General features: G+C 43.8%; 1 protein-coding gene across 1 annotated transcript; it reads right to left on the bottom strand.

Annotated features, from left to right (window-relative positions):
- Window positions 1-60,254: 60,254 nt before the first annotated feature.
- On the bottom strand, window positions 60,255-137,289 carry FRMPD2 (FERM and PDZ domain containing 2). The gene is made up of 29 exons (XM_028098892.2): window positions 137,166-137,289; window positions 135,435-135,592; window positions 132,073-132,138; window positions 128,850-129,041; window positions 127,833-127,965; window positions 126,918-127,005; window positions 125,310-125,445; window positions 123,369-123,440; window positions 121,133-121,307; window positions 118,072-118,222; window positions 117,258-117,396; window positions 111,200-111,355; window positions 105,900-106,085; window positions 100,095-100,232; window positions 95,024-95,039; window positions 94,413-94,629; window positions 90,445-90,545; window positions 89,179-89,271; window positions 87,731-87,838; window positions 87,524-87,640; window positions 84,265-84,470; window positions 80,636-80,740; window positions 79,591-79,684; window positions 78,642-78,727; window positions 76,670-76,817; window positions 74,768-74,982; window positions 72,254-72,352; window positions 65,299-65,642; window positions 60,255-60,303 (listed from the first exon to the last, which is right to left on the bottom strand). Exons 1-29 carry the CDS (start codon window positions 137,287-137,289, stop codon window positions 60,255-60,257), a joined length of 3,912 nt encoding a protein of 1,303 aa, XP_027954693.2.
- Window positions 137,290-144,179: the final 6,890 nt, after the last annotated feature.

Genomic DNA, 144,179 nt, shown 5'->3' with positions numbered 1-144,179 from the left:
CAAACAGCCAGCAAGCCAAGACCAAGTTTACCGATCAAGGAGAACGGGAGGACTCCAGCGCTAGGGAAATACTGCACATAGAATTCATGGCTTTTTTACCATAATTCATTAGTTTTTCAAAGTTAATTTTTTAACTGTTTTTTTTTAATTTTTCTTTTTCCCTTTTTCAACCAACATCTTATCAATCCCTTTTGTAAAAAAAACTTTTTTTATTTTTCATTTTTAGAGTCATATTTTTATCCCTTCATAGTAGTTACCCTTATTTTTGGCATAAGTTGTTCTCTCTTTAAAATTTTGAGATACAATTTCTTCTAACAGATCAAAATATACCCTAAATCACTAGTGTATGGCTTTGTTCTAGTCTCCTGCCTGATCACATTCTCTCCCTTTTTTTCTCTTTTTTTTTAAATCTTTCTTTTTAAAAACAACTTCTTATTTTATCAATTCCTTTTATAAAATCTTTTATAATTTTCATCTTTACAGTCATCTTCCATCCCTTCATTGTATCAACCCTTATTTTGTACACATATAAGTCTTTCTTCCTTTAAAGTTTTAGCAGGCACTTTGTTCTAACAGACCAAAATATTCCCAAAAGCTAGTGCATGGCACTGATCTATGCACTAGCCTGATCATATTTGATCATATTGTTTTTTTTGTTTTGTTTTGTTCTGTTTTTGTTTGTTTTTATCTTTTTCTTTTTCCTTTTTTTTTTTTTTTTCCTCTTCTATCTTTCCTTTCTTGTCCCCTGGTTTCAGGTCTTTTCTGATTTGTATAGAGTATATTTGCTGGAGACATTGTTAACCTGTTAGCATTCTGTTCTCTCATTCATTTATTCTCCTCTGGACAAAATGACAAGACGAAAAAAATCACCTCAGCAAAAAGAACAAGAGGTAGTACCGTCTGCCAGGGACGTACTCAATACTGACATTAGTACGATGTCGGACCTAGAGTTCAGAATCATGACTTTAAAGATACTAGCTGGGCTTGAAAAAAGTGTGGAAGTTATTAGAGAAACCCTTTCTGGAGAAATAAAAGAACTAAAATCTAACCAAGTCGAAATCAAAAAGGCTATTAATGAGGTGCAATAAAAAATGGGGGCACTAACTGCTAGGATAAATGAGGCAGAAGAGAGAATCAGCGATATAGAAGACCAACTGATGGAAAATAAAGAGGCTGAGAAAAAGAGAGAGAAACAACTACAGGATCAAGGGGGAGAATTCGAGAGATAAGCGATACAATAAGATGAAACAACATTAGAATAATTGGGATCCCAGAAGAAGAAGAAAGAGAGAGAGGGGCAGAAGGTATATTGGAGCAAATAATAGCAGAGAACTTCCCTAATTTGGGGAAGGAAACAGGCATCAAAATCCAGGAGGCACAGAGAACCCCTCTCAAAATCAATAAAAATAGGTCAACACTCCGACATCTAATAGTAAAACTTACGAGTCTCAGAGACAAAGAGAAAATCCTGAAAGCGGCTCAGGAGAAGAGATATGTAACGTACAATGGTAGAAACATTAGATTGGCAACAGCCCTATACACAGAGACCTGGCAGGCCAGAAAGGACTGGCATGAGATCTTCAGAGCACTAAACGAGAAAAATATGCAGCCAAGAATACTATATCCAGATAGGCTATCATTGAAAATAGGAGAGATAAAAAGCTTCCAGGACAAACAAAAACTAAAGGAATTTGCAAACACAAAACCAGCCCTCAAAGAAATATTGAAAGAGGTCCTCTAAGCAAAAAGAGAGCCTAAAAGCAGCATAGATCAGAAAGGAACACAGACAATATACAGTAACAGTCACCTTACAGGCAATACAATGACACTAAATTCATACCTTTCAATAGTTACCCTGAATGTAAATGGGCTAAATGCCCCAATCAAAAGACACAGGCTATCAGATTGGATTAAAAAACAAGACCCATCCATATGCTGTCTGCAAGAGACTCATTTTAGACCCAAAGACACCCCCAGATTGAAAGTGAGGGGGTGGAAAACCATTTACCATGCTAATGGACACCAAAAGAAAGCTGGGGTGGCAATCCTTCTATCAGACAAATTAGATTTTAAACCAAAGACTGTAATAAGAGATGAAGAAGAACACTATATCCTACTTAAAGGGTCTATCCAACAAGAAGATCTAACAATTGTAAATATCTATGCCCCTAACATGGGAACAGCCAATTATATAAGGCAATTAATAACAAAAGCAAAGAAATACATTGACAACAATACAATAATACTGGGGGACTTTAACACCCCCCTGACTGAAATGGACAGATCATCTAAGCGAAAGATCAACAAGGAAATAAAGACTTTAAATGACACACTGGACCAAATAGACTTTACAGACATATTCAGAACATTCCATCCCAAAGCACCAGAATACACATTCTTCTCTAGTGCGCATGGAACATTCTCCAGAATTGATCACATCTTAGGTCACAAATCAGGTCTCAACCGGTACCACAGGATTAGGATTATTCCCTGCATATTTTCCGACCACAATGCTTTGAAACTAGAACTCAATCACAAGAGGAATGTCGGAAAGAACTCAAATACATGGAGGCTAAAGAGCATCCTACTAAAGAATGAATGGGTCAACCAGGAAATTAAAGAAGAATTAAAAAAATTCATGGAAACCAATGAAAATGAAAACACAACTGTTCAAAATCTTTGGGATACAGCAAAGGCAGTCCTGAGAGGAAAGTACAGAGCAATACAAGTCTTTCTCAAGAAACAAGAAAGGTCTCAAATACACAACCTAACCTTACACCTAAAGGAGCTAGTGAAAAAAACAGCAAATAAAGCCTAAACCCAACAGGAGAAGAGAAATAATAAAGATCAGAGCAGAAATCAATGAAATAGAAACCAAAAGAACAGTAGAACAGATCCACGAAACTAGGAGCTGGTTCTTTGAAAGAATTAACAAGATTGATAAACCCCTGGCCAGACTTATCAAAAAGAAAAGAGAAATGACCCAAATCAACAAAATCATGAATGAAAGAGGAGAGATCACAACCAACACCCAAGAAATACAAACAATTATAAGAACATATTATGAGCAACTCTATGCCAGCAAATTAGATAACCTGGAAGAAATGGGTGCATTCCTAGAGATGTATCAACTACCAAAATTGAACCAGGAAGAAATAGAAAACCTGAACAGACCTATAACCACTAAGGAAAGTGAAGCAGTCATCAAAAATCTCCCAACAAAAGCCCAGGGCCAGATGGCTTCCCAGGGAATTCCATCAGACATTTCGAGAAGAATTAATACCTATTCTCCTGAAACTGTTCCAAAAAATAGAAATGGAAGGAAAACTTCCAAACTCATTTTATGAGGCCACCATTACCTTGATCCCAAAACCAGACAAAGACCCCATCAAAAAGGAGAATTACAGACCAATATCCTTGATGAACATGGATGCAAAAATTCTCACCAAAATACTAGCCAATAGGATCCAACAGTCCATTAAAAGCATTATTCACCATGACCAAGTGGGATTTATCCCTGGGCTGCAAGGCTGGTTCAACATCCGCAAATCAATCAACGTGATACAACACATTAACAAAAGAAAGAACAAGAATCCTATGATCCTCTCAATAGATGCAGAAAAAGCATTTGACAAAGTACAGCATCCTTTCTTGATCAAAACTCTTCAGAGTATAGGGATGGAGGGTACATACCTCAATATCATAAAAGCCATCTATGAAAAACCTACAGCGAATATTGTTCTCAATGGGAAAAAGTTGAGAGCTTTTCCCCTAAGGTCAGGAACGCGGCAGGGATGTCCACTCTCACCACTGCTATTCAACATAGTATTAGAAGTCCTAGCCACAGCAATCAGACAACAAAAAGAAAGCAAAGGCATCCAAATCGGCAAAGAGGAAGTCAAACTCTCCCTCTTTGCAGATGATATGATACTGTATGTGGAAAACCCAAAAGACTCCACCCCAAAACTGCTAGAACTCATACAAGAATTCTGTAAAGTGGCAGGATATAAAATCAATGCATAGAAATCAGTGGCATTCCTATACACCAACAACAAGACAGAAGAGAGACAAATCAAGGAGTCGATCCCATTTACAATTGCACCCAAAACCATAAGATACCTAGGAATAAATTTAACCAAAGAGGCAAAGGATCTGTACTCAGAAAATTATAAAATACTCATGAAAGAAATTGAAGACACAAAGAAATGGAAAAACGTTCCATGCTCATGGATTGGAAGAACGAACATTGTGAAGATGTCAATGCTACCTAGAGCAATCTACACATTCAATGTAATCCCCATCAAAATACCATCCACCTTTTCCAAAGAAATGGAAAAAAGAATCCTAAAATTTGTATGGAACCAGAAGAGACCCCGAATAGCCAGAGGAATCTTGAAAAAGAAAAGCAAAGCTGGCGGCATCACAATTCCGGACTTCCAGCTCTATTACAAAGCTGTCAACATCAAGACAGTATGGTACTGGCACAAAAACAGACATATTGATCAACGGAACAGAATCGAGAGCCCAGAAATGGACCCTCAACTCTACGGTCAACTAATCTTTGACAAAGCAGGAAAGAATGTCCAATGGAAAAAAGACAGTCTCTTCAACAAATGGTGTTGGGAAAATTGAACAGCCACATGCAGAAGAATGGAACTGGACCATTTCCTTACACCACACACAAAAATAGACTCCAAATGGTTGAAAGACCTAAACGTGAGACAGGAGTCCATCAAAATCCTAAAGGAGAACACAGGCAGCAACCTCTTCGACCTCAGCCACAGCAACTTCTTCCTAGAAACATCGCCAAAGGCAAGGGAAGCAAAGGCAAAAATGAGCTATTGGGATTTCATCAAGATAAAAAGCTTTTGCACAGCAAAAGAAACAGTGCACAAAACCAAAAGACAACCGACAGAATGGGAGAAAATATTTGCAAATGACATATCAGATAAAGGGCTAGTATCCAAAAATGTATAAAGAACTTATCAAACTCAACACACAAAGAACAAATAATCCAATCAAGAAATGGGCAGAAGACATGAACAGACATTTTTCCAAAGAAGACATCCAAATGGCCAACAGACACATGAAAAAGTGCTCAACATCGCTCGGCATCAGGGAAATCCAAATCAAAACCTCAGTGAGATACCACCTCACACCTGTCAGAATGGCTAAAATTAACAAGTCAGGAAACGACAGATGTTGGCGGGGATGCGGAGAAAGGGGAACCCTCCTACACTGTTGGTGGGAATGCAAGCTGGTGCAACCACTCTGGAAAACAGTATGGAGGTTCCTCAAACAGTTGAAAATAGAGCTATCATATGATCCAGCAATTGCACTAGTGGGTATTTACCCCAAAGATACAAATGTAGGGATCCGAAGGGGTACATGCACCCCGATGTTTATAGTAGCAATGTCCACAATAGCCAAACTGTGGAAAGAGGCAAGATGTCCATCGACAGATGAATGGATAAAGAGGTGGTATATATACACAATGGAATATTATGCAGCCATCAAAAGGAATGAGATCTTGCCATTTGCAACGACGTGGATAGAACTGGAGGGTGTTATGCTGAGTGAAATAAGTCAATCAGAGGAAGACATGTATCATATGACCTCACTGATATGAGGAATTCTTAATCTCAGGAAACAAACTGAGGGTTGCTGGAGTGGTGGGGGGTGGGAGGGATTGGGTGGCTGGGTGATAGACATTGGGGAGGGTATGTGCTATGGTGAGTACTGTGAATTGTACAAGACTGATGAATCACGATCTGTACTTCTGAAACAAATAACGCAATATATGTTAAGAAAAAAAGAAGAAGATAGCAGGAGGGGAAGAATGAAGGGGAGTAAGTCAGAGGGGGAGATGAACCATGAGAGAGGATGGACTCTGAAAAAAAACTAATGGTTCTAGAGGGGAGGGCGGTGGGGGATGGGTTAGCCTGGTGATGGGTATTAAAGAGGGCACATTCTGCGTGGAGCAGTGGGTGTTATGCACAAACAATGAATCATGGAACACTACATCAAAAAGTAATCATGTAATGTATGGTGATTAACATAACAATAAAAAATCATTAAAAAAATAAAAAACTAATGATGTAACATATGGTGATTAACATAACAATAAAGTTTAAAATAAAGATGCATGAAGCTTTTTTTCAAAGATGATATGATTGTCTATACAGAAAATCATGAGGAATCTATTTTCAAACGTTTTTAGAAATTATAAACTTAGCAAGGTTGTGGGATATGCAGTCAGAATACAAAATCAGCTGTATTTCTACATTAGCAAGGAACAATCTAAAATTAAAATTTAAAAATTTAATAATGTAAGAAACCTTAAATACTTGAAACTTGCTTAAGACCTGTACACTGGTAACTACAAAGCATTGGGGCATGTGGGTGGCTCAGTCGGTTAATCGTCTGTCTTCGGCTCAGGTCATGATCCCGGGTCCTGGGATTGAGCCTCAAATTGGGCTCCCTCCTTAGTGGGGAGCATGCTTCTCCTCCCTCTGCTCCTCCACTCCTGCTCTCTCTCTCACTCCCATTTGCTTGCTCTCTCTCTCCCAAATAAATAAAATCTTAAAAAAAAAAAAAACTACAAAGCATTGCTGAAAGAAATTAAAGAATACCTGAATAAATGGAAACATATACGTTGCCTTTGCATTAGAAGACTCGATATTGCTAAGATGTCAAATTCCCCCACAGTGATCTCCATCAAAATCCCATCAGGAGTTTTTTGTAGAACTGACAAGCTAATTCTAAAATGTATATGCAATGCCAAGAGCCTAGAATAGCAACAATTTTGAAAAAGAACAACACCGAAAGACTTAACCACTTGATTTCTAGACTTATTACAGAGCTATAATAAGATACTATGACACTGGAATAATGACAGAAGTATAAAGCAATGGAAGAGAATAAAAAGTCCACATATAATTCTACACATATATTCAATGATTTTTGACAAAGGGGCCTAGGTAATTTCATGGAGAAAAAACAGATGTTTCAAAAAGTGATGCTGAAATAACATGGAAAAAAAAAAGAAACTCAATACTTATATTACCCCATTAAAAAAAGGAATAAATCAGAGATACAAATCTAACAGCTAACACTATAAAATTTTAGAAACAAACAGGAGAAAAATGTTTACAAGTATGCAAATATGTCTTAGTACACAAAAAACATGAAGGACAAAAAAACCCTGACAAATTGGATTTCCTCAAAATTCACTGATTAATCCTATAATTTCTCACCATCTTTCTCTTGAATTTATCCAATCAGTAATTTCCAAGTGTTATATATCACATTTGAATTTCACCTCTTTGATCCCAGTTCTGTCATTTATGTGGTGCATGATTTTGGTCAAATTCCCTAATCTCTCTATGTCTCAGTTTCATCATCTATAGAACAGAAATAGCAACAGTGCCTGTGTCATAAGGATGTTATGATGATCAGCTGAGGTATACCTGAAGCACTCAGAGGACAGTGCTTCACAAAAGGCTCAGCATTTAATGTGTTGGTTATTACTGTTAATATTTGGAGAATTCACTTTGTTCATTTACATTTTTTCAAGATTTATTCCATTAAACCATGTGATTATTTTTCAGTCTGTTAAAAAGAACTATCCAGGGGCCAGAAACAATGATACTACAGTAGCAACAAACAAGCCCAGTGTCCATATCTTGATTCTTAAATACTACTCTCCAATAAAAGAAAACAAATCTCTTTCGAGAAATGGCTGAATCTAGGCCAGGCTAGGAGGACACTTGAGATAAGCCTGGAGTATCTTGTAATGCAATAAAGTACTGAAGTGCTCAAAAAAACTAAAGAATGGGATATGTGAAAGAACAGGACATAGGAGCCAACCTGAAAGACCTTCCAAGGGCCAGAGCTAGAACAATTGGAACACTAAAGTAAATAAAAATTGGATTATAATGAAGTATAAAATAAATATGAGTCCATACTCATACAGACAAATGATCAAATAAATAAGTAGGGGAGGAGAGACAAACCTTCTTTACAGAATAACCTCCCAAAATGTATATATACTCCCTCCTCCAATAGGTAGAGCTTAATTCTTGCTCAATTCCCCACCCAGGAGGGCAAGCTACACTTAGTGACTCAGTTCCAAAGAGTGAGAAAAGGGAAATGCAGTAACTTTACAGCAGAGAAAACGTCTCTGGCAAATACCACCTTAACTAAATGATGACTGTTAACAGTATCAGTGGTGTCTTTTCTGCATCTATTGAGAGGATCATATGATGCTTGTTCTTTCTTTTGTTAATGTATTGTATCACGTTGATTGATTTGTGGATGTTGAACCAGCCTTGCAGCCCAGGGATAAATCCCACTTGCTCGTGGTGAATAATCCTTTTAATGTACTGTTGGATCCTATTGGCTAGTATTTTGGTGAGAATTTTTGCATCCATGTTCATCAAGGATATTGGTCTGTAATTCTCCTTTTTGATGGGATCTTTGTCTGGTTTTGGGATCAAGGTAATGGTGGCCTCATAAAATGAATTTGGAAGTTTTCCTTCCATTTCTATTTTTTGGAACAGTTTCAGGAGAATAGGTATTAATTCTTCTTTAAATGTCTGATAGAATTCCCCTGGGAAGCCATCTGGCCCTGGGCTTTTGTTTCTTGGGAGATTGTTGATGACTGCTTCAAGTTCCTTAGTGGTTATAGGTCTGTTCAGGTTTTCTATTTCTTCCTGGTTCAGTTTTGGTAGTTGATACATCTGTAGGAATGCACCCATTTCTTCCAGGTTATCTAATTTGCTGGCATAGAGTTGCTCATAATATGTTCTTATAATTGTTTGTATTTCTTTGGTGTTGGTTGTGATCTCTCCTCTTTCATTCATGATTTTGTTGATTTGGGTCATTTCTCTTTTCTTTTTCATAAATCTGGCCAGGGGTTTATCGATCTTGTGAATTCTTTCAAAGAACCAGCTCCTAGTTTCGTTGATCTGTTCTACTGTTCTTTTGGTTTCTATTTCATTGATTTCTGCTCTGATCTTTATGATTTCTCTTCTCCTGCTGGGTTTAGGCTTTCTTTGCTGTTCTTTCTCGAGCTCCTTTAGGTGTAAGGTTAGATTGTGTATTAGAGACCTTTCTTGTTTCTTGAGAAAGGCTTGTATTGCTATATACTTTCCTCTCAGGACTGCCTTTGCTGTATCCCAAAGATTTTGGACAGTTGTGTTTTCATTTTCATTGGTTTCCATGAATTTTTTTAATTCTTCTTTAATTTCCTGGTTGACCCATTCATTCTTTAGTAGGATGCTCTTTAGCCTCCATGTATTTGAGTTCTTTCCGACTTTCCTCTTGTGATTGAGTTCTAGTTTCAAAGCACTGTGGTCTGAAAATATGCAGGGAATGATCCCAATCTTTTGGTACCGGTTGAGACCTGATTTGTGACCTAGGATGTGATCAATTCTGGAGAATGTTCCATGGGCACTCGAGAAGAATGTGTATTCCGTTGCTTTGGGATGGAATGTTCTGAATATGTCTGTGAAGTCCATTTGGTCCAGTGTGTCATTTAAAGTCTTTATTTCCTTGTCGATCTTTTGCTTAGATGATCTGTCCATTTCAGTCAGGGGGGTGTTAAAGTCCCCCACTATTATTGTATTGTTGTCAATGTGTTTCTTTGCTTTTGTTATTAATTGCCTTATATAATTGGCTGCTCCCATGTTCGGGGCATAGATATTTACAATTGTTAGATCTTCTTGTTGGATAGACCCTTTAGTAGGATATAGTGTCCTTCCTCATCTCTTATTACAGTCTTTGTTTTAAAATCTAGTTTGTCTGATATAAGGATTGCCACCCCAGCTTTCTTTTGGTGTCCATTAGCATGGTAAATGATTTTCCACCCCCTCACTTTCAATCTGGGGGTGTCTTTGGGTCTAAAATGAGTCTCTTGCAGACAGCATATGGATGGGTCTTGTTTTTTAATCCAATCTGATAGCCTGTGTCTTTTGATTGGGGCATTGAGCCCATTTACATTCAGAGTAACTATTGAAAGGTATGAATTTAGTGCTATTGTATTGCCTGTAAGGTGACTGTTACTATATGTTGTCTGTGTTCCTTTCTGATCTTTGCTGCTTTTAGGCTCTCTCTTTGCTTAGAGGACCCCTTTCAATATTTCTTGGAGGGCTGGTTTCGTGTTTGCAAATTCCTTTAGTTTTTGTTTGTTCTGGAAGCTTTTTATCTCTCCTTCTATTTTCAATGACAGCCTAGCTGGATATAGTATTCTTGGCTGCATATTTTTCTCGTTTAGTGCTCTGAAGATATCTTGCCAGTCCTTTCTGACCTGCCAGGTCTCTGTGGATAGGTCTGTTGCCAATCTAATATTTTTACCATTGTAGGTTACATATCTCTTCTCCCGAGCTGCTTTCAGGATTTTCTCTTTGTCTGTGAGACTCGTAAGTTTTACTATTAGATGTCGGGGTGTTGACCTATTTTTATTGATTTTGAGAGGGGTTCTCTGTGCCTCCTGGATTTTGATGCCTGTTTCCTTCCTCACATTAGGGAAGTTCTCTGCTATTATTTGCTCCAATATACCTTCTGCCCCTCTCTCTCTTTCTTCTTCTTCTGGGATCCCAATTATTCTAATTTGACAAAGTACAGCATCCTTTCTTGATCAAAACTCTTCAGAGTATAGGGATAGAGGGTACATACCTCAATATCATAAAAGCCATCTATGAAAAACCTACAGCGAATATCATTCTCAATGGGGAAAAGCTGAGAGCTTTTCCCCTAAGGTCAGGAACGCGGCAGGGATGTCCACTCTCACCACTGCTATTCAACATAGTATTAGAAGTCCTAGCCACAGCAATCAGACAACAAAAAGAAATCAAAGGCATCCAAATTGGCAAAGAGGAAGTCAAACTCTCCCTCTTTGCAGATGATATGATACTGTATCTGGAAAACCCAAAAAACTCCACCCCAAAACTGCTAGAACTCATACAGGAATTCAGTCAAGTAGCAGGCTATAAAATCAATGCACAGAAATCAGTGGCATTCCTATACACCAACAAGACAGAAGAGAGACAAATCAAGGAGTCGATCCCATTCACAATTGCACCCAAAAGCATAAGATACCTAGGAATAAATTTAACCAAAGAGGCAAAGGATCTGTACTCAGAAAACTATAAAATACTCATGAAAGAAATTGAAGAAGACACAAAGAAATGGAAAAACGTTCCATGCTCATGGATTGGAAGAACCAACATTGTGAAGATGTCAATGCTACCTAGAGCAATCTACACATTCAATGCAATCCCCATCAAAATACCATCCACTTTTTTCAAAGAAATGGAACAAATAATCCTAAAATTTGTATGGAACCAGAAGAGACCCCGAATAGCCAGAGGAATACTGAAAAAGAAAAGCAAAGCTGGCGGCATCACAATTCCGGACTTCCAGCTCTATTACAAAGCTGTCAACATCAAGACAGTATGGTACTGGCACAAAAACAGACACATAGATCAATGGAACAGAATCGAGAGCCCAGAAATGGACCCTCAACTCTATGGTCAACTCATCTTTGACAAAGCAGGAAAGAATGTCCAGTGGAAAAAAGACAGTCTCTTCAACAAATGGTGTTGGGAAAATTGGACAGCCACATGCAGCAGAATGAAACTGGACCATTTCCTTACACCACACACAAAAATAGACTCCAAATGGTTGAAAGACCTAAACGTGAGACAGGAGTCCATCCAAATCCTAAAGGAGAACACAGGCAGCAACCTCTTCGACCTCAGCCGCAGCAACTTCTTCCTAGAAACATCACCAAAGGCACAGGAAGCCAGGGCAAAAATGAACTATTGGGATTTCATCAAGATAAAAAGCTTTTGCACAGCAAAAGAAACAGTCCACAAAACCAAAAGACAACAGACAGAATGGGAGAAAATATTTGCAAATGACATATCAGATAAAGGGCTAGTATCCAAAATCTATAAAGAACTTATCAAACTCAACACCCAAAGAACAAATAATCCAATCAAGAAATGGGCAGAAGACATGAACAGACATTTCTGCAAAGAAGACATCCAAATGGCCAACAGGCACATGAAAAAGTGCTCAACATCGCTCGGCATCAGGGAAATCCAAATCAAAACCTCAATGAGATACCACCTCACACCCGTCAGAATGGCTAAAATTAACAAGTCAGGGAACGACAGATGTTGGCGGGGATGTGGAGAAAGGGGAATCCTCCTACACTGTTGGTGGGAATGCAAGCTGGTGCAACCCCTTTGGAAAACAGTATGGAGGTTCCTCAAACAGTTGAAATTAGAGCTACCATTCGATCCAGCAATTGCACTACTGGGTATTTACCACAAAGATACAAATGTAGGGACCCGAAGGGGTACGTGCATCCCAATGTTTATAGCAGCAATGTCCACAATAGCCAAACTGTGGAAAGAGCCAAGATGTCCATCGACAGATGAATGGATAAAGAAGAGGTGGTATATATACACAATGGAATATTATGCAGCCAACAAAAGGAATGAGATCTTGCCATTTGCAATGACGTGGATGGAACTGGAGGGTGTTATGCTGAGTGAAATAAGTCAATCAGAGAAAGACATGTATCATATGACCTCACTGATATGAGGAATTCTTAATCTCAGGAACAAACTGATGGTTGCTGGTGTGGTCGGGGGTGGGAGGGATGGCGTGGCTGGGTGATGGACATTGGGGAAGATATGTGCTACGGTGAGCGCTGTGAATTGTGTAAGACTGTTGAATCACAGATCTGTATTTCTGAAACAAATAACGCAACATATGTTAAGAAAAAAGAAAAAGAAGAAGATAGCAGGAGAGGAAGAATGAAAGGGAGTAAGTCAGAGGGGGAGACGAACCAGGAGAGATGATGGACTCTGAAAAACAAACTGAGGTTTCTGGAGGGGAGGAGGGTGGGGGGATGGGTTAGCCTGGTGATGGGTATTGAGGAGGGCACGTTCTGCATGGAGCACTGGGTGTTATGAACAAACAATGAATCATGGAACAGTACACCAAAACAAATTATGTAATATATGGTGATTAACATAACAATAAAAAATTTAAAAAAATATTGATTAACATTAAAAAAAAAAAACAGTATCAGTGGTGTCATGTGGATGTCATGTGCCTTCTTATATGATGTGACAAGAAGAGCACTTCACTTCTGTGGTATTCCTCCCCCAAACCCATAACTCTAGTCTAATCATTAAAAAAAAAAATCAGACAACTGTAAATTGGGGGTCATTCTACAGGATACCTGGCCACTAAGCCTGTCAAGGTCATGGAAAACAAGACTGAGAAACTGTCACAGACCAGAAGAAACTGGGGAGACATACCGACTAAATGCAATGTAATATCCTGCATTGCATCCTGGAAGAGAAGAGAACATGAATGGGGGAAAAATGGTAAAATTCAAATAAAGTCTGGGATTTAGTTAATTCTCATATACCAAGGCCAGTTTCTTTAAGGTCAGTTTTGACAAATGAACCCTGGTAATATAAGATGCTAACAACAGGGGAAACTGGACAAGGGGTATTGCAGATGTTCTGTACTATTACAATTTATCTATAAATCAAAAGTTATTCTAATATAGAAGTTTTTATGCTAACAAAACTAACAATTAGGGAAATAAATTTCTTCAAAGACACAAATTCTTTTTTAAATTTTTGGACATGTGCATTTTAATAGAATATGGTCCCTCTGTTCCATTGTTTTTAACAGAATCCTCCTTATTTCACTTTTACCTGAGGTCTCCTTATGATTAAATTCAGATTATTCATTCTCAACTGGAATACCGCATATGTGAGGCTCCTTTCTCAGCGTTTTACATCTGAAGGCTTACACTGTCCATCTCTCCCTCATTAGTGATGTTAATTTTGACCACCGATTTAAGTCCAATTTTTCTCCTATAGAATATTTTTATTTTATCCTATCTTGCAATCAATGCACAGTCTATAGGGAGACACTTTGCGACCACACACATCCTGCTCTCCCCTGAAATTTTCACCTAGATTTAGCATCCATTGTTGCTTTTTGCCTGATTCAGTCTTTTGCAATGGGTACAAAATGATAAGTTTCCAACCCTAGCACTCCCTCCAACTTTTTTTTAATTGGGGTAGAGAACATATAACATAAAATCTACCATCTTAACCATCTTTAGGTATACGGTACAGTAGTGTTAACTATATGCATACTGTTGTGAAACAGATCTCCAGAACTTTTTCATCTTGCAAATCTTAAACTTAATACCCATTAAACAACTCCATTTTTCCCACTCCCCCCAGCACCTGGTAACCACCGTTCTATTTTCTGTTTCTATGAATTTGACCACTTTAAATACCTCACATAAGTGGAATGATACAGTATTCATCTTTTTGTGACTGGCTTATTTTACTTAGCATAATATCCTCAAGGGTTATCCATGCTGTAGCATGTGACAGGATTTCCTTCCTTTTCAAGGTTGAGTAATATTTCATTGTATGAATACACCACATATTTTTTTATCCACTCATCCACTGATCAATTCCCAGTTTTATTCAAATATAATCAACATGCAGCATTGTATACATTTAAGGTGTACCACATAATGATTTGACTTATGTATATCATGAAATGATTATCAAATCAGTATAGTTACTATTCATCATCTCATATAGATTCTCTTAACAAATTTCATATATACCATACAGCAGTGATAACCAGATAGACATCATGTTGTACATGACATCCATAGCACTTATTTATCTTATAACTGGAAGTTTGTACCTTTTGACTATCTTCATCCAATTTCCTCCCCCAACCCATTACCCCCTCTTCTGGTAACCACAAATCTGATCTCTTTTTCTATGATTTTGTGTTTTGTGTTTTGTTTTTATAGATTCCACATATAAGCGAAACCATACAGTTTTGTCTTTTTCTCTGATTTATTTCACTTAGCATAATGCCCTCAGGATCCATCCATGTCACTGCAAATAGCAAGATTTCCTTCTTTGTTATGGCTGAATAACACGTGTGTGTGTGTGTGTGTGTGTGTGTGTGTGTGTGTGTGTGTGTGTGGCTTCATTTTTTTACATATGAATATTTAATTTTCCTAGTACCATTTATGGAAGAGACTGCCTTATCTCCACTGAGTATTCTTAGCTCTCATGTCAAATATTGTTGACCATATACATGAGTTTATTTCTGGGCTCTCAGTTCTGTTCCATTGGTCTATATTTGTTTTTATGCCAGTACCATACTGTTTTGATTACTACAGCTTTATAATATAGCTTGAAATACAAAGTGTGATGGTCTTTTGTATTGCCATGTAAATTTTAGGATTGTTTTTTCTACTTCTGTAAAAAAATGCCATTAAAATGTCAATTGGGATTGCACTGAATCTGTAGACAACTCTGGCTAGTAAACATATTTTTAACAATTTTAATTCTTCCAGTCCATGAACATGGGATAACTTTTCACTCATTTATGTCTTCTTTGATTTCTTTCACCAGTGTAAAGACACAAATTTTAAACAGATACAACAAGAAATAGAAAATCCAAATAAAGAAGTTGAAAATTTGGGTCAAAAATCTTGCAAAAGACATACAAACAACTTCTAAGGCTCTATGACTTCACTTATACCAAGTATTTCAGGAATAAATAATACCAATTCCACACAAAGTACGCCAGAAAATACAGGAAGACAGAATACTTCTCAAAAACATTTTGTGACACCAGAATTACCCTGCTATCAAAAACAAACAAAAGTAGTAAAACACCAATACCCCTCATGAACATATTTAAAAAAAAGTCTTCCAATACCTGGTACCAGTTCAATTGAATATCCATATTCATTCCAGAAGGATCATAGATCTAAATTTGATAAGTTAATAAGTTTTTAGAGGAAAATATCTTCATGACCTTGAGAAAGTGAATATTTCTTAAACAAACACTAGCCATAAAGGAAAACATTGGAAAACTGGACTTCCTTAAAATTAAGAATTTCTCTTCATCAAAAGATACCATTATATAATAAAAAGGCAGTGATGCCTGGCTAGCTCAGTTGGAAGAGCATGAGTTTTGATCTCAGGGTCATGAGTTCGAGCCCCACATGGGGTGTAGAGATTACATACATACATATATACATACATAACTCTTAAGAAAAGTTAAGTCAAAAGGTAAACCATAGAGGGGGAAAAGATATTTGCAATACATATGTCTTATAGTAAACTCATTTAAATGATATACAAAGAACTTCTACAAATGAATAGGAAGAAAATCAGACTACTCAATAGAAAAATGGGAAAAGTGTTTGAACAGATAAAACAGAAAAAAGAACAGATAAGGGAGGATATCCAAGTGGCCAATATTCATGAAAAAGTACCCAATTTCACGAGTCAACAGGGAAATAGAAATTAAAAGCAAAATGTAATGTTACTACACAGCCACTAGGCTGACAAAATGAAAAATACAAATAAGTTCTATTAAGGATGTGAAGCAACTGAAACTTCCAAACATTGCTGGTGGATTAGGCACTTTGGAAAATTGGTAGGCAACATCCACTACACCTTAACAGGTGCATATTTTATGAACAAGCAATTTCACTCCTGTGTATATCCCCAACATGAACAAGTATATATATTCACCAGAAGACATTTACAGGGATGTTTATAACATTATAACATATTGTAATAAATACTAGTAACACTGTATTCACCTAAAATAGAATGGATAAATAAACTGTAGTATATTGAATAGAATATTATTCAGCAGGAAGAATGAACAAATCACAACTACATAGAGCAACATGTTTGAATCTCACAAATATAACATTAAGAAGTCAGACTCAAAAGAGTACATAAAATGTGCTCCCATTTACATAAAGTTCAAAAACATGCAAAATTAAACTATGGTATTAGAAGTGTAGTAGATCTCCTTCGAGAAAGGGAAGTAACTGAAAGGAGACTCGAAAGATATATTAGGATTCTGATAATGTCTTGCTTCTTGATCTGAGTGCTGGTTACACAAGGTGCAGTCCATTTGTGAAAATTCATTGAGCTTTTACACTTATGAGTACTTTACTACATGTGTATAAAATAAACTATATTGGGCTAGTATTTTATTGTATTTCAATAAAAATAGAAAATAAACGATAAGATCTTTGATTTATATATTCAAGATAACATTACAGAACATACAAATTTTTTTAAAAAAGACAAGAACAGAAAATTCAGATGAAATGGAAATAGCCAAATAAATAAAAAAGATAACCTTGCTAGCATTCAGGAAAGCATACATTAAAATAGTGTGATATCACTTTATCAATTGAGAAAAATTATTAAAATGGATAAAATTCACTGTTGATGAGGGTTTAGGGAAATAGGCTGAAGGGAAAGTAAATTGAAATAGTATCAATCCCCTTTAAGCGTGCATAAAATTTAACCAGAAATTCCTCCTCTATATATCTCTCATTCAGAAATACTCACACATGTAAAAATTGATCAAAGGACAGAATGTTTATTGTAGTACTGTTTAGGACAATAAAAATTGGGGAGAAAAACAAAATGTCCTTCAGTTTTGGGACAATTAATAAATTAAGACATTCATAAAATGGAAATCTAAGGGACTATCCTGAACTCCCCTGATTTCTATCCCTCTGCCCTTTCAAAGGCTTTCAAACTTGATAAAGCTCTACTGAGTCAAACAGTTTGTGAGGTATAACACAATTAGTTATAAATAATAATCAAATAACCAAAATTGCAGGTCATATATTTATATCAGAAGTTATTACTTTAATAATATCATTTTGTTAAGATGCCTGTCTGACTTAAAAGGTTATGGTTTCAATGCCCTGTAGAACATTAATCAGTTTTATTTCTAATTCAGAAACTTATTTCAAAATGCCTTCCCTAATAGACAGTACATACTTTGTTCCTCAAAATGTTCTTTCAACTGGCACTACTCTCTGATTAATGAGTTGAATAAATTATTTGAAACAGGGTTTTTCTATATTTGCAAGGGCTTTCCGCTAATACAATGTAGCTAAATGAAGTGACACTTGCACGCACAGTGATTTGTCAAGAATATATGATTTTGACCTTTAGAATAAAAAGGGATTGTGTCTACTTGTCTACAATGCTTTTGAGAATTTTGTCAAATCAGAAGCTTTCAAAATTTGATTTGAATAAATGAAGAACCTTCAAGTTCACTAGACCGTACTTTTTAAATAACCTTTAAAGAAATGCAGGGCTATGTTAAGAACTTTTTTAAAATTAAAACAAAAACCTGCTAGATTTACTGACCCACTTTTTGTGCTTATACCAGACAGCTTCCTCTCTACTAATTTATTTATATAATGCCATTTATTGTCATAATCGCATCTCATGGTCTAGTTAGATTTTATACTTAATAGTCTAGCAATCTCTCAAAGAGATTCCTTTGTATGATTCTATTCAAACCTGTATCGGCTTGTGTCAGGCAATCACGATTTAATCCTGGAATAGCACAAGCCATTAACACGTTTGGCCAGTCTTGCTGTGTAATCTTTGACTCCACTCCTGCACTCTGGAGCACCACAGAACGCGTCCCTTCACAACTGCTCTTGGCACATTGGCTCACTGGTGTAACATCTACTGTTAGGTTCTCTTTCCCAGGGTTGACATCCCTAGTTCCTTATTTCACTCCCTTCAATTCCTTTCTTGTTCTACACTGAAAATAAATGTGATGACACTTCATGTCTGAGAAACCCTTTCTTGTGGCTTCCACTGAGATACTCTGATAAGCTCATAATAATCAAGAGCACATTTCTTTACCTGTGACCCGTTTTATTCTCCCTCACTGGAAACATACAGGATTTTCTCCCTGTGTTTGGAAATTTCACAGTAATGTTCCTTGATGTGGTGTCTCTTTTGCCTTTTTTTTTGCTGGTACTTGAACTCACTCTCAAATCTAGAAACTCATGTCCTTCCACCTGGAAATTTTTCTTCAGTAAGGAGCTCCTCGATCGCTGTTTTTTCCTTAATTCCTATTAGTTAGTGCAAGCTATCATGGATTCATCTTCTAATCTTATCTTTTTTCTATTTCCTATCTGTTTATCCCATTTTCTGAAAAATAGATCTAACTTTATATTCAATTCTGATATTTATTTCTGCTAATAGTTGTTACATTTCTCAGAGCTCTTTCTGCTTATTGAACAGTCCTTGTTTTGACCATCCTGTTCACATTTCTTGGTGCAGTATTGTTTCTTAGTTCTCTAAGCATATTAATTACAGTATCTGCTTATTTGTTTTCGACCTGCATTGTCTCTGAATTCATTTTTTTCCCATTCGTTTATTTTACTCAAAGGCTTTCCTTAGATACCTGGTCACCTTTGGCTATTCATTCATGCATCACACTGAGATATTAAGAAGGTAATTAGGAGGTGTGTATGTGGCTGTGCGGCTCATTGACTAGTAGTAAGCAGTCCTTGTTATATGAAAATTCAAAGAGAGAGGGGGTCAAAACACACTGTCCTTCAGTTGAGAACTTTCCAAAGTCTGTAGATCTTCTCTCGGGCCAGCCAGTTTCCCCAGGGAGAAATCCTCTGATTTCCTGCCTGGGGAGTATAAATCTAGCCGCCAGCCTTGTTGGAGCCGAATGGAGGAAAAAAGGCCAGTTGAGGGGAAGGAGGGGGGAAGAGTCTTAACCTCATGTTAAGTGCAGACTTTTAACTACTTCCCCGTTTTCAGTCTAGCAGCCCACTCCCACTCCAGCTCAGCCAACCTCCAATCCAAACCAACTCCTCCACAGTCACCTCTACAGAGTAAGCCTCCTGTTGTCTGCCAAGGTGAGGGAAGGATATTTATCTTGCTGCTCAGGCTAACAGAAGAAACCTAGGTGTCTAAAAAGTTCTAAGACAGACTCTAAACATTATCCTGTTTCACTCAGCACCTTCAATTCCTGAACATGTCATAGTTCCAGTGCAGAAATCTGGTAGTTTCTAATTGGCAGCTCTCCTACCCCATCCCTTTCTGGCAGCTGGGTTTCCGCTCTGCTCTGCTAAAGGCATTGCCCGCCTCCCTTCCATTTTTCCAGAATGGTTAGCCTTTTTCATCTGCTAATGTCTCCTCTCCTGTCAAGATGTTTTTGCGGGTTTACATCTTTTCCTTCCTTCACTTCCCCTTCAGTAGGATTTCCAGAGGGATCATACGCTAAAGCCGGTGCTCGATCTACCAAGTTTCAGTGCAAGGATCACTCAGGTTCTTGTCTCCTAAGTATATTTGAAGCACAGCTTACCCTGGTCATACTCCGAGATAAACTTTTATAACATAATAAGCAAAAACATTAATTTTATACTATGTTTTACCTTTAGTTCCTTTTCCAAATCTGCGGAGATTACCATAGCACCTTTCTGATATGACTATTACAGAATTACCATTTGTATTACAATTTACCTGCATACAAATTTCCACAGTATATTGTAATCTCCTTGGTGAGACCATGCTTTCTCTACTTCCCTACTTCCAACCCAGAATACAGTGCCCAGGCCAGAACATGCACTAGATAAATGTCTACAGAACAAGGAATTTTGCTATCAACTGTCATTGTGTGGTCCATCTTATTACATGTTTCTCTAGCAATAAGGGTACTTTTCCCAGGTTTGGACAAATACAAGGTGTTGGGCAACATGGAAAGCTTTTCTGTTAGGATGGTGGGGGAGTGCCCTTCCATCATGGATTCTAGATTAGTTAACTCAAATGGTATTGTCTCAAAACCATGAAAATTCCTTGGCCAGAAGAGTCCAAATCAGAATCAAAGAAGGAAAGTAACAGGTCAAAACTAGAGAAGGAGTACTAGTTCAAGGACTGAAATATGACGTGGTAAGCTAGAAGAGCAGGAGTAAGTAATTTATGGCCTTATATACAAGGCATATAAGGCCATAAATTAATGAGGCCCATGAAAATGAAGACACCAGAGATCCAATTTTATGTGTGCTCATGTGTGGCTTAGGGACAGACGTGAATGTTTAAAAGTACGAGGATTGACAGAATACCCCCTTGTCCCACCCTACTCATTCCTAGATTCCCTAGCCTTGGGATAAGGTAAGCTGTCCCTTTTTTGCCTAGTCTGAGATACCGTCCCTAAGAAAGTCTAAGCCTCAAGTTCCTATGAACTCCTTTGGTGTCCAGCCTTTCTCCTTGGCTCGGGCCCTGGAGCAGGCCTTGGAGGAGGCTGTTTGTAGAGCATGTTCTGAAAGTCCTGGTGCATGACAATATCCATGGGCACGTGGGAGTGGTCAGGAACAATAAGAGATAGGGAGAACGTGAATGAATGAAGTTATGGTAGTAGAGAGGTGGTCACCTTTATTACTTCAGTGATTCAGGAAGAATCCAGAATGTGGTTTCCTAAAAGGTTCACATAATAGAGATTTCATGGGAGTTGAGCAAGTCTAGATTGCCTGTGGGATTTTCCCAATGGTAAGCAATGCTGTATCAGCTGAGGCCTAGTAGCAGCCCCTGGTGTATTTATATCCTATAAATCCTTCTTGTGGATGGAGATTCCTCAACCAATGGCCAGAGTCAGGATGGTTCTAGATAGAGGAGAACGAGAGGGAAGGACATAATTACTGTAAAAGATGTGTGGAGTGATTTCATAGCCTGCTGTACATAAATTCAGCATCTGGGTGCTATGCAGCCTGTCACTCTACCCACACGAGGCACAGAACCAAAAGTACTTTCCAGTGACTCCTCTAAATAGCCCATCTGGCTTCCTAATAGGTGGGCATGAACTCAAAGGCCTTAAAAACAAGATACAAATGTCACCCTTTCTCAGACACATGGGTGGGATGGTGAGAAAGAAATATCTCTTAAGAAAAAGTAGGGCTGACTACAAGAACTAAAGGTAAACTGGCATAAAGAAGCCAGTGGTGTGTTTTGGCACGGACATTTACTATAATAAGAATTGTGTTCTCTTCCAGGATACTCAGGAACTAAGAGAGAGTAGCATAAACCCTGGGCTAGCTAGCTCAGGTCCTACATGGTTCTGTATAATTCAAATTCTATTGGACCTGATGCAACAAGATGACCAGAAATTTCAGGTCATTGTGGCTAAGTTTTAAGGAACCTAAAACATGAAGAAGGCTGAGGATCTTCACACAGACTTTCCCAAGAGGACATCTAAGTGACTAGTTAACTAGTTAACCTGGTAAATGAATCTCCTGAGTATTCTACCACTTTCAGAATCAAAAAGGATGACTTCTGACATCAGCAAGCACTGCTAAGTTCAAGCACCTATCTCACTGGATTCCAGGGGAGGCTTTAGGGCCATCAAGTGCTCCAAGCAAAGAATTCCCTGGGGTTTGGTGGTTTGGGTCATCCTAATCTTAGGGTGGCCAGGAAGAAGAACACTTATCCTCTCGGGATGAGGAAAGCTTCTTCTTGATCCAGGGCTGCTCTAGACTACTCTATTCAGACCCATTAGCTCAAGTATCCCAATCCTGAGAATTTATCCTAAAGAAAGAATTTAGCCCTAGAATAAAAGAAGCTGGTTTAACTTGTCTTGTTCTTAGTGAAACTCTGTTCTTAAAGATCATTTCATCCTCTCCTAAGGGCTCACAAACAATGTTTGGAATAAAATTTGCCAGAAATCAAAACTGCTAATCTGTCATTTCTTAAAGGACAATATATTGTAGAAACTACAGATCAGGGGCGCCTGGGTGGCTCAGTCATTAAGCGTCTGCCTTCGGCTCAGGTCATGATCCCAGGACCCTGGGATCGAGCCCCACATAGGGCTCCCTGCTCCGCGGGAAGCCTGCTTCTCCCTCTCCCACTCCCTCTGCTTGTGTTCCCTCTCTCACTGTGTCTCTGTCTGTCAAATGAATAAATAAAATCTTTAAAAAAAGAAAAGAAACTACAAATCAGTAGTACCTCTCCTATTCTCTGCTTTCTTCCACCATTAAAAGCAGCTCTGAAATAATGTTTAACTCAACAAACATTAAACATATACAATATACAAAGCACTGAGTGTGTTTAAGCAAAGAGGAAAAAGACTCAACCTTTATCCTCTAGAAGTTTGTCCTTCTATAGGGAAGTATAAAAATAACTATAATGTGAGACAATAAAACAAGCACTCTAATAAGGATATAAATAAAGGCTTAAGGAAGCCCAGAAAAGAAAAAAAATTCCATCTGGAATTCCATGAAAACTATAAATGCTTCTAATAAGTGACTTTGGAACTGTGTCTGTGGCTAAAGATTTTAATTCACTTAAAGTAACTTGGTTCTTGCTCTGTCTCTTATTGTGGACTTGAAATCCATCTATATGTTTTGCAAAGCCATTTTGCAAAGCACACTCTTTCTTGGGAAGAGAGGCCATTCACTAGGTGGCAATAAAGAACAAAGCTATAAATTACCATATATATTTAGAATATAAAAAGTTCTGCCAATAGAATATGACAATTACTACTTTCATTATAATTTCTTTTAAGGAAACCCACCCAATTTGGTCACTTGCATAGTATTGCAAAGGTCTTAAGTAAATGGGTGCCTCAACTATCTTTTTGTGTGCTCTTTTTGTCCTTTCCACAAAACCTAAAATAAAGGAATGATGTGTTTGGACATAAAATAGGAAAGAAACGGATTCAAAATTATATTTAAAAAGACTCCAGTAAAAATTAACAATTTGATCAGATTCTTAAGTAGAAGGTCAGAAGATAATTGATGAAACTGTTAGTGCATAGTTATCTCAAAAAGGAAAAAGCAGCAAGCAGACTTTTAAAAAAAATCAAGTTACACAAAATGAAATAAATAGTCCTGAACAGTAATCATAGAAATGGAAGAAAAAAAGAGGCTCAAGATATATTTCATAACAACTAAATTACCTTCTTGCTGTGATAACAAAGGGAGATTATAGTATAACTAATATACTGTTGATAATAGGATTAACCTTTTGTGGAAAATAATGTGGCAATAGAGAGTAAAAAGCAATACAAGATTCAGACCCATTAGCTCAAGGATCCCAATCCTGAGAATTTACCCGAAAGAATTTAGCTCAAGAATAAAATCCATAAATATTAACATGCTGTCAAAAGTAATGTCTATACGAACCATAAGAGATGATGGACTCTGAAAAACAAACTGAGGGTTCTAGAGGGGAAGGGGTGGGAGGATGGGTTAGCCTGGTGATGGGTATTAAAGAGGGCACGTTCTGCGTGGAGCACTGGGTGTTATGCACAAACAATGAATCATGGAACACTACATCAAAAACTAATGATGTAATGTATGGTGATTAACATAACAATAAAAAATTTTAAAAAAATAATAAAAGTAATGTCTATAATGGAAGGAAAAAAAAACTGGAAACCACATATGTGCTCAGATAAGTAGTATCACAATGAGAAAGCAAGCTGCTTCCGGGTCTTTCAGGATGTAGACAGGACCAGAAGGACTTCTGGAGTCAGAGCTGCAAGACTAGAGAAGCAGTCCAGCAAGGACGACCCTCTGTAGAGCTCTGGCTTAGCCCTCTGAGGGAGGGAGCAACACTGAGGACAAGGAGGGCAGGACAGAAGAGGGTGCAGAAGCTGGGCTGAACTTGGAGAGAATGATGAAAGGTATAAAAGAAATGTTGAAAAATGAAAAATGTTGAAAAATGCCACCAATGTTGGAGACAAGACGACAGTATGGGTCACCGGGAAACAGTGGCATCTCATTAGAACACTGTTAGTATCATGTACCAAAAGCCACCTTCTTTGTGTTTGTGTCCAGATTCTCTGCAATAAATATATTTATTACTATATATAATTATATATTACATGTTATATATGTAACATATTATTATTTACATAATTGGAAAAAATGTTATTTGGAAAGAGTAAAATAAAACATAAGAATCTAATCCTCGCCACTCAACTAACAAGTGTGACAGCTTGTTAGATGTGCACAATCTTGTGTGTCCATATAGACCCAGTGAATCAGAATCTGCAGGTTAACAAATCCACAGGGGTTCCCACTTATATTTATAGTCTGAGAAGCACTGTTCTGGTTCCTCCTGCTCTTCACACCCCCTAAAGTATGTGAGGCACAAGAATTTACCAGAGTCTTTTGCGGCCTTCCTGTATGAAGACATGTCCCCATGCCCAGATGAGGTGGATAAAAGGCTTCTGGAGGTACCAAGCCTTTTGCCCTGAGAGTCAGGCAGAAGGTCTGATTGGTATCCTGGGGCCAGCACACAATTCTTGTTCACCTGGTCGAACATACAATGCAAAGGAATTTCTATTAGACAACTCGAATTTTCACAACTTTAACAAATTATTACTGACCTTTAGTCAGTCACTGCATCTCAGTGACCCAACTCTTTTAATGCCACACTTACGCTAAATTAGGTGTTGGGGATTCAACACTGAACGGACAAGAACTAACTAAAGAGGAGTCTGTCTTCAAGTAGTTCATGTTCAATCTATCAAAAATCCTCAGACAGAATAAGCATTTTTTTTCTTTTCTAACCTTTGCCATAACAGGCCTATAAAATCATGTTATGTTGTTCCCACTGGTTAAAACCTAGAATGTTTTTTGCCTGGCAACCTCTCCATTAGCTACCTGCAAATGATATTGGGTTACTATAATCTGAATCTAAAAGTTAATATTTTGAAACACATATTTTAAAACTTTGAGCTATAGGATATTTTTTTAAAGATTTTATTTATTTGACACAGAGAGAGCTAGAGAGAGAAAGGGACAGAGAGCAGAGAGCAAGCACAAGCAGGGGGAATGGCAGGCAGGGGAGAAGCAGGCTCCCCGCTGAGCAAGGAGCCTGGAGCCCGACGTGGGGCTCCATCCCAGGACCCTGGGATCATGACCTGAGCTGAAGGCAGTCGCTTAACCGACTGAGCCACCCAGGCACCCCTGAGCTATAGGATGTTAAGAGAGATTATTTAAAACATGGATGGAAGGCAAAAAGGTAAGTGGCATTTCCTTTCAATGTTATATGAGGATTATATTTAACAGGCCCTCCCAAGGATTATTCAGTTATGTAGTGAATTATACCTTCAACTCATTGTTTAAATCCTAGACTTAGTAAAATTACATGTTAACCTACAGATCTTTGACCAGTAGGGATACAAATAATTTCTTATAGGAAATATAACATCAAAGATTATCATATATTGCCCTGTCAGATATTAAACCAGACTTTCTAAATCTAACCTAGAATTTTTATTCTAACATTTATTCCAAATGCCTATAAAAATCTGGATCCTCAAATGTTCTCTGAGCCACCTTTGCCATCTTCTTGATACCTTTATTAATCAATAAATTGAATAAAGTCTCTAACATGGCTTCATCTCAAATTTTAATGCATCACATTTTTAATTTTTTTAAATGGTACTTTGTCGAAGGGGAAAAAAATCTTTTCTTTTTAAAAGGACAGTGGCGGCCTCATGACTGGTGATGTGGTCATGGACTTCAGTGGTGAGCCTTCCCTGGAAGCAGAACTGAGAAGTTAAAGACCTCACTGGTAACTAAGAACCACTAAGAATAATGCCCACCTTTCTGCCTCTCAAATACATGAACTAAAAATATTTAAAATGATACAATCTTAATTAAAGACAAATAAAATGAATTTTCTTTAGAAATTTGTTAGGTAATTCCAAGATACTCCTTGATAACTGGAGAGACACCTACTTAAATACCAGGTTTTAAATATGTTACATGCTGTTACATGTTACATATTTCCACCAAATAAACATATGAATGGTCCTATACTCCAACTTGTCCTCTTTATATAAATACGCCCCCACATACACGAAAGATCTCTCTAGCACACCGATGAGTAGACTGAAATTCATATTAATCCAAACCAACAGTCCCCAGTTTCACATCTTTCATAGAAGTCAGTAGTGCTCCCAGAGCAAACAACTTTGATCAGAAACACATGCCCATTTCTGGCACTTATTAGTGCAATGAGTTTGAGATAGGCCTATAGAAATAGAACAGTCAAAATGGATAAATTTCTCTTATCTTACATTTTATCTAGTATGTCTTAGGACAGATAGACAAAAGAATATCTTAATTAAGCTGATTAACATTTAATTCAGTTTTTGAGTTGCAGCTACTATAGTAAATCAGCAATAGTTTAAGATTATACAATTCAACAAGTATGTATTAAAGCCTAGGTGGTCTATAAAGTCTACAAAAGTAAATTACATAATAAAAAGAATCATTTATTTATAATGCAAAATAAAATTTTAAAGAAATATAGTGAAAACTTTTAACCATATAACCACTTCCTCCGATGCTTGACTAAGTAAGCCCCCAGCAGTGCTTCCCCTATAATTTCCTTTTTCACAATGATTTCTGGACTCATCTTTCCAAGTTGAACCATAAACACCGTGAAAGCAGGAACTTTAACTTTTTCATTTTTGTATGTTCAGTGACTAGCACATTCTAGACACTCAAGAAATGTTTGATGGATTAACTAATTAGTTAATTCCATGAAAAATGTGTATGCACCATCATGTCAAGAACTCTGGGAAGTCACAGAGGTCAGATCCCTAAATTAAAAGTTTCCCTCCAATTCCTAAAGAAGGTTGCTGTAGTATAGAAAATCAGAGAATTAGCCCCGAGAAGGGGAAAATATAAAAAAAATTAGTACTTGTTTAGGATACAGCACTGAGGATAGACAAGGTTCCAATATGGCACAAAGTGGTCCCATGTGCTCATAAGAGGAAGGAAACACAAGTGTTTGGTTTGCCCAAGAAACTAAAGCAGGACATTTTTCTTCAGGAGTTAGAGTGACATAGAAGAGCCAATGAATACTGTACATATTCTCAAAGGCCCAGTTAAGGTGTTATTTTCAGTCTGCCTCAAATGCTCTCAGAACTAAAGCAGATGCCCGCAAAGACCATTCCTGCATATTGGACTTTATGTTGGATAGAACATGCCAAAATAGAATTTGAAATGACATGCTCATCACCTTGTTCTGGTAATTCTAACGTCCAGGGCTAAGCACTTCTAATTCTTTTGAAAGTTCTATCATGATCCACTCTCTCTGAGACCTATGTTGACCTAGAGAGAAAAGAAGGAAAGAAACCCAAATACCCAGGACTGAGTATCCTACTGCCCTACCTGAAGTCACCTCAGGAATAAGAGTTCCTTCCTGTGGAATCTATATTTCCTGTGACCAAATTCTCAGGGCATGCTTCTTAGACCATTAGTATTTAGCATGTTTTACTCCATTTAAGAACTGGTTTTAGTTTAGCTGTGTTTTTTTTTAAGGAATAAATTTTTCCAATTATGAAGATAACCAATATTCATGTAGAAAGTAAAGTTACCCTTAGGAAATGCCACTTTTGATCAGTGGCTTCTTAGTCACTCTCTGCAATATGTGTGTGTGAGGCTTGGAAGATACAGAGCAGGGAGGGGTGAAGTGCTGAAGCGCTACCTCAAGAGCCACTGGTACTTCTGGCCAACAGAATCAGGCAAGAAAAAGAAATAAAGTATTCAGGTGGGGAAGGACAAACTGAAACTGTCTTTATTCACAAGATGAAGATTTTCCAAAATAATTATACCTCAGTAAAGCTAATTTTTAAAGGCCATAAACAGATAAGTAGTCTACTTCAATAAAAGTAAAATAAAACCCATTGAGGGGATTGTGTAAGAACAATTTAAAAAATCAACTTACTAGTGGAAGCTTAACATTAAAAAAAAAATAGTTATCCACCGATCAGAAATGAGAAAGAACTGTCACCCCTCTTGGGTCCTTACCATCTTGTTTGTATTTTAAAAAGCACTGGAATTCTGTGTCAACAGTGCTCAGCCACTTGCAACCCAGGGACTGACATACTTACCACGAGCCACACTCTGAGCAAATATTTTTTCAATTGTTAGAATGGCACTAGTAAAAAATAACTACTTACTAAAAACATCATTTTAAAATGATTTCATTACCTAGATGCTTCTGCTATTTAGGTACCAAAATAAACAATCTTCTACTGTTTGTTTCATTCATGACATTAATTGCTTTGGCATATTCCCTCAACATCAGGTCCATCTGTCTGTCCATCCATCTGTTCTTCCTTTTTAATTTCCCTCTTACCTCCTCTCTCTCTTTAGGAAATATGCCAGTAATTACAAGAGCATGCCTATTTCAAAATATATAGTTCCTGTACCCTTAATCAATAGACCTTGGCTCGTATAATCCAAGAAACTATTTATAGGGCACAGTCACAAACATATACACATTATATATGTGTGTAGGTAAGACTTGACATAGCAGGCCTGAGACTGCTACACTTAGAAAAACCTACTTGCAAGGGTGGGCCTTGGTATCATCTGGGAACTTGCCTGGCAAAACTTTCCCTTAATGAGAAAAGAGGCTCACTGTGCCTACACCGTATAAATGATGTGGTGTATGCTGAACACCTGATTTCTTTATGGGCATCTGGTATTTTAGTGACCACCATCAGTCACACAAGTACTGTGTGCCTCCATACTGACCCCCAAGAAAGACCCTCAATTCCTAGCCTCAGGTGAGCTTCCTTGGTAGACAACATTTCATATAAGTTGCCATAACTTGTTGCTGGAGGAATTAAGTACATTCTGTGTGACCTCACTGGGAGAGAACTCTGAAAAGCTTGCACCTGGTTTCCACCTGTAAAGGACTGAATGTTTGTGCCCCTCCCAAATTTTTATGTTGAAACCCTAAACCCAATGTGATGGTATTTGGAGGTGGAGCCTTTGGGAGGTAATTAGATCATGAGAGTGGAGCCCTCATGAATGGGATTAGTACCCTTATAAGAAGACCAGAGAGCTAGACAGCTCTTTCCACTATGTGAGGATACAACAAGAAGATGGCAGTCTGCAACCTGGAAGAGAGCTCTCACCAAAACATGACCAGGCTGGCACCCCGATCTTGGACTTTTAGCATCCAAAACTGTGAGAAATAAATGTCTGCTCTTTAAACTTCTTAGTTTATGGTATTTTGTTATAGCAGCCTGAAGTCACTAAGAGGAAAACTGGTACTGAGAAGTGGGGGTGCTGCTGTAACAAATACTTAATGCAGAAGCAGCTTTGGAATTGGGTAATGGGTAGAGGCTGAAAGAGTTTGAGGCACATGCTAGAAAAAGCCTAGACTGCCATGAAAGGACGCTTAAAGGCAATTCTGGTAAGAGCTCAGGAAGAAAAGAACTACAGACAAAACTTCCATTTTCTTAGAGAACACCTAAGTCACCATGGACAGAATTTTGGTAGAAATACGAATGGTAAAGGTGATTTTGATAAGGTCTCAGACTAAAATGAGGAACAGGTCACTGCACAACATTAAAGGATCAAGTGGAAAAGGAAGATAACATAAATGAGCAGATGGAAAATTTCAGTAGAGTGACAGAAACTACTTTAAAAAATCAAATGGAAATACTAGAAATAAAAAACTATCAAAGATAAAGGATTTCTTAGATGGAGCTATCAGAAGACTGAATATAGCTGAGGAAAAAAATTGTAAGCTTGAAAATAAGTAAATAGAAATTATCCAAAATGAAACAAGCAGATGAGTGAAAATCAGAAAATCATTCAAAAGTTATGGAACATTATCAAATGGCCTAATTTCTGTATAACTGGAGTCACCAAAAGAGAGAATAACTGAGAAATTTCCATAATTAATATGTGATAAGAAATCACAAATCAAAGAAATGTTCAGAACCCCAAATGAGGGGGGAGAGTATATGGATTGCACACATTATAGTCCAAGTGCTGGAAAAAAAGATATTAAGAAAATCTTGGAGGTATCTAGAAAAAAAAGAAAAATTAGAGGAGATTCCTTAGCAGAAATGATTCAAGCCAGAAGACAACAGAATGACATCTTTAAAGTGCTGAAAGATATCTGTCATTCCAAAATTTCATTTCCACCACAAATATCTTTCAATTATGAGGTCAAAAGAAAGAAAAAAGAAAGAAAATATAGAAAAAATAAAGAAAATATAGAAATACAAAGAAAAAATATAGAAAAATAAAGAAAAAAGAAAAGAAAACTGACAGAATTCAGTGTCAGCATACTAGCACTAAAAGAAATGTTAAATGAAGTTCTTCTAGAAGAAAATGTGTGATACACATGGAAATTTGAAGCTACACATGCTGGTAAAAAATACCAGAAATGGTAAAATTATAAAGGATTTTTTAATCTCTTTAACAGATAATTATAATTTCTGGTTTAGATTCGATATGCAAAGAGCTAGGAAGTCATCACTCCCATCCTCACAAGAAAAGGGCTGAAGAAAGTAAAAACCAATGACTTTTCCTAGATCCACCAGAGAACTGAGATAGCAGAGCAAATAACCACCCCAAATCTGGAGAGAGAGGTAAATACAGAGAAACACAGCTGAGATCAGCTTACCTACAACAGAGGTATCAGAGCCAATTAGGAGTAGGAAGAATTAAATAGTAAGTTTTACAAAGTGTTGGAGGCTGAGTATGGACTACTTTGAAAGTGAAAAACCCCTGAGGTGAAGGTAGTCAAAAGGTACAGACTTGCAATTATAAAATAAATAAGCTCTAGAGATGTAATGTACAGCAGGTGACCAGAGTTAATAATACTGTACCATATATTTGAAAGTTGCTCAGAGAGTAGGTCTGGTAAGTTCTTACCACAAGAAAAAATTACAACTCTGTGGTGATGGATGTCATTTAGTCTTACTGTGGGGATTTCTCAATATATACAAATAATGAATCATTATGCTATTCACCTGAAATTACTATGTTCTAGGCCAATTACATCAATTCTTTAAAAATGGGCAAAAGACACTCACCCAAAAGAGGTAAAGAAATAGTAAGCACGTGAAAAGATCACAACATGATTAAATAACAGGAAAATGCAAAATAAAACTGCAATAAGATACCACTACTCCCCCCACTAGAAAGCCCAAAATTAAAAAGGCTAAAAATTGGAAGTGTTGACAATGACTTGGAAAAATCACAAGTGTTGGCAATGATTTGGACAAATTATGTATTCTCATATATAGCTGGAGAATGTAAAACGATACAAATGCTTTTAAATCAAGTGTGGCAGTTTCTTTTTACATTTAACATGGACTTACCACAGAAGCAGCACATTCACTCTTAGATATTTACTAAGAGAAATTTATTAAGTGAAATGAAAACTTAGATGGGCACAAAGACTTGTTCATCAATGTTCATAGCAGAGCTTTTCATAATAATTTCAACCTTAAAACAGTCCAGATGCCTCTCACTGGATGAATGTATAATGATACCATGGAATAAAATACTGTTCCAAAATAAAAAGGAGTGAAGTGGGAGAAAAAAACCCAAAAACCGAGGGTCCATACTTACAAGGGCCCCAATACTTGTATAGATTTTAACTCTAGGAACTCTACCAGGTTCTCATGAGGAAAATTATTTTTAAAAATACCCCTGTGTTTTAGATGAGGGAGGGGAGAGCAGAGTAACCATTTTGTATTGTCCCTAAAGCATTCTCCTGGATACAGGCCTGCACTCCAAGGAAAAGTACTTGAGCCTTATCTGACCTGGAGGAAGAGCAATTGGCATCTCTAGCCTTCTCTAGTCATCTGTCTTATGTAAAGAGGAATAAAAAAGAGACTAAAAACACTTCAAAAAGTCACATCCCAAGGACTCAGGCCCACCAAAAAAATGAGACCTAATCATAAGATTTTACAATGCTTTTCCTCAAAACCCTACCATATCAATGAGGCTTCAGTATGTTAGCAGTGGATTATAACTGAAAAAGTTGCAAGTTGCAAGTCACGAACTTTACTTAAGGGGGAATTCTTAGGAAGACCCAAAGACAATGAGGTAGGGAAAGATTAAAAAAAAAAAAAAAAGGAAATTAGAAGAAACTGCAATCCCTGGCACCTACAGCTGTAGGAAACATTAGACGGAGCCCAGCTCCTAGCCAGAATGACAAAAAAACCTCACTCTAAAAGCCTAAGTACCTACCTCAGTTCCTATTACTCAAATACTATGTCTGGCTTTCAACAAAAATTACAAAACACTCTAAACAAGTAAAAGAAAAACCCCACCATCTGAGGAGACAAAGCAAATATCAGAACCACATTCAGGTATGACACACACATTGAAATTATCAAGTAGGGAGTTAAAATAACTAAGAGCTCTGACAAAAAAAAAGTAAATAATGTGCAAAAACAGATGGGTAATGTACAAAAAGAGAAGGAAACTCTAAAAAGAATAAAAAGGAAATGCTCAAAGCTGAAAACATTGTAACATAAATGAAGAATGCTTTCGATGAACTCATCAGTAGACCGGCCATGGCTGCAGAAAGAATCAGTGAGCTTGAAGATATGTCAATAGAAACTTCCCAAACTAAAAAGAAAAGGGGAGGGGGGCAGGGAACAGAACAAAATATATAATAACTACTGGACAATTCAAAAAAGTATAACATTTGTATGATGAGAATGCCACAAGGAGAATAAAGGAAAGAAGGGAGGAAGGGAGGGCAGGAGGAAGGGAGGAAAGAAAAGGACAGAAATACTTGAAGTACAATTAATCAAGAATTTCTCAAAATTAATAACAGACACCAGACCACAGATCCAAGAGGCTCAGAAAACACCAAGGAGGATAAACCCCCAAAGCATATCATATTCAAACTGCAGAAAACCAAAGACAAAGAAAAAAAATCTTGAAAGAAGTGAGAAGGGGATAAAAATACCTTACCTATAGAGGAACAAGGATAAGAATTACATCAGATTTCTCCCAGAAACCACACAAACAAGACTATAGAGTGGAGTATATTAAAGGTTGAAAGAAAAAAACCCAAATTTAGAATTCTGTATCCAGTGAAATTACCCAATGTGAAGGAGAAACAGACTTTCTCAAACACACAAAAACTGGGGGACTTTGCCACTAGCAGATCCTCTTTGCAGGAAATTTTAAAGTTCTTCAAAGAAAAGGAAAAAGTCAGAAACTAACACATACATTAATGAAGGACATCACAGAAAGAATAAATGAAGGTGAAATAGAATTGTTTATTTTTCTGGGGTGCCTAGGTGACTCAGTCATTAAGCATCTGCTTTCGGCTCAGGTCATGATCCCAGGGTCCTGGGATTGAGCCCCACATTGGGTTCCCTGGGTTCCCTGCTCGGCGGGAAGCCTGCTTCTCCTTCTCCCACTCCGCCTGCTTGTGTTCCCTATTCCCTCTTGCTGTCTCTCTCTCTGTCAAATAAATAGAACCTTAAAAAAAAAGAATTGTTTATTTTTCTTATTCTTAATTGATCTAATAACTTTCCAAGTAATAATAGCACTGGTGATTATAGCATATGGATAAAAGAAATAAATGACAACAATGTAAAGGATAAGAGGGGAAAAAATGGGACTACTGCGTGTAGTGGGTGATTATAGCATATGGATAAAAGAAATAAATGACAACAATGTAAAGGATAAGAGGGGAAAAAACGGGACTACTGTGTAATAAGATAACTGGAGTTCCCATGAAACAGCATGTTATTTGAATGTGGACTTATATTTATTATAAATGTATACTGCAAACACGAGGGTAACCACTAAAAAAAATAATTTTCTAATTAAGAGGAGAGAAAATGATTTACCATAAATGACTGACCACAAAATGATGAATTAAAATCAGAAAAAGCAGAAAAATGGGAGAAGATCAAAAAACAAAGAACAAAGACAACAACCAGGAAACAGTTACAAATATGGTAGACATTAAATCCACTACATTATTATCTCTTTAAATGTGAATAGTCTAATAAATACATTCACATGTCAGTAGATTTTTTAAAAGACCCAAATACAAGTTGTCTACAAGAATCCCACCTTAGGGGCACCCGGGTGCCTCAGTCAGTTAAGCATCCAACTCTTGATTCTGGCTCAGATGATGATCTCAGGGTCGTGAGATCAAGCCCCCATCGGGCTCTGCACTGGGCATGGAGCCTGCTGAAGATTCTTTCTCTCCCTCTCCTTCTCCCTCCCCCGCAAAAAAAGAATCCCACTTTAAATATGAAGACAAAGATAAATTTTGTAGAAAGGGAAAGAAACAGATATAGCATGCTAACACTAATCAAAAGAAAGCTAGAGTATCTATATTAGTATTAGGCAAAGCAGACTCCAGAACAAGGAAAATTATCAGGGACAAGGAGTGGTACTACATAATGATAAGTTGCCCATTCTCCAAGAGGACATAACAATTCTTAACATGTATGCATCTAACAAAAGTGTCAAAATATGTGAAGCAAAAAGTAATAAAGCTACAAAGAAAAATGAACAAATCCACCATTTTAGTTATAGACTTCATCACCCTTCCATCAGTAGTTGACAGATTCAGTAAGCAGAAAATCAATAAAGACACAGTTGAAATGATCAACACCAGCAATCAACTATATCTAATTGACATGTATTTATTAAATACTTCCTTCAACAACAGCAGAATAAACACTCTTCTCAAGCTTACATGGAATATTCACAAAGATAGGTCATATCTCAAGCCATAAAACACACTAGAATAAATTTGAAAGAATACAAAATATGCTATCAGACCACTGTGAAATTAAACTAGAATAATAGAAGTTTAGCTGGGGATTAAACAACATGTGATTATATAACACAAAGGTCAAAGAAGTCTCAAGAGAAATTTATAAATATTTTGAAACAAATGAAAATGGAAATACAACTTATCAGACTTTGTGAGATATAGCAAATGCAGTGCTTAGAAAGAAATTTAAAGTACTAAATACATATATTAGAAAAAGAAAGATAAAATCAACAACAAAGCTTCTACCTCGGGAAATTAAAGAAAGTAAACCTAAAATAAGCAAAGAAAAGAAATAATAAAAATTAAAGCAGAAATAAATGAAATTGATAACAGCAAATCAACAGAGAAAAATCAATAAAACCAAAAACTGGTTCTTTGCAAAGATAAATAAAATCAATAAACTTATAAGCTGGATAGCCAAGAAGAAAAGTAAGAGGATAGCAATTACTAATATTAGAAATAAAAAGGACCCATCACTACTGATTCTATGGACATTAAAAGGAAAATAGAGGAATTTTATCATGCCCTCAAATTTGATAACTTAAAGAGACTAGGTCCTTATAAAACATAAACTACCAATAGTCACAAAAGAAAAAGTAGATCATGTGAATTGGCCTATGCTTATTAAAGAAATTAAATCATTAAAAACTATACCAATTCCCTCCAATCTCTTCCACAAAACAGAATCATACAGAACACTTCTTAACTCATTCTATGAAGCCTACATTGCCCTAACATCAAAACCAGATAAAGATATTTAAAAGAAAAGAAAAAAAAAACTATAGACCAAAATCACTCATGAACACAGATACAAAAATCCTCAACAAAAATAATAACAATTGAATCCAATAATATATACATATAATTATACACCATGACCAGCAAAATTTATTCCAGGTATATAAGGTTGGTTCAACACTTGAAAACCAATTGATGTAATGCAACAAAACAGGCTAAAGAAGAAAAATTATATTAACATATCAATATATACACAGAAAAAACATTTAACAAAATCCAAATTCATTCACGATAAAAACTCTCAGGAAACTAGGATTAAAGGAGGGGAACTTCCTCAACTTGATAAAGAACATCTACAAAAAAATCTACAGGTAACTTAATGCTGATAAACTGGATGCTTTCTTCTAAGATGGGGAACAAGGCAAGGATGTCCTCTCTCACCACTCTTATTCAAGATCAAATTATAGAAGTCCTACCTAATGCCTAAAACAAGAAAGGGAAATAAAAGATACACAGATTGGAAAGGAAAAAATAAAACTGTCTTTAATCTCTGATGACATGATTGTCTAAGAAGAAAATCCCAAAGAATCAACAAAAAAAAAGAACTCCTGGAACTAATAAGCAATTATAGCAAGGTTGAAGGGTACAAAGTTAATATACAAATGTCAATTCCTTTCCTATATACCAGCAATGAACAAATAGAATTAGAAATAAAAAAACACATCATACATTAGCTTCATCCAAAATGAAATACATAGGTATAAATCTAACAAAATATGTACTGGATGTATAGGAGGAACACTACAAAACTGATGAAAGAAAGGAAAGATCTAAATAAATGAAGAAATATTCCATGTTCATGGATAGAAAGACTCAAAACTGTTAAGATCTCAATTCTTCCAAATGTGTTTTATGGAGTCAATGCAATCTCAATCCAAATTCCAGCAAGTTATTTTGTAGTTACCAATAAACTCATTCTAAAGTATATGTGAAAAGGCAAAAGATTTAGGATAAGCAACACAATACTGAAAAACAAAGTCGGAGCACTGACACTACGGGATTTCAAGACTTAACTATTATAAAGCTACAGTAATCAATACAGCATTGTACTAGTGAAAAAACAGACAAATAGATCCATAGAGAGCCCAAATATAGACCCACACAAATTCAGTCAACCGATCCTTGAGAAAAGAGCAAATGCAATTCAGTGGAGAAAGTTCTTTTTGACATATGGCACTGAAACAACTGGACATCCATAAGCAAAAAAAAAAAAGTATATATATATATATATATATATATACACTTTACACTTATAAAAATTAACTCAAAATGGCACAAAACTATAAAACTTCTGAAAGGTAACTGTATTGGTGCCCAAGGGCTACCATAACAAAGTATCACAAACTGGGTGGCTTTAAAAAAAAAGAACGCTTAAAAAGCTCAACAATTAAAAAAATTTTTTTAATGGGCAGAAGATGTAAACTTACACCTCACCAAAGAATATATGGAGATGGCAAATAAGCATATGAAAAGATGCTCAACATCATATACCATTAGAGAGCTGGAAATTACAACATGTTACTACATACCTATTAGAAAGGCTAAAATTCAAAAAACTGACCAAACCAAACACTGTTAAGGATGGAGATTCAATGCTGGGAATGCAAATGGTACAGCCACTCTGGAAGACAATTTGCACATTTTACAAAGCTAAATATAGTACTGCCATATGACCTAGCAATTGTATTCTTAGGTATTCATACAACTGATTTTAAATTTATATCCACAAAAAAACCCGTGTTCAAATGCTGATAGTTGCTTTATTCATAATCATCAAAAACTGGGGGCAGGGATGGGGGAGGCTGGAAACAACCAAAATGTACTTCAATGGTTGAGTGCATAAACAAACTGTGGGACATCCACACAATGTAATATTATTTGGTGATAAAAAGAAATGAGCTATCAAGCTATAAATAGATATGGAGGAACCTTAGTGAATGTTGCTAAGAAAAAGAAGCCAGTCTGAACAGGCCATACTCCCGATGATTTCAAACTATGTTACAAGTCCTCTATCAGATACCTATTTTGCAAACATCATCTCCAAGTGTGAGGCTTGTTTTTATTTTCTTAACAGTATCTTTCACAGAAGTTTTTAACTTGAATAAAAACTAAATTATCAATCTTTTCTTTCATGGTGATCCACAGATGATTCATATGGTGTAGTATCTAAAAACTCATTGCCAGTACCAAGGTCACCTGAATTTTCTCCTATGTGATTGTTGTGGGCAAACTGTATCTCCTAAAAAGATATTTTGAAGTCCCTACCCCTAGTACCTGTGAATGTAAATTTATTTGGAAAGAGGCTATTCGCAGACGTAATCAAGTTAAGATGAGGTCCTAATGCAATGACTGATGTCCTTTTAAGAAAAGAGAAATTTGGACACAGATGCAGAGGAAGAAATCCATGTGACAACAGAGGCAAAAACTGGAGTGATGTGTCTAGAAGCCAAGAACAGCAAGGATTGCTGGCAACCACCAAAAGTTAGGAAGAAGCAAGGAAAAAGATCCTTCTATACAGACTTCAGAGAGAACATGGCCTTGTGACAAAATTTCAGAATTTTCCCTCCAGAACTGTGAAAGAATAAATTTCTGAGTTTTTTGGGGTTTTTTTGTTGTTGTTGTTTTAAGCCATCCGCTCTGTAGCACTGTGTTATTGGCAGCCCTAAGATATTACTAATATGCTGGTACCAGAAAGTACAGTGTTGCTGTAGCAGATACCAAAAAAAAAAAAAAAAAAAAAAAAAGATGTGGCTTTGGAATTAGGTAATGGGTAGAGGATTGAAGAGTTTTGAAGCACATGATATAAAAAGTCTAGAATGCCTTGAAAAGACTGTTAGTAGAAATATGGACATTAAAGATGGTACTGTGAGGGGTCAGAGAGAAAAGAAAGGAATGGTGAAAAAAACACCTACAATCTTAAAGAATACATACACCATCTTAGAGAAGATATATACTGTCAAGAACAGAATGTTGCTAGCAATATAAACTTTAAAAATTCTTCTGGCAAGACCTTAAAAGGACATAATGAATATATTATTGGATACTGGAAGAAAAGCAATCATTGTCACAAAATGGCAAAAACTAGCCAAATTATGTTCTACTGTTGGATGGAAAGTAAAACTTAAAATTACAGTAGACCCTTGAACAAAGTGGAGGTTAGGGGCACTGACCCTTATGTAGTAAAAATCCATTTATAACTTTTGACTTCCCAAAAACTTAACTACTAAAAGCCTACTGTTGACTGGAAGCCTTGAGAAAAACACAAAGAGTCAATTAATACATCATTTGTATATGTATCATATACTGTATTCTTTTTTTAATCATATACTGTATTCTTACAATAAAGTAAGCTATAGAAAAGAAAATATTATTTAAAAACCATTAGGAAGAGAAAATATATTTACAGTACTATACTGTTGTTTATTGAAAAAAATCCACATATGCGTGGACCCATGCAGTTCAAACCTATGTTGTTCAGGGGTCAACTGAATGAATTTGGCTATTTAGCTGAGGAGATTTCTAAGCAAAGTGTGGAACATGTGACCATGGTTTCTCCTTGCTGCCTATGGCAAAATGCAAGAGGAAAGAAATAAACTGAGGAAGGAACTGTTAAGCAAAACGGAACCAGCACTTGATGATTCGGAATATTCTCAACCTATCTAATATCTCATGCTCTGGAAATAAGACTAAGGGTATGGCTGGACAAACTTCAGTGGGAGCATAGCTCCGCTCACAACTTGATTTCAGACTTCTAGCTTCCAGAACTGTGAGAAAATACATATATTAGGACACTAAGAGCACAAACCACAAAAGAAAAAATTGATAATTGGAGTCATAAAAATTTAAAAACCCTGCTCTTTAAAAGATAACGTTAAGAAAATATAAAGATAAGCCACAGGCTAGAAGAAACACCTATCTGCAAAAGGACTTGTATTCCAAACATATAAAAACCCTTATAACTCAACAAGAAGACAAACAACCCATGTTTTTCTAAATGACCAAAATATCTGAATAGACATTTCACCAAAGAAAAACTATGGATGGTAAATAAACATATGAAAAAATGCTCAATACCATTTGTCAACAGAAAATGCAAAAGAAAACAATAACAAGATACCACTACAGACCCATTAGAATGGCTGAAGTGAAACACACATGCACACAAACAATACAAAATAATTCTCCAAAAATGTGGAGCAACTGGAACTCTCAGGCATGGCTATCAGGATCACTTTACTTATTACCTTGCTTCATTTTCTTAAAAGCACTTTTCATTACCTTAAAGTTTACTTATGGATGTAAGTCCTTATGCATTTGCTCACATATGTACTATCTCCCTCAATATAAGTACCATGGTGACTTGTGTCTCCATGTGTCATCTCAGCACCAGGATGAATGGCACAAAGTGGGCATTCAACACATACGTATTAAAAGGACGAGAAAGAAATGATGTGAAGGAAGTAAATTTGAGAAGGCGAGGAACCTAGTCATAGCAGTCCACAGATGGCTACCTGCGGGCATAAAAGAAAATAAATTTAGACCACCAGGATTGTGCACATTCGAATTACCTGGAGTGCTCTGCAAAATACTGATTCCAGGCCACACCAAACCAATGAAATCAGAATCTAAGAATGGGCTTCAAGTTTTGATCACTGAAGTTCTCCAGGTGATCCCAGTGTGAAGGCCAGAGAGAAAACTCCTGAGGAAATGGAACCTAGGCTGTGGAGCTGTACACACTGGGGTGGAAATCTGGGGCAAGTTACTTAACCTCCCTCAGCCCCAAAAATCTCTTCTACAAAGTAGGAATAATACACACCTCCCAAAGATTGTGATTATACACAAAGCTCTTAGTAAATGTTAATTTGCCTCTCCGGGGCAAACGTGATGAAATTTTCATTGCGTAGTATGATAAATGTTAATTCAATCATCCATTCATACCTAATTTTGTTATCTGATTACTGAATTGAACATTTGCATTGGAGAAGTTCAGAAATGCTAACTTTTTTCACCGTCCTGATGATAAGATGCTGCCTGAACTATATCTATTTTAAATCTATGAGTAACAAAACTTTGAAGGGAAATCTAGCTGATTATTTATACCAGTGATTCTCAAACCTGGATGCAGGTTAGAATCAACCTAAGCTTTTTAAAAGATTACCAATACCGATGTCCAGACCTTGTGCAAGTCAATTAAATCAGAATCCCTGGGGTAGGTCCAGAGTTATCAGTATTCTTTAAAAAGCTAATTGATCTGTGATTCTAAAGCACAGTCAGCGCTGAAAAACACCTGATTTGCACAAATGACATCCAATGCTAACTGCACATCTCAGTCATTCCTGGAGCTCTCAAAAAATATTGATTCCAGAACCCTGCCATAACTTAGTGATTCAGAATCCATGCACATGGAGCCTGTCATTTTGAAGGCATCATAAAACTTCCCCCTGGTGATTCTGACAGAAACCCGCAGGTAAGCATTACTTTATATCATGCATTTACTCTCCCTACTATATACCAGCAAAGATCATTTAGAACCTTCACTGGCCTTCCATGCCAAGCCTGCCCCGTTGCTTTTAGTCAGTAACTGATTCAAAACATCACAGAAAGTCTAAATTTTACAGATCTTTTCAGAACATTTTAATGTGCAGACTAATGTAGTATGCACATCATTTACCATACGCTGTGCCCAGCAACAGCTATGCAGGCCACTGGTCTAACTAAATACCATTAGGCTGCCGATTTGGGAATGACAAAATGGAATGCCCAGGACTTATTTCCCTTTAAGTGGTATACAACACCAGGACTAATGAAATTAACCTCACTGGTCAGATGAGTCTGAATGAAATCTAAGTCGTTTTCTGCACCTAGAGGCAAATTGTTATATTTGCTTCCCACAGAGAGATAATAAAATCTAAGGAAAGGCAATCCCTGAATTAGAAGCATTAATAGAGTGCCCTGCAATCTTCAAACTCCACTAAACACAGTAGCATAGCAGGGGCCTTAGAGAATGATTTTAGGGGAGTCAATCAATCAGTACAGATATCACTCTGGCTGCACTACCAGGGAGATGATCATGGCATTTAAACAACCAGGCATTCTTTTAAGCTTATTAAATACATTAATTCATGTGATCCTCACAATAACCCTACCAAGCAAGTACTATTATTATTCCAGTTTCATAGGAAAAAAAAAAACCAACACAATGTACACAGAAGTTAAATGATTTGAACAAAGACACAGAGCTAGTAAGTGGCAGGTTTTGAACCCAGGCAATTTGCTTCAGTCTGTTACCTTAACTACTACACTACAGTGTAGATGAGTGATGGCCAAGCAGTCTTAAAACAATTTTTTTAAAGTTAAGTCTGTAGCAGAAACTGGAGATCAGACTGTGTGTACTATGGGTAAGTTACTTAACCCCTCTGCACCATTTTTGCACCTGGAAAAGAAAGATACCTGCCTCACTTGAGTTGGGGTGAGGATTAAACAAAACAATGCATGTGATATAACAGTACTGAGCATTTTTTAAGAGCTGTGGGTGTCAGCTCATGTTATTATTTGTACCACAATACAGCACAAGTGGTCAGGGAGAAATAACAACCTATTAATCTGAAAATCTCTTCTGGTGATCTTCGAACTGTAGATTCTGTAAATCCCCAGTATATCAGATCCAATATGAAATGCAAAATAGAAGATTTTCACAAGAACTTTACAACTACCACTGTGACCACAGCCCTAGCCCATCCAGTTCAAGACTGATTCAGTCTGACAATGAGAGCCCCATTTGCTACAGTTTGTCCTTTTTAGCCAACATCCCCAATTATCAAGCTGTATAAATATAACCACACCAGAAGCCAGACTTCCAAGGAGCCACAAACAGTGCACTCAGGGTTCACTGGAGAAGACCCTGTCAGGTGGTAAAGGTCAGCCCCCCTCAGTTACATTTGCATAAACAAAAGAAAAACAAAATGAGAACTCATGCTTGCCACTTATTAAATGGTTTCCATATATTGTCTCATTTAATCCTCAAAACCCACTTCCAGGGTCTAACGTTCCCAGAGAAAACCACACAACCCCCACTGGTTGATCTCACTTTAAATTCATGACTACACATCTCAAACAGGTATTCAACACTGCTTGACAGTCCAGTCCCCTTTCCCTAGTAACTTCACTTTTCCAGTCTCCAGAAGGATGATGGCACATGTGTCTCCTCCAAGTTGTAACACCTCTTCTCCTCTCCCCTGTGCCCTTTCGGCCAATGACATCACAGACACACGGTGCCACTACCCCGTCTGCATCCGCACCCATTGTCTCAGCTTCCCCTCTAGTTATAATGGAATATGTATTCCTGTCAATTCAAAGCTAACTACCTATGTGCCCTGGGGTCTCCTCCCCTCTCAGATATTCAAGGACTTCCCCCTGCAATGTTGCTGTCTCTCATCTGCAATTCTCCCTGTGAATTCAATCCCACTGGCATAGAAACATATTCTAGTTTCTTCTATCTTGCAAAAAAAAAAAAAAAATCCACTTGACCTTAAGGCCCCTCTACTCCACTGAAGTCTTATTAAAATGATTAAAATCCTAACTCTGCAATTATCTTACACAGTAGCATTCACCACAGTTAACCACCACCTCCTCCTTTTTTTGGCTTCCCCTCCTCCTCTTTGTGTACACTCTCAACCTAAGTGTTCAACCAATCCCTTCGTTTAAATACCATCTATATAGTAGTGATTCCAAAGCCCTGACATCACCCAGGACTTCAGACTCAAATTTCCAATGGCCAATCTAACAATTCACCTTAAAAATCTACTAGATTTATGTTATGTATATTTTACCATAATAAAAATAAATAAATCTGCAAGGTGACAGATGGAGAGGGACGGAGAGATAAATCACTATGTGAAAAAAACCAAGGGTGGCTAGATATTAATGGTAGGACCCAGGTGGTGGGTATACAGAGTTCACTGGAAAAGTCTTTCCAACTATGTTGTTTGTATGTTGCACGTTGGAGAAAAACCTAGTGGGCATCTCAAACCTAACATATTCAAAACCTAATTCTTGGTTCCACCCCTTCCAAAAATGAAAACTACCCCCCACCTACAGCTTTCCCCATCTCATTAAAGAGAGGCAAAAGTAGGCAAGGCAAAAAAAAAAAAAAAAAAAAAAAACAGGACTCAGCCTTGACTGGCTATCTCCCACCTAGAATAGAACTCCTTCGGGCAGGGAGACTGCCTATCTTGTTCATGTATATTCTCAACTTCCAGAACAGTGCTTGGCACACAGGAGGTGTTCAAAACTTGCTGTTGAATTAACTGATGAATTAATTACGTTTCTTGCTAGGCCCCCCAACCATCACTGGTCCTTGAGTGGGAATGGAGTTCTTGGCCTCTAAACCTCCCCAGCCCGGGCCAGCGAAGACCATGTCTTAGTACCTTAATACCTTATTTTATGGCTTCTTACCAATCATATCAGCTCCATGCTCCTCAACGAGAGTTCAAGGACTTTCTTTACCACAGAGCCAAAGTGTTTGCTGCCCCAAACCTGTCACACACAGGAACCACAACACATGTCACAGTACAGCTGGGCATCACACTGCCCAGGCTGAGGGTCCTCACCGCCCCCCCCCCACAGGCTGCAGTTGCCTCGGGCCTCACTCTGCCCAGGGCCTGCCCGAAACCCAGCGCAGGCAGGCCTCCTGGTGTCTAGGGCCACAGCCCACTCCTTCGGCCTCTGGGTATCAATGGCATCTCCCTCTGGGACCAGAGGGTGGGCCCGAGTCGGCCGTCTCACGCTACTGCGCAGCAGCCTCCCCCATCCTCCCCCGTCCCACCTGGCCCCCACTACCTTTCCTCACCTGGCCCTGCTCCGCCCCGCCCCACGGGGCCCCAACCGCCCCCGGCCCGCCCCCGGCCCGCCCCCGGCCCGCCCCCGGCCCGCCCCCGGCCCGCCCCCGGCCCGCCCCCGGCCCGCCCCCAGCCCGCAAGCCAGTTGGGTTCTCGCGGGAGCCCGCCGGCCCTGCGGGGTCGAAGCCGTCCAATCCCAGCGGCGCCCGCGAGCCTGCGCAGTGGAGCCTCGCCGCTGCCAGGCTGGCCTGAGCCGGCAGTGCCTCCCCTGCTGGCTTTCCGAGGCACTGCAGCGCTCACTGCGGATACGAGGGGAGCTTGTCTGTGGTCGCCGGACCACAACCCTGTGGTACATACCCCTTTCCTAAGCTAGGCTCCTGATGCCAGCAGCATTCTGAGCCATGCCCACATCTGGAACTACTGACGACTGTGTTCCCTAGGGGTGGTCACTTGGTTCATACTTACCCCTGACCGCCCCCCGACCCGCGACCGCCAACACTGAGTCACAGAGGGGCCAGGGTCGGGGTGGGTTTGCAGTGTCAGAGCAAGACAGATGGAGTGTTTGGGCCCTTTGGACAGGACAGACTATTGCAGAAGTCACTAACCTGTGCTAAACTGTGAGGTCAGTTGGCTACAGGTCAGCTGAGAGTTTCAGTGTTGTCAGTGTGGAGGGAATTCAGGATGTAAACATTGCCTCAATGCATGAAGCCAGAATGTTTTTATCTTGGTGAGTACATCCCTCTCCATTTGGTCCTGACCAGTGAAGTTGTGACAAGACCTGCCTCTCTTAGCCCACAGCCTTCAATGTTGGTCTAAGGAGACGGCCATATCCTTGAACTGAAGCGGGGGGGGGGGGGGGGGGGGGGCGGGGCGGGGGCAGAGGGCTGAGCAAAAAAGGGCCACCCTCTGTCCATGCATGGAGGGGTCAGCTTTCTGCTCTGTGAGTCACTGACAATAGGTCGATGCCTTCTCTCCATCAGAAGCCTGGTTTTTCCTCAGCAGCCAAGGCGCCCTCCAGGCGAGCTAAACCAGTTCCAGGGTGATTCTTCTTAAAGATGGACCCCATGTCTGATGTGTCTTTTGTTTTTAAGAGTTTCTAATATCAGAACTCTACACATGGTCACCATTTCACAAATAGGAGCAGCATGAATGAATTGAAATGTTATGAATATTGTAATGTCCCTACATGGATGGCTGTCCCGGGACACACAGAAGGAAGAAGTCCCACCCACAACATCAGGAAATCCCTGAATGGAGACTAAATGAACACTTGGTCAAAGTGACCCTGAGGTCTCTATCCCCCAACTTTCTTCTAAACCACACAATACTCTCAGAGGCCACTGACCCAGAAGGCTTTTCTTGGCTTCTGTGAAAAATTCAAAGAACTGTAGAGTGTCTTATCAAACTTTCTACCACTCTTTGGAGGCCTTTTCAAACCCTTGTGTCTAATCAGTTATCAGTAGTGCAAGGAGTCTCACAGGCCTGGACTTCAGTCTCTGCTCTGCTACAGAAGAGCTGGTGACCTCGAGCAAGTTACTTCCCAACTTCTGCCTTGGTTTCTTTTTTTAACAAAAGAGGCCATAGGGTTGTAAGTGCCTGAGACAAAGTACAAAAGCACCCAGCACTGTGTCTGGCACTAAATGCTGCTTCCCTTTCCCAGGAGAATGGTTTCACACATTTTGTTAGGACTGTGGCTCTTCAAGAGTTGCTGCACTCATTGTTTCCATCTCTTATTGTCTGTTTCTCTCTAAGCGAAGGACTCACGGCAGCTGTGGCCTCTGCCCTGTTGTAGGTAAGGCTGGATATCCTTCATGAATTAGACCAGACATATGCACACACCAGTCATTCAAACTACAGGTCTAGAAGACCAGGTTGCTAATATTCCCTTTCCTCTGGGCCCCAGGACTCAACCTCACAGGACTCTCTACCATGCAACCCCAGGCCCTTTGCTCCTTATTGCAGGCCTGGTCCTCCAGCCCAGACCTCAGTCGGCCTCTCCTAGTCCATCCCTCCAGGTTCCCTTTTTAGCATAGCTGAGGAGTCTCCTGTTTATCCCCCCACCCCTGTTGCCCCACAGACACCACCTTCTAATGTCCTCCTTTGCCCTAGGCTCACTGCAGCTCTCTGGGAAAGCTCATATGGGGGGAGCAGCAGGGATTGGCCCAGAGACATAACACTGATTCTGCAATTCTCAGTCTGTCTCCCTGCCCCTGGTCTGGGCATCCCGGCTCCCTCTTGGATGGACCTGAGGGCCAGGCAAATACATGCTCTCTGCTGAGGTGGGGCCCATCTTCTTCTTTCAAGTGCAAGAATTGACTGCCAAAATGGCCCCTCATCTCAAGCCATGGGTCTCCGGACACCATCAGAGAGGACCCATGAGGGGCTTCCAGACCCCAGTGAACAGCTCCCGCTCACGACCTCACAACCCAAAGTCATTCTTTCAGTCCACGAGGTCAGTGCTCAAGTTCAGAATTTTCTAAACCTGGCTTGAACCAGGGAAGAACACATAACAAAGAATAAGAAACACTGGCATAAAAAAAGAATCATCTCAGCAACACTACCCTTCCTTGGGATCCATCATGGTACAGGCTTCTGCTTTGCAGCCTGATTTATTTTTAGATGATGTTCTTCACACCCAACACCACCAAGTGTGAGTCGATGGGGATCGTGAGTTTGGAAGAAGCTATGGGGCCTTCCTGTGTGTTTCTTTCCTTCCCTCTGCTTAGCTTTGAGACACTTCACATAAAAGGCTCTATAAAAATAAATTGTGAAATGTATAATGCCAATAAAAATCCCCGTGGAAGCCGAAAACTCTTTTATTTAAGGAGCAGAAGGACATGCACTTACCTCGTTGTGAATTCCCAGGCGCCTAGTCCCTGAACCTGGGGGCACATGGTGGGTGCCCAGTAATACTAATTGATTGACCTATTAGTTGGCTGCTCATCTGTTTGCAGAGCTTCAAGCAGCCCACCGCTCTGCATGCATACCCTGCAAGGAGAGAGAATCCTTAGGCTTTGACAGGAGAGCTGCTAAGTTGGCAGGCTCGCCTGCCACAAACTCATACATAAATGCCCTGCCTTCCACTTCCAACTCTACTTATTCACAGTAAAATAATGATGTGGCAGAAAGTGAACTGCAAACACTGCCAAATTCTAACAGAGGAGCTGGATATGTGCCTTTCAAACCTCACGATTTACCCCTTGGTCTGTGCCAAGCCCTGGGCTTTCCAGCAGGAATACAGATGCCATTATCTTATTGCATCTTATTAGCTAGATAGAATAGGGTGCACACAGAAGGCAACTTCTTTCTCTCCAATGCCATTCAAGCTCAATGTCCAGGTACATTTTTTTCCTGGGCCCTTGCATATAAAATTTTGGGCAGGTCCCTAACTTTGAGCACCCAGAACAGTCCCAGTTCAGTGTAAGATTCCCTCTACCTTCCTACCTGTAAGGCTCTCTCTGCCCTTGAGGTCAGGACTGCTTTGGGCTGCAAACAGGTATGGGAAAATGGGCTCATCCATTTCTCCTTCCTCACTAGGCTGCGCACCCACCCCCTCCTCTCCAGACTCAGCATCTGAGACCTCTGCAACTAGAATCCAGCACCAGGCCTCCGGGCTCCGCAGGTATTTTGAGCCGACTATTTGTCCTGAGAGAGAACCTTGTGGTTTCCCTAAGAATTTCTCTGCAGGGTGTCTCCTCCACTGTCTGGGTGATGTCTCTCTGGCCCACTGTGGACAATGCCCTCCCTTGCTCCTGCCCGCTCCAGAGTACCAATGAGTTTATGTAGTCTGTGCTGTGAGCAAAGGCGCCAGACAAATGGGTGAGTGGAGGCCAAAATGCAGACTTGGTTTTGTGCCCCAAGGAGGGACTTCTCAAAGGGAGAAAAGGCCACTTTTGTATCATTTATCAGCCACAGAAGGATGCCTTTTTATGCTTCTCACTAATACACCCCCTGTGAGTTGAGGCTCTGACCCTCTGGTTAGGCCCACGTCATGCCTACTTATTTTACCAGGGCTCTAGGCTGTGCCCCACCTGTAGGGCCGCGTGGCTGTAAGAAAGGTGTCCTTACCCTACAAAGGGTATGACAATTTATTCCCATGCAGTCCTTTTTCTCTTTGCTCTTCCACCAGGCTTGCTTTTTCTGCCATCACCTCTCATCTTTAGATTCTGCAGGCGTGGATGAGACACCAGCCCCTTTGTATGGTACATGCTGGAGAGCTGGCTTGTGCAAGCACACCCTGAACATCCCTGGTAATCATTATCTTGAGAATGTAGAGATCCCATCCTCCTTCTATAGTCCCATCAGGCAGAATATGTAGAAGAACATGTTCTTCAGCACTCAAGGTCAGGGGCTCTGGGGATAGCCAACCCAGAGCATCTACCTTGTAATGAAGAACATCCAGATGGCAGGCCTTCCTCTCCTTCGAATGCTGGCCGTGCAAGGAGGAAGAGGCTACAGATAGTTGCTAGGTTTGCTATGTGTAGATGCCAGTAGCAGTTGCTTTCTCCAGTCAATCACTCTGGACTCCCCGTACATACGTTGCACCAGTCACCCCATGTCTTGACCTCTGTGTCCAACTCCTTTCTTTGGCCTCATCAGACCATCACCCCCACTTGGCTTAGAGTCTGCTGGACTATAGCTACACACTCTTGTGTCCCCCCACCACAACCACCAATTGCAGGAAACCCATATCGAGCCTTCTAAATTATTCTCTTCTGCCGGGTGAAGCACCACTCCCCCTCATGGGTATGGAAGCAGATATGTCATAGCATTCCAACATCTGTTTTCAGAGGAATTGTCCATTCCTGGCCTCCTTACCCTTTTAACCCTTACGGGCTCTGGCTGGGTGATCACCAGTGCTGCTGGCTTGCCAGGTGAAGTGACTTTTGAGTCGTTAATTGAATGAAGAAGGGAGCGTGTACTCATGAGCGTGTCCCTCCTTCTGTTGCTCCCTTAAATGTTAGAGTGGTTATCTTTGGGGTCTGTTCTAGAGAATTTCTTGCAGATAAAACCATGTCATAGCATTGCCTTGAGCCCTCAGTACCTCTTGCAATGAAATTCATGTTGATCCCATCTTAGTGAAACTATCCCTCTGGTGTACCTCATATCCAGAGATATCTCAAACTCAGAATGTATTAAGCCAAACTGATTGCTAAATACAATATTCCTTGATCATCTTCCATCTCAGTTGATGGGCCCACCATTCCTTCTGCTCTGGAACCAGGAGTGATTTCCAAAGTGATCTGATTACTGTTTGTCTCTCCCACACCAATCCTTCCTCCATCCCACAAACCAGACTAATTTTTCTGATTAGAGTTCTGATTATAACAAACACTGCTGAAAAGCCAACCTTAGTTCATAATCTGTCCACACCCCGCCTCCTGGCTCCGCTCCTACCTTTCAGCCCCCTCTTCACTCTCTGTATGCTGCATCCCTATGCCCTTCAAGGCTTATACCTCTCCTCCTAGAAGAACATCTTGCTACCCCATCCTAGACCCTCCCCTTGGGCAGGACTGATACTCCCTTCTGGGAAAAATTCCTTTTCTCTATACCCTCATTCTAGCATTATTCCCATTGACTATAGTAATGTGTTTGTATTCTATCTCCACAAGACAGAAGTTCCCAGGGAGTCATCAGCATCCATAGTCATCTCTATGCCCTCAGCCTTGTCCAGAGCCTGCTATATAGTAGGTACTCTGAATGCCTGTCAACTGAAGATGGGGCAGAAACATGTGGAGCTGTTCCAATATGCTTCCTGTTTCTTTTCCTCTAGGATCCCTTGACTCTGAAGCTGAGTCCCTTATTCTGCAGCAGAGATTTGTGTAGCTGAAGGATGGGACTGTAATTTATGAAAACAATATATAGTGCAAGTGCCACAGTGATAGCAGTACGTAGATGTGCTGGGAGAGAGTTGCGCGCTCTACAGATGCAGCTGAACGTGGAGAGCCCGCCCTCTGGGTCAGTGGGTCTGCAACTTTCTGTGGAATGCCCTGCCCGTACACAGAGCAGCCATGACATGGTTAAAGCAGAGTGGGGAAGGCCATTTTTTTTAATTAAACTTTTTTCATTTTGAGATAATTATAGATTCACATGAAGTTATAAGGTAGAATACAGATGATCCCTTGTACCCTTTACTCAGGTTGCCCTAAGGGTAACATGTTACAAAACTAGCCAGGATATTGATATTCATCCATCTCTCTTGTTTAGATTTCTTTCATTTTACTTGTACTTTGTGTGTGAGTGTTAAGTTCTCTAGAGTTTTATCATATGAGTAGGTTCATGTATCCAACACCACAGTCAAGACATAAAGCAGTTCCATTACCCTCAGGGTCCGTCCTGGTGCCTTTTATGCTCACACTCACATACCTCCCCGACTTCCCCTCCTCCCTCCTTAACCTAAGTTAACCGTGAATCTGTTCTCCATTTCTAGAACTTTGTCACTTCAAGAATGTTATATAAATGGAATCATACTGCACAGCCTTTTGTGACTGGTTTCTTCTTGGCATAATTCTCCAGGGATCCATCCAAACATACATAATTCACTCTTTTTGGTATTCATGTAGCACGGTTTGTGAAACCATTCATGTGGCTGAAGGGCATCTGGATTGTTTCCAGTTTGGAGCTATTACAAATAAAGCTGTTATGAACATTCATGTACAGATTTTTGTGTGAATTTTTGTGTGAAAATTTTGTGAAATTTTCCATTTCTCTGAGATAAATGCTTAATAGGCAGCTGCCAAGTCTTACGGTAGCTGCATATTTACTTTTTTATAAGAAACTGCCACACTGTTTTCCAGAGTGACTACAGCATTTTACAGTCCCACTGGCAATGTGGGAGTGACCCTTATCCACATCTTCGCCAGCATTTGGTATTGTCACTCTTTTTTATTTACCATTCTGATATGGGTATGGAGGTATCTTATTGTGGTTTGATTTTTCCATCTCCCTAATAGCTAAGGAGGTTGAACACCTTTCCATGTGCTTACTTGTCATCTGGATATAATCCTCAGGGAAATAACCTGTTCGTGTCTTTTGCCTATTTCCTAATTGCATTTTTGGCTTTTTACTGTTGAGTTTTGAGAGTTCTTTTAAAATATTTATTTATTTGTTTATTTATTTATTTATTTGACACAGAAAGAGAGAGAGAGAGCACAAGCAGGGGAAGCAGCATAGGGAGAGGGAGAAGCAGGCTCCCCGCTGAGCTGGGAGCCCGATGCAGGGCTCGATCCCAGGATCCATGACCTGAGCTGAAGGCAGACGCTTAACCAACTGACCACCCAGGCGCCCCTGAGAGTTCTTTATATATTCTACATACTAGTCTTTGTTGGATATGTGGTTTGCAAATACTTCCTCCCACTTTGCAGTTTGTCTTTTTATCCTCGTAATAGAATTTTTCACAGAGCAGAAGACCAATTTATCCATTTTTCCTTTGATGTGTCATGCTTTTGATGTAAAGTCTAAGAATGCTTTGCCTAGTCCTGCATCCCAGTGCTTTCCTGGGTTGTTGCTTGTTTTTGTTTTTTTTTTTTTTTTCCTAAAAGTCCCATAGTTTTACATTTACAGGTAAGTCTGTGATCCATTTTGAGTTCATTTTTGTATGAGGTGTGAAGGTTAGGGTCAGTTCTCTCTCTGTCTCTCTCTCTCCATCTCTTGGTCTGTGGATGGCCAATTGTTTCAGCACCATTTATTGAAAGGCTATTATTTCTCCATTAAATTTCTTCTGCATCTTTGTCAAAAATCAGTTGGAAATATTGGTGTGGGTCTATTCCATTGATCTGTAGGTCTACCGCTCTGCCATACCGCACCATCTCAATTATGGCAGCTATATCGTAAGACTTAATGTTGGACACAGCAATTCCTTCCACTTTATTCTACTTTTTCAAGATTCTTTTAGTTATTCTAGGGCCTGTGCCTTTCCAGAACATATTTTTTATTTACATAATATAAATTATATTTAAAATATAAAATAAAATGTATAAAGTTTAGAATAAGCGTATCTGTATCTACAAAATACCTTGGCGGACATTTGATAGGAATCACATTACACCTCTAAATTAAACTTTGTGAAGCAGCATTCACATCTTCACTATGCTGAGTTGGGAAGCCCACGTTAGCTCTACAATTGAGTGGTGAACGTGTATATGTTTGAGCAACCTTATACAAATGGTGTGCTGGCACATAATAAAAGCTTCAATATTTACTGAAGAGTTTGCATCAGTGGTTCCCAAGTCTGGCCATACATGCAATCCTCTGCTGAGCTTGAAAGAGGGACAGATTTCTGAGTTTTACCCCAGCCTTGCTGATTCAGAGTCTCCAGGGCTGAAGCCAGTGACGCTGTATTTTTAACACCCTCTAGAGTTGATTCTAAGGTATAGCCAGGTTTGAGGATGTATAATGCACAAGCCAGACTTAGAAGCCGTTCGCAGGCAATGGGCTGAGTCCCTTAGGACTGCACTGTCCTTTCTGACTTTTGCCCTGAAACACAGCAAGTTGCAGCTTCAGTCAAGCTCGCCTAAGGCAAATTAACATGTTCTTCATGAGATATGGCTCCAAATGAGTCTGGCCGGGGGTGGGGAGTTCCTTTCCTATAAGCAGGAGGACTAGATTCATTTTGAACCTGTAGGCATCCGTTTCTTTTCCAAAGAGGATATAAGAAACCAGGGTTCAGCAGAATGTGAGCAGTTCCAAAATTATAAATACTGTTATTTATTCACTTCGTTGCATACTTGATTAATTTCCTAAACTTGAGGCCTATGAAACTGTGTAATAGTGCACCTAGGGAGCTGGCTCCAGTCCTGCGCACATTTGAAACAAGACTGTTCAGATGCCTGGATATTTCTTTTTCATTAAGAGCAAAACAAGCCAAATGACCTATAAGACTTCTCTCATAAAGAGAACAAGAAATTAGAAATAAAAACACACAGAGAAGAGTTCATAAATTAAGTTTTAGAGCACAGGTTTTTAAACCTCTCTCTTTGTCTCTTCTGTTGTCTTTTTTTTTTTTTTTTTCTATTTTGGTCTCTTTATTTTCAACTTAAAATTCATGGTACAATTAATAAATATAGAAGAGTAAAGGGAGTTTTAACAAAATATATTCTCTTAATCTGTTACCCAAACGCTGGGTGATTTCTCTTCCATCACTATACTTCTCTGTGTGTACTCATAGGTGCTCTTCTGTGGATGTCTCACCAGTGTGCCATTCCAAATGCATTTTGGAGTTATTATATCAAACAATTTTTTAAAAAGATTTATTTATTAGAGAGAGAGTGGGGGGGGCAGAGGGAGAGGGAGAATCTCAAGCAGACTCCGCTGAGTGCAGAGCCCAACGTCGGGCTCCATCTCACCACCCATGAGATCATGACGTGAGCCAAAATCAAGAGTCAGACGCCCAAATGAACCACCCAGGTGCCCCATATTATCAAACACTTTTCTAAGTTGTGACCTTTTGTATTTGTTTTGTTGTCATCTTAGCTACATAATATCCCATGAGGCTACTATACCATAATTGCCCTTTTTCTTTTACCATCCTCTCTTTAATATTACCATATTTTATTCTGTTGCCATTTCTATGCTATTCATTTTTTTCACCATGCTGATATAATTGTCTTCAATATTACTATATTCTAAGGCATTTCACCATTTTCAAGTTGTTTTTATCAAGAACACTGCAATGAACATCTTAAACAGATATTTTTCTTATTCTGAATTACTCCTGTGGGATAAATTCTCAGGACTGGCATTGTTAGGTACGGCCATATGCATTTTTATGGCCTTTGATATTTCTGAGTGTACCAATTTCACTCAAATTTTGCCAAAATTGGAGAGTATTTTTTTAACTTTGCAAATGTAGTGAGCACAAATTAATCCATTGACATTATTTTGATTAGAATATGTATTTTTCCACCATTTGCATTTTTATCGCATACGTTGTCTATTGAAATCCTTTATTAATCTATTATAAACCGTCATGGGCTTTCTAAATATTAGAGATATTCATCTTTATTCACAATTATGTAAATGCTTCCCAATCCATTGCTCCTATTTTTACATTAATTTTGGCATTTTTACTGTACAGAAGTTTTAGCTCTTTCAATATTGTCAACTTTGTAGTTCCTCTTTGTTATGCCTTATTATTGCTATAAGCCAGAAGTGTATTATTCCTCTGTAGATCTGATAAAACTAGAGTGTGCTTTCTACAGCTTTTCTCTGTTTGTTTTTTTCCTAAGTCAACCCATCTGTAATTTTAATAGATGAAGTGAGCTTTTAATCTAAACCCTCTTTTCCAACTACCCCAGTTCTGTTTGTGAAGGTGGCTTCCTTCCCCCATGTTGAAATGCTCACTGCCATGTATCCCTTATCATATCATGCCAAGTGTGTTCCTTGGCTCACACTGTGGTCCACCAGCTCTATTTTTTTTAAAGATTTTATTTATTTATTTGAGAGAGAGAGAGAATGAGAGACAGAGAGCACGAGAGGGAAGAGGGTCAGAGGGAGAAGCAGACCCCCTGCTGAGCAGGGAGCCGGGGACTCCAGGATCATGACCTGAGCCAAAGGCAGTCGCTTAACCAACTGAGCCACCCAGGCACCCCAGCTCTATTTTTTTTTTGTGCATTTGCTAATCCCACATGATTTTAGTTTCTTGTTATGGTGGAGGCTATATATCATAACTTCTGAGTAATGCTGGATCTACAACTTCTCTCTTTCTTTTTTATTAGATGTTCCCATCTTATTTTTCCTTCATATCATCTTTAGGATCAGGTTGCTGAGTTCTAAAAGGAAAATGCTTTTAAAAGAATTTATAACCATATGGAGTTGCATAGGAAGAACACAGAAAGATGTCAAAACACATTACTCCTATGGCCTTGAGCCAAGTCTTTCAGCAGAGTCCCTCAAGGGAACTGACAGCACTTTGAAATCCATGGAAACTCCTTCAACCAATGGAGAACTAAAACATGCAAACTGGAATATCGCATCTCTCCCAGAAAGTATGTACCAGTGCAACAGTGGGACCTCATCCTGGGCTGGCTTATCTTGATGTAGGTGGTTGGTTCTCAAATCCTTTCACGAGGGGAAAGCACCCTGTGAGCACAAGCACACACATGCACGGTTTTATTCAACATAAACCCGAGAATGGGAGAGAGGTCATGACTGCCATTCAAAATGAGTCTCAGAAGTGACAGACATGATCATTTGAAAGTTAGTTCTTAACTAGGCCAGACCCTCCATTCCCTGTTGCTTCCTCAGGGACCCACAGACTTCCTTCCTAGTTGTAGAACTCCTATGTACATTCTCTGGACCAAGGACATCTGAGGGCTCTTCCACGTGATCACCATCAAAAGGACGTCCATGCAGAAACCTCAGGGTTCTGCCTCAGGTGACTCTCAGACTTTCTTGGTTCACCTAAAACGACAGGCAGCTTTCACTGGCTTGCCCAGCCCTTTGGCCAGCAGGAGCCTTCACTGAAGAGAACAGTTCAATTGCCTTCTCAATCCCACCAGACAACAGGGATTGTTTTAGACTCCTAAGAGAGAAATATTTTGTGAGAGAAATAGTAGGACTTATGACATGTGATGGAAAGACATATGTGTCACACAAGTCCACGTGGAAAACACATTCTAGGGGATATGCAAAAACACACCAAAAGTTGAATCAGACAGATGCACTGTGACTCTGCCCCTCCTAACTTTATGATCTTGGACAGATTAAATAAACCTTCTAAGTCCCATTTATAAGAGAGGAATAAGAATACCATTCAAAGTTGATATGAGCACTAAATGAAATTATTTATGGAAATTGCCTATACACCATTATTATTTCAATGTCTAAAAGGACCAAAGAAAATAATATGTTATATGGTTTTAGAGGATGCATGACTCCGTCCATAAGTAAAGTCCTCTTTATACACTTCAAAACTTCTCCCCACTTTCAGGATAAAAGAGAGAATATATACAACAGATATCCTTAATCTTTTGGGGATTATGGACTACTTAGAGAATTTAAAGTGTACTAAGAGTTTCTTTTTAAAAAAAAGGGGGGGTTCTTTTTCCAAAAGAAGCATGGAAGTCAGTATTCTAACTGTAGAAGTACGTGGATGCCTTGAAGCCCATCTGTGGGCTGCTCCACAGAGCCCAGGCTATGAACTCACACCTTGAGCACTAACCTGCTGGCCTGCCTTCTATCAGCACAGTAGAAGAATTGACTACAGCAGGTCTAGACCTAATTACATCCCAAACCACTGTCCATAGCTGAGGGCTATTCAGTCTACCCACATCCGGACACTCCTGCCATGAACCGGTATTCCTCCTCACCCCACCCCTCACATTAGAGCCCAAGTCTGACAAAGTTACCCAGTTCCTTTGTCTACATGGAAAAAAATCAACAGGATTGAATGCATTCATAAGGTTGCATCATCTCACTGAAGTAATGTCCTCCTTTATGATTTCTGACTAAAATGAACTAAGTCCTTACTACTCATCAGGCAGTGTGCTAAACCCTTGACATGCACTGTCATCTCTTAGAGTAACAGTATGAGGTGGCTTCTGCTATCCTCATTTGGTATTCAGCTGAGTCCTTGATGGTTTAAAAGTCATCTGCCGCAGGTCACCCAGTAAGTGGCAGAGGCAGGCTTGGAGTCTGAGCCTCTCCAACCGAAAAGCCCTGTTGTCACTACTCTGCTCCCTGCTCCCATTCCCAGGGGAACTGCAGCTTTCCTGGGACATTTCATGAAACTTGGGGGTCCTTACCTGCTTCCCTGTGGGTCCCCAAAGTATGCTTACCCCATCTTCTTTTAGCTCCCCAGCCCTGAGGAGCCCACTCTAGAAAGATTGCCCTCCACATAGAAGCCACTCTCTGCCTATACCACACTTCTGTGAATCCATCATGTATCATTCCCAAAGCCGTCAGTGTCCAACTGCCCCATGAACGGCGGGCATGGTCTTCAAAGCCTCCATGCCCTCCCCTCTATTAACCTGTTGCTTCCTCTTTCAGATCAGAACCGGTCCTTTTGTCATATTTGAGTTTCAAATATCCACCCACCTTCCCAGCTTGCCTGCCACTGTCCTCTAAGAATCCAGGTCAATCATTGGTGGTGTAAATGTAGCTAGGACACAGTGGGATGGAAGTGAACAAGACTGTTTCAGTCACACCCAAATCTTCACGAGCCAAGGCCTCAGTAAGTTTCAATGTGCCTTGAAAATGTGTTTATGTGAATGTTTCTTGAACATTTAGCATTTTAAAAATACTGGAACAACATATGCTATAGGCACTTTAACAGAATGTTGCGTGGTTTACCAACCTGTCAAGAGTTTAATCCGCTCTGCTCCCAGTCTGACAGTTTTTGTTATACTTACTCTTCCCTTGCCTTCATAGGTGCCATCTGACCCCAGCCCTGACTTCTGGTGGCATCTTCTGTTAACAGATTGACTTTCTTGACCAAGAAAAAGCTCACTGTGTTGAGACACAGTGGCTGTTGAGAAGGGCCACATTACATGACACCAAGGCTCTTCTCTGAAATACACTGAGCCCAAGGGCAGGCATGAGCACACAAAATAGGAGTCAGCACTTCACAAGCAGCCCACCAAGAGAGACGGTACACCCAGCCACGTGCTGGTGGCAGCAGAGGAGAGCGCCGAACGTGTGGTCTGAGGAGTGGGAGAGCCGGGGATGAATTCTGACTCTGTCACTTACCCACTGCGTGACCCAGGGAAAGACCCAAATGTGTCATCTGTAAAATGGGAATGACAATAACCCTATCTTATAGGGTTGTTGTCATGGAACACAGGCTATGGTAAGTGCCATGATGAGGTGTGACCCACTGAGAGGACATAAGGGGGAAGAGGTGGCGCCCATGGGCCATCACCCAGCCAAAGTGGACTGAAACACTGAGCCCCACTAGAAGAACTCAGCCCAGCCTCAGTCTACCCAGAGTGATACCCACCTGAGGGTGCCATCATCCGGGTCCACAGCCTCCTCTAGGTCTTCCCATTCACTCTCACTATCACACGCCTCTTCTGCAGACAAAGACTCTGAGAGAGCACGCCAAGAACAGAAGTGAGGTAAGGGAATGGTCCCCGAATCTGCCTCCAAACATTCTTCACAGAGTAGCTGGCTTTTCCATGTAGAGCTGATGGTAAGATATGCTTCATTTTCCACAGTGGGAGAAGGGGCTTCAAGTACATGACCTGTGTCTCCTTCCTCATCATCTGTGTCCAATTCAGGACTAGAAAACAAAAACCCATGCATCTTCCAGCATTGATAAGAAATTCCTCTCCCCGCCTTTCTTTCTTTCAGGATGTTCATCATGACACAGCACAGGAGAGCCAGCCAGGGTCCAAACAGCTCCCGCCAGAGACTGTTCTAAACAGTGAATAAGGCGAGGCTCCCATCCTTAAGGATCCCGATTTAATGGGAAGAGCAAATGTTACAATCCAGGGAGAGGGTGCTATGGTAGAGGCAGCACAGAGCATTATGGGAGCAGGGGGAGCTCCTGACTGAGTCAGGAGGCCACGGAGGACTTGCCAGAGGACATGGTATTGAAAACAGAGCTATGACTCTGTTCTAGGACTGACTCTTCATATGGGGAGTCAGGGAGACCTCAGGCAAGCTTATTAACTTCTCTAGGACCTCAGTTTTCTCATTTGAAAAATGGGAAGGTTGAGAAATTTATAAGATTGCTGGGATGCTTAGATTATGTAATTCTGATGCTTCCGTCCATGGCTCCTGGCACAGGGTGAGCCCTCAGTAAATGGGAGGGGCTATCATCGAGAGGATTTAGGATTGTGATTTCTACAGAGGGGTTAGAGGGAAAGGGCCAAAGCAGGAGGCTGGAAGCAACTCAAGCAGGTGACCTTCAAAGCACTTTGTGCAAGTATCAAGTCCTTTTTGGAGTGCTGAGAAAGATCCTACTTGTAAAGGCAGCCAGCTGGAGTGACATTTAGTCCCTGTGTGACACAGGAGGCAGCAGACTGGTGAGTGAGGTGCACTGTCCGGTGGTGAAGATGCAGAGACAACAGTGGAAGAACACGCTTTTCGGGGGCTGCCCAAAGGTCACCCCACATGCTTTCTGATCAGAAAAAGCAGTGCAGACAGATGGTAGAGCACTTTGTACAGCGCTTCAAGCATGCAGAGAACGGGCTCAGAAAATATCTGTCGAAAGTCCGGTTAGAGAAGATGAGGAGGAAAATCTAAAAGAAATGCATGCAGGTTTAGCTTTTCATCAAATGCACAAATCCCCATTTATCAGCCTCCTTCCCCACACCCGAAGCAACAGCCTGGCTTTATGACGTGCCGCCTGCCCTCCCCTCTCTTCCCTTTCCCGAAATGCCCCTTTTAAACTCAGCTCTGGTGCCTCTCAAGAGCTCCAAGCCCCAGGCGCCCAGAGGGTCGGTCCTCCTCCCCAGTGGAACTGGAGTGTCTGTCCCCACCTGAGTCTCACTATCAAAAAGACGTTATTTCTGCTCATGAGACCTACAGGGTATACGTAAGTGTGTGTTGCGTGTAAACAGATGCGCACTCACGTGCATAAAAAAGGAGACTGTGTGCTACTGGGACTGAAGAGGAACACTCACTTTAAGAAAGTAATATTTTAAAATCGCCAAGCACTTTGAGGGAAAATCAGTTTAAAACCTTAAAGCACTTGACCAAATTGCGTAGAAAATGCATTTTCTTATAAAAATGGAAGGGAATACTGTGGAAGTTTTGTCAAAGAACAGGAAATCCAGCCTCTTGCCCAGGCCCACGCTGTGCCCCACCCCATCCCACCCCTGCCCCCAGCAGCAGCCCGCTACCGCCCCCCCCCCACAGGTAGAGGAGAAGCACATGCCCTGGGCACCGCAGTGCCTGACTGTTCACACCTGACCTCCCGCCACCATCCTCCTCCAACCTCTCTAATAAGCTCCCTGCACGAGGCGAGGTGTCAGAGTGTCCGAGGGGGTTTGGTGGCCCCAAGGGTGAGCTTGCAGTGTGTCTAAGACATCAAGGAGGCAAGTCCAGTGGACTGCTGAGTTTGAAGCTCGCATGACAATCCTGAGCTGAAGATCAGTGTTTAGGAGTTACTGGAGTGATGTGCCTGGCCATGTGTGGTTGGGGAGGGGGCTGGGGCACATCTGGGGCTTGGGAGCCTGTAAGTGTACAGAGAGAAGCCAACTGAAGCAGCCCAGGCTCCAGTCCTGCCCTAGCTCTGCTCTCAGACTTCCGCCATTCTTGGCCAGGCACCTGCCTCACTCGCTTCCCCCAGCCACGCTCCAATCTCACAGGGGTTCCCTGTGCCCTCCTCTCTGAACAACAGCCCACTCATCGGGCAGCTTCTGGCCTCGGCCAGCCATGCTGATGTCACAGCAGGCATGGCAGCCGCTGTTGGGTTAGACCTGTAGCCTCCTACTCACCCTTTGCTATTCCAGGAACAGCGTCCGCCCCAGAAGGTATACAGTAACTTTAGGTTCGTCTCAAGGACTCTGGCTTCATTTTGTATTCTTGATGACCATGAAGACTTACAACATCACTTTCACTAAATGATAATTGCTGACACTGCCTGCATTTTAATTATCTGAATTTAACTATATGTGCTAGGCAAGAAAGAGAGAGAAATAAGCTTATACCATCCTGCTATAACCAGCTTTCCACTCCATGAGCATAAGCCCAGGAATGAACACACATGGAGGCCTTGAATCTGCCATCCCCATTCATTCCTATGAGTCCAGCACATAAAGATAAGCATTTGGCAGACAGCAAGGCCCTCCCCCCGAGGCTCAACCAAAGAAAAAGCTATCTGCTCCCACACCAGGGGAGCAAAGAACATCATGCCTTCCAAAGTGATGTTCAAGGGTAACGTGACTTGATGGGATTTTCGCTTTAGGCCCTAACTTTAGAAACGAACCTTGCCTAAGATGCGACACCAGCCAAGTGCTAAGCCTCCAATCTGGCAGGCACGCAATTCTAACCCTCCTCTATGAAAATGTACGGTACTGCTTTATGAGCCTGCTTTATAAGCATCTCCCGTGACAGAGCGGAGTCTCCAGATGTACCTTTGTAAAAGAGAAAAACAAGGAAGGAAAAGTAAAATGTCATCTTCTCCATGAACACTCTGGGTTTGCTGGGGTGCTGGCAGCTACCTGGCTTTAGGAAGTAGCCACCTGGCAGCTGGCAAATTCTGGCAATCTGCTGGGTATTTTAGTTGAAGGGACCTGTCCTTTAGCGGGCAAGAAAGCGAAAGAAAGTGACTTGTGTTAAGTTCCCATGGCGCACCAGGGATCATGCGAGGACTCAGCAGGTGTGCTTTCTTTTGACCTGCACAGTGTCTGCTCTTTGTTGACATTTGAGAAGCCTCGAGCTCAGAGGAGTCAACACTCCAGGCACACTTAGTACATGGTAAAGCTGAAACCAAGGCTATATGCTCAAGAAGTCCGTGCTCTTTTGGTTCCAAACTGCAGAAAGAGAGCTTGACTCACAGATGCCAGAAACAAAGAGGTAGTTGCCTGGGACAGCCACCCCACAACTGAGGCGCAGCTACTTCTAGGAGGAGTCTGCAAAGAGCCACAATCCCACGAGGAGCTGGGGGAAAGTGTTCGGGAACTGTTGGGCACGTGCCATGCTTTTCTTCCTATAGGGGACAGTCACTATGTATGCAGCAGAACAAGCTAATGTCTCGTTAGAGGAGAAGCTAATATGGTTTGAGTCCTTCCTTCAGAGAGAAAGAAGGGTTCCTGAGTGGGGGGAAGAAAACATAGCAAAAATGAAGGCAGGGAATGTGAGGAGGCAGAGCACTGTCATTACCAGGACCACCACAGGGAGGCCAAGCACAAGGGGGAGGTGTTGGCCATGGAGCCAGGACAGAGAAATAGTAAGGCTGCCCGCCTATGGCTCCATGGACCACACTGGCCTGGGTAACAAGCATGGGGCAGCAACCATGACCAACTGATTATCAGAAGCTCCACTGGAATGTTCTGGAAAGCCCTCAGGATTCTCATGTAACTCTAGAAGAGGCAACCCCCTCCAAAAATGGCATATTTGGGACATCAGGTATACCCTTTCAAGTAGGAACACTAAGCCAAATTTAATTTGATTCAGAAAAATAAAATAATGTGGTGTTTCTTGCAAAAATAACGACAAAAAGATAGGAAGAAATAGGCGTTAAAACAGATTTCACCTTAATATAAGAAAACACTTTCTGATCAACAACTACATGGTGATAAAATGGGCCACTTTAAGAGGTAGCAAGTTTTGCATCCCTGGAGGTATTCAGTCAAAAGCAGGCCCCGTACTCTGGGGATGTTATAGAACAGATTTCAGCATGGGGTATGAGATTGAATTAGATCATTTTTATATTGAACAACCTTGAGATTCTGTGACTCCATGAATAAAACAGCAACTAAACTAATAATTAGTAAAAAAAAAAAAGAACTATTGTTAATAACTGATAACTATATTAGATTAAAGGCACATGGCAAGTCAAACTGCAGGCTTGAAGCTAAATCCAGAGTCACTTTATAATCCAATAATCCAACCCTCAGGATTTCTGTCCATCATCCTGAACTATCTGGCAGTAAAACCTTTAAAAATCCAAAAACCTTTGGAAAATCTATAAGGAAGTACAGTTCCTTTTATATTTCCTATAAGATCACACTAAGAGTTGTCCTTGTATTAAGCTCTGGAGGTGCTTTCCTTTATCACGTGACCAAGTATATCAATTACTGCCTAGAATGCAATTGTAAGAAACTATAAATACACTTTTATTTATGCATTTTCAGACAATGAAAATGAATACCACTGACGAATGTGCTTACCCATTCTGTTCTACTTTGTACACTAGTTAGTTTTTGTTTGGCTGGAATGGTATTCTTATAAAGATTGTATCTGAATGCTTTCATTTATTTATTTATTTATTTTGAGAGAGAGAGAGAGCAGGGGGAGGGGCAGAGGTAGAGGGAGAGACGATCTCAAGCAGACTCTCCGCTGAACACAGAGCCAGACATGGGGCTCACGACCCTAACATCATGATCTGAGCCAAAATCAATAGTCAGATGCTTAACCAACTGAGCCCCCCAGGCGCCCCCTGAATGCTTTTAGGGAATGTACACCTGGCTCCTGTTAGTCACAGATCTCACCTTGCCTAATTGCATTACACAGCTGCTTCATACTTCATGTCCCCTACCAGGCCCTATAGATCTGCCCTGCTCAGCCTTCTAGGATGAGCAACAAAGAAGAGTCATTTCACAGCAGTGAGTTTATCCAGTGTCACACACAAACCGTCGTTCCTCATTATTTGCCTGCTTTGTGCCGGTGAATCTAGCTAGCACATGTCTCAAAGCAGTACCTCACACTTTCTCAGTATTTGCACCCTTTTCTCTGTTCTTAACAGGTTCCCATGCACCCTGAGTCTATGCAATGAGTACTGTCAAACTGAATCAAAGAGAATGTTTCCCATCAGAATAGGTTGGAAGACTGGAAATACTTGTGGGGGATGAGAACAAAATGATGGCTAAGTTAAAAATGGCTATTAAAATGAACGTTTCAGTCTGGTTTTTAAAGACATAGATTTTTTTTTAAGCTGGCGTCAATTGTCAAGTATTATATTAGCAATAAAAATGGTGATACATACAAGGGAACTTCTTTCTTACCACAATACTTTAAAAGGCCCCCGGGGGGGGGGGGGGGGCGGGAAGGCACCTGGGTGGCTAGGTCGATTAAGCTTCCAACTCTTGATTTGGGCTCAGGTCATGATCTCAAGATCATGGGATTGAGCCCCGTGTGGGGCTCTGTGCTCAGCGGGAGTCTGCTTGAGGATTCTCTCTCTCCCTCTTCCTCTGCCCCTCCCTCCCCAGCTCTCTCTCTCTCTCTCTCTGTCAAACAAATCTTAAAAAAAAAAAAAAAAGCCATGCAGGATGTAGCATAAAGGTTCGTATGCTGGGAGAAACACCTGAGGCCTGCCATCTGTAGGCACCAAGGGTACAGGAGGACCACTGGGTGGGGTTAGCTTTCCCAAAAGCTCATGAACTGTGGTTGCAGCAGCTCCAGACCCTATGCTTGTTTCTTCTGCCACACCCGCCCCCACACACACACCACTGTCGAATGCCTAGAATAGTGCTGGACCCAGTAAGCACCTGAACACAGTTATGAACTGCTTGACTGTAATTTCTAGCAATGAAATACATACCAAGTATCTGCAAAGTGGTGATTCTTACCTTTCAAGTCTCCCGATATCACAAACTGAATAGCAGTTTTGCCTCATATCCTTTTCCAAAGAGGTGGCCAATGTTGATGCATCCATTTCTTGCTGAAGTCTGCACAAATGAGGGTGGGAATCCTGAGGATGCATCAAGGAAGTGGCCCAGGGTCTCTCTAGGTCTTGGTCCCATTGTGCCTCCCTGGTGGCTTTTTGGAAAGATTCTGGCCTGAGACCCAGGCTTTCCCCTCCGTCTGCGGAGGCACTGTCCCTCCGGCTATCCTCTAGATCCAGACTGGCGCTCTGCTCTGAGTCTGTGCAAGTTGCCCTGGTGAACTCTTTGTCTGATGAAAGCACGGGTGTCTATTAAAAGAAATGCTCAGGGTTATTAGATCCATGGTGCACACTAAGCAAAATCTAAAATGTGCTTCTTTAAAAAAAATCATTTTTTTCATGTGATTGTGAGCCAAAGCAGTTAAGAGATGGGCTCTTGGGTCAGTCTCCCTTTGTCAGGACCCCAGCTCCCACTGGGCCCTAGGTGACACGAGTAACCATCTCTGAACCCCTTAGCTTGGGGCATTGGAAAAATAATGTAAGCATTATTTTTTAATATTTTTAAAAACTTAAAAAAATCAAACTCAACAGCCAAAAAACAAATAATCCAGTCAAGAAATGGGCTGAAGACAAGAATAGACACTTTTCCAAAAAAAGACATCCAGATGGCTAACAGACACGTGAAAAGATGCTCCACATCACTCATCATCAGGGAACTACAAATCAAAACCACAAGGAGATACCACCTCACACCTGTCAGGCTGGCTAAAATTAACAACACAAGAAACAACAGGTGTTGGCAAGGATGTGGAGAAAGGGAAACCCTTTTGCACTATTGGTGGAAATGCAATCTGGTGCAGCCACTGTGGAGAAGAGTATGGAAGGTCCTCAAAATGTTAAAAACAGAGCTACCCTACAACTCAGCAATGGCACTGCTAGGTATTTACCCAAAGGATACAAAACTACTAGTCCGAAGGGATACATGCACCCCGATGTTAATAGCAGCATTATCAACAATAGTCAAATTATGTAGAGAGCTCAAATGTCCATCAACTGACGAATGGATAATGATGTGGTATATATAAATAATGGAATATTATTCAGCCAACAAAAAGAATGGACTCTTGCCATTTGCAATGCCATGGATGGAGCTAGCGTATATTATGCTGAGTGAAATAAGTCATTGGGAGAAAGACAAATACCACGTGATTTCACTCATGTGGAATTTAAGGAAGAACACAGATGAACATATGGGAAGGGGGGAAAGGAAAAAAGAAAAGAGGGAATAAGTCATAAGAGATTTTTAATGACAGAGAACAAACTGAGGATTGGTGGAGGGAGGTGGCTGGGGGATGGGCTAGATGGGTGATGGGTATTAAGGAGGGCCCTTGCTGTGATGAGCACTGGGTGTTGTATGTAAGTGATGAATCACTGAATTCTACTCCTGAAACCAATATTGCACTGTATGTTAACTACCGACAATTTAAGTTAAAAAAAATAATAAATAAATAAAAATTTAAAAAGAAACTTAAAAAATATGGAAACAAAAGTAACAATGATGCTTTGTCTCACTTTCCAGTAAGAAATGAGTTTTGTAAATTCTTGTCTTCATCTGTCCTCATTCATGATGGCTCATTCTCACAGCCCCAGCCCCCTTCCCATCCGGATTCCCTGCCCTGGGTCTCCTCCTCACTTATCCAAATATTACTTGATTCACCACAACTGCTTATATCCCTGTTGGGCCTAGTAGGTTCTAATTTTGATGACACAATGTGGCACACTAACGCTGTAGGAACAACCTTTCTGTAGGAAAAAAAAAATCTATACTTCAGTAGAAACTATGCTTTGTTTACAGCACAACCTTCCGGGTTATCTGATTCTATGTATTCTTTGTTTTGAGCTATTTCATAAATCTCTATAAACAAATATGTTGCTCTTTGAAATCTCTTTTGAACCAATTTTAACATCTGTCCAGTTCCCTTATTGAATGGGTTAGATAAAATCTTTAACATATATTCATTTTTACATCTATGTGAGAGTCATGAGTTTACTTTTTCCCGAAAATTATCTTTTAGCACTTCCATCCCATGACCTACATGCCTGACGTTGTAGGAACACATGGACTTGAGAGCTAGACAGGGCTGGCCCCCCATCCCTATCCTCACCAAAGCAGAAAAGAAATTGCTACTCGGCCACTCACCCCGGCAGGCTCCTCACCTTGCTGATTGCCCATTCCTCAAAATGAGGGGGGATATGCTTCCAAATATGCATTTTTTTTAAGAGAGAGTGAGCAGGTGGAGGGGCAGAGGGAGAAGGAGAAACAGACTCACTGCTGACCAAGGAGCCTGACATGGGGCTCGATCCCAGGACTCTGGGATTATGACCCGAGCCAAAGGCAGGCACTCAGCCGACTGAGCCACCCAGGTGTCCCCGCAAATATGCACTTTTATTTAATTATAAGTCATAAACTCTTATGACTCTGCTGATATACAATGCAAATTATAAAGGACATACCAAACATTATAATTTGAAGTGGATGAGATAAAAAATAAATAGTAAGAGCAGTTATATTTTCTCTTGTACTTCCCCTAGGGAGACCTCCACAATCTCATGTTCAACCATTCCCCTCCCTCCACCTCATCACCCCCAGTGCTCACTCTACAGCGATCCTTCACCCTCTTCAAGGCTTCCAGTCAATGGTACCTTGTCACCACCCCATCCCCCACCCCCACCCTCTTCCTCTGCTAAGAGTCCATGCTTCTGCCCCACAAACACACACTTAAAAATAAAGAAGACTCCGAGCTCCCATTCTGCATTATGTGCCTCTATTTGCCTCCGTTCTGTGTGACACGCAGGGGCCGTATGTGAACTCCAAACCCTAGGGACACCCTATGTGGACTCTGTAGCTGCTTCTAGACACTAATGCCACGTGTATGGGCACAGGTGTCAAACAGGCATTCAAGACTTCCAGATAATCTTTCTTTACTTTCTTAGTGAAGTCAGTTTCCCATTCTTTCTACCCTCTCCATTATTTCTCATCTCTCTCCTCAGCCACTCCCCTGACCTTGCCTCTTACTTCACAGTGAAAATGGGCACATTCAGATGAGAATCCTTCACCTCCTCACAGCAAAGTCTACCAACAAGCCCGCATCCCTCTCCCAACCTCCTCCAAAGACCAGCCACTCCTTTCTCAGCTCCTCAAATGCATGCTTATCCTCATTATTTCTGTTTTGTCTCCCCGCTTCTCCCTGCACACACTCCACCCAGGCTTCTGTCTCCATCATTCAACTGAAGGAGTTCTGCTCAGGGTCTCCAGTGACCTACATCTTTCTAAGCCAAGGACAATTCTCTCTCCTCGGCTCATTCTACCTCTCAGTAGCATGCAACATAGTTGGTTTCTTCCTCCTTCTTGAGAGCATCCTTTACTCACTTACTCTACTTGAATGTGTTCACTCTGAACTCAGCCCTCCCTTGTTTTCCCACCATCTCCCAGGCCCCTACTGCTGTGTCATTTCTTTGAACCGGACCTTTCAATGTTGGGGGGTCCCATGGCTTACTTCCCTGCACTCTTTCCCAAGGTGATCTCATCCATTTCATAGCTTTAAATAATGTTATTTGCTGACAGTTCCCAAATCCACCTTTTCCAGCCCTGATATCATGCCAACTCTCCACAAACACCTGCCTAATTGACATCTCCACTGGCTATTCCATAGACATTTCAGTTTTGCTTACTGCCAAAAACTATTGCTTCTCTTACACGTACTTTAAACTGCACTCTCCAAGCACTCCCTACCTTGGCAAGTAGTATCACCATTCAACCAGTTGTTCAAGCCAAACTTTGCTCTCTTTCCATGTGACCATATCTAAGCCAAAACTAATCCTTTGGGCTCTACCTCCTACATCTGACTACTTCTTACCAACTATTCGGCTACAACCTGAGTCCAAGCCACAATGGCTTCTTTGAATGACTGCTGGCTTATCTGCTCCAGTCCATCTCCAGCTCAGTGGTCTTTCTAAAGTATAGACCAGATGAGGGTACACTCCTGCCTAACCCTTCACTCTCCCATCACTTCCAGCCCAGTGGCTTCCCATTGCCACCAAGATGGAATCAGCACATTGCCAACATCTACAAGGTGCTACATGATGTGGCCCCTGCCTCCCTCTACAGCTTCTCCCCTTCCACACCTGTTATATTCTTGTCCCTCGAACATCCGGGTTCATTCCTGTCTCAGAGCCTTCACACTTGCTATCGCTTCTGCCTGGAATGATCTTCTTACTCCAGATGTTTGTACGGCTGCCTCCTTTCCATGACTACTTTATTCTAGTTAGGAATTAAAGGCTCCCTTCCTTGGTCTTCTATCTGACCTCTGAAGCCACATGAATGAATGAAAATTTCTCTTCCACTTGGCCCTCAAGTATAAACAGAGAGAAAGCATGCCCACCATGCCTCATTCCAAGCCCTTCCACTGGACTTTTCTGGGCCCTCCTAGGTAGAGCCATTCTCCAGAACAGAAGGACCACTTTTTCCTGGCATTTCCTAGATATCTCAACAAAAGCACAGGGCACAAGCCCCACGGCCTGATCTCTATGCATGTGAAGCTTGACCTTCTCACATCCCAGTCAGTTGCCCAACACAACTGCCATGTCTACCTTCTTTTCCAAACTGGCAGCTTTCTGATTTCCTTTCCCTGGCAATTTTCTCACAAAGTCTGTATCAAATGACCTCTTGGAGTCCAAGAATCAGAAGGATCTGGATCACAAAATCTTCTGTGATGTCTCTAGTGATTGTCACCTCAGGGATGAGCGATCAACTCTATCCACATCTTATAAATGAGAAATCACAAGGCCTAGAGAAGTCAGGCAATTGCCCAAGGTCCACACAGCTGGTGCATGGCAGAGCAGGTGCAGGTGACTACAGGATGCCCACACAGATGCTTCCCCAGGATGAAGGCCCATCCCCCAGCTGCCGGGGGATGACAGCTCACAGCTAGCCCTTCCCCAAGAATCCTGCTCAGCTCAGCTCAAGGGAGCTGTCTCAGGCAAAGCCCGGCCCCCTTTCTTGGCACAGCCCACAACACAGTGCTGGTTGATAGTAAGTGCAAAGGCACAGGCTCTCTTGCCATCCCAGCTCCAAAGCTCTTTGTGGCATAAGCAGAGGCCCCTGCTGCAGCTGCACCACGTTAACTTCTCCTTCCACCCAGCCCTGCCTCCCTCACCCTCATAGGGGTTGTTCCCAAGAGCAGGCCCCATAAATCTCTGGCACTCAAATCTCTGCTACAGCGTCTGTGTCCCGGGACCCAACCAGTGGCATTATGACAATTAATTTTATCTGTCAACTTGGCTAGGCCACAGTACCCAGATGTGTGGTCAAACACTAGTCTAGATGTTTCTGTGAAGGCATTTTTCAGATGAGATTTGCACTGAAATCAGCAGACTTTGAGTAAAGCAGATGACCCTCCGTGATGTGGGTGGGCCACATTCAATCAGTTGAGTGCCTTAGGAGAAAAAGACTGAGATCCCCAAGGAAGAAGGAATTCTGCCTCCAGTCTGCCTTGGGACACAAGCTGCACCATGGACCCCTCCCTACGTTTCCAGCCTGCCAGCCTACTCTGCAGAATTTAGACTGGCCAGCCCCCACAATCATGTGAGCCCATATCCTAACCTCCCCTCCCAACTACATACCCCTACACATACACACCCTATTGATTCTATCTCACTGGACACACTAATATAATTATCAAGGCAAAAATTTTTAATTTTCCCGATCTCATTGCCTCTCCTTTGGACTAAACCATACATGTCTAATTCATACTTTAGGAAAGTGGATACATACCCTGTTCTCCATTTCATTCCTCAGAATGGAAATTCTTACCTTTCCTCAGTCTGATTTTGTATTATTATTCTTGCTCCTGACTTCCCCTCTCTGATGCTTGGGCCACCAGAAGGCCTGAGTCTAGAAGTTTCACCGACGAGATCTAAACATATAACTATCTACAGGAAGATTCAAACATTGTAGAGGCAGAGTAGGGAGGGCAAGGAGACGACAGACATGGGATCTCATGAACTTGTCACAGACTAATTGAGGTTTGGAGGCCAGCTATTTCCCTGCCCCGGTGGAAGAAGATGGCATTGAACCCTACCTAAAACAAAGTTAGGTTTCTCAGGACCCACCAGACAAGAAAAGGGGTGCTTGAATGTCCACAATAGCCAAACTGTGGAAAGAGCCAAGATGTCCATCGACAGATGAATGGATAAAGAAGAAGTGGTATATATACACAATGGAATATTATGCAGCCATCAAAAGGAATGAGATCTTGCCATTTGCAACGACATGGATGGAACTGGAGGGTGTGATGCTGAGTGAAATAAGTCAATCAGAGAAAGACATGTATCCTATGACCTCACTGATATGAGGAATTCTTAATCTCAGGAAACAAACTGAGTGTTGCTGGAGTGGTGGGGGGGTGGGAGGGATGGGGTGGCTGGGTGATAGACATTGGGGAAGATATGTGCTACGGTGAGCGCTGTGAATTGTGTAAGACTGTTAAATCACAGATCTGTACTTCTGAAACAAATAACGCAACATATTTTAAGAAAAAAGAAAAAAAAGAAGATAACAGGAGAGGAAGAATGAAGGGGAGTAAGTCAGAGGGGGAGACGAACCATGAGAGACGATGGACTCTGAAAAACAAACTGAGGTTTCTAGAGGGGAGGAGGGTGGGGCGATGGGTTAGCCTGGTGATGGGTATTAAAGTGGGCACATTCTGCATGGAGCACTGGGTGTTATGCACAAACAATGAATCATGGAACACTACATCAAAAACTAATGATGTAATATATGGTGATTAACATAACAATAAAAAATTAAAAAAAAAAAAGAAAAGGGGTGCTTGAAGGCACCAGAGGGCACCGCAGCTTACCTGCCATCCCTGGTCTACCTCAGGCAGTGCACCTGGAGGGGGTCGGCAAAGTAGAAGCGTGACTTCCTGTGAGGCCCCTCGCAGTAAATGGAGCACCTCCTATGAGAAACCAGAATCTGTGGTTGGATGTGGGCGTGGCATGGCTGTGGCATCTCCTCCTATGTGCTCCCCACTATCTCTCTGGCACTGTTCCGTTGATCTGTTTCTCGGCTCCAGAGAACTCTGGAGAACACTGCTATGGGCCTGATTTCCTAAAGTGAGAGACACCAAAGTCACCAGGCTGGGGTCCCCATGAAGGCAATGCCACCATGCTGGGCTGTTAGGGGCCCTGGTCTGCCCAGGGTCTTTTCATGGCAGCACTTGCCAATACACATATGTGTTCTTCACTGAGAGAATGTCTTCATCATCTCAACCTCCCTCTCCTCTCAGCAGCCCCCCATCTCAGGGGCCATCGGTCATGTACGTTCCACCACCCCAGTCTCTACAGCTTGACGTTTGGCCCTGAGCTTTCCTCCACTGCTCAGCTCGGGCACTCGGAACCTCTCACCTGTGTCATTGCAGTGCCCTCCTCTGCTCCCTTCCTCCTCCAGTGTCACCCACCTCCCCACCTCCATCGTGATCCAGAGCGCTCTTTCCACAATGCAGATATGACCAGGTCATCTCACATTCAACAAGCTCTGCAGGGCAGCATGCAGGATCTGTTCTTACCTGCCACTGCCTTGCTTAGCCCACTCTCTCTCTCCCACCTGCTCCCGCTGCTCCCACAACCTGAGCCCCAACTATGCTGAGCCTCTTCCTCCAACCCACTGTCTCAGATCCCAGGGCTTCAAGGTGCCTTGAGAGTTCCTATTTCCTATCTAAGCCAGAATTTCTCAATGTCTCCTTAGTACTGACATTTTAGGCCAGATAACTCTCTGTTGTGGGGGCTGTCCTGTTCATTGTAGAATGTTGAGCGGCATCTCTGGTCTTTGCCCACTTGATGCCAGTGGCACCTGCTAGTTGTGACAACCATAAATGTATATGAACTTTGCCAAACATCCCCTGAAAGGCAATATCATTCCAACTCAAGAACCGCTGATCCAGACGCCACTTAATACCCCCCTTTAGCAGCAATGGACTTCCACGGAACGTGCTTCCTTCCTCAGTTCCCTGCGGCAAGCACTTTCTTTTTCCCCAGTTCCCTGGGGCAAGCATTGTTGTTTCCCGTAACACTTGTTTTCCACAGTCAGTTCTGTTTCCTTGTTTGTCCCACCCCACTACAAACACTGAGAACATATGAACTGCCTGCCTCTGCGTCGTTAGCTCCTCAAAGAGCTGCTGACCCAGCACTGGTTCTCAGGAAACAGTTCTTGGCTCACAAACTAGATAGATGAAAGTATTGCCACCCCAGCATATGCTGTCCTGGGGAATCTCCAGCCCTCACCACTCAGTCCAGAGCCACTCCCCACCTTGCTCTGTGTTCAGGAGGTGGGCCTGCGCAGACTGGCTTCCTGTTGGGCTCCCCTAATGGGAACATGGGTGGGATCAGAGACAGGAGAGGGAGGTGCTTCCTCTTGGACTCAGCCAATGGAAGCATAGGTAGGGATCAGAGCTGGGAGGAGAGAGAGGTGGGTGTTTGTTTTCCCCACTTTCCTCCCCATGGGGTTGTCGCAGAATGGCCGGGTCCCTCAGGAAATGTCACAGTTCATTTCATCAGGTCCATTTCACCAGCTCTCTCAGTTTCCCGGGTCATATAATTGCTCCTTCCCATATGTCTTTGGACTTGGGAGGGGTGGATGGATAATTGCGCCCACTCTTCCCGGCTCCAGGGCTCCACATCTCTCTTGAGCTTCCCAACAACCAGCTCACACCTTTATTAAACTCTCCTCAAATGACTCAATTTCTAGCCAGGACCCTGACTGATATGCACAGTATTCCAATGAGATTATGGTATAAGCGTTGAGAAGTGTCCACGTTTTTTTTAAGTTGGTTCCACACCCAGTGTGGAGCCGAGTGCAGGGCAACAACTCACAACCCTGAGATCAAGACCTGAGCTGAGATCAAGAGTCAGATGCTTAACCAAATGAGCCACCCAGGCGCTGGGAAAAGTGTCCACTTTTTACTCTTTTTTTAAATTTCATTTTTTAATATATACAGGACAACTGATGCAACACTGCAGGTCAACATCTGTAAATTTAATAGAGAAATGGGAAGAAGGGCAGAAAGGGACCCACTGCAGTCTCTTCAGCCCACATACCCACCTCCTAGAATGTTAGGAGAGCTTTAGCCAGCACAGAGCCAGGGTTTTATCTTCGGTTTCATTATAAACCTAATTAGAAGCAAGGCTTATTCAAGGTCAGATATGCAAGAACTGAGACAGAAAATTAAATGTGAAAATGTTCCACCAATTGCTCTCTTTGTATGATCCAGGTTCCAGGTGTGACTTTCAAGAACCCAGAGTATTCCTTATGGTGGGTGGGCCTGAAAGAAACATGGCTGGTGTCAGTGTGCACACAGGGTTGCATGGTCTCCTACCTGGAAGACGAGGCCTTCTGTGGGCCTTCCGTTCACGGCCAGGATAATGTCACCCACTGCAATGGCCCCATTCTCCTCAGCTGGCTGCCCTGGGAAGAGTCTCTTAATTCTCACAAGATCATTCTTTAGATGGCTGCAGCTTTCTTTCTCCATCTGCACGAAGCTGAATCCCAAACCACTGGCATTTTTTTTCAGAGTGACTTCAAACTTAGGACCTGTATGGTGGGATGTGGACAAGATAAATCCCTTAGTAGATTCTGCATGAAATTGGCCTTAAAATGTAAACTGTCAGGTAGATGAATTATTTCTGTTTTACACGAAAAGATTTCATTTTGCTAATTTTTATGAGAGTCCATTATACTTATTACAGATCAGTGCTGCCTAGTGGAAATATAAGGTGAGCTGCAAATGTGAACCACGTGTGTAATTTCAGTTCTCAAATAGCTACATTTTAAAAAGTAACAGGAAACAGCTAAAATAAACTTAATCATACTGTGCATGTAACCCAATATATCTACAATATGACCATTTCAACATGTAGTCAATATAAAAAAGTGTTGAGATATTTTGCATCCTTCTTATGTACTAAGTCTTCAAAAACCAAATATGTATTTTATCAACTTGGATTGGCTATATTTCAAGTACTCAACAGCCACATGTGGCTAGTAGCTACCATACTGGACAAAACAATTATAGATAATCCACAAGGTTTATATGTAAAGATATAGTTTATAGACATACACAATATGCCTCTATCACTTAATAAAACTTATTTCATATATATCCCTATTACTCCTTGAGAACCTCAATCACTTTAGTATATTTGAAAGAAAATTTTGCATAATTAGACTCTGGAGAAAATGCTGGTAAATTCTATGGAAATGTTTTCTTTAGCCATGTGGACGGACCATAAGACGAAACAGCTGCCTCTGGGCAGCAAAGATGGACACAGCTCTGGGAACCTCGTTAGTCTAACAGCCAGAGGCCTTTGGGTCTCTCCTAGTCTGCCTTCGACTCAGTTGGCAATGAATCAATAGAACAGAGCCCTGACTCATAAACCTTAATTTGGGACAAGAATGAAAGCACCCGAGGCTTTTAGTTGCCAGTGTATCATATGACCAATTTCACCACACTGCCATGAGACCCCCTCACCTCATTTGATAGTGAGTCTGTCGAAGGGCCTCCCTGGAGTGAGCAGAGGAGCAATCAAAGAGGAAACAGACTCGTCTTAGTCATGCGTGTTCCCTTCCTCCCAACCCCATTGCTCACTACGGTTACCTTGCATCCAACCTGACTCACACCTTCAGGAAAATCTCTAAAAACGGATTGAAAAGTGGCTAAGCTCCAAATCATGAAATGCTAAAGGAGTACATGTTTTCCTAGCAGGAAAAACAAAATCACAGGGCAGTGCAGAGAGGCAGCCCATTGGAAGATATGCCATGATGTCCCTGCAAACTGATGGACATTTACTGTTTCACATGATGCTGATAACAAGGCTAGATTTCTGAGCACCTTCCCCTCCCACCCTGCCTCAGCACGCCCCAGATCTTTTGCTATGAATGTCTTGGCTAGAAGGTAGAGATTTGGTCAGAAAATGCCTGACCCTTTCATTCCAATTTCATTCCTAAAGATTTATACACACGTATTCAGGCACCTGATCGAGAAACCTCAGAAGGCACAGGGGAGAATTATGCTTGGCAATCATTTTGGAACAATGCATTTTTTTTTCCAGAAACATATTCCATTATATTGGCTTCCACTGCATCCGAACACCAGCCGCATCATGCTCACAATCTTTTGTGAAGCCAGAGGAGGCCTTCGTACCTTCCCTTTTGAGTTGAGAATTCAAAAGGAGCACAGGATGACATGACAATAGTAACACTCAATTCTCTCTCCTCTCACCATCTGTCGCTGAGACACAGCCCGAGGGCCTGCCAGGCAAGGCTGTTGCCAAGGAAACAGCCCTGCATTCATCTCCCGTCCTGTCCTTAGCAGAAGGACACTGCTGGGCGGTCCTGGGGCCTCTTCTCTCTAAGACCAGTCTTGCAACCTAGAAGATGGTTGGACAAACTCCATTTGCACTTCATATGGTAACCAGCAGGCTCTCCCTTCACCCTGCAAATGCTTCTTAATTTTCTGATACTTCCAATAGCTGCTTCATTTGAATCTCAAATTAAAATCTCCAATCTAGCCCACTTGTTGGGATCCAGAGCCATAGTTTCAACTGCCTGTTGGACAAATGTTTCTGGAGATAACACATGTACCTCCATTTCAGTGCATTCAAGGTCAAATTCATCTTCTTCCTCTCTCTCATCTTTACTACCCCCTCCTGGTTCTGCCTAAAACATTCCTCCCCTTGCATCTGCTCTCTCCGAACATGGAACCATCCCTCTACTAACCTCCTAGGGGCCACACCTGCAGGGATCCAGCTTACCCCCTTCTGCCCCCCAAATGCCCATCTGATTCCTAAGACTTATCTGTTCACCATCAGAAACATCTCCCCCAGGGCTCCCCCTCCTCCATTTCTTCTCCTGCTGCCAGTGCCCAACTGGTCTGTGGCAAACTCCAGCTAACTTGGCTTCCTGGACCCTATCTTCTCCTCCTCAGGTCACTCCCCACCATGGCTACCCATGGGTTGATCTAAGACACAGACTGAGCATGCAGCACTCTTGATCAAAAGTCTCTAATGTTTCCCATCACCTAGCAGGGTATCCCAGACCTCTGCCATTCTGGCCTCCCCCTTTCTTTTGGTTTGATTTTCCATTCTTCTTCCCTACACACTCTATACTCTTGTTACACAAAGCATAGTTCAGGGACAAGTGGCTAGACATCACCTGGAAGCTTTTTAGAAATGTCGAGCTTCCATTCAGGGGACTTGGGCTTGCTAACATCCTTCTGCTGCCATTGTCATTTAGCACCATGCCCATGATCCCAGAGTGACAATTCCTACCTGTCATCACTGCCGCCGGCAGCAAGCAAGAAGTACCTTCTCTGACCACGTTCATTAGCAAAAGTCTGAAGAGCAGAGAGTGCTAATAAATTACGACTCTGTTCTTAAGATAGGTCAACCAAGGTAGCCAGCAAAAGTAAATTTCACTGCAAACCGGAAGACTGCTTCGGGAAAGGAAGCAAACAGGGGCCCTTGTGCTCCCTCAGTTTGCCAGAAGGGCCCACAGGAGTCCTTTCCGTCTCTGCCAACTCCCCAGTTACCTAGAGGGCAATGCCAGCTCTGAGGCTTAGGACACTGAGGCACGAAAAGGCTCCCACCCTCAGGCAGAGGACTGAACACAGCATGGTAACATCCAGATGCTGCTTGGGCACTGCAGAGAATAAGGAGTCCATAACGGGTCAGTGCTTTTGGCTCCGGGTGTCTGGAATTTCTACTTCCCTGTGATCAGAATCCCAGGACAGTGGGGCCTGAATTTACCCAGGTTGATGGGAATAGCATGAACTGGGGCGAGGGTGTCAGCAAGTGCAAAGGCCAGCTGGTGACAGGGCCAGAGGGCAGATGGAAGCACTGGCCAGTCTGGGCTGGAGCAGAAGGTGTGAGGGGGCAACCAGAGCCAGAGCCAATGGGGAGAAGTCATCCACCACATCAGCCCTGTGTAGCTGTCTGATTCCAGAATCGAGGCCAGTGAAAGGCAGCTTTTCAAGGTTCTTTGCAGGGGGTGAGGTATTCTGCTTGGGAAATCTGTCTGCTTCCTCCTGGCTTTCACATCACCATAGAAAAGTGAAAGAGAAAGAAGACAAAGAAGAAAGTCTTATTTTGTTTCCTGCCTGTCCGCCTCCCACCCAGAGGCAACCGCAGCTTCTGATGTTGTCCAAGAAAGCTCTGGAGGGCAGAAAGACAACTCCCTGCTAATGGGGCACTCACCTGCCCAGAACCCTTGAGGCACTGCACAGCCTGCTTGTGGGTGAGGCCGCACAGACTCACTCCATCCACCTGCAGGAGCCGGTCACCTGGGAGGGGGACAAAGGTCATGTCTTCGAGCTCCTGAGGCTGCGGGAATGACTGTTGCTGGAGGCCCCCGCCCAGCACCCTTCACGCAGCCTCAAGGAGGGTCAGGAAGCCAAGCTGTGAGAAGCCCCGACAGGGCTTGGCTGCCAGCCACCTCTCTGAACACCTTTATAGATCAATGATACAGAAATCTTTCTATTATTGGCTCACAGAGGGGTTGAGCCAACTCTGTATAACCGTATCCTTTCTCCTGTTTTCTTGTGAAACCATTTCTGAAAGTACTTTCAAGTCACTTAGGGGTAATATTTATATCTCCAGGATGTTCTTCTTTTATTTCAAAACAGGTCAAAAAGACCTGGTTGATGCCAAGGACAGCAGCATTCTTGGGAAAATAGAGATAGCTAAGATCCTGGGTGCCCTTTCTGGCTCAACCTGCCATTTTGGAGAGCAATAAAAATCACCCCCTTGCTTCAGAGCACTGGACATGAGGAAGGGTGGAGAGAAGGCTTGCCACTGTCCTCCTTGGATACTGAAGTGGGGGTCACCAATGCACACTCTGTCCTCTATGGGAAGAATTACTTTCTCCCATGAAGGTCAAACAGCAACAAGCTTATTTAAAGTCTCCTATTTTAAAATCACCTTATACTTCCCAATGCACCACTACAAACATTTCATCGCCTTGTTAACTTATCATGGAGGTAGGCCAGGTTGAATCAGCCCCTTTCCCAGGTGAGGAAACCAAGACCTGGAGAGGCAATCATTTGCATGAAGTCTAGGATGAGACTGGGGCAAGGCCTGGAGGCTGTAGCTCCCAGACCAGGATCATACCACAGAATGCAGTTCCCAACATGACTCCATCCCTCACCCCGCAGGATCTGCCCTTCCTTGGCAGCTGGCCCTCCAGGAATGATGGATTTCACGTAGATACCTCCATAGAGCACAGTTGTGTTAATGCCACCCTGGAAAATACAATGAAAGATTCACCACCCATCTGCCCCCTCCGGACAGGGCCCCCTCAGCCTCCCGAAGCGGTACCCCTCTGGCTGCCACTCTATCCCGTTACCTCATCTGCACGTGACAACATCTTAGATATTCACTTGTTTGTTCAGACTACACTGTCCACTGTGCCGCAAGGTTAGATGCCCATAAGGAGTATAACAACACAGCTGCAGGAGGGAGCTGTGCTGCGGCCAGCCCAGCCCACTCCTGTAGCAGGTGCTCGGAAATCCAAACCCAGAATTCACTACACAATGCCCTATAACTGACTTTTTTCTCTAACTTAGCGCTAGATTGTGAGCAGCCCTCAGTTTACTAGATGAAGATCTAACTTTATCTTTTCTTCTGACTTCTTCGTGCACATAGCTGCGCACATGTATGGGTTTTTCCATCAGTGCGATTGTATCATTCTTGTACAGTTTTCTCCTCCCTCCTCCAGGGTCTGCAGCTAGAGCTCAGAAACAAATGCAAAGTGGCCCTCCTGAACTCTGGTCTGGCCAAGGTGACTCTGTTCTGCCCTTGGAAGCGGGAACACTAGGTTACACTGTGACCCTCCTCTGGATGACCGTGGATCACCTAACTCCCCTTTGGCTTAGGTCCCTACAGTCCCACTCCGCTGCCCTTTCTTTGTTGTATGGCATAACCATAGCGTGGGGACCCATCACCTAGTCCCACCCACGCTGCTTGGACTGCCTGATCATCCCAAATCTGCCCTGCATCTCCCGGTTTGCCTTTCAGTCCTCCCACCCACCTCTCACAGAGGCCCCACTGACTTTCTTGGCTCACCACTTCCCATGTGCTGCTTGCACACAAGGAGCACATTATCAGAGGTTGCCATATGAATGGAATGCCCACCAAGGCTCCAGGTACATCTTTTCAACTGTGTACTTCCTAAGCTTGCCTAAAATTCTTACAGTCACGCTGAATCCAAGCGTCCCATCTTCTTTAACCAGTTCCACAAAGTAGATTTCACTGGCATTGACTTCTGAAGGTGGTGGAGAACAAGAAGAACCAGCACCCTGTCCCCAAAAAACAAATGAAAACAAAGAAGGCATGAAAACACTTGCCCTACGTAAGCAGATAGCACCTCTTACCTCTCACCAGCATTGCACACCAAAAGGGGCAGGAATTTAAGGCTCAACAGGGATCATTATCAGCTTTATCAGCTCCTCCTTATGTTACCTTGGGCCAGTCCCTTGGTCTCTCCAGCCTTGGTTTCCCAATCCAGAGAAGTGGAATGAGAGATTCCCCTTCTCAACGGGACTGTGAATCATACACAGCACATAGCAGGCCTCAATTAATGTAAGTTCCCTCCTGCTTCCACTCAAGATGCAAATATCATGTGGAGAACTAAAGCCATCCAGGCACTTCCTGGTAGCTTCACACATGACACTAGCTAAGTGATGTTGGATCCCAGATACATGGCAGCTTCTTGATTAGAAGACAACCTCAGGAGGAACTTCAATCATCCCTAGCAAGAGTAGCTGCACTGGGGCTCTACTTAACAGTGGTTGAATGCTGGAAGGAAGGACAGAAGACAAGAATTATCTACCACGTGGCAGAAATTTAGCTCAGTACTATGACAAGAACCACGGGTGGTTTGTTTATTCATTCATCCAATCATGCAACAACATTAATTGAGGACCTGTTACATGTCAGGCGTTGTGCAAGTTGAGGGGACAGCATTGATAAGACAGACCTGCCCCTAAGCTTTTAATGAACTGTGCCCAGAAGATGGAGCCACGGGTGCTCCCAGTCTTTTGTCTCATCTGCGCCCTCTGCTTAGTGGTTTGCCATATTGGAAAATACCATTAATACAATAGGAAAATAAACAGGCTGAAGTAAGCTAGAAAATTATCCATCCAACAGAAGAGTTTCCAAAGTGATCGGTATAGAACAGACAAAACTCCAGTTGTTCCAGAGACACTCCAGACTGTGTAGTCTGGCAAGGTGTTTTGTCCAAACTTTAAAATTCAAAGAGTAAAGCAACCGCTGAGGTTGAAGTCCAAAGCAAGAGTGTGAACTCAACCACACCACAGAAAGTTACCTGCCCACAGCTGGCCCCGTGACCCAGAAGAACCTGGCTTGCGCAGCGTCTACAGCCTGTGCCATGAGCAGCTGTGGCCCTGGAACACCACTGCTCCCTTCAACAGCTCATAAAAACCAGCCCACAGGTTTGCAGCCTCAGAGGTCCCAACTTGAATCCCTTTTGGCCCTGCTTCCTGACAAGGAGGGCCCTCTGAAATACAGCCCCGGGGTGAAGGCTTCTGCTCTGGAGTCCCACTTCTCGGATTCAAATCCCAGCTCTGCCTCCTGCTCCCTGAGAGACCTTGGGCACATTCCTTTCCCCTCTGTGCCTCAGGTACCCCACCTATAAAAATGGTCGCTGATGATAATTATCTCATAGGCCTATAATGAAGCTTATGTGATATAACACATGTAGGTGCTCGGAGTGCTGCCTGACACATGGTTCCTCCCTCAATAAATGTCCACTCTTAGGAGTATTCTCTTGCTGACCCCTCATCCAGCTCTTCATGGGGTGCACCATCCAGCTGAGCACCATGGCCAAGTAGGAAGGAGCTAACATTCCTGGAGCCCTACAGCGAGACACTTCTGCATCCACAGCTCCGTGGACAACATTACATCTACTCACAAAGGATAAAATGAGAAGGAGAGAGGTGGGGTAACTTGCCTATTTCAGTCAGAGTCCCAGCAAGAAAGCAAAGGTTTACAGGCTCAACCCGGGCCACGGAGGAGAGCTAGGACCAAGAGGGCTGCTTTCAGAGATGTTGCCACTTAAAGAAACCAATAAGGAGGGCCAGACACCCTGGGGCTAGAAACAGTAGGAGCCGTTCCCTTCTCTAAGCCTGAGGAGCAAAAGGAGGGCATGGCCGATGGAAACTAGAGAATAGTTCTACAGCGAGGAGCACATGATAGGAGCTGTGCTTTCAGGAGAGGGACATAGCCCACCTGATCACAGACAGAGAGTGACAATACTGTCCTTGTTCACCCCCAAAGGCTGGCTACCACCACGGTGTGAAATAATAGCAAATATATATATTGGCCTCTCCTCACTTCCTGGCACAGAGCTCCCTCTACCCTTGTAATTTCCTAAGTCTTAAGAGACTAGGAGCATCTGTTGTTCTAATAGCTGGTCTTTGGCTCTAGTTTTTTACACAGAGCTCTCAAAGCCCTTGGAATTTCTTGGGTGATAGTCTTTTGTTCTAAAAAGGCAGCTCTTGGTGGGTTTCTGGATAGCTTCAGGATAGGGGCTAGTTACCAGAAAGACCAAGCCATGATTCAAAGCTTGGAACTTGCCACCTCACCCCACGCCCCATCCACTGGGGAGGAGAGAGGAACTGGAGATTGAGTTCATGATCCATCATGCCTAAGTGAGAAAGTCTCCACAAAAATACCAAAAGCATGGGGTCCAGAGAGCTTCTGGGTTGGTGGACACATATATGTGCTGGGAGAATGACACACCTCAAGTCCACAGAGACAGAAGTTCCTATACTCGGGATGTTCCAGACCTTGCCCTGTGCATCTCTTCACTGGCTGTTCACTTGTACCCCTTAAAACATCCTTTGTAATAAATTGGCAGTAACAAGAAAACTGTTGTCCTGGGTTCTTTGAGCTGCTCTAGGAAATTATCAAGCCCAAGGAGGGGACATGGGAACCTCCAATTTGTAGCCAACTTCAGACAAGTGTGGGGAACTTGGAGACCTATTATTTGTGATTGGTGTCAGTCTTGTGGGACTGAGTCCAACAGATGGAGGCAGTCTTGTGGGACTGAGTCCAGTCCCACAAAACCTGTGGGATCTGGTGCTAACTCCACTCAATTACTGTCAGAATTGTTTCTGGGGTGAAAAACCACAACAGTGTCAGAAGCGTTGTCCTAGTGGGATCCTAGTGTGAGAGTAAGGAAAGTGGAGAGGGGCCTCTCTTGGACAGAACCATCCAGAAGACAGAAGGCCGACAGGGTCTGTGAACATCAGCTTCCTGGGGCCCAGAGCAGAAGGGAGAAAGTTCTAGAGGGCAAAAGGAGACCTTTCCACCCAGTGTCCAAGGAGACACAGCTTGAGGCGGCCGCCCTGGGACTGAAGTACATAGGCCTCTGTATCCCAAAGCTGGCCTTCTCCTCTTCCTCCCTGGCATTGTCAAGAGCAAAGCCATTGAGGACCAACTAGAGGCCAAGAATGTCTGTCCATACATTGCCCTCAGTGGCAGCCAATGTTATTACCAGTAACAAGTATAATCAGTGAGTGAGGACACTGGAGGATCAAACACTGGGCCCCATGGCCCAGGCACTGCACCAGGAGCTTTGCCTTTTTCCCTTTATGTTCTTCTCAACAACCATGCAGTTTAGGCATTTATTTCCATCTTGCAGATGAGAAAGCTGAAGGTCATCGGATTAAGTAAATTCTATCCAGTTGGCACGGCAAAAAATAAAGCAAAGAGGGACTTTGGAGCCAGAACCGTTGGGCTCCACACAGCCTGTTCTCTTTCCTCCAAATTCTAGAGAGGGAACCAAGGGGATGATTACCTTCAATGGCAGAGGGGAAAGCTGAGGCCTCACCCTGGGCAGTAAGCTCTGAGTCTGAGCCGCTTCGAGTTCTTCAGTGTTTTTCTCCTGGTCTTGCATGTGGGACAAAAGACTTCCCTGGTGCCCGTTGTTTGGGCTGTCTGTAGAGAAGATCCCAGAATTGGACGTGCTATTGTTTTCCTCACTTGGGGTATTTCCACAGATACCTATAAAAACAAGCCATGAAGTCAGCAGCTTGGAAAGGCTGACTTCTCAGTGGAATCATGCTACATGGGTACAGGATCTTCCTCCAATGACAGACAGACCTTTGACAGCTGCTGGGACCGATGTGAGTTTAGCACCTTGGGAAGGAGGATGCATTTGGAATAGAGAAAGGGAAGATTCTGGGTGTGATTTAAAAACCTATGTAGAGGTTTGTGACTCAACTATGAAAATATAGGAGCAACTGGAGAGTTAATAATGCCAGCTCCGTCTTACTAATGTCTTGCCATGTGATGGGCAATACACACACACACACACACACACACACACACACACACACACATTTTATATGTATATATCTTTCCATCTTTTAAACACATCTACCAGGAAGGTGTTATCCCACTTCAAATATGAGAAAGCAGAGTCAAGAGGATTAAGTAGCTTGCCCAGCATCCCATAGCTAGCATGTGGTGGTGCCCTTAAACTCGGCCTCTTCCAGAAATCCCACTGAGCACACCTGTAATCAACATGTGATCCAAAGAACAACATGTTAGGTCTTTGAGGGAGGACTTGGTCATAACAAGATAGTGGACTCCTTGTGGGCAAAAACTGGGCCACTGACTCCTATTTACCCCATGTCTGACCCTTGACCTGGCACAGAACAGGGAAACAAACGTGAGGTCAGGAATCAATAGGTAAAATCTTAGGCAAGGTACTTAAATTTCTGGACCTCAATTTCCTTCTAATTAAAGTAGAGATAATATCAACTACCTTTTTGGGTTGGTAAGTCTTAGAAGTTATATATGGAGAGAGATTTTGCATATGTACAGAGAGAGATGAAGAGAAATCAGTTTAGCACGTGGTAGAGCCTCAATAAAGGTATTTACTATTAATATGTTAATATCAGCTGTTCAACAAATATATGTGGGAGAAAGGCAGGATAGTCCAATTTTCTTTAGATGTGGATATAGAAACATACAAGTAGGTTTACTTTTGATACAGACCCATTAGCACTCAGGGAAGTACCCAAAATCACACACTGAAGGAACTGTAATTTAATGAATTAGATTGGAAGTTACTCAAACCTAAAGGTATTCAGGAGGGAATGGTGGGGCGACCGTTCCGTAACGCCTTATTCCTAACTATCTCATTCACAGATTCTACTGTCCTTGTCCTTCTGGCAATGTTGGAAGCATCTGCTCATTTTCTCCCATACCCTCCATGAGAGATGAGGATATAACTTATGATTGAATTAAAAAGTGAAGCTGTACAATGTGAGCCCGCCTCACGGAAATACAAGCTAGGAGACCTTCTGTGGGGAATGAAAACTCAATCTGCTGTAGAGAGTGATGGCTCCCCGTGATGGGAATGTTATCTTCTCGTCCCTGACCTCCAGTGTAGAGCACCTGCCCCAACAGCAAGCTAACCGGGTAGAAATTCACGGCGGTCAAGCCTCCGCAGCTGTGTAATGAACCCCAACTGTGGTGAAGCAGAGTTGCCAACAGGGGACCGGGGCCCTAGGGTGGAAAGACATGTAATTCACAGGCATTATGGGAAAGCCATTGTCCAAAATTCTAGTGTGAAACTGGTTTGAGCCTCACAGACTTTGGGGGCCCACTTGTGACACCTTCCATCACAACGGCCAGCCTTGAATGACACTGAATCATTCCCAACTCAGCTGCATTGTTTCCTGACAAAAAGGATGATTTGATGCCTCCTTTCCATCCTAGTCCTGTGCACGTGGAGGGAAATGCAAGGAAGGCTAAAATATTATGGTAAGAACAGTGACAGTGTTGGGAAATGCAACAGAGACTGTGAACTGGGGCTGGTGTTTCTCAAGAGCTGGGGCCAAGCCCCTGGGTCAGCTCCAACCACAGGATGGAAGGCACGTGCTGAGGTTCCAGCTTTGCCACCTCCCAAACCCTGTGCTTGGAGCAGCTGCAACACCTGGGAAAACCATCTGGCCACGGTGTAAACGTGTGCAAGAGGGCGAGGATGCATGTGGTTTTCAGAGGGCAAGGCAAATGGGGTGTCTACATTGAAGACGTAGAAAATGTTGGTTGGTGTGATGTGAATCATTTCTGGACATATGGGGAAATTGTCCAGATACCCTGGAGTGTGAGAAAGAAATCTAGGAGCCTGAATTCACAGGCAGTCTGTGATTAAATTTCAGGATCATTCAACCAAAACTCAGTGGTGATTCCAGGTAACCAGGAGGGAAAGAAACGTTAACATCTCTATTACTTCTTTTTTTTTTTTTAAGATTTATTTGAGAAGGGGTGGTGCTGCAGAGGGAGATGGAGAGAGAGAATCCCAAGCAGACTCCACCCTGAGCGTGGAGCCCAACTAGGGGCTCGATCTCACGACCCTGAAATCATGACTTGAGCGGAAATGAAGAGTCAGATGCTCAACCAACTGCCATCCAGGTGCCCCGCATCCCCCATTACTTCTACCCACCTTCCCAAACCTGCTCCAAGTAAACATAATAAGATTATTGTTTGATATGGGCAATTATTGCTCTCTCATACTTACCTAAAGGATAAATAAAAGCATCTTTTAAAAGACTTTACTGTTCTGGATAATCTCCAGCAGGCCAAATCTTAACCAGTTAAGACCAGCAAGCCAGCTGTGTGAGCTCACGGTCAAGAACAGCTCTCCGGTCTCCTCCCCAGCTGATTGCCACATCTAAGCCCCAACTACGTAGAAACTCTGGAGCAGCCACTTTCCATAAGGACTTGGGTGAGAAAATGACTGTCCTCCCTGTCACGCAAGCAAAGTGGGCAGAAAACCACGCAACAGTTGGACGGGCCATATCCAATAAAGAAGTGGAGTAGGCCGCTCCCATCGGGCAGAGCAAGCAACAGCAGAGCCCAGTCTGCCCGTAAGGCTGCCAGGCTTTTTATGGATTTGTGTCACAACGGTGCTCCTTTGCAAGCCACCACCAGGAGAAAAGCAACGTCAAGCCCAAGTAAACTTAAAGGTCTAGTACCTCATGGTAATAACAAACTGCTGAAGATAGAAGAGGTTCTCCAGCTTCTGAACACAAGTGAAGACGTACCTTTTGACTGAGAAATGATTAATTCTATGCTGTCAGGAGAATTCTGAATCATTCTAACAGCCATGTCGAACGTGAAGCCCTCCAGACTGATGTGATTCAAGGCTAGTATCTGCCCTCCTGGAAAAATAAAACATCTCAGTCACCCCATCAAGGAAAGAAAGAGGAGTTCCTGAAGGCAAAGTCTCTGGCAATTTCAAAAAGATGTACCTGGTTTGATCTTTTTAGCTTTTTCAGCTGGTCCCCCAGGTATAATAGAAGATATAAAGATGCCAGGGTCAGCTTTGCCAACACCTTCTCCCTCGTTAATGACAAAGCCTGTAATCCAATGATATTTAATAAGACAATACTTAATGATTTTGCAGCCCAGAGAGGTTAGGTTATTTGCTTGAGATCGCACAGCTGCCAAGTGGGGCTACTGCTATTTCTAGCTAAGTCCTCTGAGTCTCAAACAGCTCTTTCCACTCTGCAAGACACATGGAGGAAAGTTGACTGCCCCCCATTAGTAAACACAGCTAAAGCTAGGAACACCACCCATCAATGTGCACTGGATTTTGCCCCAGTAGATAATCAGAAATAGGAAAGAGATATTTTTTTTCTTTTAGTATAGTTGACACACAATGTTACATTAGTTTCAGGTGGGCAACCCAGTGATTCAACAAGTTCATACGTGACGCTGTGCTCCCCACAAGTGTAGCTGCCGTCTGTCCCCATACATCCCTGTTAGAGTATTGTTAACTGTATTCCTTATGCTGTGCCTCTCATTCTCCTGACTTACTCATGCCATAACTGGAGACCTGATCTCCCACTCCTCTTCACCCATTTTGCCCAACTCCCCACCCCCCTCCCCTCTGGAACCATCAGTTTGTTCTCTGTATTTATCAGTCTGATTCTGCTTTTTGTTTATTCATTTTTTTTTTTAGATTCCACATGTAAGTGAAATGATATGGTGTTTGTGTTTCTCTGTCTGACTTATTTCACTTAGCATAATACCCTTTAGGTCCACACACATTGTCTCAAATGGCAAGATCTTATCCAGAAAGAGACGATTTTTAAGAGTATCTGGTCTCAGTGTTTCGTTTCTTGTGTGGTTTTTCAGGGCCTTTAAATGTAATAAACAATAGATGTGAAAAAGACTGACTATTCCTTCCCGTCACTAAGAATCTAAGTATGCTAGAGAAAGGTTACATGGTATTAGGATAAAAAGTCTCTTTCTTTTTTTTAGAGAGAGAAAGAGAGAGAGTGGGGGAGGGGCAGAGGGCGGGAGAAAGGAAGAATCCTAAGCAGGCTCCACGCCCAGCACGGAGCCAGATGCAGAGCTCCATCTCATGACCCCGAGCTCATCACCTCAGCTAAAATCAAGAGTCAGAAGCTTAACTGACTAAGCCACCCAGGCACCCCTAAAAATCTCTATCTGTCTTGTACTTAAATTCTCAAGATATGAACCCCCAAATTTTATCAGGCTTAAAAGGAGAACTTTGCCCCAAAATTCCCATTATTTGTTAGGGACACTTAAAGGGAAGAAAAGGGAGTGATCACTGAAAAAGGCAGGGAGAGAGGCAGGAGAGGGGAGTAGAAAAGTCAAAAGGGGAAATGGCACATGCCTCCCTTCTGTGTGGAGGGAGAGACCGGGTCTCACCTCCCAGAAGCCCTCTTACCGAAACCACCATGTGGATCGCGGGTCAGAGTCACGTGCACGATTTCCCGTTCCGGCTCAGCTATAAAGCCCTTTCTCCTGTTCTTTTGTGGCCCTAGACATGGAAACAAAGCCCCACGTTGTGCTTTTTCCCCAAATTATCTGAGACCTCATACAAAAGGGGTAGACAGTATTTTACACACGCACATGTGCTCACACACACACGATGCCAGGAATGGATCACAGAACACGCACTTCTGATTCCCCTCACTGGGTGGCTGTGCTTCCTTCGGCAGCACAATACCCTCACTGGGTCAGCACTGGCTCATCAAGAACAGAGGCAAGAGTGGGGGCAACGGACCCGGGGTTTGTTTTCTCTACAACTTACTATAGCTACTTTTTCCTGCATCGGTCTCGGGGCAAGACAGAGTTTAGCAGAGATGTACTTGGGGGCAGTGAAAAATAACACTAAGGCTAGAGCACAGAGATGGGTTAGCAAAGCCTTCCCCTCCTGGGTCTCTAATAATCAGAGGCAACACGGCCCCACGGATCAGCAAGGGCACCCTGCAGGGTTTCCCCCAGAGCTTGGATCTTGGAGGGGACCCAAAGCATGGCCCTGAGGTTGTTCTGGGCAAGCTGGAGTCCTGGGGTGGAGCGCTCCAATGCTGACCACAGAGCACTGGGCAAAAATCCCCCAAATCTGACCCACCACTCCACGCTCTCCACATCTCTCCCCCCACCCCCCACCCAGGGACCATAGCAGAGCCTGATGACAGTTCATGGTAAAGAGCTGCCCAGTGGTGTTCCAGAGTCAGTCCCCAGAGTGAAGGCTAGCCAAGTCTAATTTTCCCTAGTTCTGGAATCTTTCTGTCTTTACTTTCCCTGGGGTCTTCCCCAGAGGATGTATGACAGGAGAACGCTGCCTACACTGTCTATGTTTTCTGGTAAAGAGTGAGAGCTGATATTCTGGGTCCGTGAAGATTGGAACTGAAGTGGCCAGTGTGTTTCTAACCACACCACTCCACAGCAGGTTGTCCTCGTGCTGGACCAGAGCGCTGAGGACCTTCACCCGCACTAACACATTTCAGATCCACCTGCCCAGCCCAAGCCAAAGGTGGACTGCAAGGGCTCATCCTGACCATAAGTAGTTTTGAAATTAATTTAAAAAAAACAAAAAGTTTGTGACTATTACTGGGTAGGCAAAATGAAGTAGAGGCAAAAGTTTTCAAGCAAGCGTCACACGTCAGGTTTCCTTTTTCCCAAACCCGGCCCACGCCCCAGCCCATACCCCTGTGCACGCTCTCGACAGGCAGCCCGGAGACAGGGTCACAAGTCGTTGGCTTCTGGATCAAACAGATGGTCTCCAGCTGCTCCCGACCTGCACCAGGGCTGCAGGGAAAGGCCACAAGATGAGAAACAGTGACTCTAAGAGGCACCTTCCTGGCATTTCCGAGTCTGCATGGTGGCCTGGGGAAGGCAGCCCCATCAGCCAGGAGACCCATCGACAGACCCCATCATGGGCTGACCTGGTTGTCAGGAGTGTACTGGGAAGAATAGCTTTGGGGTCTTTCTGTCTCAGAGGGGACCCTAGAGTCCCCCAAGCCTCCTATGAGACTCCTCCTGTCTCTCCTTCCAGTTGGATATGTGCCCTTCAAAACCTCCTTTTCCTTAACCAGAAAATAGGAATAATATTATTTCCCATGCTTGTGAAATGATAGTACATGTTTGGCTCCAAAATAAGGTAGTAAGTATGGAGCTTAGTGGGTCCTGAGTTTTTGTTGTTTGCTTCTGTTTTGAGTCGGGCTGGACACACTCCAGCACCCCCTCAGTGATGCCCTGCAGTCTCCGCACAGTAACTTACCTGCTTGATCCCTGCAGGCAGGGGGTTGACCACCCCCTCATCATACCAAGCTTAAAACAAGACCCTTTCATGCAGGCATGCAGCTGGCCCTGGCTGAGCCAGTGTTCTAGTAAACAAAGAGTACACTATGCACTAGGAGAATAATGAATTCAGGGGTGACACTGCCCCATCCCGCAGGGTCAGCTGTGCACAAGATAAGCTACATGGAGGGATGAGCAAAGTAGAGAGTGAGAAGGAAGAGTAGATGCACAGCTGCCAGGGCTCAGAGCCTTGGAAAAAAACAGCCCTGGGCCTCCTCTAAAGAAAGGAAGGCCAGGAAAGCCACCATCGGACAGATCTGGCCCTTCCTCACCCAGACTGGCCCCAAGCTAGTTAGCTCACACCCGCCCCACTGCTTCAGGCAGCCAGACGAAGGCAGGGATGTAAGCGTGGGCAACCTCCCACTGAGCCTCTCCCTGGCCCCTTGGATCTGTGACTCCAAGGGCTCTTGGCATGGAGCCTGACACTGTCCAGAGGGGCCAGAGCTCCAGAGGGAAGAACAGTAGTGAAGCGGGAGAGAAGGCAGGTGCAAGGGCGAGGGGCAGGCACAGAGCCATTCTTCAGAGATTAGAGATGAGGCCTCAGTCTGCCTTGACTCCTGTTGATACTGTGCATTTCAGCAAGTTCAACCCTAGCTGACTGAGCACCTGCCAGGTGTCAGGCCCTGGGTGGTAAGCCACTGAGACTAAAGGTGGATCTGACGTGGGCCCTGCCTTCTGGGAGTCCCCAGCCCACTGCAGGATGTGTGGTGGGGGCCTTTCATACCAGGCAGAGCCAAGCAACCTGCCCAGGACAAGGCACGGGCTTTAGAGGAAGGCGACATCCAAAGTCCTGGAGGGGCCAAGATCGGCTATGAGGACATTTGGGAGGGCTTTTGCAGGAAGGAAAGGACTGTTTTGCCCCAGGTTTCCATGGCCCACCTGATCTGGCCACAAGTGCCCCTTCTGCTTAAGAAGGCCGTGGTGCTTACTGCCAGCCACAGAAGGGCAAACTGCGGCAGTGAGAGGAATCAGAGTCACGGGGGCAGAAGGTAGAATGGTGGCTCCAGGGACCCAGGGGGGAGGATGGGGATTATCGTTTAATGCATATAGCTTCAGCATATGCAAGCTGAAAAGAGTTCTGGCGCCCTCCTCCCCCACTCTCCCCACCTTGCCTAAAAGTGTGAGAGAGCTCATGCCTCCCGCAGAGAGCGTTCCAGCAGAGGGGGTGGGAGCCAGTACAGAAGTGTCCACGTGCCTGTCCCTCAGACGGACAGTTCTGGGAAGGCTTCTGTACACTTGTCTTTGGAAGGCAGGCCTGGATGCCCACACCAGCTACTTTGATGACACTGCCCTCAGGGTCAGAGGGGGAGGGAGAGGGACAAGCGGACTCCAGGCTGAGAACAGAGCCCAACGCGGGGCTCGATCCCACGACCCTGAGATCACAACCTGAGCCGAAACCAAGAGTCGGATGCCTAACCGACTGAGCCACCCAAGCGTCCCCCCGCCCTCTTTTTTCGCATTTTCCCTCCCTGTCTCACTCTCCCTACTCACTCCTGCTTCCTGGCACCACCTCCACAAAGCCAGCTGCACCCAGTCACGGTCTCAAGCTGTGCTTCTGGGGACCTTCCAGCTGGCCAAGGACCCAATTTCCCTTTTCACGTAAGGGTTACCAGTAACCTCCGGGGTGAGTTATTAAGGGACCTGAAAATGTGGTGTTCGTAAACTAAAATTAGAGTGGTGGCAGGGTTTACTGAGGCCTCTGATTCAGCTTTCTATTGAGAAGGCTGGCTGCCACGCAGTGCTGTGGAGGCCCTACTGTGTGAGCCCACTGGCAGATCCCTGCAAGCCCACCACCCTTGGGGAGGATCCTTTGCAGTCAACACATCCTCAAGGTGGCCTTGAGTCAGTCACAGTTTCTTCAGGCTTTTCATCGAGAACATGTTGTCAAGTACTATCAACCCGAATGACAGATGAAACACGGCCACACACTCTTTGACACTCCCACATCAAGAGGTGGAGCCTCTTTCTGCTACCCTTGAATTTGTGCTGAGCTGGGAGTACTTTGACCGAAAGAGGCTGGCGGAAGCGACACCATGTCAGCACTAGGCCGAGCCTTTAAGAAGACTAGAAGCCTCACCTTGGGCCCATGGAGCCCTGAGCTGCCAGGTAGGAGCCTGACTGCCTGGCTGGAGGCACCATGTGGGGAGGGCCCGAGGCCACAGAAGGAGTGACACCGTCCCAGCCATCCCTACCAAGGGGCCGCACGTGTAAGTAAAGCCATCTCGGAGCCTCCAGACCAGTCCTGCTGAGCACCATCAGTGACCCCAGGCCATGCCGCACGAAGAGGAAGAGTCACCCAGCGAAGGCCTGCCTGAACTTCTATCCCACAAAACTGTGAAAGAGAATAACAAAATGGCTGGTGTTCTAACTAAGCCACCGTGCTTTAGAGTGTCCTCTGTTACACAACAATTCGTCCACCAGCAGTCTGGCTCCATCATTACTGATTTCATTTGCGCTGCATGGTGATGCACATTTGCATCAGTAGAATTTGGGGCAATAACCTTCTAAGAATTACTTTGGGATATATAATGTTTACACATATAAAAGACGTCTAGGTAGGTAGCTCCAGACAGACAGACATCACAGTTCAGACGAATCATCCATGCCCTCTTGCTGAAGGAAATGTGTAACTCGTTGCAAAAAGCAGCTCCTCCGGCAACCTTCAGTGGTCACGTGCTGCCTGTGTGCATCTCTGTTATTTCTAGAATTTGCAGTGTAAGTGTAATCCAACTTCTAGGCTATTTTTAAGTTTATGGATCCATGTGTTATAATGGAAAGTTGTGTTTCGGAGCTCATTATTTTCACTTACAAATTAAATGACAAGCCATCCATCCGTAGAGAAAGCAGCATAGCGTAGGGGTTAGGAGTCTGCCCTCCGGGGCCAGCGGCATGTGCTCGAACCCCGAACTCTCCATTTCTTCCCCGGTACAACCGGGAGAATGATAGAAACCACTCCGTAGGGCAGGGCAGCTGAGGGTAGAATCCGTTGATGTGTGCAAGTACTTGCAACAGGCCCTGGCTCATGGTGACACCGAACAGGCTTATTATGACCCATTTATTTCGTCCTCCTTGGTTTTGTCTCATCACCTAGTTCGTTCTCCACCAAAACACAGAGCAACCGCACGGGGGATGGGACGTGTGCCCTGCAGACTTCAGCAGAGACTTTGCCCAGGGCCTTCCTTCACGAAATTTCTATGGAATTGATACTTCCCTTAGACATCTAACCTCCTTTAACCAATTCCTTCAGGGACGGAATGCTCCAGAGTGCCGACTACAAAATGGTTTGGGTTCAGAGAACAGATGTGTCAAACCCACCTGCCTCGGTTTCCCTGTGCCGCAGTTCCCTTGCTGGTTTCCACAGTGAAGTTATCCGGCGACGTGGGCAGCAGGCCCCCTGCGGTGGCCTCCAGCCTGGGCGTGGGTGTGAACAGCGCGTTTTCTGAGCTCGACAATCTCTGAATCCAAGTGAGACTCTTGGACTGGGGCAGGTGTGCAAGACTCATATTGGGCATCTGTACACATTTATCATGGCCTGAAATATGGGAGAAAAACATGAGCAACATAGATACAAAAAGCATGATGCTGGATCTTTCACTCTTGGGGCAACAATGCATCACAGATCCCAGGTTCTATTGTTGCTTTTCTTTCTGCACAATCTGTCCTCAGGCTGACTCGGGATTCTTGCAATTAGTCCCAAGGATGCCAAGCCTTCCTAATGAGCACTCGCTAATGAAAGCAACCTCAGAACATAGGAAGGGAAAGGAGATATTCTCCCTCCCCCTGTAGCTGACGGCCCCCAGCCAAGGTTCTGATGGGTGTTAACATTCATGGCAATGTCGCAATAAAACTTGTAGAAAGAGCCTGGTATAAGATTTACTGCCACCATCCATTCTGCTCGCTGCCTTTACAAAACCGTCCCCACAAACGTTGTAACAAATGGGCCTTCAAATTACCTGGGCTCCAAGATTAGGCTCTGGCCCATGGAATATAATCTTTAACCTCTACACAGTTTAGTTTTCCTGGTAATAATATTTAAGATCCAATATTCTGAAATATGAATATATGTCAGATGTATTAAGTCTCCCAGCCTTGAGCTTCCCTTTCTTCTTCATGCAGAAAGATGTAATAAATGGCTCTAATGAAGTCCCTAACTTGAGACCACGCATGTAAGTGACTCTCACCACTATTCATATCATTCATAAGAAATTGAGATTTGATGGATAGAGTCCTTAAATTAACTAGGCTTTATAAAGCCCAGTTTGTATTGTGAAAAAGGAAAATGATGACTAAATTCTGGCCATCTGTTCCCTGCTAAAACAGAAGGAAAAAACGTTCAGGCACATGGCGCCTCTGTGGCTCTGGTTTTGTGTGTGTGTGCGTGTGTGTGTGTGTGTGTGTGTGTGTACACGTGTGCAAAGCACGGTGAAATGCTTCCATGTCCGGGGGTCCGTGAGCATGTATTTTCTCAAGCAGAAACCCCCCTTATCTATGATGGTGTCTGGTCCATGGCCAGGGCTGTGCCCCCTGAAAAAGGTAGTCTTTCAAAAATACTTCTTGAGAACTTTCTGTGTCTGTGAGGCATTTGGTACTACCATTCATACACAGTGGGCAAAAGAGAACAAAGGATGGTAAGCAATTTGAATATGACCTGCAGCTTTTGCATGAGTTGTATAGTATCTCACACTAGAGCTTGGGCCCATTCAGACACAAGGCAACAACAGTAACGTCAACACCAACGACTCATCATGTATGCTGAATGCTTATTACGTGCCTGGTACAGTGGTCAGCACGTTATCTATACAATCTCCTTTAAGCCTCACAATAACCCTGTTGGGGTAGATATTATTATACCCATTTCACTGAGGAGGAACTGGAGGCTAAGAGAGCTAATAATTTGCTCAAGGTCCCAGGGCTTGCAAGTGGTAGAGCAGGACCTACCCTGGAGTCGGCTGACTCCACAGTCCACACTAGAATTGGAAGAGCCCAGGACACAGAGCCAAAAACAGCAGTGTAGGAGATTCATCCGAGACATGCCTAGCCTTCTGATCACCGGGGCCCAAAGGGACAGTCATCTCAGGCTTAACTATGGACCTGAGCCATCTTCACGTGCTCTGCAGCCTGCAAGACAGCACGCAGTGTAGCTGGAGAGTAAAGTGGAGGACTCAGGGCAAGACATAAGTCAAGGTTCAGGCCAGATTGGGGAGAGTCTGACATGCCTCTCACAAGGACAATGGGATTGTCCCTGCAGACAGCAGAAATCGCCTGCAAATTTGCAGTGTGGAAGAACACGATCATATCGGTGCTTTTAAAAGGTCACTTTGAAGGCTGAGAGCAAGAAAATTAAGGGACATGACCGCCATTGGCAAGTCCCTTTGAGAGCACTCGGTGAGAGGTGGGATGTGACAAAAGGATGCAGGTTGGGAACCCCCTGCCCCCTGCCCAGTTTCTTGCAGAGTGGGTGGGTGGTCTCAGTTGAACAAGACAAAGATCATGGTGGTGAGAGTTATATGGGAGGATGAGATCAATTGTAGACAAGCTGAGTTTGAGGACCATATGGGGCCATCAGATGGACATGGTCAGTTCTTAGCTGGATGCAATCACTGAAAACGGGGTCTGCAGAAAGAGTTTCTAATACAAAGACATTTTTTTAAAGGCAAAGAAAAATTATCTGATTGTTCCAAAGAAGACATACAAATGGCCAACAGGCCAATGAAAATGTGCTCAATATCACTAATCATCAGAGAAATGCAAATCAAAAGCACAATAAGACGTCACACCTGTCCAAATGGTTACCATCAAGAAGACAAAAGACAACGAATGTTGGCGAGGATGTGGAGAAAAGGGACCCCTTGTGCACTCTTAGTGGGAATGTAAACTGGTACAACCACTCTGGAAAACAGTATGGAGGTTCCTCAAAAAGTTAAAACTAGAACGACCATATGATCCAGCAATCCTACTTCTGGGTATATACCTGAAGGAAATCACAACACTACAGTGAAAAGATCTCTGCACCCCCATGTTCAACTGAAGCACTATTTACAATAACCAAGACATGAAAACAACCTAAGTGTCCATCAACACATGAGCAGAAAAAGAAATGCATACATGGATATAACATACACACACACACACACACACACACACACACACACATATATAACTTAAAACATATATATGATATTTTTCAGCCGTAAAAAAGAAAGAAATCCTGCCATTTGAGACAACTTGGATGGACTCTGAGGGTATTCTTTTAAGTGAAATAAGTCAGAAAAACAAATATTGTATATTCTCACTATATGCAGAATCTAAAAAGCTGAACTCATAAAAGCAGAGAGGAGAATGGTAGTTGCCCCAAGCTGAGGGGGGTGGTGAGGGAAATGGGGAGATGTTGGCCAGAGTACAAACTCCAAGCTATAACATGAATAAGTTCTGGAGATCTGATACACAGCATGGTGAGTATAGTTAACAATATTGTATTATATCCTTGAAAGTTGTTAAGGGAGTAGCTCTTAAATATTATCACCACACAAAAAAATTGTAATTATGGGAGGGAATGGAGGTGATAACTATCTTATTGTGGTAATCATTTTGCAACAGATAGGCATATCAAACCATCTCATTGTACACCTTAAACTTATTTATGTCACTAATAATTCAATAAAGGTAGAAAAAATAGAAGAAAATAGCATCCCATTGACTCAGCTCCCAAAAAAGAAAAATTGTCTGAAATAACCCTTTTAATGCAAATGCTGGATTCCTGAAAACTCTTATGACGGTAGAATTTGGAGTTAAGAGAACACTATATTATGAGCAAAGTAAGCTTAGAAGGACTAGTTTCACAAGTGAGCCTGTAGAGACCTTTATAAATATTTTATATTCACTGGTATCAGGCAATAAAAGCAATATTGATGACGTTTCACACTGTATCTCAGCAATAGCAAGTAAAATACAATTAATTTACATTCATTATCTCCACTTCCCTGCAAACACCCTAAAACTGCCACTCTGTGATTTCAGTGAAATATTTACAATTTATTTGAGTTTGCTGCTAATCATAGGTCCCCTTTATGTTCTATGTTTGGTTCTGCATCCAAATGCTCAGTGATTTTGTTTCCTGATTGATCCCATATCCCAGGCCCCCAGAACCCAGTATTCACTGTCCCCCCCGTGAACTAGCTAGCACGGAACCAAACGCCCGCGAGCAGGAGCTGCTATTACTACTCACACGGAGCAATGAACACGGGACACGGAGCTAGAAACGTCACACATATTGTCCCTCTAAAGCCTACCAGACACCGGTGTGCTCACCCAAGGACACTGAGGCTCAGAGAAGGGAAGTGAGTTGCCTCAAGTCACACAGCTAGTAAGTGTCACTGCCCCGAGTCCACTGGGCTCCAGGGGCCACATTCCAAGTGAGGGGTTCTCAAACTTTTATGTGCATCCAAACCCCTGGGTTCCTTTTCAGATGCAGCTGTATTCAGTAGGTCTGTATGGGGCCTGAGATTCCGCAGCCCTAGCAAGCTCTGGGGTGATGCACACGCAGAGACCACTGTATGACTATGAAGGCTAAAACCACTATATTAGATGGTTCTCTTTTCTAACTAAGGAAGAAATCGTGCTTAGAGATCAACAGCAAATGTGATCCACCCAAAGCTCAACGCCAAACCTCCCTAGTCCTAAAGTCCCTGTTCTGGGAGGATACAAAAGGCTGTACTGGCCGAGTGAAGGGCATAGGCACCAGGCCTCAGGGAGTGCCACCCAGCTGGGCCGTTACTTCACTTCTGCGAGCTCCAGTCCGCTTCCGTCAGTAATGCTCGTGCCTCGTTAGGCTGCCTGACAAGTGCAGTTTTAGGAAACAGTGTGTTATGAGCATACATGAGATAATTCATGGAAGGGCTTAGCATACTGCCTGGGAAAGTACAATAATAACTAGTTCCTTGGCACTTCCTAAATACTCAATAAGTATTAACTAGTCTTCTGTGAGGTGTGGCCTCATTTCACCTAATAGTCTCTTTCCTAATTAAAGCCATTCTACATGCACATTGTTGAAAGCGTGGTAAATCCTGAAAAATACACAAAAGAGAAAACACCACCACCTGTGTTCCTGACCCACAAAGGTAATAATAAACCCACGAAGGTACTCTGGGGCAGTTCATTTCCAGATTCTTCCTTTCTCGTTTTGTAACATGTTAAAACCAACCCAGTTACTATCCTGGTGTTGAGGCCAGTGCTTTCCAGGGCAGCAGGCACAGGTGGCCATTCACATTTAAATGTTAGTTAAAATTAAATTAAATTAAAAATGTAGTTCCTCAGTTCTATCTGCCACCTTTCGAGCGCTCAGTAGGTACACACTGGGAGTCACCGTGTACACACCGGTAGTGGGACCCCAGAACGAACAGTGTGCATATTTCCATCATTGCAGAAAGTTCTATCGGCACGAGGTACAACTTCATATTTTGCGTTTCCTCACTTAGCGCCATATCATGCACATTTTCACGTGTCATCATTCTCTAAAAACTGACTTTAATGGCTAAATTATAGAGCTGTGTTGTGATTTATTTCACTAGTCTTCTCTCTTTGGAGACTTAGTTTGCTTCCAAACGGTCACTGTTATAAATAACGTTCTAGTGAACACCCATGAGCATAAACTTCTGTGTACTTCTATATTTAATCACCTTTGGATAAATACCTGTCTACAAGCGAAATTGCAGGGCTAACGGACATAGGCTTTTTAAAGGCTTTTGATATATTCTCCCAACTGTACTTCGGAAAGATGGTATCCATTTACCCCACCCCCCCATGTTATTTATTTTAGCATTTACCAGTCGAAGAAAAAAATGTATGTCACCTTAATGGTATTTCTTGAGTCATTAGAGAGATCTAAAACTTTTTAGAGGCTTCTGGGTCAACTGTCGATATTTATAAAAATTGTTTTATGGAATAATAAACTTTCCGAACCGGAGGTTGAGAATATAATGTCTACTCACCTGCTGCAACAGGCAGGAAGCTCGTCTGAGCATTAAACCCATGCTGGGCAGAACAGAGTCCCAGTAAATATTTACAGGTCTTGGCTGAATCAGTGACAAACGCGTGCTTTTTCCCAGTGATGCTGCTTGTGATGGTGAACTTCTTTCGCTGAAGGAAGCAAACACAGGTTTTCATATGTTCGTTATGTTTACCATTCGTTGAAGCACAACTATCCAGAGTTATCAAATCCTGGAGCCCTCAGTTCGGGACCAATGTACTAGGCATCCAGAAGTGTATGACAAATGTCTGACCGTGACCCAGTATTGTTTCTTAGATTAAAGAAGACTCCTCTTTTTATTTTTTTCTTCATTCACAAAGCAAATGTTTGTTTATCGGGCAATTGCTAACTGCCAAGAAGTGCGCTAGGTGAAAAGCATATGAAATGAGTCAGGTACACACTTGGCCTTCAGCAAGGAGTGAACACAATCCTCAGTGTGCATTTCAAAAGGCCATAAAATATACCTATAGTTTTCATTACACAAACTCCCAGAAGTTGCAGACAAAATTTCAGCTAGCGGGGTTATAGAAAAGATAAGATTGCTGTATGCATCCTCATATTTTTTGCTGTTATGGGCAAGGCTCTGTTCTAAGTGCTTTCTTGATATTAATTCATTTCATCCTCAAAGCTACAGAATGAGGGAGGTCATACAATTGTCCTTGTCCTACAGATGAGGAAATACACCAAGAGTCCTCAGAATGCAGCAGAATTCAGGTCACATCACCAAGAAATGCTTCCCCACATTTACACCTTCAGGGCCCACATACAAAGTGATAATATTGTACAGCTCAGTGGGATAAACTAGAGAGGATTATCTATATGGAACTGTCTATATGGAGCTTTGGGGGAAAAAAATCCGTGACTATTTTCAATACACAATGTTAATAAAAACAACAAAATGCAAAGTAATAGAGATGATATTAAATACGAATTTATATATAACTTCTAAATAAAATCTCTAGATATTCTAGGTATTTCAATAAAAGCCTTGAGCTTGCTCTTAGAAAGATAACTTTTATAAATATAGGGCTTATGCTTGAAAGGGTTCCCTGGAACTCCTGATCCTTGTTAATGCTAATCCCTTTTAATTCATAATAGTCACCATTTCCCAGAAGCTCTATCCACAGGGTCAAATATTAACAAAAGGCAGATAATTATTCATCACTTTTCCTCTGAGAATTTTTTTTTACCCATAACCTAATTTTAAATAACTTGAGCATTTTCTAAATGTTCATTCACTTTATTGACAAGTGTAATGTTGAACCTCCTTCTACTAATGTGAGTGGATTTGGAGTCCAATTGAACTATACTATATCTAGTACTTTTAAAAATAATGTATTTTCTCAAACACTCATAGATGCTGCCCTGCTAGCCTTAATAATTTTTTCTTAGTATTCAAATTGTAATGACACCTGAACTCCAGCAGTTGAATATTTGCTTTTCCAAACTTAAATATTTACTTGGAATCCATCCCCTTTGTCAGTACCCGTTGATATGCTCTCATAGTCTTGACAATTTTATATTAAGTGCACTCAGGTATTAAAAAATTTTAGATGAGTATGTCATTTTTTTAAAAACTAGTAACTATTCTTTAACAAATCTGAGAAAAGAGAATCATTCACACATATGCACACACACACACCCCCCAATATTTCTTTCAACTCATAAACTCTTGGCAAAACTCTCCTTTTAGACGCTAATGCTTTAAGGTATTAAGCACCACAATAAGTGCAATTTCCAGGCATAAAGCTGAAAACAGTTTCAACTGTGTTAGTTTGGATTTCTTCTCCATTTTGATAACATCATTTGATGAGAAATCCATATCTGCAAGCAAACTTTCACAGAGATGAGCTCTGTGAACAAGATGACGTCAAACTTTTTTTTTAAAGATTTTATTTATTCATTTAATTGACAGAGAGGGAGAGAGACAGCGAGAGAGGGAACACAAGCAGGGGGAGTGGGAGAGGGAGAAGCAGGCTTCCCGCCGAGCAAGGAGCCCGATGCAGGGCTCGATCCCACAACCCTGGGATCATGACCTGAGCCGAAGGCAGTCGCTTAACCAACTGAGCCACCCAGGTGCCCCAAGATGATGTCAAACTTGAATCTCAGAGTTTCCAGTACAAGCAAAAAAACTTATTTACGCCTCTGTTGTTGCAATACAAACACACTTGGTGTTTCCATAACATCACCCTTGTTTCAAAGCATTGTTTTACCATTTCGAATATTTCATCCCCTGTAGTTTTATTGTTATTGCTGTTTGTTCACCCGCTAGTTTGTGTGTCTGGTCTGGTATCTCTTTGCAGAACGATGATGCTTTTCCAGATGGAGGCAGATCTGCCATGGAGCTAAGGAAGCTGAGGGGGCCGGGCGGGGCTCTGGCCAAGTCTTTACCTGTTCTTGTAAAGTGCAGAAAGCAAGCTTTGAAATGTTCAGAGCTAGAGGCCAGTCTGACAGAAATCTCCTTCAGTTGTTGGAAATGAAAAACTGACCTAATGCTCAAAAACACCCCGATCAAGTGGCAGTTCTGTCCTATCAGAAATATACTAGATATTGCGTTCTCAACACATCACACAGTGTTTTTTCCTTTTCTGATGGAGAATCACACGAAATAGACTGTGTTCAATTCCCGGCACTTGTAGTCCAGAAATCTGCGGAGGCACGCAAACAGTAAGTGTGACTCTGTGCAGAGCTACAGGCTTTATGCATCTTCGCAATAAGAAAAATAACTTCCAGTCAGCCAAGCTGGAAGAAAGTTTAAATTATACTTCTACTGCCTCTAGAGAAAATTTTACAAAAGTGCCATGATATAGAAACATCATCAGAGCGCACGCCACCAACATTTGAAAGAAAAAAAGGAATTCCAGTTTATCGGGGAGGGAATTAGTAACAGTAATTGTTTTGGACTTGATGGTTTTGCACCAGTTGTTCCCATTTTTATTTTTTTATTTTTTTAAGATTTTATTTATGTATTTGAGAGAGAGAGAATGAGAGACAGAGAGCACGAGAGGGAAGAGGGTCAGAGGGAGAAGCAGACTCCCCGCTGAGCAGGGAGCCCGATGTGGGACTCGATCCCGGGACTCCAGGATCATGACCTGAGCCGAAGGCAGTCACCTAAACAACTGAGCCACCCAGGCACCCAGTTGTTCACATTTTTAAATTGCAAGTTGTGGCAATTTCTTTTCTCATGCTGAAGGAATATTCACTTTCATTTCGTAGTTTGCGTTCAAAACTTGGTATTTTTTTTTCTTAAAGGGAGCCTTACCAAGCCTGTATCCTCCCCTGCTCTCTGCGCTCCTCTTCAGGCTTTCAAACAACTAGGAATAACTGAGAATGGTTACCAACATGGGTAGGGTCGTTGTTCCACAACGAAGCCTTTCTCGACTGGATAATCTTCTGAACTAACATTGTCTCTGTCACAGACAGGCTGCCAATGCGCCTACAAATCATCAGCTTCCAAAATGGCATTGTCTTCTAACTGTATTGCTATTTTCCTGCAGGCTAGCAAGATGAATGGTCTGCAGTTGTCTGAAGAGTCTTGGTGTCTGCTATTAATTAGGCAAATTTCAAACCAACTTCCCGAGCTCATTCTTGCATTGTTCAGAGTTCTGCATTTTGTGCTTGGAGAAGCATGAAGAGTGACAGTCATTTTCTGTGCAAGATGCCTGATTTCTGGCAAGCAATTGGTGACATCATTTCATGGGATGACTTTTCCATAAAAAAAAATATATATATATATATATATATTCATGCTGAGGAAGACAGTCATCAAGGCATGGAAATCCTAATTAGTGGAAAGGTTGTTTTTTGTTGTTGTTGTTGTTATTTTAAGCTACTAAGTTGTCTTGTGAACCTGATGACTTTCCAGCTTTAGTCAAGAAATTGTCCCTGGGCATGGGAAAATAAATACCTATAAACATTAAACCAACTTAAATATAAAGCATTTACTTAAGGGGATTGTTAAACTTGATAACTTCAAAAATTCTATTTTTCAAAATTACATTTTAGGTTATCTGCATTTTTACAAATGTCCTAAAACAAATTACATTGAAAAATTTAAACAGCTAACCATGACGTAAATAAAATAGGAAGCAATGCAATAGTATTGAATTAATTCAGTAATTAAAATTCCTCAAATAATCTTTCAGTTGAATTAAAGTAAGTTGAGTCATTAAAATTATAAAAAAAACTTACAAATATAAATATTGTTTACTTTTAGAGATGGTCAAAAATATTTGGGAAAAGTTTCCCGATAGTGTAGTACAAGCCACTTTAATGAACTCTATTAAATTCTGTTCAGTTGTTTTCTTTTAGATATAAGGTTTTTTTCCAAAGACAAACAACAATCTATCGTGAAACACTATGAAGGTGGCGCCTGGGTGGCTCAGTTGTTTAAGTGTCTGCCTTCGGCTCAGATCATGATCTTGGGGTCCTTGGATGGAATCCCACGTTGGGCTCTGTGCTCAGTGCAGAGCCAGCTTGTCCCTCTCCCTCTGCCCCTCCCCCCTTTGTGCTCTCGTGCACGCTCTCTCTCTCAAATAAATAAATAAAATCTTTAAAGAAAAGAAAGAGAAACACTATCAAGAATCATGCTTGAATATGTCAACCTCAACAGCCAAGATGGCAAAAACAAAGGACACATTAAGAAAATGAATTAAACCAATTATGCTCTACTTAGGAAACTCTAATATCAGATAATGATCAGAAAAACAGGAATCTAGCCAGGAGGAAAATTCTTAAAACCCTAAGAGAAAATTAAATAGAGAGAAAAAGCTAATTTTTTTTTATGGGCCAAAAGACGAAGACCTTCACAATTGATAAGGAAATCATCACTGAAGGAAAAGGCATACTGGCTGGGGTGATCCACGGGACGAACAGGAAGATTAGGTACTGGAGCAATCTGCTGTGGGGACACGCATAATGCTTTTGGTGGCAAATCTATTGTAACTAAAATCAGGAAGTATACAAATACTCATGCAAATGGCATTGAAATACAATTTCAAATGTGATACATTTAATAGGGATTTTTTGTTTCTAAAAAACAGCTTTTAAATGTTCAGTGGGCATCAAAGGTCTGCAGTCCCCAGCATCCTGTAGCACACCTCTAGTTCCTGGGAGACAGGATGGATGCCTCAGTACACTGTGTGCACAGGGAAAATTTAAAACACAAGGGAAGGGCACCTGGGTGGCTCAGTCGTTAAGTGTCTGCCTTCGGCTCAGGTCATGATCCCAGGGTCCTGGGATCGAGTCCCACATCAGGCTCCCTGCTCAGCAGGAAACCTGCTTCTCCCTCTCCCATTTCCCCTGCTTGTGTTCCTGCTCTCGCTGTCTCTCTCTGTCCAATAAATAAATAAAATCTTTAAAAAAAATAAAAAAAAATAAAATAAAATAAAATAAAACACAAGGGAAACGTTTCAAAACCTGGCAGATATCACTCCACCCACAGTAGGCTCTCCTCTCCCATCTCCCAACACCAACCTTGCTCTCAGCATCTGTGGATTCCCCAAATTAAGAGAACTCTACCCACAGGAAGGTGTAGCCTTTTCGGCTGATGGCTATTCATGGGGGTGCAGAGCGACCAGACAAGAGACTGTGGGGAGGAAACAGCCTCCTGGGGACTCTCCAATCCCCGGGTAGGCTTCTTCCAAATATGCCACAGTGCTTATCTGTAACTGGTATGAGCTTATCTGCTCAGGAGAAGATCAAGCAACCCCACTGCTCCTTTCAAGGGGCAAGAGATCAAAGGGAAATGAAGAAGTTATCCACTGAGGTACACTCACACAAGTTGAAATCTTCCTGATTTCTCTCCACTGAAACCGCAAAGTTGCAATTCTGCTGTTGTTTTTCACTTCATATACTATGACGCCCTTGGCACAGATCCCCAAGGCCATCTCTCCTTCCCCCCTGGTCTTCTCTGGGAGAACTTGATGGACCAGCACACCATATTCCGGGAGCTGCTGGGTGACCTGGAGCAAGAAAAATGCCAATTTAGAAGGGACAGTCCCACTCATCTAAAATAATTGGCTTCAAACCAGTTCATGAGAAGAATTTTAACAGATGTTCTGAAAACAAAAAGAGTGGGACTCTGCCAAATAAGTTTCGGAAAACACTGAGCTAACCCAATCTCCTTGTTATAGGATTTCTCCTCATCTCTAATATGATAGCATTTCCTATTTTATTAACCCTGGGGTTCCTTTTTCATGGAGTACCTAAAGCAACACCTGGAAAGCAGATACTATGAAAATGGTACAAGAGAGTAAGAATATTCTGAACGAGTTTTTAGAATTCAGACTCTTCTGGGTCACCTCAAGGTAAGGGATTCCTTTTCCCAATTCCATCTATCAAGGTCTATTGCAATATTATCTGCTACAACCCCTTCATTTTACAAATGAAAAAACTGAGGCCCAGGTATAGAAAGCAATCTTCCAGATGGTCAGCATCACTGTGAAAGCAAGATAAGCCATGAACATCCTGCAGGGCAAATAAGCAATCACTGGCCTCTGTCACCATGTCACAGTGCATTGGTGGGGTCCCTACAGCCCAAGGTCGGTCCTCAGTTTACCAGGTCAGAAGACTGAATTTTGTCAGAGCCCTGAGGGTCAATCAGGGATGGGGACTGCATCAGGCCCATTAAATTCTTAAGAGATTGGAGTATAAACCAGATGCAAATGTTTTTATGTCTGAATGGTAATCACATCTCTGTCTTGGTGTCTACCATCTGCATCTTCACCTGCAAGATTCCAGGCCTCATCAGAAAGCTGATGCACCTGGACTCACAGCAGTGACTTCTTGCTCCAGAAAATGGAAACCCTCTTGGAAGGGTTCCGTTGGTGAGATCTGTAACCCATCTCTACCCATCAACACAGAGCACTCTGTCCAGGCCAATTTCTCCCACCCCCAGACAGGGTATAACAATAGAACAAATTAGGACTTCTGAGAGCTCCTTTCTCAGGATCCTTGCTGTACTTTTTTTCTTCTGTTAATAATCTCTGCAGACAGGTTATGCTGCTCTTCACATGATGTCGATTAAGTTTCTGGGCCTTGAGCCTGCTTGTTTTGACTCTGGAAACACTGTTCATCACCATCCTTGTCATCAGCAGTAGCATCTAAAATACTATTTATTGAGCACTCAGTGCTAAAATATCCAATGGCCAGACTAGGCGTGTGCTTAAGGTATTAATTAGGGCCATCCCAAAACAATAAGGTAAATTCTTTTAAATAATTGGATGTGATATTTAAAAAAAAAATTAAAGCCTTAAAATAGTCTTTGCTGGACTAAAGATGCCTTTGCTAGATTTGTCTACATGTTTTAACTGTTTAGTATTTAATTTTAGTTTTTATTTATTTTTTAAGTATATAAAGAAGCGTGTGATCCTGACGTACTTGGAGTGACAAAATTTTTAAATGGCAAAGCGTCAGAACGCCTGGGGGGCTCAGTTGGTTAAGTGCCTGACTCTTGATTTCCGCTCAGGTTATGATATCAGGGTCATGAGATCAAGCCCCACATCGAGCTCTGCACTGCTTAAGAGTCTCTGCCCACACCCCCGCCTCTCTTCAAAAAAAAAAATAAAATAAAATCGCAAAACACCATTGTAAACATTTCCCATGCATTATGCTGTTTAATCTTCACAGCCGTCACAACAGAGAGGTGTAGCTATCTCTTTTCAAATGACAAAGCAGAGGCACACTTAGGAGCCAGAAACAGAAGTATAAGTCTGTCTGGTTTTTTTTTTTTTCCTTAAAGATTTCATTTATTTATTTGACAGAGAGATAGAGCCAGAGAGCACAAGTGGAGAGAATGGCAGAGGGAGAGGGAGAAGCAGGCTGCCCACTTGAACAGGGAGCCTGATGCAGGGCTCGATCCCAGGACCCTGGGATCATGACCTGAGCTGAAGGCAAATGCTTATCCATCTGAGCCACCCAGGTGCCCCAAGTCTGTCTGTTTCTGAGTCCTCACTCTTAGCAACTAAAATACAGAGTTCCCATAACATTTGGAAACATGGGTGAATACACATAAGATCCTCAGGGGCATTTTTAATCTGTAAAAAAATAAATAGTATTATCTCTCTCTCCGTGCTCTACTAGGGAATCTTCTGGAACACCTCCTCCTGGTCATTCTGTGTTGCGGTTGCTAATTGTCCTCTGAGAGGGTCACTTTATCTCCATGTGCTTAGGGGCATCTCACTATTTTCTCCTTCTCCCTCCAGCGGAAGCCAGGTTTAGACTGGCCCCGGGCTCTCCTGGCTCCCAGCCTACGCAGCATCCCTGCTGTATTGAAAACTGTTGGCACAGATGGGACCGTTTCGTCAAGAGAAGTCGTAACAACTCAAGTCCTTTGACCCTGTAACTCCATCCCTGGGACTCTGTCCTAAGAAAACGCACTGAATAATCCAGACAAACCCTTCTCATAGTGACCTAGGCTGCAAACTAGCAGGCTTGGGGTGGGGGACAAGCTCCCAGAGATAAATATTTCCTAAAGTACTGCCTTAAGAGGGATCATTGGGTAGCCTGTAGAAAGGATATTTACAAAGCATTTGTAACTATCTGGGGCGTGCATATGTTATATGCTAAGTGGGGTAAGACACAGGGTATAACCAGTATGATTTCAGCAGCTGAAAAAAAATTAAAAAGAAAATGTTTTAATAGTATATAGAAACCCCTCCTTTATGTGGGAAAAAAAAATGGTTCCCTGGTTGAAGAAGTTTGGAAAACATTGAGTTAATCTCGAACAGGTTGTTCTGGGATTAATATGCTAATGTAGTTGTGAATCTTCCAGAGTATGTTATTCAGTGTTACCCACACTGGATTTCCGCCAAATCTTCTTCCAGTGTGAGATGATGAACTAGCAGAATTAGTCGTCAGTGAACCAGAGGCCAAGAGGCACCATCTGATAATGGAAGAGAGGAACCCCGAGGAGCTGTAATTAAATAATCCAGTGGCTGTTAATGTCGTGACTGAGCTCTGAGGATTCAGGGCCCTGAATCTACAACCTAGTAGGGAGGACAAGAAATGTACAGAAAAGACTGCAATGCAGAATGTCTTAGCAATATATATCAACAATGTTTCAAATGTTCATAACCTGAGACCCTCTAATTCCACTCATGAGATTCTATCCCTAAGGAATTAAGCACAAACTCAGCTAAAGACTTATGTAGCAAAAGTGGTAATCTCGGTATTGTTTAAAATAGTCCCATATTTAAAACAATGTATGTGCCAAACAACAGAGTATTGAGAAAAAATTTAGGGTACACCATGTGTTGGTTTAAAATAGTTTCAAAATGTTGGTGAGGTGGGATTATAAAAATACACAAATCTGCATGTACAATGTAAACCCAATTTTAAATGTGTATACACATGAAAATGCACAGAACAGAGAGAGAAGAATGAATACAACAAAATATAATTGTGCTGTCTCCAGAGGGCAGAATCATGAGCAAATTGTTACTTTTATAATTATGTGGGGAAAGATTTGGCTTAACTAACACTCACCCGAACGAGGAGGGTCCCGATGCGCTATGGGGGTCACAAAGCCCCCTGGGGTCTCACACAGCAGGGGCGGTACACAGCCCTCGCATGCCCAACCAGCCAGCATGGGGACCTAAAACCCAGCGATCTTTGAAACTGATAATATGGCACGCAAGTGAAGTCAAATCCATTCGCCGTTTTCCATCAACGACTGAAATAAAGTCTTCCTGTATTTCTGCTTAGGAGATGGTGGCTTCCTTCATAATCAGTTTTCATCATTCAGCCAGGAGACGGAGAGACACAGAAAGCAGGACAAACAAAGCTAGAGACTGGGGAGGGGTGAGCAGGTGGACATTCTTGGTCCTACAGAGGCCTCTGCAGGCCCAAGTCCTCGGCCCGCCCACTGGTTCTGTGGTTCTGCCTCCACCCTCCATCGGATGCCTGCTGATGGCTTTGAGGTGCCCCCTTGTCCCTCAACAAAGGAAGGCTGCTTCCTCTTGACAACGAACATGCCCGAAGGCTGGATGATAGAAAGCAGTGAGGAGTGCCTTTCCACCAGGGCTTCTCACACGAAGTGCTTATAGGTCGACATGTGTGAGGTCTTGCAGACAGTCTGCTCAGTGACGGACCAAAAAGAAAAGGCCAGATCTTGCCTGGGCAGTTCTGCTTTCAAACACCCATCTCTATTAAAGGCAAACAACATGGACACTCTTCCTATCCATCTTGGGAGACTTTTCTACGGAGAAATGTACAAATCCGGAGCTTCTTTTGAAACTCCTCCTTAGCTCTAAAGGCCAGCCAGGTATCCTGCCCTGGGGAAGCCAAGCTGGGGGGGGCGGTGGGAGGGGGGTCCTCCCACATGTCCCCCCAGCTCCATCTATGCAGGCAGAGTAGCCACTCCCTGACTTATCATTATCATTTCTCATCACACAGCACCCTGTGCCTGCCCCGGGTACCTGCCTGTCCTCCCCATGAGACTCGGGATTCCCTGGTGGAAAGAAGCATATCCTTTCTGTCTCCATTCCACATGGCGCCTGGCCCAGAGCAGGTAAGTCATGGAGTGTGCAAAGGTTCTTCATCCTAGGCTCCATGTGTACCCACAGATATGGGGGGCTCAAATGCCACTGCTTTTGCTTGAGGGCTGAAGAGAGTGCAGACCAGAGCTGTACCCATCTGCGTGGACCACACCATCTGTGCTGTGCTGAGGACAGTTGCCTGGAAGGCTGGAAACTTGAGGTCTTCCAATGGCTTTGCTTTGGGCTTATACCCCAATTCTGCACTTCAGTTGCCCCATATGTCTCTGTGAGAGATGTGGTCTCCTCATTCAGAGAAAAGTGACTGTGAGCTCTATGGTTAAAGAAGGGCCCTGCCCTATCTGCCTAACCCAATAAATCCTACCCATTTGGGGGGATCATTCCCAATGCCACCTGCCTCCAGAAGCCTCTCCTTGCCCTGCAGGATGTTAGAGCATTCTCCCTCCCAAAGTCTCACGTCCCTTGCTCATACCTCCATGTGGGTCTGAGCACATCTGGCCCCCCAGAGAAAGCTCCACAGGGAAGGGCTGGTTGCATGCCCTTGAACACCAGCACCCCCTCCAGAGGTTCAGAGGCCTCACCCTCAAGAACTCCAGCTCGGCATCCTCTCTCCAGAGCACAGGACTGAGACGGTGCATCTCTGAGACTTCAACGTGGACCCGGAGAGCAGTCATCCTCTCAATCAGACTTGCTGGGACATAGTCTTCAACCCGAAAATAGGCTTTACTCTCTATCTGCTGGAAAGATGCAGAAGAAAAGCAGCATAACAAGATGCCTTCTATGGGACGCTGAGCACAATAGAAACCTGTCTGCGATCCAAACCCCAGGTAGGTCCTCAGGCCAAGGATGTCCCCTTGAAATGCCCACCTAGGGTAGCATTTTCTACTGTATTAGAGATTGGCCTAACCCATGTGACATGAATAGAAGGGAGAGAAGAAAGGGGCCACCTGTCTTTGAGACCCTTCTGTATGCCAGGTGGTCCTCAGAACATGTTAGCTCCTTCGATCCCTCAGTAATCCTATGAGGACGATATTATTAGTGCCACTGGCAAGATGAACAAAATGAACAAGGAAGGAAGTCATTCAACAGGGCCAAGATCACACCACTTAGTGACAGAAACAAGATTCCATCACCCAAAGTCCTCACACATTCCATGATGCCGCATCACTTCCTGAAAGGCACAGCAAAACCCTGGCCCTAAAACTTTGTTTCTTTTATTCACTTAGCGTTTATGTGTTGAAGTCTCAGAGATGCACCATCTCAGTCCTGTGCCAGGGACTAAGAATCCTCAGCTGAGAGCTAGCCCACACCAGTTCTGGGCTCAGCTCAGATAAACAAACGGAAAGAAACTGACCACCAATCTGCTGCCTGAAAAAGACTTTGGAATGCTATCAACATGGGCCAGATCTGGAACACTGACAACAGCAAGTGCTAGCGTAGATGCGGAGCCACGGGAACTCTCCTCTGCAGCCAGTGGGAATGCAAACTGGAAGACAATGTGTCTTCCAAACCTAGTCTTACCGTATGATCCAGCAATCATGCTTCTTGGTATTTACCCAAAGGAGTTGAAAACTTATGTCCACACAGAAGCCTGCACGTGGATGTTTATAGCAACTTTACTCATAATTGCCAAAACTTGGAAGCAAAAGATGTCCTTCAGTAGGCGAATGGATAAAGAAACTGTAGTATACCCTGACAACAGAATATTAATCAGCACTAAAAGAAAATGAGCTACCAAGCCGTGAAAAGACAAACGACAGAAGGTAAAAAGATCAGTAATTGCCAGGGGATGGTTGGGGGGGTGGAGAAGGAGGGACACATATATGGAGCATATAGGATTTTTAGGGCAGTGAAACTACTGTATGAAACTCCACTAATGAATATATGTCATTATAAATTTGTCCAAACCCATAGAATGTACAACACCAAAAAGGAACATGAATGTAAATGATGGATTCTGGGGGACAGTGATGTGTCAATGTAGGCTCATCAGCATGTACCATTTTGGTGGCGGGTGTAGATAATGGGGCAGGCTGTGCATGTGTGGGGGCAAAGGAGTACATGAGATATTTCCACATCTTCCACTCAATTTCACTGCAAACCTAAAAGTACTGAGGACCTTTGACCCAGCTAGGACTATGTCCAAGAGAAGAAGTCAATATGGAACTAAAAAAAAACCCTAATGCAAACATTGATTTCTATGTCACATAAAAAAGGAAGATCAGAAGCAATGGGAACAGTAATCACAGAATTACCCCTTACATGGTCCTTCCAGGTGCTGCCCAACAGTGAGAGGACAGAAAGGTGAACAAAGGTCCATCCCAGGGAGGTGTACCGCATAACCATCCCAAGGGTCATTAGGTCACTAGAAAGGCCACGGGAAGACATCTGCCATCAAGTGGGAAAACTGAATGTAACTCAGACTTGGCACTGTTTGCACCTGTATGAGGTCCCCACAGGTTATCAAAGGCTGGAAGGGAATGCCCCCCAAGGAAAGCTGTTGAGCCACAATGATGTGATTAAGGAGATTTATTTAATTTTTTTAAAGATTTTTATTTATTTATTTGTCAGACAGAGAGCACAAGCAGACAGAGGGAGAGGGAGAAGCAGGCTCTCTGCCGAGCAGGGAGCCCGATGTGGGGCTCGATCCCAGGACCCCAGGATCATGACCCGAGCCGAAGGCAGACGCTCAACCGACTGAGCCACCCAGGCACCCCTAACGAGATTTATTTTTATACCAAAATGTCTCTGTCTGCCTTTTTAAAATGCAAATGTAATCATGTCACTTCCCTGTTTAGAATTCTTCAGGGGCTCCCAGGCTTTCTTTGCAGTGGTTTCCAAATAAATTTTTCCCCCAGCACCAGAACTCTGTATCAAACAAAATATAAGTCCCTTCAGAGAGCACAGGAGGTTCGCCCGGGATCTGGCTGGCGGTGCCGCCGAGTGTCCTGGCCGCATCACCTAGGGCTGCAGTGACATAACGGGAGCCCTCCCCGCCTGCCTCCTCAATGACACAGACACAAGGACAGTCTGAGTCCCCGACGGCCTCTGATGTGCCCACCCCAGTGCCTGGCACACAGCAAAGCAAGGCCCCGGAAGTGCGTCCTGGCTGGGCTCTCACTAGCTTCGCCAGCCTCACAGGGGCGCAATCTTTCTCAACCACGGGTGGAAATAACACGGGCTTTGCAGGATTGACAGAGGGCTTAGATGACACCGAGCATGAGGTCCAAGAGAGTGGGGCCCAAATGAGCAGGTTTGTGTCATCTGTTGACTTTACACATACAAACGAAAAGGAAAAGGTCTGCCTTTGGGGGCCACAGGGGACAGCAGAGAGTGTCTTGGAACTGCTCTGGTCCACATCAGTAAGAGAGGTCGAGGCTCCACAGGATCTGGGGAAGGAGCTGGAGGTGGAAGATGGCTGATCAATAAGTACATAGACCCATATACCATGCCAGGCGGTGGCAAATGCTATGAAGAAAAACGCAGCAGAGTGAGGGTATGAGGAGGGCCTTGGGAGACTCTGGACGTGGCAGGACCTTCTGAAGATGTACTGGGAGGAAAGCCAAATGGTTCTAGTATAGTCTAAAAAGGGTTTTCAAACTGCAGCTTGTAACACACTAGTGAGCTACTGATTAATGGTTCATAACCAGCATTTATAAATTGAACCACAATAGAATAGGAAATCCCAATGTGTAGCACATATAGAAAGGGTGCATCTTATTTCCTAAACTTTTGCTTCAATTCTGTTCTATGTACATGTGTGGGGGTTGGGTTATATTGGTTATTATCTTTTCTATTTTTTTATCATGGGTCATGGCACAGAACATTTGAAAGCCACTGTTCTCAAGAACCATTTTAACATTTGAGCTTGTCCTTGCTCTGAAACCCAGTTACCGAGGCGAAGCACGCAAGCTGTGATGAAGGTCACACACCCCTGCCCTCTCCACCCCACACTGCGTGAGAACTAAGGCCACAGATCTCTGCACAGCGTCCCCACTCCGTGGTGGCTGTAGCTTCTCCTTCTCAGACTCCAGGTGTATTCGTTTGCAGGGTCGCCATAACAAATACCACAGGCTGGGTGTCTTAAATGACAGAAATTCATTCTCTCACAGTTCCAGAAGCTAGAAATCCAAGATCCAGGCGGCGGCAGGGTTGGTTTCTTCTGAAGCCTCTCCCCTTGGCTTGCAGATGGCTGTCTTCTCCCTGTGTTTCCACACGGTCTCTCCCCTGTGCTCCCGCCTCGTGGTGTCTCTTTGTGTGTCCTAATCTCTTCTTACAAGGACTCCAGTCAGACTGGAGTAAGACCCAACCAGAAAGCCTCATTTTGACATAACCACCTCTTTAAAGACCCCATCTCCAAATACAGTCCCGTTCTGAGTACTAGGAGCTAGAGCTTCAATTTTGAAGGAACATACTTCAGCCCATAACACGAGGCCAGGCCCACATGACTCCAGCAGACTCAGAACTTCAGCCAAACACAGCTCTTTTGTTCACCAAGGGTGTAGCATGGCTGACCACTAAGTACTCACTGGTGGTAGACATATATTTTTAGCCATGTGCAACCATTCCCTCTCTTTCTGGAAATGGAAGCCATTGCTCCTCCCTCTCAGTCCATGCCTTTGCATAATGTGAACTCTACCCTGGTTCTCAGGGTGGCATGTCACTCAAGTATAACTAATCAGAGCATGGCGTCGCCCACCACAGTGATTGGCTTGAGTAGACACATGACCCTATCAGAACCAATGAGACAGAACGGCAGGATTTCCATGGCATTACTGAGAGGGGGAGAGAGAGAAAGAGAGGGCAAAAGAGAGGGAGAGAGAGGAAGTTCCTCTCTTTAGTCCAAGGAGGGTAGAATCCAGAAGCCACTGAATGCAAGCATGTGGAGGGAGCACAGCCCAGAGTTGTGGGAAGCCCAAGGCCTGCTGATGTCCTTTGAGTCCCTACACCCAGCAAGCCCTAGGTTAGGACCCCAGCCCTGGAGGCTAAAAAGAGAGAGGAAGAAGCTACCAGGTAAGCAGTAAAAGATTAGAAGCCTGTCAGGGTAGGGAGGACCTGGACACTTCGGTCTTGCAAGACCATAAATTACACGTTGTATTCAAGCCTATCTGAGCTTGATTTTCTGTCACTTGTTATCAAGATAGCACTGAATCATCACTTCTCCTGGCCAAGAGGTGTGAGGATGTCAAAAAGCACCCGAGGGTGGAGGGGGGCATTCCTTCTACTTGTAGAGAGGCCAGCAAAGTTGTGGGGTTGGGGTTGGCCATGGAGGTTGGATAAGGTGGGGATGGCTGTGCAGATGCTGCTGGGAAAGCATGCAAAGGCCCAGGGGCATAGGGATTAAACCTTGTACTTTTTTCCTTTTGAACAATGGATTCCTCCTTCTCACAGTCCTCAGGTCCTCTCTTGAGTATATCTTCTCCAAGTCAAGCACTTCCTAGAGGCACCCAGCTTTTGTCACATGACAATGGCAATATCCACCAAGATAAAGCCCAGTGGGCTGGTAGGAAGCCCACATTCTTTGCTTTTCCCTCTCCATTTTTACTGAGGCAGACTCCACATTTGGACGGCATGTCACACTGTTGGGTCACATAACTCAGTCTCAGTGGAGGTCTATTGCCAAGCCTCTTTCCCCTCATGTGGGACATGTGGGGGGGGGGCTTTGGGAACCCAGAGCAAAGTTGCCCTGTTCTCTGTCACAGCTTACCTGGCTGGTCCCTCTTTCCTGCCTGGTCCATCCCCCCCATTTTGAATCTTAAATAAGTAAGTGAATATATTAAGATCATCCCTCCCAATTTTGATGTATCTGCAAATTAAATAACCAGTAGCCTCCACTAAGTCCCTGGGGACTCTAACACAGGACCATCACAGACAAATTCAATCAAAGAAACGTATATGCAATTCTGCTGCAGGGACAAAGCCTTGGCCAAAAAGATTAGAGACTTTGAGAGGCAGTGTGTCCAGCAGAATCGGCATTGGCCTTAGAGTCAGACACACCTAGGCTCAAATTTAGACTTGACCATTTTCTAGCCACACGAGTCTCAGATTGTTCTTCCACAACATGTGAGTAATAGCAATGCTGCTGTGAGGATTGAGTGAGTTAACAACTGTGGAAAATGTCTAGGTCAATGGTAAGTATGGAGTGATTTCTTAATAAAGGTTGTCCGTTGTTAACAATGATGATGATGGGAACTCAATAAATTAGGAAATTATTATTTTTAGGAGAACCCTTAGATTAGAACTACGTCACAGTGTATACACTTGACTTGTTCATCTTTGTATCCCCCAGAGCCTAGCAAAGAACACTCAATGAAAGCTTTTTGGATGGATGGATGGATGGATGGATGGATGGATGGATGGATGGATGGATGGTTGGTTGGATGGATGGGTGGATGGATGGATGGATGGACAGGTGGATGGGTGGATGGACATATAAGTGGATGGGTGGATGAACGGGTGGATGAATGGGTGGATGGATGGATGGGTGGGTGGATGGATGAATGGGTACCATTTACTTCAGATAACTAGATACTGAAAACACTTCTCAAAGTCTCGGTCTCCATATTTCTAATAGTTCCCCCTTTTCCCATAACTGCTTCTCCAATGACCCCACCACAGGCCCCAGGTTTCCACCCCTACCTCCTCAGGGTAATTGCCAAACTCAGCCTGCAAGGCAAGGACTGCCAGTTGCTGCAGTGTCTCATCATTGCAGTAGAGCTTCTCCTCCAGGATGTCTTTCCGAAGCTGCAGATAGAATTGATGCCTTGTCTGGCTGTGCCTGGGGAAGAGATGAGGAATAAGGGTCACTGGAATGCTGAGCAGGAAAGAGAACACTATGTTGAAGGGGAAAGAGAACACTAAAACCAGAGGGTTTTCTCAGTCTGGGAAGCAGGGAAAGGACAAAAGGTGAGGTACAAGCCAACAGAACCCAGAGGGCCATGTTAGTAAGACAAGTGTGGTCTCCTTTATCCTCATCATGCCTCCAGCCACGAGTTGAGGGCTACTCTGTGCCAGGCACTTGATACAATGCCCACAGAGATGTTTGTTGCTGTGGCTCAAGTGAGAAAACTGATACTCAGATGATGTTTTTAGTAAGCAAAGGAATAAAGAGGCAATGACCCAACTCCATAGTCATATATTACCCTTTCCTTCAACCCTGATCACTGGGCTGTTGAGGGAGGGTCATGTTGGGGACAAGGGAGAACTTTGACTTTGAATGGGCCATGTTTGAAACAAAAGGGCAAGTTCTCATTTTGACCAGGGCCCAAACACTGACTTCTCCCTTTTCTGTCATATTGGAAACTAATCAACAAGATCAACCACAATCACTGTTGTTATTTATACGTAGTTTACAACTCGCCAAGCACTTGCTACCTATTATCTCTAAATCTGACACCACCCAGCAGATACACAGGTCCTGTAAGGAACAAATGAAGAATATTGGAGCACTCACTGGAGTTGCGCACAGCAGTTGACAAAGAACTTTATCCTCAGAAAGAGTGTGAAGGTATTCGAGGAGGTCTTCTTCTGGGGCTGCTCACTCCAGCCTTCAGGGGCTATTTTGCACAACCTGGTTTCGTGGTCCAAGAAAAAGAACTCTTTCCCTGAAATAAAAGTAGAGAGGGAAAAGCAGTCAGGCAGGCACCACCCCTACAGACCCACAACCCTGAGCTCTGCCCAGAAGGGTCAGACAGGAGACATCTGAGAGCAGGAGAGAGCAGGAAGCAAGTTCTCTGCACCTTTGCTGGGTCCATGAGGGGCAGGAGTCGGAGACAAAGAGGAGAGTCAAGGAAGAGGAACTCAGCACCCACAGGAGAAATGTGATTATTTATCTCAGAGAAGATACCACTTAACAGCTGCCTTCCAGCTACCCCCGTATGCAGATAAAGTGAAAAACAAAGGAATGAGTATTCATTCCATTCCTGCCGTGGGCCAGGCCCTCTGTCTCAACTGGACCAAGCCCAAGCTCCCCCAGCCATGGGCATGATATGGACTGAATGTTTGTATCTCCCCAAAATTCTTACCCCCAAGGGTAAGATGGAACCTCTGGAAGGTAATTAGGTTTATTGTGGAGCCCCCATGAGAGGATTAGTGTAGTTAAGAGGAAGAGACCAGGACTCTCTCTCCAAATAAGGACACCATGAGAAAGTAGTCAGAACCTCAAACTTGACCATGTTCCAACCCTGAGCTTAGACTTCCCAGCCTCCAGAACTGTGAGATAGAAAGACGTGTTGTTCAAGCCTCCTAGTCTGCAGTATTGTGTTTTAGCAGCCCCAGCAAACTAAAAGGGGGCAAGAGTGGAGTCACCTTTGCCTCCCGACCTGAATGTGGCCAGCTTGGAAACTCCAATCCAAGCTCAGGACTTCAGCTCTGAACTGGTCTGTCCTCCAGCACCTCTGCAAGGGAGGTTGAATCAGCCCCAGCCACTACATGCCCTGCATCTGCCCCTCTGCTCTCTTCGAGGTGAAGCCTGACCCCCCCTCCCCACTCCCCCTGGGACCCCTGTAGGTCTGCCCCAGCCCTACCCTGCCCCACACCTTTCTCCATGCTTCACTCTCTCAGCCCAGAGGCACAAGACTGCAGGTTGCCTGGGCACAGAAGTTGTGCCAAGTTTTAGAAAGAGAACCCATTAAGTGGATAACCAACCTTTACTCTCAAAAGCCCTGCATGCTGGGGAAAGGGAGGGAGGTGTCCAGAGAAGTTCAAATAGTATTCACCATGTAGCGCCCAGACCTCTGTCCCCTCTGCCCTCAGCCCTTGGTGCTGAATCTGATTCCCCGCACCAACTCAGCCTTCCCTTAGGGCTACCTCTCTCCAAGCCATAGGCAGGTCTCCATTACAGTTTGGCTAGCAAACCCTCCCAAGGGGGTTTATTTCCAAACTCCAGACTGGTGACTTTTGAATGATTTACCCAGGACACCCCAGTTAAGCAGCTCTAGAATGTCCACAGGAAGGGTCCGGGACAGGCACAGGACTAGGAGGAAGCAATCCAGGATAAGCGCAAGGTTGGGCTCAGAGCAAGCACACTGGGTTTCTGTCAGTTGCATGTTACTGATCAATAAAAATACAATGTTTCCTAAAAATTCTTCTATTCACACTCTACAAAAGATCAAGCAAAGGTCAGTCCATCACATCAAAGCATATAGCAGTTGTTCAATTTTATTTAGGAGAGGGCTCTTTCAGAGGTCTGTGGAGAGCTATGGGGAGAGGACCCTCCCCCATGGCACACTGAATAACCCCCCACAACAAGCTCCGGAGTTCCTCCCATCGGGGATGGGAGAATAGAAGAACACTGAGATGATGACTCCTAAGCAAGATGGGCTGGCAGAGCCAGAGTTGAACCTGAAAGCCCAAATGATCCCAACCCCGCCTCCTTCCCATTATCCCTCACAGTGGTTAAAGAGCTTCAATAACAGCAAAGGTATATTTCTGTAGATTGAACCAGGAGCCCCATAATGGAAGGACAGAGATGGGGAGTAGGCTCTCCTTCAGGATCTTCATAACGGATTCCTAACTTGGGCTCCTGCTGATTTCCCATCAGTCCTGTATGATCGGGTGGAATTTTTTTTTTAATTTTTCATTGTGGTCAGATACACATAAGAACAAATTTACCATCTTAGCCATAGTCAAATGTGCAGCTCAGTACTGTTAAGTATATGCACACTGTTGCGCAGCCCTCACCACCATCCAGCTCCAGCATTCTTCAGCATGTGGAACTGCAACTCTAAACCCATCAAACCATATCTCCCAGTCCCCCTCCACTCAGCCCCTGGCAACCACCATTCAACTTTTTGTCTCTAGGATTTTGACTATTCTAGGTACTCACACAGGTGGAGTCACACAATATTTGTCTTTTTGCAACTGTTTTATTTCACTTGGCACGACATCCTCCAGGTTCATCCATATTGTAGCATATGTCAGAATTTCCATCCTTTTCAAGGTGGGATAACATTCCATTATATGTATAGACCACATTTTGCTTACACATTCATCTGTCAAAGGACACATGGGTTGCTTCCACATTTTAGCTACTGTGAACAATGTTCCTACAAACATGGGTATAAAAATCTCTCTTGAAGACCCTGCTTTCAATTATTCGGGGCACGTGCACAAAAGTGGAATTGCCGAATCACGTGGTAAATCTATTCTGAATTTTTTGAGGAACCACCATACTTTTTCCCACAGTGGCTGTGCCATTTCATATTTCCACCTACGTGGAAATGCTTTCAACATTCACTTATCCGACATCAATGCTTTGAGATTGATCAACCAGACCCAGCACCTCACAGAAACCCACACTGTCTTTCGTGCACTATTTCATTATAATCTTCTGCACTTCTTGACACTGTGCAGTGAGCCCTTGAAGCCTGCCCCGTGCTAACAGATGTCTAGACGTGCAAGGTGAAGCATCCTAGCCTCAAGAAATTTTTTTCAAAGGAATAGTACTCAGGTCCCCAGATATCTGGGTTACGTGAGGTGCCAGGTCAGCTGTGGGCTGCCCAGGAGCCACTTACCTTTCATGTGAGCCAAGCCAAAGTAGGTGAGCTCCCCAAGGTTGACAAAGGACATGACAGCACTGAAGACGGCCCCCACTGTTGACATAATGTCACATTTCACCTCCAGATGCTGCCCACTCAACAGCACCACACAGAGGTCCCTGAGAGCCAAATAGGATTTCCCTTTTTTGGTCTGAAAACAATAAATAGTATCAATTGTAACAATAACTACAAGATGTGGAGTCTTTGCTGTGGGCTGGCTACTGTGCTAAGCACTTTATATGCATTGTTTGTAATGACAAACAAACCTAGGAGTTAAGTATGTTAGGGTTCCTATTCAGCAGAGATGAGTTTCAGAGATAGTAAGGGACTTGCTTAGTGGCAAGGGACAGTAAGGATAGCAAGGGACAGTGCCAGAGTTAAGTAAGAGGCAGAACTAGACTCAAATCCACACTCTGCAAAGCTCTGCAGGGCCCATGAAGGCTGGGAGGCAGGTCCAGATGCCTCTCCTTTGCTGAAATCCCAGCTGCCCCCTGGGCTCCACTTCCTGGGAGGGCTTAGGCTGCTCAGGGCCCTCATCCATGGATCAGATGTCCCAGGGTCAAACGTCGATCATCCTGAACCTGTCCCTCGAGGGACAGCCCAGTAGAGAGAATAGTGGTAGGTACAGATCTAGTGGAGAGGCAGAGGCTAAGGGGATTGCTCTGAATCCAGACATTGGTCAGCAGAGCCGCATCCAAAGATGAGCAGTAGTCTGCGTTCTCGCTTCACCCCGCTCAGATTAATTCCAGATTCATCTGCCACCACACCCCAGGCTGACCACAGTCACCACTGCTCAGCCACCCAGAATGCCCCATCATTCTGCCACTATGTGGGCCTGTCGGCCCGTGGCTTTGCACACAACGCTCTCTGCCTAGAATACTCCTCCTTTCCTTCCCCATGTGGCAAGTTCCTATCAGTCTTTTAGGTCTGACTCCAAACCCTTGCTGTGGCCTGGACGGTAGAGCTGCCCACTCCCTTCTCTCTCCCATGGCACCTTGTGCTCAGAGCCCTGGTCTCCCGAAGGACATAGGCTGAGTATCTCCTGTGTCCCACAGCCCAGCCGGGGCCCAGAAAGTCCTCATTACAGGACAGTCATGGATGGACCCTGGCATGTGTGACTTTATGGCCACACCCTATCCCTCGAGGCATGCAGGGGCAGCCCCCACACTCCAGGGGCCAGTGGGAGAGGGTTCCCATATGATTCTGGGCAGGGCTGATCACACAGTATACTCTGAGCCCCCCTGGTACAAGGGCTGAGAGAGAGGTGTGCTCGGAAGGGTCCTCTGCTGGGGTTTAATGCTCTATGAGTGCCCTCTTGGAATTCTTAATAACTGTGTCCATGAACGTGCGTTTTCTAAGTGAGGACCAATAGGACGATGGAGCTGCACATAGAGCTTCCATGTCCCCACCTGCCAGAATGGTTCTGGCGGCTAACTCTTGCTGACTGGTGCTCCAGCCCACCTCAACCTGTCCCTCCCACTCCACCCTTTCTACTCTCCACAAGGGCGGCCTGTCACTCCCTTCCTCTGCAGGGGGCTGGCTCAGGAATGGTCCCAGTAAAGCACACACGCACCCAAGATATCTCGGAGCAGGGCATGGCAGTGACTGTCCCCACTCTGGGCTGGTCTCACCAAAGCTCATTCAATAGCTCTTAGCAGAGACAAACCTCTCACCCACCCCCAATCCAGGTACCGAGTGGGTCTCTCCATATGGAGGTTGAACCTCTTGGGGGTCCACAGTCTTCCCAAGGTTGGGACAACAGGGGTCAGAGAAGGGAGACTGACTTTTCCACCTCAGAAACTAGACAAGTGCAAATATGCTAGAATGTAAGCTCCACGTAGAAAGGACTCTATTTTGTTCACATTAATGATCAGGGGTCTGGAGTAGTGCCTGGCACCCGCTAGATGCTTAAACAATATTTCCTGACTCATTAAGGTGACAAAGTTGAGCTGAGTCTGGAAAGACAAGGAAGGCTGAGCCAGAAGTGGCCCTGGGCTCCTGTTCAAGGAGAAGAGGAAGTGGTGAAGGACTTCCAGGAAGCAGGAGTGTGACTTGGCGGAGGGCTCTGGCAGGAGTCTGGAGGAGACAGTGAGCATCCCCCAGCGCCCTCCCAGCCTGAGACCCCAGTCAGAGATCAGTCAGCCTCCAGGCCTGCCCAGCAGGGTGGTTCCCTCACTACCCCCCACCCCTGCCCAGTTAACCCAGCAGTTACCACAATTGAGCCGGGCAGATACAAAGTCACCGGGGCCTCTCCAGCCAGCAAGACAAACTCCGGCCTAGAGACCTGGGGAAAACACTCAGGTCAGTCATGGTAAAGAAGAGAAGTCACATTCCAGGGGGTCTGGCCCCCCAGCTCTGGGACTGGGCTCCCCCCATGCGCTCACCTCCCCTCATCCTCTACCAGCACTCCCTTCCCCAGAACCAGCAGGACACAGAAAATGGGGCTCAACTGGGCTGAGGCTCCAGTGAGGCTGGGCATCTCAAAGCTGATGTCTTAACGGTGGGTACAGTGCTCTTGGCGATGTCCTAGCTCTTAAGTTGGGTGTCCGCTTCGTTGTATGTTTCATAATTCACATATCGTTACATAATCTTTTGTGTGTATCAAAATTATAAAACGGGTTATATAATACAAATATATATTATATGCCAGAGATTTTCTAAAGCAAAAATACCTTTAGATTTCGAAGGGATGAAACATATTTCTAGCTCTGTATGTTGAATCAATAATGTACAAGGGCCGCTATTTCCAATTTCACAGTGTTTGTACCACACTTGTGATGGGGAAATACTTTCATACCTATCATTGTTTAGACTCAGCCATCATCCTGTGGGATGAATATTCTCAACTCATTTGGCAGGAAATTGAGGCTCCAAGAGGTTAAGAAATTCACCCAAATCTAACACCTGAGAGTGATAGGATTGGGTGGGCCTACTAATGTGCCCCCCAAGATAGCCAACAAGACTCCTGTTTCAAGAGGTCGAAAGACCAGCCAGGGCATGATGTGTGTCCTGAGAGAATCACCAGTAGAAGCGTCCTTAGTGAGTGAGCATGATGAAAAACCAAAGAAGGGGGAAAAGGCCTCCCTGACCCTGTCTACGTGCCCCATAGCTCATGAGAACGTGAGAGTGACCTATGAGGGCAGCAGGGGCCAGTGGGGAGTATGGGAGCCCAGAGGCACATGGGAGAGGACATCCTGAGGCTACTCTAGGCTCAACTCATCTCAAATTGGCTAAGGATCTTTAAGCAAATCTCTCGGCAGCAGAGAGGCAGACAGATGAAGGCTTTCTGGGGGTATCCGGGTCTGATGTTCCCAAAGGGATGCAGATGCACAGGAGAACGCCCAGCAAAGGCAGTCTTCTCAGTGAATAGCCCAGCAGGGGCTTGTCCCTGCTCCAGTGGACCATTATCCCTTCATTTTCACTGAGGGCTTATGTGGTTATTGAAACAATTTTCAGCTAATGGTAGCGTGAAAAGGGGTTCTTTTCTTCTGAACAGTGGAAGTGGTTCTGCTGGCTGATGCCAGGGCTGTTTCTGGCAGAAGGTGCACCCTGGGACCAGCCCTGATCTCACCCTCCAGCACAGGCTTAGCAAGCTGGACCCTCAATAGAGACGCCTGCAAGGAGACAGCGTCCCCTGGAGGCATGAGCACACTGCAGGGGCCACCAGACATCTGTGCCTCCTGTCAGCCTGGACATCAAGGCCAAGGAAGGCTGGCCTGGCTACCCTGCAGCCTCTATTCCCCACACTTGCCCAAACCCTATTACCCTCTGTACCAGGCAGAATGGAGAATCTCTCTTCCTCTGCCCCACCCAGACCTTGGCTCCTGCATTTTGCCTGCTCAGAAGGCACCTTCCAAGTACACTGGGCCCTCTCATCACATACCTTGTTTTGCCACCACCCCACATTGGTGGCTCTCAGCTTCCTGAACGGTGTGATCTGACACCGTCAACCTTCTATCCTACACAACGTCTACCACCTCAAGCCCACCCGATAAACACCTATTGCCCTGGCTTGCAAATGTCAAGTTTGTTGTAGTTTAATTCTGGAAATCTCAGCCCAGGGAGCCTGCCCATTTTCAACAACTGTGTCAGCCACACACAACTCCCCACTCAAACCTCTTTGGAGAATGTCCTTCGGTCCTCTTTTGCTCACCTTTCCTCTTCTTCGCAGAAAAGCCCTTTGAGAAGGAGCTGCCGGCAGCAAGGTTTCAGCTGCCACAGAGGGAGGGGCACTGGAGCTGAGCCGCTGTCCGTCCTGAAGCTCTTGGGGAGCTTCCATTGGAAGAGCACTGGCCCGCAGTCAAGAAGGGGAGAGATGATGCACAATGGAAAGGGCCTCCAGCAGTGAAAGCCCACGGTGCGCAGGTGTTCAACTGGACAGGCTGTGTCCGCTACTTTCCCTTTGCACCACGCCTACGGGGGTGGGGGGCGCTACCATATGCACTTTTCCAAGGAGGCCGCTGAGGCTGCAGAGCCACAGGAATGGGGCGGGGTATGAGGTGCAAGGCCCCAGTCCATGTCTTCCCCGCCCCACAACCCGGCTTCAGCTCACTGCGCTCTGGACAGGCAGGTCCTATGACCCCAGCTCCTGAACACCTTGAAGCCGGTGATGGAGTCACAGGGGGTTCTGACTTTCCGGCTTAGAATTTTATATATTGCTTAAAATGTTTTGGTAAAAAAAAAAAAATACATTGTTTATGGAATCAGGAAAAAAATCTATTTTTTGGGGGGAAAACAGAGCACAGAGTTTTAAATAGCAGGAAAAATCACTGTGAGGTGAACCCTACAGCATCCAGTCAAGGCCCCAGCTGTGTATGTGACATCAAGTATCACCACAGCCCTTGGCTGAACTGTGGAAGGACAACAAATCAATATGTAAAGAAATCAATACCCAAGCTTCAGAATTCCTAATGTTCCAGATGTGGGACGATATGGTCCCATGTGGGTTTTGAGCAGATGTAAGGATCCGACCAGCACCCTTTGCATCTCCCTCCCTCCATCCTTCCCCCACTCCCTCCCTCTCTCTCAACCCTGCCGTTGTCATAAGGACAATCCAGGGCTAACCTGCTGGTGAAGATCCAGGGCTCCCCCAGATAATAGCCAGCCACCCCCAGAAGTGAAGCTGCCTGGCCAGGCTGCAGCTGATCACAGAGGCACAGGGGCATCCAGCTGAGCACAGCCTGAATTTCCCAACTCACACAATCAAGAGCTAAATAAACCATTATTTTTTTTTAAGATTGTATTTATTTATTTGAGAGAGAGAGAGATTGAGAGCAGGAGCAGGGGTCGGTGGGGCAGAGGAAGAGGGGGAAGCAGGCTCCCCGCTGAGCAGGAAGCCCAATGCGGGACTTGATCCCAGGACCCTGGGATCATGACCTGAGCCAAAGGCAGACGCCTAACAGACTGAGCCACCCAGGTGCCTCTAAACTATTATTTTTAAACATTGTGTTCTGTGGTCGTTTGTTATGCTGCCTCTTGGGGCAACAGATAATCACAACCTGGGAGCATGTTGTTATTACTTCTAGAACTGAGCCTGAACTCGATTCCCAGAGGAGACAGAATGCCTGACAGCACAGCTACCGGCCGGTCCCTCATCACCTTGGCTGCACATCTGCCTAAATGTGGGTTTGTTTTTCACCTGCCGATGGAATAGGATCAGCTTTTTCTGAAGCAGCAAAAGGTTTTGCATCAGTATCAGTCAAGAAGCAAGGTACGGCAGTCCCCACACGGATGGCCCACACCTCTACACCTTGCTGCTTACCTGCTAACCGAGAAGCTGTGGGAACTGTGTACTGAGGTGCTCAGACCGGGCTCCAGGGAGCTCTGGGTCTCTGCGCTTCTCCCTGAAACTAAGCAAACAGCATGGTGGAGGACTCGGGAAGACACAAAGGGCATGACTCTCTCAAATCAAGCAGCCTGGAGTGTGGATATCATCATTGTAACTTACCGGCAGTGTGACTTTGGCAAAATTACTTACTCTCTCCGAGTCTATTTGCTCATGTGAGAAATGGAAATGACAGTTACAGAGAGTCAGGGGAGTTGGTTTTTTTCTGTTGTTTTTTTGTATTTTCGGTTTTTTTGAGGGGGAGAGTTAAGACCTAGTGGCAAAGAGTGCCTTGTTTTAGGGACAATAAACAATAACATTCTTTTAAATCCTTTATTTAAATTCAATTTGGTTAACATATACTGTATTAAGAGTTTCAGAGATAGAGTTCAGTGATTCATCGGTTGCATGTAACAGCCAGTGCTCATTCCATCAGGTGCCCTCCTTACTGTCTATCACCCAGTTACCCCTCAGATTCAGTTGAAGAGTAGAGAACAGTAGGAGATTTGAAGATTATTCTAAAAACCATGCCCTTAACACAGCTAGAGCAACAACAAAAACAATCTTTTAAAGATTGCTTTTCTTTTTGCTCCACCTAGACACTAATTAAAAAAAAATTTGCTCTTATGTTGTGTGTTGAAATTTGTTTTATCAACTTGGACAGTTCAAACTTAATTTAAAAAAAAATGAGTTTATGTTTGATATAAATAATATTTCCAGATGAAGCTTTCCTGAGGACACAGCCCCTTTACTTTGGGGGCTCCCTGGAAGAGGGGAGATTGTCTGGGTGGACATCTGGCCCACTCGGGGCAGGAAACAATAGAATGGGGATGCTCAGGGTGATGTACCCACCTCTGCAGGGGTGCAGACGCTCCAGGGCCCACGTTGCTGGGTTCTCACAGCTGGCCTGATGCAGCCTATTCCTGAGCAGGCAGCTTCTGTCCTGCGGCATAGAGGAGCTTCCTTCCACAACTCTCCTCTCCACCTGAAGGTCAAGTGAGTCACACATCCACGTCCCAAAGTCAAGAGGGAACATTTGTATAGACACAGACAGACTGGCTGTCAGATTAAGTCAGTTCAGAAGTGTCTGTTGTACACAGAGAGAGCCTAAAAAGGCACTCTGGCAACCAGAACAGGCTCCAGACTCCACCAGCCACACGCACCCTGGAGGTAATCCGCTCCCCTCCCCCACTACCAGTGGACTTCTGCACCACTGTGCCTTTGCTCATGCACTCCCCCTACTGCCAGGGTCTCCCTGCTAAGCTCCTCTTAGCTGCCTCTAAGACCCAGAGCTATGTTCTCTCTACTTCCAGACCTCTCCCCTTCTGTCCCCCAGGCAGGGGAAGTGTCCCTTTTGTCACCTTCCCTCATCACCTTACTCACATCTCCCTCTACGATACGACATTATATCAGGTTTTCTTGTTTGTCCATCTCCCCGACCTCACTGTGTGATTTGTGCTTCATTGTAGCTCCTCTGGCTCCATGAGTAGGAGCAACATATTCAGATGCCAAGACAGAGGGATCCAAGGAAGACAAGATGGGAGAGGCCTTTTCTAAATGACCAGGGGCAGCATCCGCCCCAGCTGTCCCCTCCTCTCCATCCACATGGCCCCTGCGTTAGTCTTGGTCTCAGTCACCAACGCTGCCCAACAGAACTGCAATGATGAGATTGTTCTGTGTCTGCCCTGTCCAGTATGCTCATCACCAGCTCCATGCGGCTACTGAGCGCTTGAAATGTGGTCGATGTGATGGAGGAATTGAATATTTCATTTTCTTTCATTTCAATGAACTATAAGTTAGCTAACTTACATGTCAACTGCTACCTGTAGCTGGTGCCCTCTGGGTTGGGAAGCCCAGATCTACACTGACCTCGGAGATGGTGCCCAGAACCAAGCCGGCCAGCTGTCGGACGTGGAGACTGGCAGAGGCTGGGTATACAGCCACTTCTTCCTGATGAACCTGACACGCTTCCAGAACTGACAGCAGGGGCAGCCGCCTGCGAGGCTGGTCTTCGCACATGGTCAGCAGAATGGAGTGCAAGGGCTCACGGAGCCGCAGGGGCTGGAGGAAAGAGGGGCTGTGTGAGAAGTCCGAAGAGCTGCTGCCACTGAGCCCAGCGCTTTGTCTGGTGTGCAGTGGGGACTCAGGGACACATGATCTCAACACCACTGAACAGATGCTTGCCCCTTCTGGAGAGTTTAGGGACAGACACAAGCTCTATCCCTGGGACCACAAAATGCAGAGCAATTATCTCTGCACCAGTTGTGTGAAGTTGGCTACTTTCTAGTCTGGAATGTTCTTTGGTGCACAGAGAGCACAGACATGTGCTTGGAATACTTATGAAAAATAGGTGCTTGACAGAATGGATTTCCACCTATGCCAAGCACTCAGCTCAAACCAGGGATCAGCCTTCAACTCACACCCACCTGGGCAACCTGTCAAATCATTTCTCGATTACTTCTCCAATGTAATTACTTCTCGAATTACTTCCTCAATTACTTTCTGCCAAATTACTTCACAGAGTATTTATGTGGGTCTCACCGGGCCTTTCCCCTAGAATGTGAGCTCCGGGAACATAAGGACTGTGCCTTTTTTTACTCTGGAATCTCCAGTGGTCAGCACAAGGTCAATAATCATTGGCTGAACTTTATGTCACATGTACCCATCAAGCAAAAGAAAAAACATTTTATTAAGCACTTCCCTCACACATTTAAATGGCCACTGTTTATATGGAGAAGTCCTCAAATTCAGACTCAACCTCAGGTTTTTTTCTCATGCTCCCCCGTACCACGAGTCATTTTTGAGACAAAGGCTTCACCACCATTTCTGGCCATGGAAAGCCGTATGAATCCCCATCCCCATGTGTGAGAGGGATACCGTGTCCCGGGCTCATGCAGCCAATCTGAGTACCTCTGATGTGCCTGGGACCCCACGGCTACTGGAGTTACAAGGTGGCAGACACTCCTTGCTTTCAAGGACTTCACAGTCTGATGAGAAAGACGGTCAACTCAAGGGACAAGGACTTTGGTCTTGGGAAGCACAAGACATGGTAATAACACAGAGGAAAAGATCTAATTCAGCCTGGGGAGGGAGTGGGGAGCTGGAGGAAAGAACATGAACTAAATCTCAGAAACCAGGAGAAAAATGGGGGAGTGAACCATGATAGAGGGAGCAGTATATGCTAAGGGGGGTCGTGTCTTGAGAAGGGGGCTATGGGCAGGACAGAGCCCAGGGAAACACAACAATGCGGGGCCCCTTGTTCAAAACTTTTAAGAATTTCAAGACATTAAATCAGGCCATTAAATCAAGACATTAAGTCGAGGTCATTAAATCAGAGCACTAAATCAAGCATGGGCCCTTGTAAGTGCAGGGCACTCTATAATTACATAGGCCACACACTCAGGAAGCTGGCCCAGATGACGGCAGAGCTCCAGAGAGGAACCAGAGCCACAGGTAAGAACCCAATTTGGGGCTCCAGGTATGCCCTGCTGAGAAGTGGAACTTAACCCCAGGGGTAGTGGGAAGCTGAGAAATATTTCACATGGAGAGGGACAAGAACAAAAAGCACCAAGAAACACTGGGATGTTGAATTAGAGAGGGCAAAGGAGAGAGGAAGGAAGGAAGGAAGGAAGGATGGAAGGAAGGACGGAAGGAAGGAAGGAAGGAAGGATGGAAGGAAGGAAGGAAGGAAGGACGGAAGGAAGGAAGGAAGGAAGGATGGAAGGAAGGAAGGAAGGAAGGACGGAAGGAAGGAAGGAAGGACGGAAGGAAGGAAGGAAGGAAGGACGGAAGGAAGGAAGGAAGGAAGGAAGGACGGAAGGAAGGAAGGAAGGAAGGACGGAAGGAAGGAAGGAAGGAAGGAGGGGAAAGGAAGGAAGGAAGGAAGGACGGAAGGAAAGAAGGAAGAACGGAAGGAAGGACGGAAGGACGGAAGGAAGGAAGGAAGGAAGGAAGGAAGGAAGAACGGAAGGAAGGAAGGAAGGACGGAAGGAAGGAAGGAAGGAAGGAAGGGAAAGGAAGGAAGGACGGAAGGAAGGAAGGAAGGAAGGAAGGAAGGAAGGAAGGAAGGGAAAGGAAGGAAGGAAGGAAGGAAGGGAAAGGAAGGAAGGAAGGGAAAGGAAGGAAGGAAGGGAAAGAAAGGAAGGAAGGAAGGAAGGAAGGAAGGAAGGAAGGAAGGAAGGAAGGAAGGAAGGGAAAGGAAGGAAGGAAGGGAAAGGAAGGAAGGAAGGAAGGGAAAGGAAGGAAGGAAGGAAGGAAGGGAAAGGAAGGAAGGAAGGAAGGAAGGAAGGGAAAGGAAGGAAGGAAGGAAGGAAGGAAGGAAGGAAGGAAGGAAGGAAGGAAGGGAAAGGAAGGAAGGAAGGAAGGAAGGGAAAGGAAGGAAGGAAGGAAGGAAGGAAGGAAGGAAGGAAGGAAGGAAGGAAGGGAAAGGAAGGAAGGAAGGAAGGAAGGGAAAGGAAGGAAGGAAGGAAGGAAGGAAGGAAAGGAAGGGGGGGGAGCCAGACAGGGCAGGGTTCTCCAGCTTTTGTTACACTGGTTTCTAAGGAATTCTTATAGTGTCAGATGAAAATTTACACACATACACACACACACACACACACACACACACATTCTGTGGTCAAAAAGTTTATACAATGCTGTGATAAAGTTTAAAATTTCCTTTGCTTCAGGCTTTCTCAGAGTCTTTAATAAATTACTCTGCCAAATCTTTGAGAGGAAGATATTGTAATGAACACTCTTCCAAATTCATTGAGCACAGAACCGTTTCTCAGGGAAGCACGTCACTTCAGGAAGGGCCGTTTTCTACATCTGTATCTTCGCTATCTGTAAAACCCTCTAGTTTGCTACTTCCTCTGAGCAGGTAAGTCTTGCCAGTCCTAGACCGTGGCTGGCTGCATTGCCACGCTGAGCAGCATTCTCAGGTGCTTTCTGAACTTAGCAGGAGCACCTCTGTGATGGGTTGACAGTGCCTTCCCAGAACCTAGGACAGAGTGGTGACACACGGCCCAAGACATGTGATCCCCGTCCTGAAGAAAACCACTAATGAAATCCAAAGACATGACCTGGTGAGACTTGGCGTCTCTTGCTTACAGACCTGATTTTGTGGGACACGAAAGCCTGCTGACCAGTAGAGGGTCATGCCCAAAGAATACACGTGCATCTGCCCAAGACAAAAAAACCCACCAGGTTAAATTGCAATCACCTCCATTATGCCATAGTCCTGCAAATAAAACACCATTCCAGTTCCACACACGGCAAACCCTGTTGGCTGGCTAGCCCGACTACCGTCCATCTGCGACTCCCATAAACTTTCCCATCTCCCTCCTACTCTGGCAGCTTAAAGCCTCAGTGACCATTGACACCCCACTTTGGCAAAAGATGCAGGAGAAGTCTGTTACGTGGCGTTTGAGAAAGCCTTTGCTTTACTAACAATAAGAACGCAGGTAGCTGGCCCCATCTTTCCTCCTTTTTGCCTTGCCCACTGATGGGATAGATGGATCCACTGCTGCCATCTTGAGACCACGAGGCAACAGGCACGAGAGCAGAAATCCAGCAGCTAAGAAGAGTGGAATGGAAAGACACAGCCCAGATCCTCGATGACATTTACTGAGCTGCCAACCCGAGACTCCCTGCGAAGCAAATTGTAACTGTATCTGTGGTTCCAGCCTCTGTATTTTAGGCTTTCTGGTCCCTGTAGCCAAAACCCTCTATTGGTGACACACTCGGGGGCGGCCTGATTTAAAAGCATCGCGTGTTGTCAGAAAGCAACATGGTGAAATGGAAGAGCATTGTCTGACTTCTCTGAGCCTCACTTTGCTCATCTTTAAAGTGAGTGTTCTGCTTGAATACTCATGAGCATTGAGTAAAAAACACCTAGAAATGGTAATGATAATTATTATGATTATCAGATGCAGAGCATTTACATGGCAAGCTGAGCTCTAAGCCTTTTACTTATATTAACTCATTTAGTCCTCACCCCAGTCCTAGGAGGTCAGTATTTTAATTGCCTCCATTCTACAGGAGAGGCAAAGCAAAGGCAACTTAGGGAACTTTCCCAAAGAAGACCTAAAGCTTAAACTTGAGCCAGAGCCCCTGCCCGGGACCTTGGCTATGTTGCCTCTGGATCATACAAAGTTCTCAATGTCTATTTATTATTGTTGTGGGGCTTCTGCAGTAACTGACAAGGCACATTCCCCTTAAGATCTCTCTTTGCAGGAAATGACTTTTGGAACTTCAGAAGGGAAGCGCTGAATTAACAAAACATGATGCGTAAAAAGGCATGGTCACTTGAGAAATCCACTCAGTTAAATTTGAGTGATTTTAGTTTGTTTTGGGGCTTTTTTTTTTTTTTTTTTTGCATCTTTAGGTCAAGGGTATATGTCCAAGTATCACATGTGCCAACTTTCTCTCTGAAATTGTACCCCTAAGCCAGTAATGAATGTGACTAGACACCTGCAGAAAAGTTCACAAGCTGCATCCTCATCTCCGGAGAATCACCCCTGAAAGCAGATGCTGGAGCAGGGTCCTGAGCACTGCCAGAGGAACCAACCACACTCGGGAACTGACCTGGCTTCCAAGGGCTCTAAGTATCCTAGGGTGAGGCCCAAGGCCAAAATGGCAAAAGGCTTCATCCCAAATCCCAAATTCAGCCCATTAGTAGATACTGCCTGGAGAAGGGTGGTGACAGTTTGGAAGGCAACTCCTGGCTCAATGGGAAAGAACACTGTGATCAATTGGTGATGTCTGCCATGAGCACAGGATGGGGTGTGATGGCATGAGTGACTTGTAGTTAGAGACCTGCCCACCCCTTCTACCTGCACTGGAATTAACAATCCAAACAGTGGAGTAAATGTGTCTGTGTGCTGGGGAAAGCTGGATGTTGGCCTAAGGAGAGGAGTCAGAGTACATCCTCCAAAGCTCAGGATGGAGCCCAGAGCTGGGGGAGGATTGTGATCACAGCCTCTGCTAAGACCACTTTCTTGATTGCTCGCCTCACCTCCCACAGCACCCAAGCCTTGTCTGATGCAGAGAGGAGCCTCTGGGGGATGGTAGAGAAGAGCAATTAATAGAACTGAGTGGAGGGAAGTAGTAAAGGAGACAGTGGCCAGGGGACTCTGTCTCCTGGCCTACTAAGCACCAGTCTGCCATTGGCTGAGGTTCACCCCCCCACAGGAAGCTAAGTCCCCTGCACTTTCGGGGTGCATTAGCACATGCCCTTCTAGGGGTTGCTCAGAAAGTCAGATCCCACGGCTCCAGCTGTGGCATCTCAGCCGAGTTCAGAGTGGAGGAGGCACCACCAGACAGATCCAAACAGAGGGACTGAGAGGCACCCACGTCTGTGTCTCACACGGGAGTCCGGGGATTCACCCCTGGGATTCTGTCAGTGTAGGAAAGGGTGTCGGGGCCTGGAGTGCCAGGTGACTGCCTCTGGGGCGACAGAGTCAGGGCCACTGCTGCTTTCACTGCTGGGATCTGACTTGGAGACACCTGGGCCCAGGCAAACCAACCCCGGAGGACACCGAGGCCCTGTTCTCCGAGCCCAAAGGAAAAGCAGCCCCAGTTCCGGGATGCCTCCTGAGAGGGGCGGGACTTCCGGGCCGCACTCTTCTCGGGAAAGGACGGGAAGAAGAAACCGAACTGGCTGATGAAGGGCCAGCTGTGCCCTGAGCGCCGTTTGCCTGCCTTACACCGCTCTCTCCTTAGGATTTCTTCTTTTGAAAATTGAAAATAATGTTTACTAGACCTTGTGCAATTCAGAAGCAAAACATGCCCATGGAAAAACTAAAAGCATCACTGATGTTGCCATCCAGAAATAATCACTGCAGACACCCTAGTATATATTATATATTTTAGAACTCTCTCTCGTCTCTGTCTCTATCTCCGCGTGCGCGTGCGTGTCTGTGTGTGTTTATTCACGTAAGGTCACATTGTACATACACATATTTAAGTTCTTTTCAAGCCATTCCATAAGCCCCCACAGTGTTACCGTAACGCTGTCTTACTTACTGGACATTTAGTTTATTTCCAATTTATCATTAACGTCAACAATACAACAGTAAACATTGCTGCAGCTGACTCAATCCTTACTCATGCATTAGGATAAATTCCTAGTTGAGGACTTTTTAGGGTTTTGCTACACGCTGCCAAGGGTACCAATGTCCCAGACCGTTTACCCACGACTTTTCTAACACTTCTTTTTGAATATTTATAATAAGCTGATGGATTATGGCAAATGAACCCCATTTTACAGATGTAGAAATTAGAGCTCAGAGAAGTTGACCTGTCATCATCTAAGAGCTAATAGATTGCAGGCAAAAAAAAAAAAAAAAAAAAAGTCTGGAAATAAAATTCTTTAAACCCATTCTGCCTCAGTGTTCCTTGGGGCTAAGCTGGGAGCTGGGGACGCCTTTCCCCAGGACAGGCCCAGAGGTGCTGCAGAGATGCCACACACCTTACCTGAGATGCATCAGGCTGCTCATCATCACTCCGTCCCTGTAGCAGTTCAGGGGCCTTGAAAGGAGCAGCCTCTATGTGAGAAATATGGTCCTGGAAAGAAAGACTTCCGGCTGCAGACAGGAGGGCTGACCAGGGACAGACCACATAGTCCGAGGAATCTGAAACCAAGGCCATGATGAGAGTATAGAGATGGGACCACTGTCCAGAGGGCCAAGTGTGAGACTGTGACCAGCAGGTGCCCCTGGGATGGACTAAGAGCAAGACCCAGGTAAACATAAAGCGAAATAAACTCAAGCCTGATAACATGCGTGCACAGGAGCGTGTGTTACCAGGGGTGGCTGCAGTGGTGGCCAGGAAAACTAGCATCTGCCTCCCAATCCCTCAGCGCCTCAAGAGTCTCAAGGTAAGAGGTAAAAAGAAGTCAGGTCCAGTTGGAAATAAGCCCAAGCCTGAGGTCTTTGGAGCCAAGCCTGGGACCAAGGCAGCTGGTCTTCTGGGTGTACTGTACCTAGCTGTTCATCAGTCTCCCCCGGGACAGGGAACAGGGAGTGAAGAATCACAGGGAAGATGATACTGAAGGTGCAGGTGCACAGCCTCCTTTATCTTCCCACACTGGGACCTGCTACTCAAGTGATCGCACCCGCGGGGAGCCTGAGGAGAGGAGTCAGAGTACAGGTGGGTGACTTCAGAGCTGATATCTGAGTGTGGGTAGTCAGTGTTTGTTCCAGTTACCAGCGAGATGTCTCGCAGCTTCAAATTCATCTCTCAATACCTTCCCTTGAGCATCTGTCCTTTACAGCGGGTGCGACCTGCAGCTTTCTCAGTAGAGGGCGCTGGAGAGACACTGCGGGAGGCGGGGATCCCTCCTGCTGTTCCCGGGTCGCGGAGCGCGCGCGAGGACGCCCCGTGACGCTCAGCTCTGAGACCCCACGCGCAGGACCCGCGGTCCGGGGCCACCTCCTGGCCCGGCCTGGCCAAGTGATCCCTCCGTCTGCACAGATCCCGCGGGCTCCAGGCCGCCTGCCCGCACTGGCTCCCGAAGCTGTGGCTCCCCAGTGCCCGCCTCCACCCAGAGGGTCACTGACCCTCGCCCCTCTTGGCGATTCCTGTGCCTCGTTCGTCCCGTGACTGCTGGCCCCTTCTAGCCCCGCAGAGCCGCGGAGTTCGCTGTCATCGTGGGCTCCAAGCACAGCCACTCCAGCAGATGTGAACCCCAAGCTGGACAAGGGGCTTCCCTTCAAAGTTTGTGCCTCACTGGTACCGCCCTCAGCCCTGGGGACCATGTAGAATTTCCTTGCATCTTACAATTAGCCTTCGGTGGGAATTTAATAATTGTTTGTATTAACCTCCCTCCCCTTCTTTGGACCACCTAGTGTGTGGATTCTATCCCCTGATGGGACACAAGGTGATGCGCCACCAGGCAGGGGACAGTCTGGGGGTGTTGGCTGTCCCGGTAGCTGGCCCCTGCCTCCTGTGTCATTAGGCTCCGACTGTCCAGGTGTGGGGAGAGGCCCAGAGAGCCGCAGCCACTGTCTCCCTAGAAGCAAGGCCTTTCTTTCAACTCCTATGCATGCCAGTCCAAGAGCCAGGCCTGCCTTCCCAATGCAGCTCCAAAGGTAGGGGTCATTTGCCCTCCTGATAACTCATCTGAGAAGGAGCAGCCAGAAATGTGCTCGGGAAGCTTTGCACTGCTCACCCTGTGATTCAGCTGCCCCGAACACTTTCTCGTACCTTCACGGACGTCTTCCAGAAGCCGCTCAGCAGCTAAGGACAAGAGGGACCAGATTTCCTCCTCCGACAGAGCTTCGCCCCTGACCAGCAGGGCACTGGCCAGGGTCACAGAGACCGAGCTCATGCCTGCAAAGACACATATGTGGCAGAGTCTCTGCGATGTCCCCAGCACATCAGGGCCCGCACTTACCACTCCAGCCCGGGCGCAGTCCAGGCCTCTGGGCAGCATGAGGCACCTTGTTTGCATCTTCTGCGTCTCTGGGGCTGGGCACACAGGAGAAGCTATGGAAATGCTTATGGGGGTGGTGGCTAGGCTGGCCGGCTGATTCAGTGAATGAGCAAATAAACTCCCAGATGAAGGCTTAAGGGAATAAATGAATGAACAAATGAGCCCCGAGAATGGCATCTCCCTCTGAGCGGGGCCTGTGCTGTTAAAGAGAGCCAGCTAGCCATGCCCAGGTAGCATCCTTTGCCTGCGCTCCCCTCGGTCTGGGAAAGTAGGTTAACAACATTGGTCTTTTTTTTTTTTTATCTCCAATGCATGATTCATGTCTTTTCCTCTGCCATATGGAGAGTTGGATTTGGTGCCGACAGCAGCCCTGTCTGTAATGATCCCCAATACCTGCATGAAGAGTGAAAATCACTAGACGGACTAGCGAGCCCTGTGTTTTGAAAAGGTGCAGACTCACAAGAAAGCACAGGACTGCTTTGCTGGAGGAGGGATAAAGAAGGCTGGTCCTCTCCTTCCTCTCTTCTTAGAAGGGCTCCTTTAAACCAAAGCTGACATTTACATGTCTGTCCGTACCCCCTCCCCGCCGCCCGACAAAGCTGCCACCCACTAATCTCCAGTCCCAGGTGGGGTGGCAGCAGGAAGAGGCCAGGCAGGCTTTTCCTAATCCACTGACGTCACTGATCTTTTCTACAGCCTCAGGGAGGGCTGTGTGGGGAGCAGGGTGGAGAGCACATTATGGCGCCCTCATCCCTCCATCGAACGTGGCTAATCCAAGCTCTCCACTAGCCAGCCGCTCAGTTCCCTGTGTACACCTGGAAGTCCCGCTTGGATTCCTGGGAGAAAAAGCCTTGCTCTTCCTTCTCTCCCCTGGGGGCCAGAAGTGTGCTGTAGCCAGACCTGGGAGCTTTATGTGGGAGAGTTTGTTTGCAACAAGGAGTCTGCCAAGAAAAGTCTGTGGTTCCCACTGACAGGCAGGAAGGCAGTCCAAGGTCACCCAGGTAAAAAGTAATAGATTCCAAGCTAAAGGGCAGGCCCTCTCTTGTCTTTCTTTTTTCTCCCTCCTATTTCTTTACCTAAACTTTGCTTGAGACGTAAGGAGTAAACACTCCCATTCCACCATGTGTTTCTAGCTCTCTGAAGCCACAATGAAAGGCTACTTATTGGAGAAAAAACAGACAAGATTATGATTTTCAAATAGGAAATCTCTGAATCTCAAAATATCTCATGAAATACTGAATGTGTTTTCTTTTTTTTTTTCCCAATCATTTCATGATTAGGAAAAAATTGCATTAAAAGTATTTTAGGCTGGTGTGGTATGGTGAGCGAAGACCATCATTTCAATATAGTAACTCAATAAAATGGTACTGGACCCATCATGAAAAAAAAACTCAAATCTTTTATAAAAATTAACCCAAAATGAATCGTAGATCTAATATAGAACATAAAACTGTAAGTTTTTTAGAAAATAACACATCAGAGGAAATATTCAGGATCTAGAACTAGGCAAAGAGTTCTTAGATCCGCCATCAACATCATAGCTTAGCCTCACCTACCTTACATGTGCTCAGAACACTTAGATTATCCAATAGTTGGACAAAATCATCTAACACAAAGCCTACTTTATAATAAAGTGTTGTCTAGCTCATGTAATTTATTGAGTAGTGTACTGAAAGCAATAAACAGAATGGTTGTAAATGTATCAGTTGTTTACCCTCGTGACCCTGTGCCTGACTGGGAGCTGAGGCTCACTTCCACTGCCCTTGTCATGAGAGAGGAATGTAGTGCATAGCACTAGCTCAGAAAAAGATCAGAATTCAAAGTTTGAAGCATGGTTTCTACTGAATATGTGTGGCTTTTGCCCCATCGTAAAGTCAAAAAACTGTAACTCAAACCATTACAAGTCAGGGATCATCTCTATATAAAGAACTCCCACAGTTCAATGTAAAAATACAACACAATTTTAAAATGGCTGAAGATGTTGACTATACCTCAATGGTAAATAAGTTAAAAGTACAATAAAAAAAAAAAACAATTACAATAGGCAAAACTGAGAGTGTCATAGGCAATCTGGAAAGTATGGTCACCCAACTTTTTTTAAATGGGCAAAGACTACGAATAGACATTTTTCCAGTGAATAACCAATAAGCACATGAAAAGATGCTCAACATAGTCATTAGGTAAACGCAAATCAAGAGCACAATGTGATACCATTTCAGATCTATAAGGATGGCTATAACCAAAGAGATGAGCAATAGTAAGTGTTGACAAAAATGTGGAGAAGTTGGAACCGTCATATATTGCTGGTGGGAATAGTAAATAATGTAGCCACTCTGGAAAACAGTTCAGCAATTCTTCAAAGAGTTAATCATAAAGTTACCATAGGACTCAGCGATTCCACTCCTAGGTATATACCCAAGACAAATGAAAACATGTCACACCAAAACTTGTGCACGAATATTCATAGCTGCATCTTTGGTAATATCCAAAAAGTGGAAACAACCCAAACGTTTAACTAATGAATGAACATACAAAATGGTATATGCATACAATGGAATACTATTTCGCCATAGAAAGGAACAAAGTACTGCTACATGCTACAAGATGGGTGAATCGTTTTTCTTAAACTCCTGTATTAAGGTGTAATTGACATACAAAAAGCTGTACATGTTTAATGTATATAACTTGATGAGCTTGGAGATAAGTATATATCCATGGAACTGTCACTAGAATCTATGCTGTACAAGATTGATGAATCTTGAAAGCAATACACTAAGGAAGCCAGTCACTAAAGGTCACATATCATATGATTTCTTTCATATGAAATGCCCAGAATGGACATAGAAAGAGAAAAGAGGAAGGAGATTAGTGGCTGGCAGGAGTTTGGGGGAGGAGGAAGTGGGGAGTAACTGCAAATGGGTATAGATTTCTTAAGGACACGATGACAATATTCTGGAACTCGTTGTGTTTGTTACACGATTTTGTGACTATACCAAAAACTTCTGAATTGTTCACATTAAAAAGGTGAAATTTATGGTACGTGAATTGTAGCTCAATAACTTTTTAAGAGAAGAGAAAGGGTTGGAGAGGAACCTACAATTAAAAGATATATCAAATTGATTTATTTTTTTTTAAAGATTTTATTTATTTATTTATTCGAGAGAGAGAGAATGATAGAGAGAGAGAGAGAAAGAGAGCACATGAGAGGGGGAAGGGTCAGAGGGAGAAGCAGACTCCCTGCTGAGCAGGGAGCCCGATGTGGGACTCGATCCCGGGACTCCAGGATCATGACCTGAGCCAAAGGCAGTCGCTTAACCAACTGAGCCACCCAGGCGCCCTATCAAATTGATTTAAATGAGTAAAACTAAACATAGGCTCTAGGAATGCATGTGAGAGGGATAAACCTATAAAGAAACTAAAGGACGTGGTGACTGTAGAAGCCTGGATAATGGTTACCTTTGCGGGAGTAAAGGGACTGTGACCGAGCTGGAGAATATTGAGGGGTTTCTGGATTGGGTGGCAAAGTTCTATTTCTTAGCCTCGGTGATGGTTACAACGGTGTTCGCCTTAGAACGACCCATTAAGCTACACATTTGTTGTAATGGTTCTCTGTGTCTGTTCTTCTACAATAAAAGTTTAAAACAATTTCAAGCATTGCCCTGCAGAAAATATTTTTAGGCAAACCCCCCCAAAAAGCACTCCCTTTCCACCTCCTTTCTTGAAATAGAAAGCCAACAACGTTCATCAGTTATGTTAAACTTGTCTGCAGAGAATTATCCTGAAATCCTGACAACAAATGCTAAACAGCTAAAAGGCCCAATCATTCTTTCCATTAAAGGGAACATCCAACATCGAGAAGAGCACATAACTGATCAGGTTGGCCCGTCAAACACCCCTCTCGGTTGTTAGAGATAAGAGTTCCTTGAGGCTTGAAGTTGCTATTCTCGTTGCTGGAAGTGTCGGGGATTACAGTTTCCATATCAAGGGCAACCCCAAACACAGGAGGTAATGCTGGCAAACTAGTCATCATCCTCTCCATTAAAACAAAACAAAACAAAAGACAAGTGTCCCCCTTGTTCCAGTGCTCGCGCGAGATCCCACTGCAGAAGGAAATGTCTGCATTCCACTTCTCTCTACCAACTCTATCTGACCCCAGGGTCACAGGTGAACTTTACATTCTGTCCACAGGGGTAAGGGGATGCCTGGAGGGAGTGCAAACACTTGGGAAGCACTGGCGGCTCTGGATTTCCCTGGCAGCCCCGACCACATTTCCCCACTCTGATAGGGAGCAACCTGTTTGGGGACACTTCAGGGACTCCATTCCAGTCTGCCAGCCCTCAGGGAGCAACCCAAATTTATATTAACACTGAAATCTCTGTAATGTTGCAAATTTCATTTCAGAGCCAGCTGATACTGACAATACGAGGAGACAGTCCATGGTGCTCACTGTACACCAGGCACTGTTTCCAGGGCTTGGTGCGCCTCAGTCCTGGCCTCTGCGACAGCCGCCATCAGCTTTGTCCCCACATGCTGGGGTGCCTCTGGGCTTGCCTCCAAGTGTTTCTACACACTCTGCTGCACCATGAACTAAAGGGGGACCACTAACTGTCTAAAGGACGGAGAGATCCCACCGCACAGATAAACGCTGTCTCCCTGCCAGTGAGGAAGCTCAGGGAAAGTGTCCAGCCCACGGGCGTGCTTTTGGGAGGCAGCTCTGTGGTCACACCCTCATGTCTCATTCCCTTCCTAGGCTCCCCTCCATGGGCCAAGTCCTCCATATTGACAAGATTCTCTGAAGGCTCCTGCGGTCATCTGCTAACCCCGAAGTCTTCTCCATTTGAAGCCTCGTTGCCATTCAGGAGTCTCCTCGGGCTCCCTTCCGTACATTCCCATGCTATGGTGCATCCTGTCTCTGGGGACTCTCCTCCAGTGGCCTCCGGCTCCCAGCAGCCCGTCCTGTCTGCTCTGGCTCAGCCCAGAAGCTCCGCCCATGCACTTGACATCCTTGCCTCAGCCATCCCTTTATCTAACAAATACTTGCCAAGGATAACGTTAGTATATTTTAAGCTACAAACAGAAAAGTAAAAATATAACAGCCACCCTTGCAGGTCTTACATTCTAGTGGGGATGGGCAGAGGGGGACAGATGCTGAATGGGGAAACAGAGAAACAAAATATGTCCACAGAGAGATAGACTATGAAGAACAAGTAGACAAGGGGATGGGGACACACTTGAGCTGCAGCGGTCGGGGAACATGGCCAATGGGCTGAGGCCTGAAGCCTGAGAAGGTGCCGGCTGCAGGAAAAACTTCCCAGGCAGAGAGAACAACGGGGACAAAACGTCAGGGCTCGGCAGAGTCTAAGAACAGAGAGAAGCAGCTGGGCAGGAGCGTGGTGAGGGAGGTGAGCAAGGAAGCACAGAAGTGTGAGGGGGAGTCGCAGAGCTGGCCAGGTGCCCCTCCGCCTCACCTCTCAGGCTAAGGGAAGGAGTTTTGCGCATTTGTCTAGGAGCAGTAGGAAACTCGGCCTGCCCGCTAACCTGCAGAAGTGCAAGACCCAGCAGAAGCCTTTCTGAGCCATCATGCTGCTGACTATTGACTAGAGCAGAGAGGGAATTAATAGGTTGCATCTCCAGCTCCCTAACTCCCTGGCTGTGTGAGCTTGGGCACAGAGCATATATATACTTAACCTCTCTGAGCCTCAGTCTTGTCTTCTGGGAAATCGGGTAAATGACAGCAGCTACCTCATGTAACTGTTAGGAGATTATATTAAAGGGCTTAGTATGTAAAAGGTGGTGAATGCATTTTATTTCCCTTCTCTTTCTGTCTCTGCTCCAACCACCCAGAGAAGGATTTTAAGCATCAGAGCTGCTGAGAAGTTTCCAAGTATGAGATTCTCAAGATATGGTGCTAATTGTTTCCATCTGTCTGCCAGGATTGAGGTGCTATAAACATCCCATTTTAAACCTTAGCGAAATGCCTAAAATATCTCAATGTTCCCAAAATAGACACCCCAGGGAGGAACCAGGAAAGGATGTGGGACTCCCAAGGAATCAAAGCTCTCAGAATGACCCTTTTTCCCTCCTCGTTTTGGTCCTTGTGTTTCCCTTCATTCCTTCTCCCTTTGGACATTCATTAAAAACCCTCTGCAGGGGCGCCTGGGTGGCTCAGATGGTTAAGCGTCTGCCTTTGGCTCAGGTCATGATCTCAGGGTCCTGGGATCGAGTCCCGCATCGGGCTCCCTGCTCAGCGGGAAGCCTGCTTCTCCCTCCGCTTCTCTCTCTCTCTCTCTCTCTCTCTCTCTCCCCCCCCCGTCTCTCATGAATAAATAAATAAAATCTTTAAAAAAAAAAAACCCTCTGCATGCACTCAGACCAAAATCCGAGCAAAACTCCAGAAGGCAAATGCCATCCTCCCCCCAAGAGGAAAAGACAGCTTCTGCCTCATCTAGGCTCTGCTGAAAGTGCTAAAGGTGTCAGGGCTCTTAACTTCCAGAACTCTCCTATAGTGAGCTCCTTGAAACTTGATCTCAAGTAGGTAACAGATGAAATCGTGTCACTGCTGTATTCCTCATGCAGACCCTGCCCTACTTCCCGATATAAATGCTGCCTGTTGCACCAACATGGTATGACCTTGAACAAGTAACCTGTCAAAATCTCTTTTCTCCACTATAAAATGGAGATGATACTTCCTATCTTACAAGGTGGTTGTGAGAAACAGAACAAGCTAATGAAAAAATGGTGACTAGCAGATGTCTTAGCTTTCTTCAGTCTTCCAAGAAGGAACC

The sequence above is a fragment of the Eumetopias jubatus genome, unplaced genomic scaffold (assembly GCF_037043125.1).
Source record: "Eumetopias jubatus isolate StellerSeaLion01/CBP00866 unplaced genomic scaffold, mEumJub1_p1.0 scaffold_17, whole genome shotgun sequence".
Lineage (NCBI taxonomy): Eukaryota > Metazoa > Chordata > Mammalia > Carnivora > Otariidae > Eumetopias > Eumetopias jubatus.
This window is presented reverse-complemented; position numbering and strand designations above follow the sequence as displayed.

Bases quoted from the DNA above. Each gene is read 5' to 3' on its own strand.
- FRMPD2 (XM_028098892.2), bottom strand. From the start codon at position 137,289: ATGAGCTCGGTCTCTGTGACCCTGGCCAGTGCCCTGCTGGTCAGGGGC. The intron at 111,356-117,257 runs GTAGGGGTGGAA...GCATCTTTCCAG, and splicing joins TTGGCAATTACCCTGAGGAG to CAGATAGAGAGTAAAGCCTA. The intron at 87,839-89,178 runs GTAAGAGGGCTT...ATTGGATTACAG, and splicing joins CGATCCACATGGTGGTTTCG to GCTTTGTCATTAACGAGGGA.